At 40.5% G+C, this 127,175-nt stretch overlaps 3 protein-coding genes across 13 annotated transcripts; all 3 read right to left on the bottom strand.

The window, feature by feature from the left end:
* Nucleotides 1-5,315: 5,315 nt before the first annotated feature.
* On the bottom strand, nt 5,316-30,616 carry LOC124507669 (UDP-glucuronosyltransferase 3A1-like). 3 transcript variants are annotated; one of them, XM_047073965.1, is made up of 8 exons: nt 30,523-30,616; nt 28,189-28,290; nt 22,827-22,832; nt 17,571-17,679; nt 15,235-15,766; nt 8,400-8,631; nt 6,717-6,936; nt 5,316-5,592 (listed from the first exon to the last, which is right to left on the bottom strand). In XM_047073965.1, the coding sequence occupies exons 1-8, from the start codon at nt 30,614-30,616 to the stop codon at nt 5,316-5,318; spliced, it is 1,572 nt and encodes a 523-aa protein (XP_046929921.1). The 3 variants fall into 3 exon arrangements, with proteins under 3 accessions (XP_046929921.1, XP_046929929.1, XP_046929935.1); XM_047073973.1 differs by lacking the exon at nt 22,827-22,832; XM_047073979.1 differs by lacking the exon at nt 28,189-28,290.
* Nucleotides 30,617-33,692: 3,076 nt separating this feature from the next.
* On the bottom strand, nt 33,693-62,962 carry LOC124507642 (UDP-glucuronosyltransferase 3A2-like). Of its 5 annotated transcripts, none has more exons than XM_047073926.1 (7): nt 62,797-62,962; nt 60,064-60,165; nt 46,838-46,952; nt 42,558-43,089; nt 39,844-40,075; nt 36,118-36,337; nt 33,693-34,033 (listed from the first exon to the last, which is right to left on the bottom strand). In XM_047073926.1, exons 1-7 carry the CDS (start codon nt 62,960-62,962, stop codon nt 33,757-33,759), a joined length of 1,644 nt encoding a protein of 547 aa, XP_046929882.1. In that variant the 3' UTR covers nt 33,693-33,756. The 5 variants fall into 5 exon arrangements, with proteins under 5 accessions (XP_046929882.1, XP_046929891.1, XP_046929904.1 ...); XM_047073935.1 differs by lacking the exon at nt 62,797-62,962 and adding an exon at nt 62,609-62,702; XM_047073948.1 differs by lacking the exon at nt 62,797-62,962 and adding an exon at nt 62,609-62,702 and having other exon boundaries at nt 46,838-46,943.
* An 18,297-nt stretch (nt 62,963-81,259) lies between these two features.
* LOC124507613 (UDP-glucuronosyltransferase 3A2-like) lies at nt 81,260-102,049 on the bottom strand. Of its 5 annotated transcripts, none has more exons than XM_047073903.1 (7): nt 101,884-102,049; nt 99,151-99,252; nt 94,259-94,373; nt 90,153-90,684; nt 87,439-87,670; nt 83,683-83,902; nt 81,260-81,600 (listed from the first exon to the last, which is right to left on the bottom strand). In XM_047073903.1, exons 1-7 carry the CDS (start codon nt 102,047-102,049, stop codon nt 81,324-81,326), a joined length of 1,644 nt encoding a protein of 547 aa, XP_046929859.1. In that variant the 3' UTR covers nt 81,260-81,323. The 5 variants fall into 5 exon arrangements, with proteins under 5 accessions (XP_046929859.1, XP_046929860.1, XP_046929865.1 ...); XM_047073904.1 differs by lacking the exon at nt 101,884-102,049 and adding an exon at nt 101,696-101,789; XM_047073909.1 differs by lacking the exon at nt 101,884-102,049 and adding an exon at nt 101,696-101,789 and having other exon boundaries at nt 94,259-94,364.
* Between the last annotated feature and the right edge of the window lie 25,126 nt (nt 102,050-127,175).

Genomic DNA, 127,175 nt, shown 5'->3' with positions numbered 1-127,175 from the left:
AAAGGTTTTATAGGGATCATGGCCTTAGCCGATTGGCTGGGGAAGGGTCGTGGCCTCAGCAGACTGGCTGGGGAAGGATAGAACAATGGCTGCCAAGGTGTGGTCCCAGATCAGCAATTATCAGCGTCACCTGGAACTTGTTAAAAATGCAAATGTTGGGCCTGGTGGTCATAGACCCACTGAATCAGAAACTCTGGGGGTGGGGCTCAGCAATCTGTGTTTGAACAAGTCTTCCAGGAGATTCTGATGCACCTGAAGTTTAAGAACCACTGTGTCTGAGGATCTCTAACATGTTTGGCCTCAGTGTATACAGAACGTTTCTCACTGGTCACCTATTAACCATTGGCTGTCAGCCTTGCTGTGCTATATAAATACCTAGCACCAAACACCATCCCCAGAGACTCTGATTTAATTGGTTTGGGGAGGGGTAAAATGCTCCCGGGTCATTCTAAGCCTGGACAGGGTTGAGGGCTCCTGCCTCTGGCCCCTACCTGAGAGAAGCCCTCCCTCTTCTACTCACACTTTCCACGCCTCTCACACTCCCCTTCCTCCCACTTTAGACTTCGGAAGAATGCATCAATTGGTAGCCTGCTTTCTTAGAAAACATAAGTTACTCAAGGGGAGGAGGCGTGGTCTGAGGTTTGAGCGGGAACTTCCTTCTGCGGCCATGTCGGGGACATAGTCACTAGTCTGCAGGCCTAGGTCTGCTCTTTCACTACCATATTTAACAATAGCCTCCTAGATAATCTATCACATTATTCTCTGGTTTATTCTCCGTCTGCTTCATTTTGCAAATGGATGCAGATAAGTTTATATTTTTATTCTCTTCCTCTCTTTTTTGAAAAATAAAAATGAGCTTATTATATTTATTCTTATACTTTGTTCTTTTTTAGTTACCAGATTAGAATTGTTAATAATTGCCTTGCTCATTGTAGTTTATAGCTGCCTATTATTCCAGTGTGTACATGTATTATAGCTTCATTCCTCAATTTTAATTTTTTCCATATTTAAGTATTAGAACTAGTAGTCCTCTGTATGTGACGAACATTATAAATATTTTTTCTCCCACTTTTCATTTGTATTTTGACTGTACTCATGGTGATGTAGCATGAAAAAAGGTTTAATATTCTCCAATTACTTGAATTAGTTAATTTTTCTTTGTCATATCAGAATTTTTCAGTCGTATTTACAAAGTCTTTCCAAACACACACAATTTATGGAGGAATTCACCTTTTTTTAGACCCAGTGTGTTACCGTTTTTTATATTAAATCTCTGATGTATTTAGAGTGTACTTTTTGATATGTTGTGAGATATGAATCAAATATTGTCATTTTCCTAAATGACTGTCCAATCATCCCAACAATCTTTGTATGAGCCACCATGCTAGGTGCTATGACAAGAAGATAAATAGAACCCAAATCCTGACATTTAGGGTCGTATGGTTTCTAAATAGACATATATGTTAGCAAATGGCTTCAATATAGTAAGAACAATGCTTCAAAGAGGATGCAATGAGTTGTTGTGGGTGTGATGGCCAAGTCCAGCCACACTAATGTATTCATGGTAACATTGCGTATTGAAGAACATGTAGTTTTTTGTTCCAACAAGAGCAGATTGCATTTCTGAGAGAGGACACAGTATGGTCCAACACACAGAGGAACAAAACAGCAAAATGTATTGGGATGAGTGACAAAGATTCCATCCTAGGCTCAAATTTTAGTCAGGATTCTCTGAAACCTCTTCCAGACTAGGGATCAATCATAGCCTGCTGCCCTGCCGCTGGCTAGCTGAACCCACTTCCAGCAAAGAATCCTGCTAAGCAAGTTTATGGAGAATCTCTCCACCCTTGATATCTTATCACTTTGGTCTTCCTGTAACAAGAATTCCTTATCCTTGATCTAACTAAGTTACTCTAGTAAATTTCTATCCACTGAATCTTGACAATGATTCTCTCCTTGATCAAACTCTAATGAACATTAGGTAAGTGTCTTCTCAACTATACTCTCACTTTTACAATTGCATGTTCATCTCTACATGGTCTGATTTAGCAAGAATCCTGTCAGTTTAGGCAGACCCCCATTCTCCAAATCTGATCACCCTCTATAGCTAATTGGTTTCTTCACCTCTACTATCCCCACCCAGGGTGAGGTCTGATCATGCTGACGTGCCTCTCAGCAAGAATCCTGTTAGGTAGGTTCAGCCCCTTATTGCTGATGTTTCTTTGTAGTGATTTTCCATCCACCTTTCCCCACTCAGCAACATGGTTAAAATTGCCACTTTTCATTGTATTCAGAGTTGAACCCAATCTCTCTACCCTGTTGCAATAGTCCCTATACCTATCATGATAGTCCTCCCTTGAGTAGTCTTTCTTACCATCTAAACAAGAGCCATTAAATAATTTATCTTTAACATCCCTTCACTCTGCTTATTGGCTATGAATCTTCACCTGTCCTTGCTGAACTTAGAGTTGAGTGCAGTTTCTCTTCCCTGTTGCAACATACTCTTCCCTGTGGCAATGTCTTAAACAAAGTCTTCCTTGCAAGGGTTCGCACCTGTCCACATGATTTCTCATTAATGGGTGTAGCATACATGGGAAATGGGCAAGAGGTGGGTAGATGAAGGTGTGCCTACAGTGATAACCAGAGAGAAATCATAGAGGCTTTGTATTCCATGTAGTGGGAGCCACAAAGAATTTTAAATAGGGAGTGATGAGATCATTTTTCCATGTCATCAAGACCATGATGGCATGTCTATGGAAGATGTCTGGCAGAAACAAATTAGAGGCATCATTCTCCATGGCTCACTGGCTGCTGTTGATCCAATTTCAGGGGAATGAGTGGGCCTGAGGAAGCAACTTACACAGAAGTGGCCTCAGAAATTACCCAAATGTTAGGGGAGAACAGCATGCTGGGGATGGGAGGGAGGAAGTTACCAGCCAGGGAGCCCAATCCTTCAGCCCTAGTGTTGGTCTTTGGGGAAAATATGGGGACTACTGATCCAACAACAACACAAGAAACTGTCACATCATTCTTCAAGGACTATTGCCACAGACCATTTCAAGTGGTTTCAAGAGAATTCAAAAATAAAATCATATTTCATACACATGCAGAGCCACACACCCAAGGACACGTTTTCTACACGTGATATTTCCTGGCTGTTTGTGGCATTCTTACACTATCAGAATTCACAAACTGGGTAGATATTGAACATCCAGCCTTAGAGACTTCCAAGAGTATGTTTTGTTAGATATGGCAAGTGAGAGGGCCTTTACTGTATAAATAAGGGAATTATTTATGGCAGCTCTTTCTTTTTCTTACTTTATTTAGAGAGAGAGAGAAAACAGGGAGAAGGGAGGGGGAGTGAGAGAGAGAGAGAGAGAGAGAGAGAGAGAGAGAAGGAGAGAGAGAACCTCAAGCAGGCTCCAGGCTCAGGGTGGAGCCCAACATGTAGCTCCATCCCACAGTTCTGGGAGCATGACTCAAACCAAAATCCACAGTCAGATGCTCAACCTACTGAGACACCAAAGTACCCCATAATATTTATATTTAGTTTTTATAAGATCTATTTCACACACCAGAATTAAACAATCAAAAACGATGGTCCTCCCAGAGACACTACATATGTCTAATGATCTTTTTCTATATTTTTAACCCATGAGGTAACATACATTTGAAAACTTTAAGGAGGAACTTAATTCCATTTAGGAATGAAAATCAATTATGAGAAAATAATCATTTGAGGATGAAATATTTCATGAAAACCATACACCAAAAAAAAAGACAGTCTTTTGTATGAATTTAGAAAGAGAACAAATCTTTTTTAAAAAATTATATGTAGGGGCGCCTGGGTGGCGCAGTCGGTTGGGCGTCCGACTTCGGCCAGGTCACAATCTCGCGGTCCGGGAGTTCGAGCCCCGCGTCGGGCTCTGGGCTGATGGCTCAGAGCCTGGAGCCTGTTTCCGATTCTGTGTCTCCCTCTCTCTCTGCCCCTCCCCTGTTCATGCTCTGTCTCTCTCTGTCCCAAAAATAAATAAACGTTGGAAAAAAAAAAACAAAAAAAAACAAAAAAAAAATTATATGTATAATATGGGTGTGTGTGTGTGTGTGTGTGTGTGTGTGTGTGTGTACACAGACACAGAGAGAGAAAAGAGAAAGAAACTTCTGTGGACATGACAGATCCACCGAACCCACATTCCATTGCCTGACTTTAGGCTTTGTCAATGAAAAGAAAAACCAAACAAACAAAAACCCTGGTGGTTAAAGCACACTTTTTCTGATTTATGTTGCCATGAACTGAATGTAATTCCCAAGGGATTTACACATAAAGGGATATCCCTTGCCACAACAGTTACAGATGGATGCTCTCTAAGTCAACAAAGTCTTGGAAACAGCTATATTCACAGGACCTGAAGCCCAAGAGGCTCTTGCAGAGGTCCGAGTTCCCTAATGGAGGTCCCCATGACTACATTTTTAAGAGTGGGAAACTTGAAGGGAATTGTGGGAAGTGAAACACACAGCATCAGATGTGCCCAAAGACAGACTCCAGATCTGACACCAAAGTAGGTGCTCTCCCAAGATGGATTTGGGACAGAGACCACGGGTAGAGTCCTAGAAAGGCCATCCAGGCCTCACTGCAGGACAGAGGCCAGGCTTCCTGAATTGGGTGGTGAGGTGAGAAGAAGATGCAAGAGGAAGACCCATAAAGGAAGAACTTGTCAATATGTTATGTCATAGCATGAAATGAAAATTAAGTAATGGCAGAGAGACTACAAGTGTCCAAACAGCAATGATGAAGTAAACATGGCCCTGTGCTAAGGACAGGGAGTAAGGAGGATGTGGGCTGCCTGCTGAATTTTGGGTCTGAGTGAGGAGTCCATTGATGAGGGGCAAGTCAAGAAGCCAGAATCAAATTCATAGACACAGAAAGTAGAACAGGGATTGATGGAGATTCGGGTGGAGGGGGGAATGTGTATGAGGAATCACTGTTTGATCAGCGAGGAGTTAGTTTATTCTGGAATGATGAAAACAGTTCTGGAATGAGTTATAGTGATGTATGCAGGATAATGTCAATGGTAAATGCCTCTGACTGTACACTTAATGGTTAGAATGGCAAATTTTATAGAATATATATTTTACTACAATTTAAAGAAGAATCCCAAGAATGCTTCACAAGAATTTTTAAACACAGACAGAAGTGAAGAGCAATTTATGTGCCACCGTCAGGTGGAATACGAGGAACAGTAAGGGTGTCCTGTGTGGTTGGAGACTCTGTAGAACCAGTGGCTTCTCAAATACCCATCAAGGATGCACCCCCATCAGGCCTTCTTCAGCTTCCTGGCCCCACACAGCCACATGGCCACCATGCCCAGCAGCTTCCCGCAGAGCCACAGGGTGCCCAGGGTGACCACCAGCAGGAACAAGAAGACGTCCAGCAGGTATTGCTCATGCCACGGCTGCTGCAGGGCATGGGGCTTGAGGTGGGCCGCACCCCCTGTCTGGAGGATGTGGTCGATCCAGCCCACCAGCCTCTGGGCAGGGGTCAGGGGGTGGGAGCGCCTGATGATGCTGGCGGCCACTGCTGCTGACTTGTACCTGTTGGCAGACACAGAGGTAGGCATTACCTCTGTGGTCATAGAAGTCTTAGAAACCTTGAATCTCACACACACTCATTCCTCCACATGCACAGAAAACTCAGTTTCAAGGAAAAATGTTGGCCTGGTCTTGCCACACTAGCAGGGTCACATTGAGAAGTTCAAACTGGTGCCTTCATGCAAAGATCCATGCCTAGTGCCCAAAGTGCTAAACTATAAAACAGTGAATAAGCTGTAAGGAAAAGTCTCTTCCCAGGAGGCTTATGGTACACTAAAGGAAAAAACACGTATGAATATATGTGATGTAACATACCCCTGACTCGGGGTAGATGTCCTGAAGATGCTAATAAGATATTCCACCCATCCTCATTATCAGATCATTGTGCTGGATGGGAATTTACATAAGACATCATGGGTCCTTCTACCAACTCACTTAACAGAAATTCATCTCAACCTACTTTGTGGCAGGCCCTGTGCTAGGCCCGGTGAGCTCAGGGGAAAAAACAGACACACTTGGCCATCCAAGGGGGCTTACTCTCTACTTTCTAATATGAGGGACCCACAATAAAGCAAAAGCAGAAAGAAATGGGGTAGTTACCTATCCTGAGAAGTGTTAAGAAGAAAAAACAAATTACAATTGAAGGGGGTGAGAGAGGAGTGCATTTAGGACTGTCAGACAAAGACCACTTCTCTGAGGAGAGGACATTGAAGATGAGCCCAATGGTCATGAAGGAACCAGTCCTGAGAGGAGAAGGAAGGATGTTCTAGGGAGCAGCACTGACAAAGGGCCTGAGGCTGGAGAAACAGTGTGGCTTATTGGGGGACAAAAAGGAGACCTCCTGCCTCAGTGAAATTCTACTATAAGCAGCATCAAAATATAACACCTCTCTGAGACCCAGTGTAAATAGGTCAGAGTCTTTGCAATACTTATGGTAGAAAACTGTTCTCAGCATCTAACCTAAATGCCTAGTCTTACTCTCAGAGGAAACAGAACAGGTATTAGTATCATACACATATCATTGCCTGTCCCTAAAGTTTTGCCTTTTTGCAAAAGAGTGCTACACAGTACTCATCGTATTTCATATCTTCTTTTAGTCTCAATGACAAGTTCAGAGAGCTGCATACCTCTTGTCTTCTATGACTTCCTTCATCTTCAGAGCCAATGTCTCTGCCTTGATCTGCTTTAACTGGATAGAGACACCAAACTTCTTGGCTTCTACTCGGACCATGTTTTCAGGATGGTCTCCAAGGACTGGAATCCCCACGATGGGCACACCATGTTGGATGGCCTCCATTATGCTATTCAACCCACCATGGGTGACAAAAAGACGGATGCGTGGGTGAGCTGTTGTAAATCAGGAACAGAGCAGAATATTTCGGCATGAAAACTCTCAGAACACCAGGGAAAGCATCAGGGCAGAGGAAAATACCAAGGGATTTCAAGGTATGGTGGAGAAAATGGATTTACTGATCCAGCTTTGAACACACTCAAGGGTGCATATTCCAAGATAGAAGATTCTGGCCTTGTCTGTGTACAGAGATTCCTCTAAGTCAATCCATCTAAGACTCACAGCCAAGGGAAAGCTGCAGAGAACAGTGTTGAGCAAGGCATATTCCTCCTCCCAACTATCCATCCACCTATCCATCCATCCATTCTTCTCTCTACCCTCTTTCTCTCTTTGCTTTTCTTATGTATGCTCTCTTTGTGTCTCCTTCTGTCTCTTTTCTGTCTCTCACTCTCCACGTCTCACCCTCTCTCCTTCACTGCCCATTATTTTCCTCTTATTGAAGTCTTAATACTTTTATTGTCATCGCATCTCACCTGGCATTCCTCAAACATACACTCTATGTGCTTTCTCCTCAATTTAATAAGAAATCCTCTGAAGTAGGGTGTGATGGACCACCCATCTCAGTATTTCCAGTTCCTGTGTGCTACTCTACTCTTTTTTAGAGAAAACCAAAACAAGTGTTGATAATGAAGGGTTCATCTCAAACAGTGCCTCTCAACAGGGATGTGCATCAGAATCGATTGGTGTTTCCTTGAAAATCAGAATCCTTTTTACTCCATGCCTTGTGAAAAAAAAAATGCAGAACACTCTATCTTAAGTTCCCAATATGTTTGTGAGCCTTGGGGTGAATAATCTTGTGCTGAACCTCTGAGGTATTCAGTTGTTGTGGTAGTTAGGATGCTGAAAAAAACTGGCACAAGGACAAAGAAAACCTTGGGGTGTAAGGAACTATTACCAGACAATTTTATGGACCAAATGACTGGCTGACAGATTGCTCACCTTGACAGTCAGATATTTTGGCACACCCTTCAGACACCATCAACATCAATTTTTTGAAAGTATGACTATACCTTTTGTAGCATAGGAGAATGTGCTAATATGTGTGTGTGGAAGGGAGGGTGTCTGTAATGGCACATGGCCTAACAGGTTCTCAAGGGCCCAGGAAAAGCAATGGCAAGAAGACCCCTGATGTGTGTTCTCAAAGTCCACAAACTGTCTCTGGTTGGACTTGGACAACTTTCTTCAGTGCAAATATGTTAGGGTTAAAATAACCTGACAAAACTATCACTTCTGACTGAAAATAGCAGGACTAGAATAGAAAGGAAGAAGCAAACATGGCACTTTTAACTATTTGGGCTGTATATCCTGATTTCCCAGGGACTCCAGTTGACTGCTCCATTCCTGTCTTCTAAACATTACTTTAGCAACCAACCGTCCCTTCTCATGGTGATGGAGTTGCCCCGTGGAGCCCTAAAGAGACCTAAATAGAAAAAGAGAAATAGATCTGGCCAGTCCTTACCTAAGAGGTCATTCTGAGGAAGCCAGTCCACGATTTTCACATTTGCTGCCAATTTGACGTCTTTGGGCCACTTAGAAGGCTTACAGTTCCATATCACCCCTTGGGAGAGACGAGCAAAGGCACTGTTCATCTCCATGAGAACTTCCTGGGACTGATAGGTGCCCACCATGGAGCCCATGGCCACAAGGACAAAACCAGAGTCTCCAAACTTGCTGATGAAATTCTCAAATTCCTGGAGTGGTAAGAAAGGAAAGGATGTGAACAAAGTTGTTCATGAAAACCTAGATGTGAAATGTTTATAAAATCATTTCATAAAATGAAAGTTAACTATTAACAGAATGCACCATCCTGTCAGTACCTAGAGCTCACTGCCTTGAAACTGTACTCATAGGCCTGAGGACAGCTCAGTGCACTCCACAGTGTGCTTATATCCATTGTGTCCAGTGGCCTTGAGGTCATTTTTCTGAGACCTCAGGACACTCCATACCATACAAATACTTTCAATAATCACAAATGGATATGAAGAGAGTCTTAGGAGCCCAGCCAGTATCACAATAGTCCACAATGCACATAGGACACTTAACACATACTTCAGCACCAATATCTAGATTCAGAATATCCATATTACAATGTTTTAAGAAGAGGAAGGCAGAGGTCGTTGAAACTTCTTTTTTTTTTTTGTTAAGAACATGGCCCCAGAAGCAGGGTCATCCTCATCCCTCATCCTTGACTGTGCAGATACGGCGTTTAGGAGTGTTCCAATGACAGACCAGAGGTGCTATTGCCTAGGTGAGTGCCAGTTGCTGTCCTGGACAAGTAGGGGGCAGTAGGCATTCTGGAGGCTGAGGTAGATGCTGGGGAAATATCTGTCATTTGTCTCCTTCATATGCTTATGAGCCATCTGTTGTCTTCATTGTTGAGAGTTCTGGTAAGGTGTTTGGCCCATTTAAAAAATTTTAATTGATTTTTTTTATTGTTATTATGAGTTTTAAGAGTTCTTTGTATATTTGTATATATGGTTGTATATTTGTGTGTATTACATTTTGAATAATAGTTTTTATCAGGTATACCTATGCAAATATTTACTCTTGGTCTGAGTCTCCTCCTTTTATTCCACAACAGGTATGTTGCAGAACAGAAATTTTTAAAATCAATTTGGCCCACTTCTCAACTCTATCACAGAACATGACTTGGGTTTTATATGTAAAAAGTAATCACCAACCACAAGGTCGTCTGTTTTTTCCTATGTCACCTCATATGAATTTCATACTTTTGCATTTTATATTCAGGTCTGTGACCTACTTTGTGTTAATTTTTTTGAAGACATAGGATCTGTGTCCAATCATTGGAAAGACTATCTTCTTCTCGTGGTATTTCTTAAAGCTTTGTCAAAGATCATTTGGCTACATTTGTGTGGGTCTATGTGTACTCTCTTCTATTACATTGATCTATTTGTTCTTTTGCTTATAGCACACTTTCTTGATTACTTTAGCCATTTCATAAGTCATGGAGATGACTAATGGCAGTTTTCCAACTTAGTTCTTCATCTTCAACATTGTGTTGGCCCTTCAGTGTTTTTGCCTCTCCATGCAAATCTGAGCATCAGCTTATCAATATCCACAATTGATAATTTGCTGTGATTTTCAGTAAGATTGCACGGAATCTATAGATACAATTGGAGATAACTAACACTTAGCAATATTGAGTCTTCCTACCCATAAATATGGAGTATCTCTCCATTTATTTAGCTCTTTGATTTCTTCCATCAGCATTTTGTAGTTTTCTCCATATAAATCTTGTACATGTTTTGTTAGTAATTATTCCCAAGATTTCATATTTAGTGGTGAAATATAAATAGTAGAGTGGTTTTAATTTCACATCCTCCTGTTCATTGCTGATATATAAGAAAAAGATGGATTTTTTATATTAAACTTGTATGTTTTGATGTTACTATACTTGCTTGCTAGTTCCAGAAATATTTTTCTTGACCTTTCAGATTTTTTAAATAGACCATCATGTCATCTGTGAGCAAGAACAGTTTTAACTCTTCCTGCCTAATCTACATGATTGTTATTCCTTTTTCTTTCTTCTACTAATTTCTTAGGACCTCAAAGATGAGGATGAAAAGCAGTATGAGAGTAGTTACTTTCCTGGTACCTGAGAGGTTGTCCTTTCATTTTCTATAAAATGTCCCCTTTAATTAAAAGCTTCTAGAGAAGCTTTTAATTCTGATGAAATCAAATTTACCTATTTTTTCTTTTGTTATTCATTCTTTCAATGTCACATCTACAAATTCATTGCCAAGTCCAAGTCCATGCAATTTAGCCCTTTCTTTTCTTCTAAGAACTTTTTGGCTTTTAGCTCTTTATTTAGGCCATTGATCCATTTTGAGTTGATTTTCGTATATGGTGTGAGGAAGGCGTGGAATATATTCTCTTTCATGGGAATGAATATCCAGTGGTTTCAGCACCATTTGTTGAAGAGACTGTTCTTTCCATTGATTGCTCTTGGCACCCTTGTCACAAATGAATTGGTCACAGATGTGTGTCATCGAACACTGTTCTTTCCATGTTGATTTGGCTATTTGCATTCCATTACATTTCAATGTGAGATGAAGACTGGCTTTTCCATTTCTGCAAAAAAGAAAAAAAAGTAATAATAAGGCCACTCAAATGTTGATAAGGCTTAGATAAAACTTGTAGATCACTTTGAGTAGTATTGCTCTCTTAACAATATTAAGTATCACAATTCACGGTCTTGAGATGTCTTTCCATTTATTTAGGTCTTCCTTAATTTCCTTCAGCAAATTTGTAGTGTCCAGTGTATGTGTCTCTCGCCTCCTCAGTTTAATTAGGTGTTGTTGTAAATAGAATAATTTGCTTGGTTTCATTTTCAGATTGTTCATAGCCAGTGTATGAAAACACAAGTTGTATGAATTCATTGGGATTTTCTATATACAAGATTATGTCATATGAATATCAAACCATTTCTACATTGTCCATTCCAATTTGGATGCCTTTTATTTCTTTTTCTTGCCTACCTGCTTTGTGTAGGGTATATTTGAATAGCGGTGATGTAAGCGGGCATCTTAGACTACCGATCTGAAGCAGCAGGATTTCAGTCTATCCCATAGAGTATGATGTTAAAGCTGTCAGTGTTCCATAAATACTCTTTATTGTGTTCAAAAATACCTCTTTACTCCTAGCTTTCTGACTGTTGTTATCATGAAAGGACATTAGTTTTGTCAAATATTTTATCTGCATCTCTTGAAATGATTAGCTTTTTTTTAAATCCTCTTCATTCTATAGATGTGTTGCATTACGCTGATTGATTTTGTTACATTAGACATGTTATAAAATACCTTTTATATCCTGTAAAAGGTTTGACATTGGTCTATTTTGTCTGATTTTAATTAGCACATAGCCACCTTGGATGATTCTTAAAGAAGTTCATGGTCTTGGGGCGCCCAGGTGGCTCAGTTGATTGGGCACCCAAATTTGGCTTAGGTCATCTTCTCATGGCTTGTGGGTTTGAGCCCCGCATTGGGCTCTGTGCTGACAGCTCATAGTCTGGAGTCTGCTTCTGATTCTGTGTCTCCATCTCTCTCTGCTCCTCCCCTACTCATGTTCTGTCTCTCTTTGTCTCTCAAAAATAAACATTAAAAAAAATTTTAAAAAGAAGTTTTTGACTTAATACCCTAAATATTAGTTTCATATCTTTTGTCACCTCTTCAAAACATTTGTTTCTTCCTTCCTGTGCATTTGTTGGCTGTCTCCAGCTTACCTCATTGTACCATTCTGGCCCTTCTTAACTCCATCCAGCACAACACTATAAAAACTATCATCCCAAAGGACCAGTAAAAACCAGCTTTGTTGTCACTTGACATTTATAAGATCAGTGTAAATCTATAATTTAAAATTGGCAAAGGCAGAGTACAACATCATAACAAGAAGCTGAGTACTCCCAGCTCCCCACAGAAAAAAACAAAAGGACAAAAAAGGCTAAAGACTCACTCAGATAATTTTATACGACTTGGGAAAATAGTCAGTGATATACAGAAACCAAACAGATGCCCATTCAAGAAGAAAAAAATAAGCACACTCAGAATGGTGAGAATTTCCATGGCAATTTTACTCTTCTGGCCCCACACTCTTCCTGAAGTGGCATGCCATGGTCCAGAGGCAGCAGTGGTAGCCCTGCCTTCTGTAAGAGGAGAAGAAATGAAATAATTTGCAACATTGTAGCCACTCTGTAGGCTCCCAGGTGACAAGTTAAGATCTCACCAGGCTCAGAGCTCTGACTGGAAATGGCAATATAGCTCAGATATCAGGTTGGTGGGAGTCTTGCAAGGCAATAGAGGGCACAATGTCATGTAAAATCTGCAGGGATACTGCAGAATTTAGAATCTTGGGGCAAGAGAAACAAAACACCTATGTCCCTGAACAGAATCTGGGTAAGACTCTTTGGGAACTTAAGACATTAAAATTGGCCAAGTATACAGGAAGAATCAGATGAATGAACGCATACACAAAGGTCCAGACAGGAAAAATGCTCAGAAAATACCTAAGGAGACTTTAAGTTGTCTTCCCTGGCTTATCCAAAGTATTAAACATTCCCCACTAACTAGTGAAGGTGTTCTATGGCAGCCTGCAAACACAACTAGAGGTGACTGGGTTTACAAATGCCCACAACTTTCTACAAAAGATCACAAGACATATTTAAAAAAGAGAGAGACTAAAAGCCAAAATGTGTCATTTAAAGGAATGAAATAAATCTCCAGGAACCCTCTTTGAAGAAACAGACATTGGATTTACTAAACAAAGACTTTTAAATTGACCAAATATGCACAAAGAGCTAAAAAAAAAAGTGGACAAAGGTCTAAAGGAAATCGGGAAGACAATATATGAACAAATAGAGAATAATAGCAAGAAGAGACAGAAATTATTTTTCAAAAAAAGCAAAAAAAGAAATCAAAACAAAAAATACAATCACTGAATTGAAAAATTCACTAGGGTAGTTCAATGCAGACCAAAACAGACAGAAGAAAGACTTAGTACACTTGAAGACAGGACATCTAAAATGTCAAGTCTAAAGAGAAAAAAGTAGAAAGGGCAAAAAAATGAATAGAGTGTGAGGGACTCACAGGACCCCTTTGTGTAGATTAATATATGCATTATGGAGTTCTCAAGGGAATGAGAGAGGAAAGAATAGGAGGATTGCACCAAGAAATAATGGCACATACAAGATATGATATGAAGACAATCCTAAGTTTCCTCTCTCACACACACAAAAAAATTTGTCATGACGAGTTAAGAAATTTAGGAAAGTAGCAAGAAATAAAATCAGCTCAGAATATCCATTGCATTACATTAATAATGACCATTTCAGGAAGGAGATTGGAAAAACAATTTCATTCACAATACAATCCAAAGAATAAAAAAATAGTTAGGAATAAACTTAACCAAGGAGGTAACTATATTGAACTATGTTGAAAACTGTAAGCCACTGCTGAAGGAAATTAAGAAGACACAAATAAATGGAAACAAATTACAGGCTTCATGGATTAGAAGACTTAATACTTTAAAGATGTCAGTACTTCCCAAGGTGATCCACAGGTACCATGCATCTCTATCAATAGTGAACAACATTTGCTTCTGGCAGAAATAGTAACCTATCATAAGCTGATGTGGAATTTCAAAAACAATGAGTACCCAAAACAATGTGGAAAAAAGAACAGGGTTGGAGGTCCCACATTCCCTGATACCAGAGTTACTACAAAGCTACAGTAATCAAAATAGTGTAGTATGACAAAAAAGATAGATATGTAGATCAATAAGATAAAATAGAAAGTCCAGAAATACCCCAGGTATATTTGGTCAAATAACTTTTGACAAAGGTTCTAGACCATTCATTAGGTAAAAGACAGTCTTTTTTAGCAAGCGATATTGGAAAACTGGATATCCACATGCAAAAAACTGAAAGTCAACCATTACATTATACCATATGGTAAATCAACTTAAAATGGATGACAGACCTAAAAATCTGAGCTATACACCTACGACTCTTAAAAGAAAATAGAGAAAGAAATCTTCATATAATTGTACTGGGTAGTGATTTCTCATAAAACACCAACAGCACAGGCAACAAAATAAAAAATAACTGCATTGGATTGCACCAAAAGAAAAATTTTGTGTATCAAAGGACACCATCAACATAGTGAAAGGGCTCATGCCCTCTCTCTCAAATAAGTATATAAACTTAAAATTAAAAGAAAAGAATGAAATTTTGCAATATATGAAAACATGAACCTTGAGGCCATTATGCTAAGTGACATAAGCCAGGCACAGAAGAGCATGTATTGTAAGATTTCACTTATAGGAAGCATCTACAATAGTCAAATTTATAGAATAAAAAGTGGAAATTGGTTTTCAAGGGTTGGAGGAAAAGTAGAACAGATAGTTCCTATTCAATGGAGGAAGGGTTATAATGTTAAATAAGATCAATAAGATCTGCAAATCTGAGGCACATGGTACCTACACTTAATAATTCATAATGTATTTTCAAAAATTTGATAAGAGGGTAGGTCTCATATTAAGTGTTTTACCAATATAAAATAAAATTTAAAATAGAATAGAATACAATAAAATAGACTAGAGACATAAAAGTAAGTATGTAAAAAAAAAAAGTAGAAATAAAAGTAAACGTGTGTATTCTAGGTGTTTTGCTTGTCCCATCCTACTTAAGTCCCAGTTCCCACTGGCAAGGGAGCCACCAACTCTATGTTTACTGAAGAGCTTTGCATGAAGTCCCTATTGAATGCTAAGGTTTTACTTACTTGTGGTACTGGTTTAACAGGTCTGGCCATTAAGCCTCCAATATACACAGTGTTGGGAAGCAGGGGCCTAGCAAATTCAAGGGCAAAGTCAGAGTTAACAAACCATAGCTCTGCTTTCCTTAGAAGATGAGACAAAACTGGTCTAGAGTCTTCTGGGAAATGTTCCTTGATGGTGATATCAAATGTAGACTGGATTCGCCATTGCCTTAAGAAGAAATCCAAGAACATCAGAAAATTCCTCACTCTGCCCCAGAAGTCCATGCGGTCGGTTAGCAAGGAATGGAATACCGGAACATAAGACACCGGGTTTGGTAGCCCAAGGTCCACACTGCCAAATGGGGAGGGAAGAATTGACACAAATGGCTTCACAAGCTTCTCAGCAATGAGGAAAGAACAGAAGTCAAATGCTTCAACAAATACCAGGTCAAAGTTCTCATTTTTTAAAGAATCCATGATGTCACTTCTCCTTAGCAAATCACTGCATTGAATCCCCAATTGTTCCATTAACTTTACAAAGGTGCCAAATGCTTCCCTGTTAAAAAAAAAAAAAAAAGACAAATATTCACTGAAGAGTTAATTTCACAACACTTAGGAGAAACTTTAGCTCACAGAAAATATCCCAGGTAAGTAAGACCATACCTGGCAGCAGCCCATCTATTTTACCGGTGTCCAATGAATAATCTGCTCTGGTCACTCTGCTCCATGTGTTTCTGCTTCCTAAAACGTTCTCACTTTTTTCCCTCTACTTTCTCTAGCCAATCACATCCACATCAATTCAAGATCCTTCCAATTTGGCAGCCATCTCTGACTGTAGCAGACATCAGAGTTCCATGTCTACTTGACACATTCTGTGATGCTCTCTTTAACTTTCATCTGTATACTGACAGTTCATGAGTGACTATCTTGTTTCCCAGCCTAACTGTGGAAGTAACTTGGCAGCAGAGTCCGTCAATGTTGATAATATAGCCCTTTTTTGTTCTTTAAATTTGGTAGAGTCTGCATTTGAGAGATTGCCTCACACAAGGAACTTTGTGATGCTAATATTAGAATCCCAATTCTAAACTGAACATGAGATTTATATTTTTCTAGCCTATGAAATAAACAAGTTAAAACAAACAAGCTTATTATTACCCTTTCCATTTCATCTTTCCTGGAGTAGTGAAAGAACTTAATACTACACCATGTCAGCCCACTGAAAGCCCACAGGTGAGAGCTCATTAGTAATATGCAGTTGTCCACGTGCACTGTAGAGTAAACTTCAAGTGACAATAGATGATTAGCTGAAATTATTCTCTATTGTGTTTTTAAATGATTTTACATAATGAATGACTGCTACTTGTGTGGATAAATTCAAGAAATGAACTACAAATTCCTCAAAAGAACAGCATTCATCATATTTGAAATTAGGTTAATCTATTAAAATACAGGAAGGTACTGTGCTCAGCATGCTGCACCATATTTAATAAGTGGGTGCAACATGTCTTCAAAGAAATGAAGTGGGGAAGAAAAGACAAGACATAATAAAAAAATCATGAATAACAACACAAGATGATATATACAATGCTTCAAGAGAGTATTTTAGAACACACCTCTTCTGGATGAAGAATTTGGTCTTCTAGTTTAGGTAAGCAGAAAGGCTTTATGGCAAAAGCCAGATTTTAGGACCACCTTGATGACTGAATAAAATTTTTAAGGAAAAAGGGAAAGGTGGAGTTAGGTCACTATAATTCATCAGAAAGGCAAGAATATTTATCTTTTCCCTCTTCTGTCAAAAGTAAAGAACTTTTTATACATCCCAGATAATGATGAAAACTTTCAAGCTAATATCACAATGTGTGTCATCAAGGCATTTGGGTTTTTAAATGAGTTAAAAGACAATGGCTCAGGGTATGAAAAATCAATGCTCATCAGCATGTTTCCATTCTTGAATTTAAGTGATGAGAGGAAAAGTAAGTATAAAATGGTGGCTCTGATACGCCTACCAACAATCAGAAATTATGTTGTTTATCCTGCCTTCTGTGTTGTGGAGAGTATATACACAAACATTGTAGGTGAAGGGCTGCCAGGAAGATCCAGAAGGAACAATCCCCTGACTATATAGAAATACATTCATGATTTCAGTGGAAAAGGCACACTACACAGACTGAATAATTGGGAGTGAAAAACTCATCTATTCCATCGATCCCCACCCCCTATCATTGATCTCCCCATCCATCCACTCATCCATCCACCCATCCTTTTCTCTTAAACTTACTCTAAGTAGCTATGCATCCAATCATTTATTTACATCACTTTATAAATGGTAAGTCTTTCAATCAGAGAATAAAAGAAATTACCTGCCATGCAAAGCTTCCTTCATATAGGAATCAAAATGTTCCTTTAATTCTTTTTCATGATCCTCAGGTAGAAGCCAACTGATAACTTGGTATGCATTTTCCTTCTTTTCTAAATAAAAAATTTTTAAAAACACCAATAAAATATATCATTAAGTCCAACAATGCAGATAATTTTGGCATGATACCATAGTTGCTTTTTTTATCCTAATAATTTTATATATATCTGCATGTTTGCTTTTAGAGAGTTTTTCGGTTTCTGCCTGCTTTTTCATTTCTTCAGTCATAGGATCTGATACTATTTATTGAGAACATTATAATAATTCAATTACTTTTATTCAACTGAATGAATGATATAGAACTTAAATAAAAGTAAAGTTCTATTTGAAGCTTTCATGTAAAGGTATAGATATTCTTCATTTTACAGATGAGAAGACAAACATAAATGGAGTGTCAGATAATTCATCACGGTTGCACATATAGTAAGTGCTACGCTTTGTATTTAAATACAGATTTAATTTTATCCCAGCTCCCCAGTCCTTTGTTTTTTAGGAAAAAAGAGATATTTTTTTATTACTTACACGTGACACATGCAAAGGTTTTTCATTCAGCCAAAAATACGGCAAAGGCTAAGTTAACAAGAGTAGTCCCCTGCAGTCCTACTTACCATTCCGACATTTCCCCCATAACTCATGTGTACTAAAGAGTCTGGCACCATTTTTGAAGTTGGATTGTTGACAGCTTTCAAACTCCATTTCCTCCTTAACTTTCTGGGACATATCTTGGAAAAATGAGGAGAAAGCCTCAACATGACCTCCCTCGTGTGACCAAGATTTTCAGCCAAGCAAGCCAGACCCCATGAGGGGAACCTGCATCTCCATCCCACTCAGAGGCTTCCATAATTGGCATTTAGAAACAAAAGGATGGGTTTAGCCTTTGAGTGGCCCTGGTCATGTGTCTCACACAAACCTATCTTCTGTGTCAGAATCCACTTTGTTTCTGGATTCCAGCATGAACCGTGTGATTGACACTAGGCTAGGTAGAACCGCATGACCAATGGCTGTACATCTCAAGGACTGCCCCCATTATAAACAGTGCTCTGAGTTAAGACTGATTCCAGTTTACAAGCCCACTGAGTGGTGTGAGGAGGATAACACCATGCCATCTGATGAAGTCCACACTGTAAAAGGAGAAGGTGCACTAGAACCCGAGAAAATGCCTTTGCTACTGTTGCTCATGATATGTCTGTAGCTCAAAGAAAACCTTGATTAACACAGTATAAGGGAAACACTGATGACACCCTCGTGGGGTTAATTCAAGGGTTAATTCAAACTCAGCTTAATCTCAGTTCTCTAAAATCACCAGCAAGAAGGCCCTTAGCTTTGGTGATGCTAATTAGGACATTTGGAGGAAGAACTTATAAATATGAGCAGGTTAAAAGGCATACCCTCCCCCAAAGTATAAATAATGACAATGAAAGGAAGGGCAAAAAATGGGAAATGTCAGCGTGGGAGAGTCAGGAAAGAAATTAAAACAGAGGTCTCAGTTTTGACATATGTGGCAACTAACATTACTTTTAAAAAAATTATAACAGAGCAAGGACACAGATTGGCTTTTGTGACTTACATCAGAGGTTCTACATTACTTTTAACATTGGATGAGATCCCCCCAATGACCAACTTTAATCGTCTTAGTCAATACTGGGGAAAATAACAGATATATCATGAGAGCTCACCAAAATTTATCAAAGTACCTCTATACTGTTAGGAGGTAGCAAATATTAGATAGAGCACAGTGGTGCATGCCCTGTCTTAACTACTGGGATTAAATATCCCATAGCCATAACAGCCGTTGGTTGTTATCTCACAGTAGCTATGGTTGCTCCTATATAAGAAGTCATAAAATTAATGTTTTAGTACTAACACCATGACGAAAGGGAACTCATTGGATCTGCCCAACATATTAAAAGTTTTAATACAACAAAGTAGAGTTTTAATAGAGTGCCTTCAAGGATTAAATCCCTTTTTGTAAAGGATCCATTAACGAAGAAGTGATTATCCCCACTAGTTCTCCATTTAATAGCCTAACTTGACTATTCTTAACCCTGAATGAATGGAGCCTCTCAGTGGATTACTGTGATCATATTATGGCCTCCATTTCCAATCTTACTGAAACTACTGACTATATCCAAGACTAATAAATTCTTTACAGTCATAGCTTTGGTAATACATTCTGTTTAATTCCTATTTCAACAAGCTCTCAGCTCTAGTGTCTCTTCACCTTCACCTTTGAAGGGTACAAGTAACTTGTAACTTGGCTTCTCATGGACTACCTCAACAGCCCTACTCGCTAGTTTTGCTGGCAAGATCTTTCACCACATTTAACTTTCTCCAGAAGCACATGTATGACAGTACTTTGAGGACAACCTCCTTTTGCAGAGATTTGTGGAGCCCATTCAGTCAAGACACAAACACGCACACAGCAACTCACATAGAGGGATGTGCTGCTGCCCTACACAAAGCACAAGCCATGGCACCTCAGTTAAATTCCTGGGACAAATTGCTTGTTGAGTGGAAGGTCTTTCCATCCCTGACACTGTCAAGACACACCTATTACGGCTCCATTTCCAGCATGAGAGTATAAGGAGCTTTCCTGGACATACTTTGAAAACAGCAAATGGTGAAAAATTCATACACACACACACACACACACACACACACACACACACACCTCCTGATGTAGACAACAATTCCACTGACAGAATTTGTCTGAAATAACTATTTGGGAAATCTGCAGCCAATTGATGGTTTCCACCAACCAGAGGAAGTCTTTAACTGTAAATTGCAGATAATTTTAGTCAATTTCAGCTTTTTCCACAGTAGCAGCTACCCATCCCCCAGCCCTCAGTCTCCAGCAGGAAGCTGTATGCATTGTTTATAGAGCAGCTTGTACACAGGTTTCAAGAGCCTGAGTGGGCAAAAAAAAATCACCTTGTCCAAATATCAAGTATCTGTGCTCTGATTGCTGCTCTGGTCGCAGAGATGCAGACAAAGAAGTAGGCAGCAAGGTTTCTGCATCATGCTCTATTATTGCAGCCACTTCCCTCTCTGGCTCAATTGACTTCCAGGGGTCTTAAAAGATTGATGCCCTCCTTTCCCCCTCATTTTCTCAATTTACCCATTTTAAAGGGAACCATTAAAAGCTGGGACATTGTAAAACAGCTACACATACCAGGAAAACTTGAAAGTGTCCATTCATGCCCAGGAAAAGGCTCAGAAAAGACAGTGAACAGTAAAATTTACACCTCGGTTTGATCATCAACACAAAAGCAGCATAAAACAATTTTAAAACATAAATAAACAAACAAAATTAATAACAAAAATCTGCAAAGAGAAGGGAGGAGAGGTTCATCTCCAGATTTACACATTGTTATATTCAAATGTTCAGTTTTCAACAAAAATCACAAGACACACCAAGACACAGGAAACTAATGCTTCATCCAAAGAAAGTTATAGATTAACAGAAACTGTCCCTAAGAATTACTTTATGTCAGATGTATTACACAATGTCTTTAAAATAACTGCCTTAAATTTCTCAGAGAATTAAGAGAAGATGTGGAGAAGGTCAAGGAAAAAGTGTTTGTAAAATGTCACTGAAAGAAAGGTAGGTGGGGTGTCTGAGTGGCTCAGTCAGTTAAGTATCCAGTTTTCCATTTCAGCTCAGGTCATGATCTCATGGTTTGTGAGATCAAGCTCCACATCAGGCTCTGGGCTAGCAGCAAGGAGCCTGCTTGGGATTCTCTCTCTCCCTCTCTCTCTCTCTGCCCCTCTCCAGCTCACACTCACTCTTTCTCTCTCAAAATAAATTAATAAACATTTTAATTTTTTTAATAAAGGAATATAAATTCTAAAGAAACCAAAAACAAATTCTAGGACTGAAAAATACAATAAATGAAATGAAAATGTCACTAGAGGGATTCAAAGGCAGAATTGAGCAAGCAAAAAAACCATCAAGCATTATCAGTGAACCTCAAGAGAAGACAGTAGAAATGATCAAGTCTGAGGAACAGAGTGTTAAACAATTTAAGAAAAGGGAACACAGTCTAAGGGTCCAACACATGCCCTGTGGATGCTCAGGAGAAGAGAGAAAGAAAGGCATAGAGACAATATATGAAGCAATAGTGGCTGAAAACCTCCCAATTGGGTGAAAGATTTTAATATAAACATCCAGGAAGCTCATCCAACTCCAAGTAAAATGAACTCAGACACCCACATCAGGACACATTATATCAAAATACAGAAAGAGAAAGAGGAAATATTAAAAGGAGCAAGAGAAAAGTGACTCATCGCATACAAGTGATTGTCAGTGAGATGATCAATAGACTTCCAATCAAAAATTTTAGAGGCAAAAAAAAAAAAAAAGTTCGAGACCAGAAGGCAGTGGCCCAATATATTCAAAATGCTAAAAAAAAAAAAAAAAGAAGAAGAAGAAAAGAAAAGAAATAAGAAAGAAATAAAGGGAAAAAAAAGAATTGTCAACAAAAAATTCTACATCAGGCAACTCTGTCCATCAAAGATCAAGGAAAATTAAGACAATCCCAGATAAACAAAACTAAGGGTGTTTGTTACCACTAGAACTGCCCTGGGAGTAATGCACAAGGCACTTCTTCAGGGAAGAATGAAAGGACGCCAGAAAGTAACTTAAAGGTATATGAAAAAATAAAGATTTTTAAAGAGGTAAAAGAATGGGCATTATAAAAGCTACTGTTATTGTAACAATGGCTCTAACTACCTTGTTGTTTTCAATATTATTTAAGAGGCTAGTATATTAAAAAAATTATTTGTTTAGGGGCATCTGGATGGCTCAGTCAGTTAAGCATCTGACTTCGGCCAAGTTCATAATCTCATGGTTCGTGAGTTCATGCCCCACATCGGGCTCTGTGCTGACAGCTCAGAGCCAGGAGCCTGCTTCAGATTCTGTGCTCATGCTCTGTCTCTCTCTCATTCTCTCAAAAATAAATAAACATTAAAAAAATTATTTGTTTAAAAGCTACTATCATTATTTGAAATTTGTAACTCCACTCAAATTTTCTACAAAATTTAACATACTAGTGCATTTAAATTAACAATAATTTATGTTTAGGAGCACATGATGTATAAAAATGTAATTTTGTGACATCAACTAACCAAAGAGTTGGGGATAAAGCCATCTAGGAACACTAGGAACAAAATATTTCTATGTTATTAAATTAGTATAAACTAAACACTGGGAATACAGGGAAGATGGTGGCATAGGAGGATGCTGGGCTCACCGTGCGTCCTGCTGATCACTTAGATTCCACCTACACCTGCCTAACTAACCCAGAAAACCACCAGAAGACTAGCAGAACGGAGTCTCTGGAGCAAAGCGCAGACGAGAGGCCCACGGAAGAGGGTAGGAAGGGCGGCGAGCCGGTGCGTGCTGCACAGACTGGCGGGAGGGAGCTGGGGCAGAGGGGCGGCCCGCTGGCCAAGCAGAGCTCCCGAGTCTGGCTGGCAAAAGCGGAGGGGCCAGATGGAGTGTGTTCCGACAGCAAGCACGACTTAGCATCTGGGAGGTCATAAGTTAACAGCTCTTCTTGGAAAGCGGGAAGGCTGGAGGACAAAGGGAGGGAGAGTTGCTGAGCCCTGGGATGGGATGACAGAGCTGTTTGGCGGGGAACAAAGGTGCTCACCAGCGCCATCTCCCTCGCCCATCCCCAGCCAAACTCCCAAAGGGAACCAGTTCCTGCCAGGGAACTTGCTTGCTCCACCCAAACACCCAACGCTGTGCTTCTGCGGAGCCACCCCTCCGGCAGCTTCAGGGCCCCTCCTGAAGCGGATCACCTAAGGAGAAGCAAGTTAAGCCTGCCCCTCCTGCCCCCGTGCACCTTCCCTACCCACCCCAGCTAATACACCAGATCCCCAGCACCACAAGCCTGGCAGTGTGCAAGTAGCCCAGACAGGCCACACAACCCCACAGTGAATCCTGCCCCTAGGAGAGGGGAAGAGTGGGCACACACCAGTCTGACTGTGGCCCCAGCGGTGGGCTGGGGACAGACATCAGGTCTGACTGCGGCTCCGCTCACCAACTCCAGATATACACCACAGCACAGGGGAAGTGCCCTGCAGGTCCGCACCACTCCAGGGACTATCCAAACTGACCAAACGGAAGAATTCCCCTCAGAAGAATCTCCAGGAAATAACAACAGCTAATGAACTGATCAAAAAGGATTTAAATAATATAACAGAAAGTGAATTTAGAATAATAGTCATAAAATTAATCACTGGGCTTGAAAACAGTATAGAGGACAGCAGAGAATCTCTTGCTACAGAGATCAAGGGACTAAGGAACAGTCACGAGGAGCTGAAAAACGCTTTAAACGAAATGCAAAACAAAATGGAAACGACGACGGCTCGGATTGAAGAGGCAGAGGAGAGAATAGGTGAACTAGAAGATAAAGTTATGGAAAAAGAGGAAGCTGAGAAAAAGAGAGATAAAAAAATCCAGGAGTATGAGGGGAAAATTAGAGAACTAAGTGATACCCTAAAAAGAAATAATATACGCATAATTGGTATCCCAGAGGAGGAAGAGAGAGGGAAAGGTGCAGGAGGGGTACTTGAAGAAATAATAGCTGAGAACTTCCCTGAAATGGGGAAGAAAAAAGGCATTGAAATCCAAGAGGCACAGAGAACTCCCTTCAGACGTAACTTGAATCAATCTTCTGCACGACGTATCATAGTGAAACTGGCAAAATACAAGGATAAAGAGAAAACTCTGAAAGCAGCTAGGGACAAACGTGCTCTAACATATAAAGGGAGACCTATAAGACTCATGACAGATCTCTCTACTGAAACTTGGCAGGCCAGAAAGGAATGGCAGGAGATCTTCAATGTGATGAGCAGAAAAAATATGCAGCCCAGAATCCTTTATCTAGCAAGTCTGTCATTTAGAATAGAAGGAGAGATAAAGGTCTTCCCAAACAAACAAAAACTGAAGGAATTCGTCACCACTAAATCAGCCCTACAAGAGATCCTAAGGGGGATCCTATGAGACAAAGTACCAGAGACATCACTACAAGCATGAAACCTACGGACATCACAATGACTCTAAACCCATATCTTCCTATAATAACACTGAATGTAAATGGACTAAATGTGCCAACCAAAAGACATAGGGTATCAGAATGGGTACAAAAACAAGACCCATCTATTTGCTGTCTACAAGAGACTCATTTGAGACCTGAGGACACCTTCAGATTGAGAGTAAGGGGATGGAGAACTATTTATCATGCTACTAGAAGCCAAAAGAAAGCTGGAGTAGCCATACTTATATCAGACAAAGTAGACTTTAAATTAAAGGCTGTAACAAGAGATGAAGAAGGGCATTATATAATAATCACAGGGTCTATCTATCAGGAAGAGCTAACAATTATAAATGTCTATGCGCCGAATACCGGAGCCCCCAAATATATAAAACAGTTACTCACAAACATAAGCAACCTTATTGATAAGAATGTGGTAATTGCAGGGGACTTTAACACTCCACTTATAGAAATGCATAGATCATCTAGACACACAGTAAATAAAGAAACAAGGACCCTGAATGATGCATTGGATCAGATGGACTTGACAGATATATTTAGAACTCTGCATCCCAAAGCAACAGAATATACTTTCTTCTCAAGTGCACATGGAACATTCTCCAAGATAGATCACATACTGGGTCACAAAACAGCCCTTCATATACTTCATAAGTATACAAGAATTGAAATCATACCATGCATACTTTCAGACCACAATGCTATGAAGCTTGAAATCAACCACAGGAAAAAGTCTGGAAAACCTCCAAAAGCATGGAGGTTAAAGAACACCCTACTAAAGAATGAGTGGGTCAACCGGGCAATTAGAGAAGAAATTAAAAAATATATGGAGGGGCGCCTGGGTGGCGCAGTCGGTTAGGCGTCCGACTTCAGCCAGGTCACGATCTCGTGGTATGGGAGCTCGAGCCCCGCGTCGGGCTCTGGGCTGATGGCTCAGAGCCTGGAGCCTGTTTCCGATTCTGTGTCTCCCTCTCTCTCTGCCCCTCCCCCATTCATGCTCTGTCTCTCTCTGTCCCAAAAATAAATAAACGTTGGAAAAAAAAAATAAAAAAAAAATATATGGAAACAAACGAAAATGAAAATACAACAATTCAGACGCTTTGGGATGCAGCGAAGGCAGTCCTGAGAGGAAAATACATTGCAATCCAGGCCTATCTCAAGAAACAAGAAAAATCCCAAATACAAAATCTAACAGCACACCGAAAGGAAATAGAGCAGAACAGCAAAGACAGCCTAAACCCAGCAGAAGAAGAGAAATCATAAAGATCAGAGCAGAAATAAACAATATAGAATCTAAAAAACTGTAGAGCAGATCAACGAAATCCAGAGTTGGTTTTTTGAAAAAATAAACAAAATTGATAAACCTCTAGCCATGTTTCTCAAAAAGAAAAGGGAGAGGACCCAAATAGATAAAATCATGAATGAAAATGGAATTATTACAACCAATCCCTCAGAGATACAAGCAATTATCAGGGAATACTATGAAAAACTATATGCCAACACACTGGACAACCTGGAAGCAATGGACAAATTCCTAAACACCCACACCCTTCCAAAACTCAATCAGGAGGAAATAGAAAGCTTGAACAGACCCATAACCAGCAAAGAAATTGAATCAGTCATCAAAAATCTCCCAACAAATAAGAGTCCAGGACCAGATGGCTTCCCTGGGGAGTTCTACCAGACATTTAAAGCAGAGATAATACCTATCCTTCTCAAGCTATTCCAAAAAATAGAAAGGGAAGGAAAACTTCCAGACTCATTCTGTGAAGCCAGTATTACTTTGGTTCCTAAACCAGACAGAGACCCAGTAAAAAAAGAGAACTACAGGCCAATATCCCTGATGAATATGGATGCAAAAATTCTCAATAAGATACTAGCAAATCAAATTCAACAGCATATAAAAAGAATTATTCACCATGATCAAGTGGGATTCATTCCTGGGATGCAGGGCTGGTTCAACATTCGCAAATCAATCAACATGATACATCACATTAATAAAAGTAAAGATAAGAACCATATGATCCTGTCAATCGATGCAGAAAAGGCCTTTGACAAAATTCAGCAACATTTCTTAATAAAAACCCTCGAGAAAGTCGGGATAGAAGGAACATACTTAAAGATCATGAAAGCCATTTGTGAAAAGCCCACAGCTAACATCATCCTCAATGGGGAAAAACTGAGAGCTTTTTCCCTGAGATCAGGAACACGACAGGGATGTCCACTCTCACCGCTGTTGTTTAACATAGTGTTGGAAGTGCTAGCATCAGCAATCAGACAACAAAAGGAAATCAAAGGCATCAAAATTGGCAAAGATGAAGTCAAGCTTTCACTTTTTGCAGATGACATGATATTATACATGGAAAATCCGATAGACTCCACCAAAAGTCTGCTGGAACTGATACATGAATTCAGCAAAGTTGCAGGATACAAAATCAATGTACAGAAATCAGTTGCATTCTTATACACTAACAATGAAGCAACAGAAAGACAAATAAAGAAAATGATCCCATTCACAATTGCACCAAGAAGCATAAAATACCTAGGGATAAATCTAACCAAAGATGTAAAAGATCTGTATGCTGAAAACTATAGAAAGCTTATGAAGGAAATTGAAGAAGATATAAAGAAATGGAAAGACATTCCCTGCTCATGGATTGGAAAAATAAATATTGTCAAAATGTCAATACTACCCAAAGCTATCTACACATTCAATGCAATCCCAATCAAAATTGCACCAGCATTCTTCTCAAAACTAGAACAAGCAATCTTAAAATTCATATGGAACCACAAAAGGCCCCGAATAGCCAAAGTAATTTTGAAGAAGACCAAAGCAGGAGGATCACAATCCCAGACTTTAGCCTCGACTACAAAGCTGTAATCATCAAGACTGCATGGTATTGGCACAAAAACAGACACATAGACCAATGGAATAGAACAGAAACCCCAGAACTAGACCCACAAATGTATGGCCAACTAATCTTTGACAAAGCAGGAAAGAACATCCAATGGAAAAAAGACAGTCTCTTTAACAAATGGTGCTGGGAGAACTGGACAGCAACATGCAGAAGATCGAAACTAGACCACTTTCTCACACCATTCACAAAAATAAACTCAAAATGGATAAAGGACCTGAATGTGAGACAGGAAAACATCAAAACCCTAGAGGAGAAAGCAGGAAAAGACCTCTCTGACCTCAGCCATAGCAATTTCTTACTTGACACATACCCAAAGGCAAGGGAATTAAAAGCAAAAATGAACTACTGGGACCTTATGAAGATAAAAAGCTTCTGTACAGCAAAGGAAACAACCAACAAAACTAAAAGGCAACCTACGGAATGGGAAAAGATTCATTGTCAAATAAATTTGACAAATTGTCAAAACAATTTATTTTTCAATAAATTTCATATATTGAAAAAAACAAAACAAACAAACAAACAAAAGACATTGTATATCCTTTACTGGGATAGATAAATTTAATAATTACCAGAAAAAACTTACTTGGGATTAAATAATCTCCTCCATAAAGAAGCATGGTGACATTATGACCATGATCTTGAAGAATCTGAGATACCCGGTCCAGCAGTAGATAATGGCTTCCACCTAGGAATAATACAAAATTTTATTTTTGTGAAGGTGAGAACAGAGGGTCTGAAATTGATGTGGGGGAATGGAGATCCAGGATAAGGTAGCAGAGAATTGGTGGTCAGTAGAAGATGAGTTATTTTAGTCCTTTGGTTTCATTTTGGGTAAACCCCAGACCAGATACCCTCCTTCTTTCTGATCAAGTCTTAATTTGTAGCAATCTTACATGAAAGATTCCTTTTTGCACTTCAAGATCTCCATGCCAGTGAGATGACCTTCTCTATGCTTAAGCCTAAAAGAGTTCCCAATCCTAGGCACATGCTGCAATTTAGGCTGCCTTTATGGGGGTACTGTGTCCTTTAGGAAAGGAAATTTGTGGAGAATTTTGGCACAAGACTATGTATGTGAGAATAATGGGTTTCTAAAGGACAGTCAATCAAAGCTATTTCTGGAATCCTTCTGTCTGGAAATTTATGTTAACATGGAAGCCAGAAACATGGGAACATGAATATCAGTCCAAGCCACAGAAGCAGAAGTGGATAGAGCCACTGCTCAGAGCCAAGATTCTTCAGATTCAAATATATTTGGCAGGATGTTCCTCAGTTGGGTCCTGCATTTTACTAAACATCAAATTTAAAGCATTCAGGATAACTGTGGACCCTTTGGGTAGAACTGTAGATTCCTGTATGTATATAAAACTGGGACATCACCCAACATAGGAAAATCCTGGGATCCTAAGGAAATAGAAGTGTGATTCTCTGTGGAGGTGCAGATTATCACACCAATGTCTAAAACCATGTAATATCATGGAGCACTTTGCTTGAATCTATGGGTCAAGGAGTAGAATTTGCCTATGTTGGAAAGTGGGGGTTGTTTGGAAGACAATGATCTCATGATGATTGGGTCAGGACAGATGAATGTAGGACTACAGTAATGGTGTATATCTGTGGAAATCATTCTAATTTTTTATATCTATACTTGTGTTGCCTGATGTAACACAGATTACATAAAAGCACAAACCCTACACCCTTAGATGCCTTCTCTGGCTCACCTTTAACCCCTGTAAGAAATGGATGCAGGGGAGAAGGCTTCCTGCACAGGCAGCCATTCCTGAGCACCAAGGTGATCCCAGTGCATTCTGGGGCAGAGGCAGGGTTTCCAACACCTCCAAACCACACCTGCCCCCTCTCAGAGTCCAGAGGACATGCAATTTCAAGAGGTGGGGCAATTCTTTTTTTCTGTTGCCTTTAACTATCATTAAAAATAGATTTAAAATGGAAAACAGAGTTTTTTCAATACTTATTTTTAGGAATCCCCACTGTACAGCATAGAGTCTGGGGAAGAGGACAGGTTTGAGGTAAGAAACAGTAGGTTAAGTCCAGGTGTGTGACATCAGGGAGGTCTGGTGTGCTCTTGCCAAAGGCCCCTCATTTCCCTGACCCTTAGGTTCCCTGTCAGGAAATAAAAGGGAGATGCCCAATTAGATGACCTCAATGGTTTCTTCTAGCCCACGATCCCCAGATTCTTGGGGATCTAAAAGTGACCCCAGGAGCCCCGTATCCTGTCAGAATGGATCAAAAAAATATATCTTGGGGGAACTCCATTTTATGATGCCTCTTTATCCTGATAAACGTTCCTGTTCCATTTCTGTTCCCTTTGCAGCAAAAGTAAAGGCATTAAAACTGGGTTCACACAGAATTAACTGTTTCACTGTTCTTCAAAACCTTCTAGCAGCAAGGGCAAAAGAGAGACCTGTTCCCAATTGATTTTCTCTGCCCAGTTTCCAGGTTTCCTATTAGTGAAACAGGCCCCGTTTGTGCTGCTACCCCCAGGAGTCCCTTTCCTTGGCCTGCAAGAGCCTGAAAGTGACCTCACCTTCCACTTTCTATTGGTAACTACAGCACCCTCAGACTTTTAAGGTGTGCCTCTGAAAATCCTGGCTGCACCCAGGAGTACGCAGCTCAAGGTCTCCAGGTCAGCATTGGATCGAAATTCTGGCCCCAGCAATGCAGAATAGGACACACCTCCAGAAAAGGTAAAAAAGAGGAAAGAAAACCATTGCTTTTTCCAGAACTAGCTTCCCCACACCAGCAGTGGGGACCCCTCTGTGAACCCCCTGCCTTTCCACCTCTCCCTCCTCTATCCTGGGATCCAAACAAGCTCTGGAAAACCACAAAGAATGACCTATGAAGCAGGGCTAGATTGAGCATCTGGGATGCGCCTGTGTCTGATTCTGTTGCCAGCACTCACCCAGTGAGGATACAGTCAGAATTTTGGCGGCCTCTGGGATCAGGAACCCAGACAGAAGAAAGCCAGCTAGCAGCAGCGCCCGCTGGCCTGTCATGCTCCCTCCTGTACCAGCTGCAGATTCCAGCCTTGTGCCCAGAGCCCTGTGCTCTGCTTCTCTGAGTCCCTCACGGCGACCTGTATGCCTTGGGGACAAGCTTTGCACTGGCAGCCAAGGAAATGCTCTGGTAGAAGCTTGGGAAGAGGTGAGGGATGGGTTCTGTCTGTTTTCTTTTCTGTTTATAGCTTCTGGCCTTTCTGCTCCTCCTCCTGGGTGCTTGCTCCACTGGCTATTTGGTCTTCACCCTCCCTAACCAGAAGCAGCAGGAAGGAGGGGTTAGTGAGCTCTCCTTAACCCTTCTCTGTCCGAGTAATCACCACACTCTCTGCAGAGAAGATACTCTGAACCTTAGGAAGTCACTTCCAAGATGACTCAGACCTATCTACATTTTAGGGACCTTTCCCCAAACTTTCCCACCTCTTAATTGCACTATTGACCTCCTACTGTCATCCCCCTGCCCCATTTCCCCAGGTACCTCCTTAAATCTCTTTAAGTGTTCCAATGTCAAAATCCCAGAAGCTTATTCCCAAATGAAAATGACCTACACTTATTGCTCAGGAAGTTTCTTAGGAAAGTAACATACGGTGAAAGTGCTAGTGTCCCAAAATGTTTAGCACCCCTGGGTGGATGGCCAAATATTGACCTGAAGGACTGAACCTCTAAAGGTTAAGTCTATAATTCTGAATGGGCATACTAAATAGGACTGTGTGGTGGGCAGCAAGAAGTTCTGTTCTTATAAATGTTTGAAATTATTTATTAGAAAGATTTGTAAACTCTGTCAACATTACTCCATTTCTTTCCCTTCATAATCTTTCTGTATTTGTGCTATAGTATGAAGCTATGTGATTACATTCATACACTTTCACAGTTACCCTCTGCTCAGATATTATATCTTCCCAGTGGAAAAATTAATCTGCTTAGGAAGACACAATTTTTTAAAACAGGCAATCACACTACTTTATTTACCTTACTTCATTACATCCGATTGTCCCAATAATATCCCATGTTGTGAAATGAATTTGCTGGTGCAGGAACCAAGCCAGGATCACACATTGCATTTAGTTATCATGTCTATATCATCTCCTTTAGTAAGAATTTGCTTCTCAGCTCTTCTTTGTCTTTCTTGTCATTGATGATTTAAAAAGTACAAGCTGCTTATTTGTATGATGGATTCCAAGTTGGGTTTGTCTGATGTTTTCTTATTATACTTCAAGTTACTAGGGGACATGGTGGGACTACTACTAAGGTGGTGTTGATTCCATCTCAGTGAATCACTGAGAAACACATGATGTCAGATGGTCCTATCATTAGAGATAACTCTATCGCTTATTTAAAGTGGTGTTCACCAAGATCTTGATTGTAACATTGGTATTTTTTACCCTATAATTAGGAAATTAGATGCAAGGAGACATTTTGAAACTGTATACGTATTCTGTTCCTCATCAAATTTTACTCATTCATTTTATCATCTTTTATATTTCTTACCTTTTCAAAGATTATGTTTTTTTTTTTTAAATCAACAAAGTCCTCAGAACTGCCATAGTCACTGGACCTGATGCCTCAGAACTTCACAGGGAGGTCCGGGTTCTGTACTAGAGGTATTGTTGATTACATTTTTTACATTTTTTAATGTTTATTTATTTTTGAGACAGAGATAGAGACAGACTGTGAGTGGGGAAGGGGCAGGGAGAGAGGGAGACACAGAATCTGAAGCAGGTTCCAGGCTCTGAGCTGTCAGCACAGAGCCCATCGAGGGGCTCGAATTTATGAACCACATGATCATGACCTGAGCTGAAGTTGGACGCTTAACCAACTGACCCACCAAGGCACTCCTCTGTGACTACATTTTTAAGAGTGGGAAACTTGAGAAGGAAATTGTGGGAAGTGAAAACCATAGCATCAGCTGTGGCCAAAGACAGCCTCCAGGTCTGACCAGCAAAGGAAGTGCTCTCCCAGGACTGACTTGGGACAGAGACCACAGGTGGAGTCCTGGGAGACTCACCCCTGCCTAACTGCAGAACAGAGGCCAGGCTTCCTGAGCTTGGAGGTGAGGTGAGAAGAAGATGCAAGAGGAAAACCCAAAATGGAAGAACTGGCCAAGATCTTATGTCATCATGAAAAATGAAAGAACAGAAAGAGGGAAAGGGACTGAGAAGTTTTTGAGAGAGTGAGTATATGAACCAGACTAAGGCCATCTTGAGAAATTCCACCATGATGACCGCTTTGTGACCTAAAGCCTCTTAAATACAGCCTGTCCCTCCATTCTTCTCTTTTGTTTAACTACACCTGTGAGTAAACCCTCCAGGCAAAGCTTCCTGGATCTGCTCTGGATATGATTCCTCCTGGGTAGCCCCCCAGAAAGTGCTCACCAGCCTTTAGGGCCATAAAAGCAGGTCTGTTAGGGGGTGGGGTTGTGGACATCGACTCATCTTGTGGTGTCCCACGAGATGGACAAGCTTCTGTCCATATGTCCCCTTAATAAACCATTTGTCATCAAGCTGGACTTGTTGGCCTTTTTCTTCAGTTTCATGGCTTCTTCGCTCTTTGAAGGTAGTTTTGCACATACCTCCTTTCCAGGGAACAACAGGAGGAAGTAAGCAGGGTGCTGTGTCTGGAAACAGGGAGTGTGGAGTGCAGTGGAAGGCGGGGCTGTCTGCTGAAGGTGTGGGTCTGAGTGAGGACTTGATTGATGAGAGGCAAGTCAAGAAGCCAAGATCAAATTCACAGACACAGAAAGTAGAACAGAGGTTGCCAAGAGCTTCAGGGGTTGGGATGTGGGTGGTATGGCAGTTATTATTTCATCAGTGCAGTCTGAGTTAAGGAAGATGAAACGTTCTGGAACTGGATGATAGTAATGTTTACACCACAACAAGAATGCCTAATGCCACTAAACTCTATACTTAATGGCTAAAACGGTCAATTTTATGTGCTGTACATATTACCACAATTTAAAAAAAAAAAAAAAAGATGCCCAAGAGTGTTTCACAGAACTTTTAAACAGAGGCAGCAAACAGTGAAGAGCAATTTGTGTGCCACCCTCAGGTGCCAATATGGGGAAGACACCAGGGCTGCCCTGTGCTGGGGAAAGCCTTCTAGAACCAGTGGCTCCCCAAACACCCATCAAGGCTGCACCCCCATCAGGCCTTCTTCAGCTTCCTGGCCCCACACAGCCACCTGGCCACCATGCCCAGCAGCTTCCCGCAGAGCCACAGGGTGCCCAGGGTGACCACCAGCAGGAACAAGAAGACGTCCAGCAGGTACTGCTCATGCCACGGCTGCTGCAGGGCATGGGGCTTGAGGTGGGCCGCACCCCCTGTCTGGAGGATGTGGTCGATCCAGCCCACCAGCCTCTGGGCAGGGGTCAGGGGGTGGGAGCGCCTGATGATGCTGGCGGCCACCGCTGCTGACTTGTACCTGTTGGCAGACACAGAGGTGGGGTGTTACTCAGGTGGTCTCAGAAGTCTTAGAGACCTTGTATCACACACACTCTTCCCTCCACACACAGAAGACTCAGTTTCAAGGAAAAGTTGTTGGCCTGGCCTGGCCTTGCCACAGTCTAGCTGGTTCCACTGAAAAGTTCAAACTGGTGCCTCCATGCAAAGACCATGCTCTATGCTAAATGTGCTAAACTATAAAAAAAAAATAATAACTAGTAGGGCTAGTCTCCACACAAGGAGGCTTATCACAAAGTATAGATATATAATTTTATACATGTATACATATATATATATAAACTTATATGCATAATAAGCAGCTACTTTGTGCCACTGTCTGGTTTATGTGACATATGTGACTCCGAGGACTGGAGTCCAAGACAAGGCCAGCACTTTCCTGTCCCATCAGAGCACCATTTTGGCCAGCGCTGGTTCCATGGGCTGCAGTCTACACATATGCACAGGACCCCACATTTAGACACGTCGTACCCTTGCTTTATTCTCTCCTGTCACTGTCTTAAAATTGTTAATCTTTATAACAAGGGATCACACATTTCCATTTTACTTTGGGCCCTGCAAATTATATACCCAGCCCTGATGCACAGTGTGTAGGGACCATTCCAACCCAAATGATCCATCACAAGAACAGCAGATTACAGCCATTAGGGATATAGGTATTTGAATAGCCAATGAAATTTACAAACTCATTCTTCAGAGGCTCGTCAGTGGTCCCACATAGGTCTCTACACTGCCCCCTGGGAGACTGCTTGGGATTCCCTCTCTCTCAAAATAAATAAACTTTAAAAAACAAAACGTTACTTCTCAAAAAGTGAGCATTTGCTACACAAGAGATGCCAAATATAATGAAATGTCTGAGATTATCTGAACTCTGGAGAATAAAAACTTTTCTAGGGTTAAGAATCACAAGATATAGGGGCACTTGGGTGGCTCAGTCAGTTAAGCATCTGACTCTTGATTTTAGTTCAGCTTATAACCTCATTGTTACTGAGTTTGAGCCCACATAGGGCTCTGTGCTGACAATGTGGAGCCTCCTTGGGTTCTCTCTCTCTGCCCCTACCTCACTTGTGCTCTCTATTTCAACATAAATAAATAAACTTTAAAAAAAAAAAAAGAATCACAAACCCTGTGGTTGTTTTCACTCATCTAACAAAAACTCCTATGGGTCGCCTTTATGCAAGGTAATTATAAGTATTGAGGTCTCAGTCACTTTCTGCCCTTGAGACTTTAAGTCGTTCAGGCCTTCTTGGTTATAAGGAAGACAGAATAAATATTCCGCTTCACATGAGATCATTGTGCTGGATGAGAATTTACCTAAGACATCATGGGCCCTTTTGCTGACTCACTTAACAGAAATTCATCCCAACTTACTTTGTGGCAGGCCCTGTGCTAAGCCCTGGGAGCACAGGGGAAAACAAGAGACACACTTGGCCCTACAGAGGAGCTACCTCTTTACTTTCTAGTGTAGGGGACACAAAATAAATTGAAACAGAAAGAAATGGGGTAGTTACTGATCCTGAGAACTGTTAAGGAAAAATGAATTATGACTGAAGAGGGTGGGAGAGGAGTGCATTTAGGACTGTCAGACAAAGACCACCTCTCTGAGGAGAGGACATTGGAGATGAGCCTGACTGCCATGAAGAAGTCAGTCCTTCAAGACAGGAGAGGAGAAGGAAGGATGTTTTAGGAGGCAGCACTGACAAAGGGCCTGAGACAGGAAATGGTGTAGCACACTGGTGGACACAAAGTCCACCTCCTGCCTCACTTGGAATTCTACTATAAGCAGTCCATAAACATAAGACCTCTCAGGGGTCCTGTGTAAGTAGGACAGGGTGCTTAAAACCCTAAGGTGCCAATTGTTATCAACATCCAACCTAAATTGTCTAGTCTTGCTCTTAGGGAAAACAGGTCAGCTGTTAGCATCACACACATATTATTCCATGTCTTGGAAGTTTCAGCTTTTATTGCAAAAAGAGCCACACGGTACTCTTTGTGTTTGATGTCTTCATTCAGCCTAAGTGACCACAAGCCCAGAGAGCTCCATACCTCTTGTCTTCTATGACTTGTTTCATCTTCACAGCCAAGGTCTCTTCCTTTATCTGCTTTAATGGGATAGAGACACCAAACTTTTTGGCTTCTACTCGGACCAGGTTTTCTGGCTGGTCTCCAAAGAGGGGAATCCCCACCATGGGCACGCCATGTTGGATGGCCTCCATGATGCTATTCATTCCACCATGGGTGACAAAAAGACGGATGCGTGGGTGAGCTGTTTCAAATAAGAAAGAGAGCACAATATTTCAGAATGAAAAGCTTGAGAAAGCCAGGGCAAGCAGGAAGGGCAGAAGAATATACCAAGACGATTTCAAGGTCTGTTGGAGCCATTATAAAGATATTTTGCTTGCAATGCATCCAAGGTTCATGTACTAACATACAGAATTCAGAGCCTTGCCTTGCATAGTAATTCCTTGCCCTGGGCCAGAACGCAGCTAAGACTCAACACCCAGCGAACTCTCTAGACAATAATGCTCAGCAAGATATATATATATATATATATATATATATATATATATATATATATATATCTGCAGATCTCTCTCTCTATATATATCCATCCATCCATCCATCCTACCATTTTTCTATAATCTCAGTGCCTCCCTTTGCTTCTCTCATCTGTTTTGTCATTATCTCTCTCTTTGTCTCTGTCTTTCTCTTTGTCTTGGGCATTCTTTTCTCACCTGCCAACTTATTTCCCTCTTCTCTGAATTCCTGACATATTCATTGACATTGTAATTCATGTAGCAATCATAAAACTAATACTGTATGCATTGTCTCCTCAATACACGAGTAACCCCTTGAAACCAGAGCCTAGACTGTACACTTGAGTATTTCCATCTCCAGCATTTCTAGTCCACCTTATTTAGAACTAACTAGGATTAATGCTGAAAATGAAGAGTTTGTCTCAGCCTGTGTCATTCAACTGGGATGTGCATCAGAATCTCATTGTCTCTTCCTTAAAAGAGCATCAACCATCACAATCATAGACTTCAAGATGTATTACAAAGCTGTAAATATCAAGACAGTATGGCATGGCACAAAAACAGAACACAGATCAATGGAACAGAATAGAGAACCCAGAAATGGACCCACAAACATACGGCCAACTAATCTTTGACAAAGCAGGAAAGAATATCCAATGGAGGGGCGCCTGGGTGGCGCAGTCGGTTAAGCGTCCGACTTCAGCCAGGTCACGATCTCGCGGTCCGTGAGTTCGAGCCCCGCGTCAGGCTCTGGGCTGATGGCTCGGAGCCTGGAGCCTGTTTCTCATTCTGTGTCTCCCTCTCTCTCTGCCCCTTCCCCGTTCATGTTCTGTCTCTCTCTGTCCCAAAAATAAATTTAAAAAAACGTTGAAAAAAGAATATCCAATGGAATAAAAACAGTCTCTTCAGCAAATGGTGCTGTGAAAACTGGACAGTGACGTGCAGAAAAATGAACCTGGACCACTTTCTTAAACCATACACAAAAATAAATTCAAAATGCATGAAAGACAGGAAGCCATCAAAAGCCTCGAGGAGAAAGCAGGCAAAAACTTCTTTGATCTCAGCCGCAGCAATTTCTTACTCAACACTACTCCGGAGGCAAGGGAAACAAAAGCAAAAATGAGCCATTGGGACCTCATCAAAATAAAAAATTTCTGCCCAGTGAAGGAAACAATCACCAAAAGTAAAAGGCAACCGACAGAATGGGAGAAGATACTTGTAAATGACATATCAGATAAAGGGTTAGTATCCAAAATCTATACAGAACTTACCAAACTCCACCCCCCAAAAAACAAATAATCCAGTGAAGAAATGGGCAAAAGACATGAATAGACACTTCTCCAAAGACATCCAGATGGCCAACCGACACGTGAAAAAATGCTCAACATCACTCATCATCAGGGAAATACAAGTCAAAACCACAATGAGCTACCACCTCACACCTGTCAGAATGGCTAACATGAACAATTCAGGCAACAACTGATGTTGGCAAGGATGCAGAGAAAGAGGATCTCTTTTGCCCTCTTGGTGGGAATGCAAACTGGTGCAGCCACTCTGGAAAACAGTATGGAGGTTCCTCAAAAAACTAAAAATAGAACTACCCTACAACCCAGCAATTACACTACTAGGCATTTATCCACGGGATACAGGTGTGCTGTTTTGAAGGGACATATGCATCCCCATGTTTATAGCAGCACTATCAACAACAGCCAAAGTACAGAAAGAGCCCAAATGTCCATTGATGGATGGATGGATAAACAAGATGTGGTATATATATACAATGGAGTATTGCTTGGCAAACAGAAAGAATGAAATCCTGCCATTTGCAACTATGTGGATGGAACTAGAGGGTATTATGCTAAGCGAAATTAGTCGGTCAGAGAAAGACAAATATCATATGACTTCACTCATATGAGGACTTTAAGATACAAAACAGATGAACATAAGGGAAGGGAAGCAAAAACAATATAAAAACAGGGAGGGGGACAAAACATAAGAGACTCTTAAATATAGAGAACAAACTGAGGGTTGCTGGAGGGGTCATGGGAGGAGGGGATGGGATATAGGTATAAGGGGCTTAAGGAATCTACTCCTGAAATCATTATTGCACTTATATGCTAACTAAGTTGGATGTAAATTATAAAAAATAAATAAATTATAGAAAAAATAAAGCAATAACCTATATAGTTCCTCAAAAATATTTAAAAACATAAATTTAAAAAAAGAGCATCAATAAGGGGTGCCTGGGTGGCTCAGGTCATGATCTCACAGTCCGTGGTTCCCAGTCCCACATCCAGCTCTGTGCTGACAGCTCAAGCCTGGAACCTGCTTCATATTCTGTGTTTCCCTCTCTCTCTACCCCTCCCATGCTCACACTCTGTCTCTCCCTCTCAGAAATAAATAAACATTAAAAAAAATTTTTTAACAAAAACTCAAAGGAGCATCATGTACCTTGCTCCAAATAAAGAATTAAATTTGCAGAAATGGAGCCAGGAATCTGTTTCTTCAATTCCCCTGTTTATTTTGAGTCATTATCTTAGTCATAAGTCTCTGATTCTGTCAGTGGTTATGGAAGTAAGGGGTCTGAAAGAAGCAGCACAGGGCACAGAGAAAAACTACTGGGGTTGGCGGGGGGGGGGGGGGGCGGAGGTGAGGGAACTCTCTGGTACCAGAGACAAAATGGACCAAATAACCAGCTATGAGGTTGTTCATCTTGGCACTCAGGTATTTTGGCACATCCTAAAGACACTATTGGTATTAATGTTATGAAGGTATGAATCGCTCACACTTTAATAGCTAAGAAAGATGTATATACATACATGATATATGTAAGTGCACGTGGAAGAACAGGTACTCATGAAGCCGCTAAATACAAGGGCAACATCCCTCTGGTATGTATTCTCTAGAATCCATAGGTTCTTTTGGACTGTGTTTGGGTGACCCTGTGTAAAACCTAATGCAGTAGGACAAGGTGACTTTGATGTCTACCAATATCTCACCTGGGATAGAAAGAATGAAGGAGAGATGGCTACTTGGGCACCTGATCTCATTGGGAGTAGGGCCTGATTCCCCAAGAACTGCAGCTGGCCATTCCATTCCTGCTTCTTGGAGACTTACCTTTAGGTATCAGCAGCTCCTTCTAGAGCAAATGGGATTACCCAACTAGAGGTCAGAGCCCGACGAGATCTAAAAATATGTAAACGAGACGGGTGAAGCCGACCTGCGCAGTTCTTACCCAGGAGGTCATTCTGAGGAAGCCAGTCCACGATTTTCACATTTGCTGCCAATTTGACGTCTTTGGGCCAGTGAGATGGCTTATACTTCCATATGACTCCTTGAGAGAGATGAGCAAAGGCACTGTTCATCTCCCTGAGAAGTTCCTGGGATTGAAAGGTGCTCACCATGGAGCCCAGGGCCACAAGGACAAAACCAGAGTCTCCAAACTTAGCAATGAAATTCTCAAATTCCTGGAGAGAGTTCAGAAAAGAAAAAGACGTGAGAAATGTTGTTCATGAAAACCTAGACAGCCACGAAATGAAAGCCATTCATTTACTGAACACACCTTCCTGCCATTCCTAGAGCTCATAGCCCCTGGGGCAGCTCAGCACCCTCTGCATGATGCTCATCCCCATTGTGTCGGAATATCTTTCTTCTTTAAAAGCTTGATTTTGTGTCACGGCCATCCTAGACCCACTGCTCATCATAGGTCAGTGGAGACATGGTCACTTGAGAATTTCCTAAGGCCACCGGAAAATGGTAGTGTAAGAAGAAATACTAGTGGGGTGTCAGGGTCTAGCAGAGGGAGCTGCAACATCTGAGGCTAGATTGAAGAAACTGGGAGAAGGCCTACAGCATAAGAAGAAGTGGAAGAAATGGAGGAAGCCTCCTGATCACTGGCTCAATGCACCATGTAGAGTGCTTTGCTCTGATACTTTGTGATATTCTTATTAACGGATCTTTGTAATTATCTCTTACCTCAGTGGCTCACCCACATGACTACAAATTATATCTACATAAGAAGACTTTTAAAAAGTGATAATGCCCAGACCTAACCCAGAACTGGGCAGCTTGCTTTTTAAAGTCCTCAGGCAATTCTTAAGGAAGGCTGTGACTTAATGATGTGATCTTGGCTTAACACAGTTTTGTCAACTCTTGCTTCAAGTGTTTCTTCAGACTCTGACTCTGGACTTCTGCAGACCCCTTTCCTCAGCTTCTAGATCCTCATTCCTGGATTGATTCCATCTAGCATAACATTGCCTGGTTTACCATTCAAAGGACCACTTTGACAACAGCTTTGTCATTCTTTTTAATTACAAAAGCCACGTAACTCCATTATCTAAAAACTGGAAAATATAGAGAAACATTTTTGAAAAAAGCCTCTGCTATCTCACAGCCACTATAACCCTTACTGCCATTATGCTCTTGCTTAACAACTCCCTCCCCCTACCCTATAACTAAGACCCACCCTCCTATCAAGTAAAGTCTCCTGCAATCTGGCCTGGCTGTATTTACACAATTGAGAATTCTGATCCGGTCTAGCTAGAGTCACCAAGGGAACCCAGAGTCATGCCTATCTTACTTTTACTTTAACACTTTGAGCTACTTGTTCTCTCCAGCTGGAACACCTTCCTCCCTAGCTCCATCCCTTAAAAACCCTACCAACTCAAAGCCCGTCTAGTCCATGGATCATTCCCCAACTCTCCCTGCTCACTGAGTACAAGGTCACTAGAGGAAGCATAGACACTTGGGTACCTAGAAGACCCAGGTCACATCAGGGCTTTCCCCAGCTCTGCAGTGAATGGTAGTGGGAAAGTCACTTACACACCACCTCAGTCTCTGTCTTCTCTTTTATAAAAATGGAGATCATCATACTTCCTTCCAGGTGGCAAGATATCATTATATAAGATAAATTGCATAAAATGGCAACACAGTGCTGATAGGCAAAAGGAAGCCAGCTCATCTTAGCTCCCTCCCATTTAATAACTTCTATTGCAGAAAAATAAATAAGTAAACAAAAATAAGAATAAATAAAAACTTCTATGGCAGAGGAGCATCCGGGTGGTGCAGTTGCTTAAGCGTCTGACTCTTGATTTTGGCTCAGGTCATGATCTCATGGTTCTTGAGTTCGAGCCCCGCTTTGGGGTTTGTGCTGACAGTGTAGACCCCGCTTGGGATTCTTGGTCTCCATCTCTCTCACCCCCTACCCTGCCCATGATCATTTTCTCTCTCTCACTCTCTTATAAATAAGCATTGAAAAAAAAAAAAAAAAAAACAAACCTTCTATTGCAGTAGTCTGAGTTTATGGATTCAAACCAACTTAGCAGTTTTCACAATTTACAACGCCCAGGCCTAACCCCAGATCAAACAAATCAGAAGATAGGCTGAGGATGCTGGAGATGATGTCTGCAGTTCTTACCACCCAGTCCTACCTTGGTTACACACTCATAGTGTTGTGCATTTCATTGAGCATAACTCATCTCTTTTAACAATTCTCCCATTTAATGGATTCTTGCCACGGAGCTACTATACATATGATCATACAAAACGCACATGAAAATATCAACTTCTTAAAAGGCTTATGCCAGGGTGCCTGGCTGGCTCATTTGGAAGAGCATGCTCTTCTTGACCTCAGGGTGCTGAATTCAAGCTCCACGCTGTACGTAGAGATAGTAAAATTAAAATAAAATAAAGAGCTTATCCTACCAAGGCCAGGACTAAAGAGGACACTCAGTGTACCATTTAAGGAGGCCCTCAATCTCAGGGTTGTGCAAGTCCTAACACTATCATTGCATGGCCCTAAAAATGAGTACTCCCTTTTAGGTGCATGTCCTAGGCACCTTACTTGCCTCACCCTACTTCCTTCCCAGGATTCCACTGGCAGGGCAGTCACCAACTCTGTGCTGAAGACCTCTGCATGAAGCCCACATGGAGAGCTACAGTTTCACTTACTTGTGGTACTGGTGTTACAGGTCTGGCCATTAAGCCTCCAACATACACAGTGTTGGGAAGCAGGGGCCTAGCAAATTCAAGGGCAAAGTCAGAGTTAACAAACCACAGCTCTGCTTTCTTCAGAAGATGAGACAAAACCGGCCTAGAGCCTTCCGGGAAATGCTCCTTGATGGTATTGTCATATGCAGACTGGATTTGCCTTTGCCTCATGGTGAAATCAAAGAACATCAGAAAATTCTTCACTCGGCCCCAGAAGTCCATGTGGTCCGTTAGCAAAGAATGCAATACTGGCACATAAGACAGAGGGTTTGGTAGTCCAAAATCCATAGCACCAAAGGAGGAAGAGAGAATGGACACAAATGGTTTTCCAAGCTTTTCAGCAACCAGGAAAGGACAGTAGTCAAAATTTTCAACTATCACTAGGTCAAAGTTCTCATTCTTTAAGGAATCCATGATATCACTTCTCCTTAGAAAATGGCTGCACTGAAGCCCTACTTGTTCCATAAGTTTTAAGAATTTTCCAAATGTGTATCTATAAGAAAGAGGAAAACGGTAAACATTCATTGGATGTGTTAATTCCACAATACACAAAAGAATCTTGGGCTACAAAGAAAATATCCCAGATAAGCAAGACCACACCTAGCAGCAGCCCACCTATTCCACCACTGCCCATTAGTACCATCATCTCAGGCACTCTGAGCAGATGTTCTGCTCTTGAGAGGGTTCCCTTCCTCCCCTCCTCTTCCCTCCTTTATCCAAATCCCAAGTACTTTTTATGCCGGTTTCTTAAAAAAATTGTTCTTTGAGTTCTGGTATCTTGAAATCCACGGGCACAATTATATTGTGTTAACCAAGAACAAATCACCACCAATGGACCTTCTGCTCTGGGAACCTTCTCTCACTATAGCACATCTCACAAATCTCCTTTTATTTGATAAAGTCTATAACTTCCTATTAACTTTCTTTTACATACTGACTTTTTATGAGTGATTTTCTTATTTACTTAGCCAAACCGTGGACATAACTTGGTAACACAGTTCCATAAATATTAACCATACAGGCTATTTTTAAAAATCACTGTATAGGGGCGCCGGGGTGGCGCAGTCGGTTAGGCGTCCGACTTCAGCCAGGTCACGATCTCGCGGTCCGGGAGTTCGAGCCCCGCGTCGGGCTCTGGGCTGATAGCTCAGAGCCTGGAGCCTGTTTCCGATTCTGTGTCTCCCTCTCTCTCTGCCCCTCCCCCGTTCATGCTCTGTCTCTCTCTGTCTCAAAAAAAATAAATAAACGTTGAAAAAAAAAATTTTTTTAAAATCACTGTATGTTCTGAATGTGACAGATCACCTCACCCAAGGGACTATTTTATAATTTTAGAAGTCAAAACTCAGCCAAAATGGGAATTCCACCTGTCTGTGCCCACCACCAAGCAATGAAAGAAGAGAGAGAAGAGAAGAGAAGAGAAGAGGGGAGAAGAGGGGAGAAGAGGGGAGAAGAGGGGAGAAGGAGAGGAAAGGAGAGGAGAGGAGATGAGAGGAGAGGAGACGAGAGGAAAGGAAAGGAAAGGAAAGGAAAGGAAAGGAAAGGAAAGGAAAGGAAAGGAAAAGTAAGTCCTGGTAAATAAACATATTATTAGCTTTTCTATTTCAATGTAGGTTGAAGTGTCCAGAGAAGATAATGACAAAGAATATGAACATATAATTAAGACTTTGCCTATGAGAATATTCCAGGGGCCTATCTCCTTGCAATGCTTTCCCATCACTGCCTATATAGAATATGACTGTTTCCTTCCTGTTTATACAATCCACAGAGAAATAGGTAAGGATGTCCACTGTACTTTAAGGTATCAGAGTTAACAGGTGCAAGAGTTCAAGATATCAGGGGCCTCCTGACTGCATGGAGGACCAAGAGAATCAACACCCTGGCATCCCTGTAATTGTACTGTACCCATTGTACCTCAGATAGAGAAGACCCAGAGGCAGAGAACTTATTAGCTATATACAGAACTTGGCCTGACATTTAGAATTAACTTCAAGTTGGGAATGCAAGCTGGTGTAGCCACTCTGGAAAACAGTATGGAGGTCCCTCAAAAAACTAAAAATAGACCTACCCTATGACCCAGCATAGGGTACTACTGGGTATTTATCCAAGGGATACAGGTGTGCTGTTTCAAAGGGACACATGCACCCCCATGTTTATAACAGCACTATCAACAATAGCCAAAGTATGGAAAGAGCCCAAAAGGCCATCGATGGATGAATGGATAAAGAAGATGTGGTATATATATATATATATATATATATATATATATACACACACACACACACACACACACACACACACACACACACACAATGGAGAATTACTCAGCAATCAAAAAGAATGAAATCTTGCCATTTGCAAATACGTGGATGGAACTAGAGGGTATTATGCTAAGTGAAATTAGTCAGAGAAAGACAAATATATGACTTCACTCACATGAGGACTTTAAGAGACAAAACAGATGAACATAAGGGAAGAGAAGTAAAAATAATATAAAAACAAGGAGGGGGACAAAACAGAAGAGATTCATAAATATGGAGAACAAACTGAGGATTGCTGGAGGGGCTGTGGGAGGGGGGATGGGCTAAATGGGTAAGGGGCACTAAGGAATCTACTCTGGAAATCATTGTTGCACTATATGCTAACTAATTTGGATGTAAATTTAAAAAAAATAAAAAATAAAATTTAAAAATAAATAAGTAAATGAAATAAAATAAAATAATGTATCAGCATTGGTTCAAAAACTGTAACAAGTATACCACACTAAAGTAGAATGTTAATAATATACCGACTTATGGGAATTCTCTGTACCATCTTCACAATTTTTAAAAATATATGTAAGAATGTTGTTAAGAAATGAAAGTTGTTAATAAAAATAAAATATAAGAAAAATAAAGAATTAACTTCAAGTTATACAGTGGAAGTGACTGTCTAAAATCCTTCTCTGCTATGCATTTTTTGAAGATTTCACATAGCAAAGGAATGATAACCAGATATTGTAGATACTTACAATAGTGCTGTAAAAATTTCCAGATATAGCTCATTAAGCATGCTTAAAATTAAGCTAATAAATAGAAAACAATGTTTAAGAATCCATGGTTACCCATGCCTGTTTCCAAAAATATTAAATGAAGGGAGAAGAGACAAAGCCTATATTTAATATAACTAACAGCACAAGATTATATAGACTAAGTGTCAAATGAATAGATTAGATCAGTTCTAGACAGGAAGGACTGTGGTCTCCCAGTTGAGGGAGGAAAAAAGACTTTATGAGAAAAGTCAAATGTAAGCAAGACCTACACTAGTAAGTAGAATTTTCAGATAGAAAGAAGGCAAGGCCACTATAATTAAGTTAGGAACGGAAGTTTGTCTTTCTACATTAATGTCTAAGATTAAGCAGTTATGTGCTCCTTTCCATTCAGATGAAACAAAGGACTCATGTCTTATTTTGCACGAGGTTCATTGCATTTTTAAAAGGACCTTACATGGCCAAAAATAAAAAAAAATAAATAAATAAATAAAAGGACTTTACATAGCCAGATGTTTAACTGGTACAAAACCAGGGTTCATAATTCTTCCCTCCAATACTAGAATATGTGTGAAGAAAAGGAGGAAAAGTAAGTGGCTCTCATTTCCCTATCAACAGTGAGAGGTTGAGGTACCTGTGCTTTTGTGGTGGGGAGGTTATAAACAAAGATTGTAAGAGAGGTGTTGAAAGGAAGTCCCAGAGGGGCGCCTGGGTGGCGCAGTCGGTTAAGCGTCCGATTTCAGCCAGGTCACGATCTCGCGGTCCGTGAGTTCGAGCCCCGCATCGGGCTCTGGGCTGATGGCTCAGAGCCTGGAGCCTGCTTCCGATTCTGTGTCTCCCTCTCTCTCTGCCCCTCCCCCATTCATGCTCTGTCTCTCTCTGTCCCAAAAATAAATAAACGTTGAAAAAAAAAAATTTAAAAAAAAAAAAAAAAAAAAAAAAGAAAGTAAGTCCCAGAAAGATCAACCTCTACTTGCTACAGAAATCCATTCATGGAAGGGGCACAGTACACAGCAAAGAAGAATCTCGAGTGACTGCACTGGATGAATTGGTGTAAATACTTGTTTCCCTAACCATCCACTCATCGTTTATTCCTTCATCCACCCACCCATCCGTCCATCCCTGTCTTACGTCTACAGTCCAAGCATCCAGGCATCCATCCATTCATTTGTATTGCTAAAATAGTGACTCTTTGGTTCAAAGACATAACAATTACCTGCCACCCAAAGCTTCTTCAATAAAAAAATCAAAATTATTCTTCAATCCTTTGTTATAGTCTTCAGGTGGAAGCCAAGGGATAACTTGGTATGATATCTCCTTCTCTTTAAAATCTAGAAAACACCCATGGGTTAAAAATGTGAAATATGCCACAAACCATGGATTAACATTAGCATGATAATATCATCACGTGTTTGCTTAAATAATTCTATATTTATAGAATGTTTGCCTTTTGATATATTTTTGTATGGTTTGGTTGCATTCTCATTCATTTAATCTTATAAAATGATTAACATCTATGGAGAATCTTACACTGATTGAGGAGTGCTTTTCAATTTAAAGTTATAGAAGCTTCCATTTAAAGCCTCCATAAGGCATAGATATTTGTCCTATTTTACAGGTCAGAAAACAAAGTGAATTGAAGTTAAGACAATTTGTCAAGGTTGCACACATAGGAAGTACAGTCTTTGTATTTCAGTACAGGTCTGTTTGATTCCAGAGCCTCTGCTCCTTCTGTTTTAGAAAAACTCATTTTCATTATTTAGAGTGATAAATCCAAATAGTTTTTTGATTCAGTAAAAAGTACTAAAAAGCTTCTATAAAATACTAGACCGCTGTACCTCTACTTACCAACATGGTTTCTCCCATATACCCATGTGTAATAAAAAGTCTGAGTCCACTTTTGATGTTTGACTGCTGACAGTTTTCAAGCCCTATCTCCCATGCCCTCTTTTATGCTTCTTCACCTGGGCAAACTAGTAAGAGAGTCAGCATGGTCCCTCTCTTGACCCTAGTGGGAGTTTCAAACCATGCAAGGAAGGCCAATGAGGGGGAACCCTCAACACATCCCAACTCTCTACTCACAATAAAAACTCAAACTAGTCATCCCTCCAGCCTCTAGAAAGCCATATTTCATATTTTCTTAGAAGCCTGTCCTACTCTTCCAAAAAAACATGCCCTACTATTTGAGTAATAAAAATTTCATACCCTATTATGTATGTGAGCTTTCATCAGTCATAACATTCAAACAAACTGTGTGTAAACCAGGGATACATTAGTGCATAGTCCTACACACTAAAACTAACAAGCCCAATCTTAGTGAAATTACTGCTATCCAAGTATGTACTGGCAAATAAGTAACACTTTGGTTTGCGAGCATAATTTGTTCTGGAAACATGTTTGTAATACAAAGCACTTGTCTATCAAAGCAAATGTCAAGAACCATTGGCTCAGTTGTGATCACGTGATGTTCTGCATCACGTAATACTCATATTGTAAGACACTGCTCATTTATCAAGTCAAATTTTATTAGAAATGTTTGCTTTTCTTGTGGTATGCTCACAGAACAATTACTCGCAATACAAGGTTTCACTGTATTTTGTAATCATACTTTTGGCTAATATGTTCTGTTCAGTATCTATGTCAACAGGTTCTCAATGTCAGTTTGCCTTCACCTTGGAAGGGACACAGTAGACCTTTAACTAGTTGTCCATAGGGTATTTCAATGGTCCTACCCTTGGCCACAATCTTTTTTTAAATTTACTTTTTAATTTAATTTTTTTAACATATTTATTTTTGAGACACACAGACAGAGAAGGAGTGCGGAAGGAGCAGCGAGAGAGGGAGACACAGAATCTGAAGCAGGCTCCAGGCTCTGAACTGTCAGCATAGAGCCAGACGTTGGGCTTGAACTCAGGAACTGCGGAATCATGACTTGAGCCAAAGTCAGTGCTTAACCGACAGAGCCACCCAGGCGCCCCTGGCCACAATCTTTATTGGCAAGATCTTAACCACATCCAACTTTCCCCAGGAGCACAGGTAGGACATTATATTGACAATATCCTGCCCTGAATAGATTCATTTGACATACTCATCAGGATTGAGAAACATTCTCAAAGGAGTTCACATAAAGGGATGGGCCATTACCTCACATAAGTCTCAAGGCCTAGGATCTCAGTTAAATTCCTGGGAATTATTTGATAAGCTTTCCTGGGAATTATTTGATAAGCTAAGGCCTCCTGATCGATGACACTATGAAACAAAAACCGATGACTCACAACAGCACAATATCTCAACAAGTCCAACATCTCTTAAGCCTTTGTGCAATCTGGAGACAATAGATTTCTGATTTATACATTTTCCTTAAATCTATTTATGCTTGTTTTTGAAAATCAGCCCATTTTGAGTAAGGCCAATATCATAAAGATCTAGAATCTGTCCAAATTGCAATACAACAGGCACTGCCATTAGTGACCCCCATATTTGCCTTCATTATAAAGGCTTTAGCAACATCTTCCCATTTTTCCTGGAGTTGGCTAGACCACGTGGATAGCAGTATTAATCTCTACTTGCTGCTGTAATAAATTACTATAAACCTAGTTGCTTAAAACAAAACAAATGTATTATCTTATAGTTCTGGAGATCAGAAATACAAAATGGGTCTCCCTAGGACAAAAGTATGGTGTGGGAAGGCCAGGAATTCCTTTGGGAGGCTCGAAAGGACAATCCATTTTCTGGTCTTTTCCATCTTTTAGTAGTTGTCTTCATTCCTTGGCTCATGGCCTCCTTTCAACTGGCAATGACATCATCCATTACCTGCCTTTCCCTTCTATCATTACATTTCCTACTCTTACTCTCTTATCATCTCCTCTTTTTTTAGAAGGACTCCTATAATAATATAGAGCCCAAATGGATAATCGAAGATAATCTCCCCATCTCAAAATCCTTATATCAATCACATCTGCAAAGTCTCCTTGCCATGTAAGGTAGCATATTCACTGGTTCAAAAGAGTAGAGCATATCTTTGGGTGGGGTCATCATCTTCTACCACCATGTTCTGCTCTCTGGACATCAAACCCCCATGTAAATATCACATAAAAATTACATTCACCACACCCAACAGTCCAACAAGTCTCAATCCTTCACATCATCAATTCATAATTCAAAATCTCATCTAAATATCATTAGCTCAAATGTCTCAACTTATATTATCCAAATAATTCAATCAAGTGTGGGTGGGACAGTCTGGATATGATCCATCCAAAAGCAAAGTTTCTCTATCTGTGGACCTATGAAATTAGGAAACAAGTTTATCTGCTCCCAAGGAATATTAAGATGCCAGTTGTAGACATTATCATTCAAAATAGAAGAAAATGACAGGAAAATGTGAATCTCTGGACCTAAGAAATGTTGATATCTAACTGGGAAGACAATGTTAAGTTTAAAAACTGTAAATAATCTGCTGTGAATTAGAATTCAGCCCTGTAAGCTAGAAGTTCTGCCCTCTGGGTTCACTGCCTCAAACTCAAGAGTTTTCATTTGTTCGTCATGAAAGGTAGCACAAGTTTTCAGCTGAATAGTTTATGGGCATGTTTCTTAATTTGGGGGAGTTCAGTGGGCTTCTTTCAAGTCACTTTCTCTGTCCTTTTCAATCCAAACTGTCAGTGTTTATCCCGGTATAAAATTCTCAAGTACCTTCTGGATCTTCTGGCTATGTCATGGAATTCACTCCTCTGAACAGGAGGTCCTCCACAGATCTTTAAAAATAATTCCATCTCCACTATTGGTGTCAGTCAATGTGGCTGAAGAGACCCACTGAATCACACACCTAATATTTAAAGAGCTTTATTAGACTAAATATTATGACCTATTTAGAGAAAATAGGAAGAGATTATCCAGCCACACTTTCTCTTTCCTCACATTCAATCCCCTAATTTTAGAATCTTTTACAATCTGGATAGGGTGAGAGTTTCCAAAATCATGAAGTCCTCATTCCTTTATGCTTAATAGTTCTTCTTTCAATTTATCTCTTTCCTTTCACATTTTATTATAAGAAGCAAGACATCCTTAACATCTATATTTTTACCAGAAGTGTGTTTATGGTGATTTACATATTGTCTAAGACAATGTAGATTTTCTCTACCATGCTCCTCTCTTCCTTCTTCACCCTCATTAGCAGAGTTTTTACCTTTGTTAATAAGATACAATTGACATATAATATTACATTATATTCAGGTGCAAGACTTAATGATTTGTTGTTTGTATAGATTGCCAAAGGGTTCTAACATCCACATTTCTACCAATAGTATATTCAAGACATACTTGCTGCTGTATGTTCTACCAATAGTATGTTCTACCAATAGTGTGTTCAAGATAATCTGGACTTATTCTATCATACTTCTTAATATTTTTCCAGCCTGTATTGGTAACCCAATTATGATGCCAGATATTGGTTGGAGCAGCAGCACATGCGAATATTGAAGATCTTTGCTTTTTAGGGCTTGTAATTTCATTTCTTTATTAAAGTAGTAAATAAATTAACAATATGGGGAAATATGTCCAAAGAAGGAGTTAATAAATGGTTCAAATGTTACAATACAGGAGGAGTTAAGATGGCATAGACATAAGGAGATCCTGGGCTCTCCTTGTCCTTCAAACACAGCCGTATTGAGGTCAGACCCTAGGGGAGGCAAGACTCCCTTACAACAAATTCCTCCTTCCCATTCCCCTCCCAACCCCCGCATGAGGCACAAGCTTATTTACTGGGGCAAACTGACTCTGAACCAACACAATGGGCCTCTCCACCAGAAGACCAGCAAAGGCAGCACCTCACATGCACCAAGTGTACTGAAAATCAAGTGCTTCAAAATGACGCCTGCAGTTCTGGTGATACTAGGACCAGGCTTAATTTTTTTTTTTTCTTTTTTCACTTTTTTTTTTCTTCCTTCTTTGTTTTGGAGTCAGGCTTGCAGTTTCTTCTTAGTTAGTTTTCTTTTTTTTCATTTCCTTTTTTCTCTCTGTTTTTTGTTGTTGTTGTTGTTTGTTGTTTGTTTGTTTTTCTTTTTGGATCAGACTTTTTTTTTCTTTCTTTCTTTCTTTCTTTCTTTCTTTCTTTCTTTCTTTTTCTTTAGAATCAGGCTTATCGTTTTTTGATCATTTGGTTTTTTTCACTCCTTTTCCTTTTCTCTTTTTTTGGAATCAGGCTTTTTTCCTTCTATTTTTCCAGGCTCTTATTAACAAACTAATCAAAGCACACCAAGTAAAAGGTCCAAACAGTCACCACTGCAAGCAAGGAGGACCTCTGTGGAGGACCGGCCAGTGGGAAATAGCAGCCAAATTTCAATAGCAGAGTGCACAGTGTACACCAGAGATACTTCCTGAAGTGCCAGACACTGGACAGTGTATAACCCCCTTTTTTGAAGTTTTTTTTTTTTTTTAACATTTATCCATCTTTGAGAGACAGAGAGAGACAGAACATGAGCGGGGAAGAGGCAGAGAGGGAGACACACAGAATCCGAAGCAGGCTCCGAGCTGTCAGCACAGAGCACGACTCAGGGCTCGAACTCACAAATGGTAAGATCATGACCTGAGCCAAAGTCAGACGCTCAACTGACTAAGCCACCCAGGTGCCCCTATGACCCCTTTTTAATAGAGCATTATTCTCAGGTGCAGGAAACATAACAAGCTTTGAAAACATGCAGAACACAGAAACTTAGCCAAAATGACAACACAGAGGAATCCTCCCCAAAAGAAAGGTCAAGAAGAAATCACAGCCTGGGACTTGCTCAAAACAGATATCAGCAATATATCTGATCAAGAATTGAGAACAGCAGTCATAAGATTACAATTTGGGCTTGAAGAAAGCATAGAAGACACTAGAATAACCCTTGCTTCAGAGATAAAAGACTTAAAAACTAGCCAGGCTGAAATTTAAAAATGCTATAAGTGAGATGCAAAATCTAGTGGATGCAGTCACGATGAGGATTGAAGACATGGAGGAAAGAATAGGTGACAGAATATAAAACTATGGAACATAATGAAGCTGAAACGAAGAGGGAAGGAAAACCATTAGATCGCAAGGGGAAACTTAGGAATCTTAGTGATTCTGTATAATGAAATAATATCCATACCACAGTACTCCCAGAAGAGAAGGAAAGAGGACGAGAAGGTTTATTTGAACAAATTTTAGCTGAGAACTTCCCTAATCTGGTGAAGGAAACAGGTATTCAAGTCCAAGAGGCACACAGACTCCCCACAAAATAAACAAAAACAGGTCAACGCCATGACATATCCTAGTGAAACTTGCAAAATACAAAGATAAAGAGAGAATTCTGAAAGCAACTAGGGACAAAAGGTCCTTAACCAACAAGGATAGACACATAAGGTTAGCAGCAGACCTGTCCACTGAAAGGGAGGCCAGAAGGGAGGGGCAGGAAATATTCACTGTGCTGAATGGGAAAAATGTGCAGCCAAAAAATTCATTATCCATAACAGTTGTCATTAAGAAAAGAAGGAGAAATAAAGAGTTTCCCAGGCAAACAAAAACTAAAGGAGTTCATGACCAACTAACCCAGGCCTGCAAGAAACTTTAAGGGGGACTCTTTTGAGTGGAGAAAAAAAAAGGCCAAAGCAATAAAGACTACAAAGGACCAGATAACATCGCCAGAAACACCAACTCTACCGGTAAATAATGGCACTAAATTCATATCTTTTAATAATTACTTTGAGTGTAAAAGGACTAAGTACTCCAATAAAATGACATAAGGTATCAGAATGGATAAAAAAATAAGATCCATCTATTTGCGCCTAAGACAGACTCATTTTAGAGCTAAAGACACCTGCAGATGAAAATGAAGGGGTAGAGGACAATCTATTATGATAATGGATGTCAAAAGAAAGCCAGAGTAGCCATACTTGTGTCAGACAAATTTTATTTTAAAACAAAGACTGTAACAAAAGATGATGTAGGATATTGTATCATAATTAAGGGGTCTAGCCATTCAAGAAGATCTAATAATTGTAAATATTTATACCACCAACTGGAAGCACCCAAATATATAAATCAATACATTAATAACAAACATAAAGAAACTTATTGATAATAATACAGTAATAGTAGGGGACTTTAACACCACACTTACAACAATGAACACACCATCAAATCAGAAAATCAACGAGGAAACAATGACTTTGAATGAAACACTGGACTGGATGTACTTATATCTGGACAATTCTTAGATATATTAACAGATATAGTCAGAACATTTCATCCTAAACCAGCACAATACACATTCTTCTCGAGTGCACATGGAATAGTCTCCAAAATAGATCATATACTAGGTCACAAATCAGCCTTCAATAGGTACAAAAAATCAAGAGCATACCATGCATATTTTCAGATCATAATGCTATGAAACTTAAAGTCAACCACAAGAAACAATTTGGAAAGCCCCCAAATACATGGAAGGTAAAGAATATCCTACTAAAACTGAATGGGTTAACCAGGAAATTAAAGAAGAAATTATTTTTTTCTTTTTTTAATGTTTATTTATTGTTGAGAGAGACAGAATATGGGGAGGGTGGGGCAGACACAGAGAGGCAGACACAAATTCAAATCAGGTTCCAGGCTCTGAGTTATCAGCACAGAGCCTGATGCAGGGCTTGAACCCATGAACTGCGAGATCATGACCTGAGCTGAAGTCAGACACTTAACCAACTGAGCCACCCAGGTGTTCCAAAGAAGAAATTAAAAAATACATGGAAGCAAATTAAAATGAACACACGACAGTTCAAACCCTTTGGGATGCAGCAAAGGCAGTCCTAAAAGGAAAGTATATTGCAATTCAGGCCTCTCTCAAGAAGCAAGAAAGGTCCTAAATACACAACCTAACCTTACACCTAAAGAAGCTAGACAAAGAACAGCAAATAAAGCCTAAAACCAGAAGAAGAAGGGACATAATAAAAATTAGAACAGAACTAAATGATATAGAGACAAACAAAAACAAACAAACAAAAAAAACACAGTAGAATGGATTATAGAAACTAAGAGCTCATTCTTTGAAAGAATAAACAAAATTGATAAACCCGTAGCCAGACCTATCAAAAAGAAAAGAGAAATGATCCAAGTAGATAAAATTCATGAATGAAAGAGGAGAGATCACAACCAACACAACAATAATAAAACAATTACAAGAGAATACTATAAAAATTATATGCCAACAAATTGGGCAATCTGGAAGAAATGGACAATTCCTAGAAATGCACAAACTACAGAAATTGAAACAGAAAGAAATAGAAAATTTTAATAGGCCCATAACAAGCAAAGGAATTGAATTAGTAATCAAAAATCTTCCAACAAACAAGAGTCCTGGGCCACATGGCTTCCCAGGGGGATACTACCAGACATTTAAGGAAGAGCTAATGTCTATTCCCCTTACATTGTTCCAAAAAATATAATGGAAGGAAAGGTTTCAAACTCATTCTATGAAGTCAGCATTACCTTGATCCCAAAACCAAAGACTCTACTAAGAAGGAGAATTATAGGCCAAAATCCCTGATGAAACTGGATTCAAAAATTCTCAACAAGATACTTGCAAATCAAATTCAACAGTGCATTAAAAGAGTTATTCACCATGATTAACTGGGATTTATTCTTGGACTGCAGACGTGGTGCAATATACACAATATGATCCTCTCAATAGATGCAGAAAAGCATTTGACAAAATACAACATTCATTCTTGATAAAAAAAAAAAACCTCAACAAAGTAGGGATAGATGGAACATACCTCAACATACAGGCCATATATGAAAGATCCACAGCTAATATCATCCTCATTGGGGAGAAAATGAAAGCCTTTCCCTTATAGTCAGGAACAAGACAAGGACTCCCACTTTCACCATTACTATTTAACATAGTACTAGAAGTCTTAGCCTCAGCAGTCAGATAACAAAAAGAAATAAAGGGCATACAAATAGAGCAAGGAAGAAGTCAAACTTTCACTATTTGCAGATGACATGATACGCTATGTAGAAAACCTGAAAGACTCTACCAAAAAATTGCTAAAACTAATACATGAATTCAGCAAAGTTGCAGGATATTAAATCAACCTGCACAAATCTGTTGCATTTGTATACACCAATACTGAAGCAGCAGAAAGAGAAATCAGGGAATCAAACCCATTAAAAATTGCACCAAAAACAATAAGATACCTGGGAATAAATCTAACTAAAGAGGTAAAAGATCTGTACTCTAAAAACTATAAAGATTTATAAAAGATATTGCAAAGGACACAACAAAATGTAAAAGCATTCCATCCTCATGGATTGGAAGCACAAATATTGCTAAAATGTCTATGCTACCCAAAGCAATCTACACATTGATTGCAATCCCTATCAAACTACCACCAGCATTCTTCACAGAGCTAGATCAAACAATCCTAAACTTTGTATGGAACTATACAAGACCCCAAATAGGCAAAGCAATTTGGAAAAGGAGAAAACAAAAACTGGAGGCATCATGATTCTGCATTTCAAGCTATATTACAAAGCGGTAGTCATCAAGACGGTATGGTACTGGCACAAAAACAGACACAATTGTACAACTATGTAGTCAACTCATCTTTGACAAAACAAGAAAGAATATCCAATGGAAAAAAAGTCTCTTCAACAAATGATTTATGGTTAGGTAAGGGAAATGAATGCAAAAATGAACTATTGGGACTTCATGATAAAATTTTCTGCCCAGCAAAGGAAACAATGAACAAAACTAAAAGGCAGCCTACAGAATGGGAGAAGATATTTGCAAACAACATATATGATAAGGGGTTAGAATCTAAAATCTTTAAGGAACGTACCAAACTCAAAACCCCAAACCCAAACAACCCAGTTAATAAATGGGCAGAAGACATAAATAGACACTTTTCCAAAGAAGACATCCAGATAGCTAACAGACACATGAAAAGATGCTCAACATCATTCATCATCAGGGAAAGAAATACCACAATGGATACCACCTCACAACTGTCAGAACACCTAAAACTAACAACACAGGAAACAACCGCTGTTGGGGAGGATGCAGAGAAAAGGGAACTCTCTTGCACTGCCAGTAGGAATGCAAACTGGTGCAGCCACTCTGAAGAACAGCATGGAGGTTCCTCAAAGAATGAAAAACAGAACTACCCTACGATCCAGCAATTGCACTGTTAGACATTTACCTAAAGGATACAAAAATACTGATTCAAAGGCATACATGCACCCCGATGTTGATAGCAGCATTATCAACAATAGCCAAACTATGGAGAGAGCCCAAATGTGTGTGTGTGTATGTGTGTGTGTGTATATATATATATATATATATATATATATATATATATATAAGAATATTGTTCAGCCATCAAAAAGAATGAAATCATACCATTTGCAACATCATGGATGCAGCTAGAATGTATTATGGTAAGCAAAATAAGTCAATCAGAGAAAGACAAATACCACACGATTTCACTCATATGTGGAATTTAAGTACGAATACAGATTAACATATGGGAAGTGGGGGGAAGAGAAGAAAGGGAAACAAACCACAGGAGAGACTTTTAATGACAGAGAATCAACTAGGGTTGATGGAGGGAGGTGGGTGGGAGATGGGTGATGGGTATACTAAAGAGGGAATTTGTGATGAGCAGTGGGTGTTGTATATAAGTGATAAATCACTGAATTCTACTTCTGAAACCAATATTTCACTGTATATTAACTAACTAAACTTTAAATTAGAAAAAGAAAAAAAGAAAATAAATTCCTAAAGCAAAGGTAGTTATTGTGACCTGAAGGTCACAAAACAAGAAGCATTCCACACAGCCCTCCACCAATACATCACATGCACAAATAACACTGGGTGTGTTATTTCCTAAGGTCGGGAAGACAGACAAGTCTACACACAGGCCAAGAAGCACCTCTGGATGATTCAATTTAAAGAAATTCTAAGAACTTTTCCTCCAAAAGTTTATCCCCACATTTGCTTTCCAAACACTCTGTTAAACATTTACTTTGGATCAAAGATCAGGCTTCAGTTTAAATGATGGTGTAAATGTGAAAATATCGATCCCAGTGCTAGTCACATAGCATTTCCTAAGTTAATGTTTACTTTCAAAAGAAGCCCTCCAAATAAAGCCCTCCTCAAAAAAAACACAAATGTTACATTACACTGAAATGGGAAACAGGTCAGAAATAACACCCCAATCATGTGTTTTCTCTATTTGCAGATGTCTGGTAAAGCTCTATTCCTGAAGTAAAGAATGAATATGCTGTTTCAAAGCCTCAGAAATGCTCGTGATTGGGGCATATTGAAAGAAACTCAACTCTAGACTCTTTCTTTTTTCTTTATTAAAAAAATTTTTTAATGTTTACTTATTTTTAACAGAGAGAGATACAGAGTATGAGTGGGGGAGGGGGAGAGAGAGGGAGACACAGAATCCGAAGCAGGCTCCAGGCTTTGAGCTGTCAGCACAGAGCCCGACTCGGGGCTCGAACTCACAGACGGCGAGATCATGACCTGAGCCGAAGTTGGGCACTCAACCAAATGAGCCATCCAGGCTCCCCTAGACGCTTTCTTTTTAAGTTTTATTTTATTTGAAAGAGAGAGAGAGAGAACCAGTGGGGGACAGGCAGAGTCACAGGGAGACACAACCCGAAGCAGGGTCTGTGCTAACAGCAGCAAGCCCAATGCAGGACTCAAACTCACAAACCAGAAGATCATGACATGAGCCAAAATCAGATGCATAACCGACTGAGCCATCCAGGTGCCCCTGCTGAAATTATTTTTTAATCAATCTGAAATTCTAATTTAACATAACTTCATTTAAATTTTAATTAAATTTAATTGCAATTTTCAAAATCAAGATTAACTACACTGACAAATTATCATCAACAAACTACATTTCTTTATTCATGTCTGTCATCAAGGCAGATACAAAGAGATATGTATATAAATAATATTCACTGAAGAATGAAGAACCTAATCTAGAAAGTGATTTAAATGGCCTTAAGTAGGCACTCAAAGACATATTTCTACAGCAGCTTTCACAACAGCATTATTCACAATATCTAAAAGGGGGAAACAGTGCAAATGTCCATTGACAGATGATGACTGGATTAACAAAATGTGGTATGTACTTACAATGCAACATTATTCAGCCTTAAAAAGGAAAGAGATTGTGATCCATACAACAAAATGAATGAGTCTTAAACATGATACAAAGTGAAATGAGCCAGACACAAAAAGACAGATACTGTATATTTCTATTTAAATGAAATACCTAGAATAGCCAAATTTTTCGAGAAGTAAGGTACAGTAGTGGTTACCAAGGGCTTCAGGCAAAGGGTATTTGGCAGTTACCATATAATCAGTACAGAGTTCCTGTTTGTGATGATGAAAATGTTCTAGAGTGATGGTTGCACAACAATGTGAATGTACTTAAAGTCACTAAACTGTCCAAAACAAAATGTTTGGTGATCAATTTTATGCTGTGTATATTTTACCACAATAAATATCTTAGAAGAAATTTTCACAGTAAAAAAAATTGTTTTTAATAAAATCTAAACAACAACAAAGGCTGATCACCTTCAAAATTTTATAATTTCTCAGAATTTTATTCCTCAAAGATGCTGATTAAAATTGAATCTTTTTTAAATCAAAGCCTGAGAAAACTACAGATTGAGCAATCCAGAGCTTAAAGTCCTAAAGCCACCCAACACTATTATTAACCTGCCATATGACCTTGGGCAATTCATTTCAGTTCTCTGGGTTGCTGACGTCTTGTCTGTCAACAGAGAAGAGTTGATAAGATTTCCTTGCTCATTTTGACTAACATTCATTGGATTCGATGATTCAGTTAAGAACATCCAACATCATTATCTACAAACTCATGGGCAGTCATTGATTTTTCAAGAAAACAAAATCATCTCAATTATAGGATCTGATCTCACCTGCCTAAATAAGGGGCTTCCTGAGAGACCTTTCTTAAATTTCAGTTATCATAGGAAGAAAAGTAATCTCTGATATAAAAAAAAAAGGAATGATCCTTTCCTATTAGAAATCTTATATGTGGATGAACACTTCTGTTCACATATTTTCAAGCTATGTTATGAAGTGCCATTTACCAAAATAACCTGTAATAATATGTGGACTGTTGGTTGGGATGAAGGTAAGGGAGGAAAATATGAGACTACAGAGTGTGGAGTGCTGGTAGACATAGCCAGCAAGTTTTACAACACCTTACTTAAATGCACACACACACACACACACACACACACACACACACACACTTTTCATTGTTTGGGTCCAATTAGATTTTAAAAACACTTTTCTGAGCCCATTTATGCAAAAGGCATTGTTGCTTCACTCTACACTTTGCATAGAGCAGAAGGAATCAAGGATTAGTGGGAAAAGATACCTGATATGAATGAATTCCCTCTCTGGTGAAGCATGGTGACATTATGACCATGATCTTGAAGAATCTGAGACACCCGGTCCAGCAGCAGATGATGGCTCCCACCTAGGAACAATTCACAACTGCATCTTTGTAATCATGAGAATAGAGTGCGTGAAGTTGATGGGGTGATAGAGCCAACACATGAGAGATAGAGAACAGAAAGAGAACAGTGAGTAGAGGAAGATCAGCTTCATCAGCCACGCTGCCCATCTCCATCTGGGTAAGGCACAGCCACTCACCCTGAGCCTACTTGCCCAAACCCTTGACCTTGGCAAACCTCCCTCTGATTCTTTTGTGTGACTCTGGTCACAAAAGTGACCAAACATCAGTGTGATGAGCCTCTCTGTGCTTAGGCTTTAAGGAGTTCCTGATTCTAAGCACATGCTGATTCTAGCCAGGCCTTATGGACACTTGGTGCCCTACAGAAATAACTGTACTGATGGAAAGTTTGGCACAGTGCTATATATGAGTGTGAAGGACTCCTAGCGGAAAATTAATCAGAGCATTTCTGGAATCCTTCTCTCTGGAAATTTAGGCTAATGTGAGGGCCAAAACATGGGAACTTAACATCAGTCCAGGAAAGAGCCACTGGAGCAAAGGAGAGAGAGACACCACTTAGAGCCAAAATTCTTCAGATTCAAATATATTTGGCAGGAGGCTTCTCAGTTGGGGTCTGCATTTTGCTGAATATCAAATTAAGGCATTCAGAATAATTGTGGACGCTTGCAGTGGAACTGCAGGATCCTGTATGCATGAGAGACTGAGACACCACCCATCCTAGAAATATCCTGGGATCCTAAGGAAACAGAGTATGACCCCCTGGGGAGGTACAGTTTCTATCACATCAAGTTGTATCTAAAACCATATGCTACCAGGGGCCATTTTTATGGAATCTATGAGTCTCAGCAATAGTCAAAGCCAGACCACACGGGAAGGAATAGAATTTGCCCAAGCTGGGAACTGGGGGTTGTTTGGAAGATGAAGGTCCCATGATGATTGGGTCAGCTCACATGGATGTGGAACCACAGTAATAAAAAAGTTTAAAAAAGAGCTACAGCAATAGTGTGCATCTAGTTTCTTATACTCTAGTTTTTAATAGCTGTACTTGTGTTGCCCTGAGGTAACACAGATTACATAAAACATGAACCCTACCCCCTCAGACTCCCTGCTCTGACTCTACCTTTAACCCATGCAGGAAATGGATTCAGGAGAGAAGGCTTCCTGCACCTGCACAGGCAGCCATTCCTAAAGGTCTTGGTGAGCACAGTACATTCTGGAACAGAGGCAGGGCTTCAGTGCCTCCAAACCACACCTTCCTCCCCACCTCACAGAGTCCAGAGGACATGTACTTACAAGAAGGGAGGGAGTGCTTTTGTGTCACTGCTAGTAACAATCGGAAAGAAAACTAAATGAATAAAAAAGGAATTCAAATGCAGTTACAGGGTTTCTTAAAGAGTGATTTTTAAAACTACCCACTAAAAGTGCATGAGATTGGAAGCTGTGAAAAGGCTGCTCCTGGGCTGAGAGAGCGGAGTAAATTCCTGCTGTGTGCCTTTAAGGAGGTCCAGTGTGCTCTGGCAAAGGTGCTGACCCTTAAGTTTCTTGTTCAGGAAAACACCGTGGGGGCTAAATGAGATGATTCAGCGTCCTTCCAGCTCTAAGATCCCCTGATTCCCAGTGACCTATACAGTCAAGTGACCTAAAAGAGCCCCCTGTGAGTTGAAATACAATGTTGGGGAAGCTCCATTCGAGGATGACCCTTTATCCTGATACGATTTTCCTTTTCATCTGCTAGTCCCTTTGGTGCAAAAGTAAAGGAGATAAAACTGAGGCCACAAAATGCAAAATTAACAGTCCCTCAAGTCCTTCAAACACTTCCAGCCCCACGGGTGAAAAGGAGTGGGTACTGGAGAGACCTGAACACCCAGGGTCCAGTCCCCAACCCTGGCCAGTTCTCTAGGTTTTCTCTGGATGAAAACACCCTCCTAACTGTTATTGAAATGCCTTCCCTTCTCCAATTGGCTCCCATGCAGCCTCAGAAAATCCGTGTTGCTGTCCCCGTGAGCTCTTCCCTGGGCCTCCAAGAACCTGCAAATGCTCCCCCCACGACCCCGTCTCTGTTGACAATTGCTGCACACCCCTGAGAAGCTTAGGGTGAGCCTCTGAATGTCCAAACCGCCCTGGGGAAGACGCTGCCCTGCGTCTCGAGCACAGGGAGGGATCTCAAACCTCTCACCCCATCCCTGTGCCTGGGAGAGCTAGTCTGAATAGGAAGAGAGAGGAAAGGGTATTCTACTTTCTCCAGAAGTATCTTCTTCACCCCTACATGAGGCAGGGGCTCCTCATGCCCCAACAACCCCCTCCCGCCTCTCCCTCCTGCAGCCTGGGACCCAAGCGCTGTCTGGAAAACCCCACAGAGTGAACCTTTGGCCCAGGGCTATGTGCCTGAGCCTTCACGCAGGTGTCTGGGAAGAGCCTGTGTCTGATTCTCCAGCCACGCACTCACCCACCAAAGACAGGGTTAGGATCTTGGCGGCCTCAGAGAGCAGGAACCCGGGCAGAAGGAAGCCAGCTAGCAGCAGCACCCGCTGCCCCGCCATGCTCACTCCTGTACCAGCTGCGGAGCCCGGTTCTGTGCCCAGAGCCTGCACCCCGCGCCCCACACAGTAACCTGTGCGCCCTGGGGACACGCACTGCACTGGCAGCCAAGGAGATGCACTGGCAGGCAGCTTGGGAAGAGGTGAGAGGTGGATCCTGCCTGTCGTCTCTTTCTGTCTGTGACTTCTTGCCCTTCTGCTCCTCCTCCCCGGGTGTTTGCTCCACTGGCTAATATGTCCTCACCCTCCCTAACCTCAGGCATCTGGCAGAAGGAAGGAGGGGTTAGTGAGCGCTCCTTAACCCCTCTCCTTCCATGGAATCACTACACTCTCTGCAGAGAACGTACTCTGAACCAGGAATGGCAGGGACTTCAGGAAGTCACTTCCAAGATAGTGCCACCCCCAGGTGACTCAGACCCATCTCCGTTTAGAGACTCTTCCACGAATTTTCCCACCTCCTAACTGCACTATTGACCTCATACTGTCATCCCCATGCCCCATTTCCCCAGGTACCTGCTTAAAATCTCTGCGAGTCTTCCAATCTCAAGACACCGCTCCCTGGAAGGAGTTGTGTCTACTCTCTAGAAGTCAATCCCCAAGAGAAGTCCACCTATCATTCCTGGACTGTATTCTGAGGACCTCTTAAGGAGGTCATTTATTTATGAAGACGTGCTAGAGTCCTAACTCTACAAGTCCAAGTCTTTACCTCTACTGCTGAGACTATAATTCCAATGAGCATCATAAAATAGGACTGGGGATATTTCCACAGTCTCCTCAGGCACAAACTGAGGACATCTTGTCATTCTTTTTTTTTTTTTTTTTTATGAAGTTTATTGACAAATTGGTTTCCATACAACACCCAGTGCTCATCCCAAAAGGTGCCCTCCTCAATACCCATCACCCACCCGCCCCTCCCTCCCACCCCCCATCAACCCTCAGTTTGTTCTCAGTTTTTAACAGTCTCTTATGCTTTGGCTCTCTCCCAATCTAACGTCCTTTTTTTTTTTTTTTTCCTTCCCCTCCCCCATGGGTTCCTGTTAAGTTTCTCAGGATCCACATAAGAGTGAAACCATATGGTATCTGTCTTTCTCTGTATGGCTTATTTCACTTAGCATCACACTCTCCAGTTCCATCCACGTTGCTACAAAAGGCCATATTTCATTTTTTCTCATTGCCACGTAGTATTCCATTGTGTATATAAACCACAATTTCTTTATCCATTCATCAGTTGATGGACATTTAGGCTCTTTCCATAATTTGGCTATTGTTGAGAGTGCTGCTATGAACATTGGGGTACAAGTGCCCCTATGCATCAGTACTCCTGTATCCCTTGGGTAAATTCCTAGCAGTGCTATTGCTGGGTCATAGGGTAGGTCTATTTTTAATTTTCTGAGGAACCTCCACACTGCTTTCCAGAGCGGCTGCACCAATTTGCATTCCCACCAACAGTGCAAGAGGGTTCCCGTTTCTCCACATCCTCTCCAGCATCTATAGTCTCCTGATTTGTTCATTTTGGCCACTCTGACTGGCGTGAGGTGATACCTGAGTGTGGTTTTGATTTGTATTTCCCTGATAAGGAGCGACGCTGAACATCTTTTCATGTGCCTGTTGGCCATCTGGATGTCTTCTTTAGAGAAGTGTCTATTCATGTTTTCTGCCCATTTCTTCACTGGGTTATTTGTTTTTCGGGTGTGGAGTTTGGTGAGCTCTTTATAGATTTTAGATACTAGCCCTTTGTCCGATATGTCATTTGCAAATATCTTTTCCCATTCCGTTGGTTGCCTTTTAGTTTTGTTGGTTGTTTCCTTTGCTGTGCAGAAGCTTTTTATCTTCATAAGGTCCCAGTAATTCACTTTTGCTTTTAATTCCCTTGCCTTTGGGGATGTGTCGAGTAAGAGATTGCTACGGCTGAGGTCAGAGAGGTCTTTTCCTGCTTTCTCCTCTAAGGTTCTGATGGTTTCCTGTCTCACATTTAGGTCCTTTATCCATTTTGAGTTTATTTTTGTGAATGGTGTGAGAAAGTGGTCTAGTTTCAACCTTCTGCATGTTGCTGTCCAGTTCTCCCAGCACCATTTGTTAAAGAGGCTGTCTTTTTTCCATTGGATGTTCTTTCCTGCTTTGTCAAAGATGAGTTGGCCATATGTTTGTGGGTCTAGTTCTGGGGTTTCTATTCTATTCCATTGGTCTGTGTGTCTGTTTTTGTGCCAATACCATGCTGTCTTGATGATGACAGCTTTGTAGTAGAGGCTGAAGTCTGGGATTGTGATGCCTCCTGCTTTGGTCTTCTTCAAAATTCCTTTGGCTATTCGGGGCCTTTTGTGGTTCCATATGAATTTTAGGATTGCTTGTTCTAGTTTCGAGAAGAATGCTGGTGCAATTTTGATTGGGATTGCATTGAATGTGTAGATAGCTTTGGGTAGTATTGACATTTTGACAATATTTATTTTTCCAATCCATGAGCAGGGAATGTCTTTCCATTTCTTTAAATCTTCTTCAATTACCTTCATAAGCTTTCTATAGTTTTCAGCATACAGATCCTTTACATCTTTGGTTAGATTTATTCCTAGGTATTTTATGCTTCTTGGTGCAATTGTGAATGGGATCAGTTTCTTTATTTGTCTTTCTGTGGCTTCATTGTTAGTGTATAAGAATGCAACTGATTTCTGTACATTGATTTTGTATCCTGCAACTTTGCTGAATTCATGTATCAGTTCTAGCAGACTTTTGGTGGAGTCTATCGGATTTTCCATGTATAATATCATGTCATCTGCAAAAAGCGAAAGCTTGACTTCATCTTTGCCAATTTTGATGCCTTTGATTTCCTTTTGTTGTCTGATTGCTGATGCTAGAACTTCCAGCACTATGTTAAACAACAACGGTGAGAGTGGGCATCCCTGTCGTGTTCCTGATCTCAGGGAAAAAGCTCTCAGTTTTTCCCCATTGAGGATGATGTTAGCTGTGGGCTTTTCATAAATGGCTTTTATGATCTTTAAGTATGTTCCTTCTATCCCGACTTTCTCAAGGGTTTTTATTAAGAAAGGGTGCTGGATTTTGTCAAAGGCCTTTTCTGCATCGATTGACAGGATCATATGGTTCTTCTCTTTTTTTTTGTTAATGTGATGTATCACGTTGATTGATTTGCGAATGTTGAACCAGCCCTGCATCCCAGGAATGAATCCCACTTGATCATGGTGAATAATTCTTTTTATATGCTGTTGAATTCGATTTGCTAGTATCTTATTGAGAATTTTTGCATCCATATTCATCAGGGATATTGGCCTGTAGTTCTCTTTTTTTACTGGGTCTCTGTCTGGTTTAGGAATCAAAGTAATACTGGCTTCATAGAATGAGTCTGGAAGTTTTCCTTCCCTTTCTATTTCTTGGAATAGCTTGAGAAGGATAGGTATTATCTCTGCTTTAAACGTCTGGTAGAACTCCCCTGGGAAGCCATCTGGTCCTGGACTCTTATTTGTTGGGAGATTTTTGATAACCGATTCAATTTCTTCGCTGGTTATGGGTCTGTTCAAGCTTTCTATTTCCTCCTGATTGAGTTTTGGAAGAGTGTGGGTGTTCAGGAATTTGTCCATTTCTTCCAGGTTGTCCAATTTGTTGGCATATAATTCTTCATAGTATTCCCTGATAATTGTTTGTATCTCTGAGGGATTGGTTGTAATCATTCCATTTTCATTCATGATTTTATCTATTTGGGTCATCTCCCTTTTCTTTTTGAGAAGCCTGGCTAGAGGTTTGTCAATTTTGTTTATTTTTTCAAAAAACCAACTCTTGGTTTCGTTGATCTGCTCTACAGTTTTTTTAGATTCTATATTGTTTATTTCTGCTCTGATCTTTATTATTTCTCTTCTTCTGCTGGGTTTAGGCTGCCTTTGCTGTTCTGCTTCTATTTCCTTTAGGTGTGCTGTTAGATTTTGTATTTGGGATTTTTCTTGTTTCTTGAGATAGGCCTGGATTGCAATGTATTTTCCTCTCAGGACTGCCTTCGCTGCGTCCCAAAGCGTTTGGATTGTTGTATTTTCATTTTCGTTTGTTTCCATATATTTTTTGATTTCTTCTCTAATTGCCTGGTTGACCCACTCATTCGTTAGTAGGGTGTTCTTTAACCTCCACGCTTTTGGAGGTTTTCCAGACTTTTTCCTGTGGTTGATTTCAAGCTTCATAGCATTGTGGTCTGAAAGTATGCATGGTATAATTTCAATTCTTGTAAACTTATGAAGGGCTGTTTTGTGACCCAGTATATGATCTATCTTGGAGAATGTTCCATGTGCACTCGAGAAGAAAGTATATTCTGTTGCTTTGGGATGCAGAGTTCTAAATATATCTGTCAAGTCCATCTGATCCAATGCATCATTCAGGGCCCTTGTTTCTTTATTGACCGTGTGTCTAGATGATCTATCCATTTCTGTAAGTGGGGTGTTAAAGTCCCCAGCAATTACCACATTCTTATCAATAAGGTTGCTTCTGTTTATGAGTAATTGTTTTATATATTTGGGGGCTCCGGTATTCGGCGCATAGACATTTATAATTGTTAGCTCTTCCTGATGGATAGACCCTGTAACTATTATATAATGTCCTTCTTCATCTCTTGTTACAGCCTTTAATTTAAAGTCTAGTTTGTCTGATATAAGTATGGCTACTCCAGCTTTCTTCTGGCTTCCAGTAGCATGATAAATAGTTCTCCATCCCCTCACTCTGAATCTAAAGGTGTCCTCAGGTCTAAAATGAGTCTCTTGTAGACAGCAAATAGATGGGTCTTGTTTTTTTATCCATTCTGATACCCTATGTCTTTTGGTTGGCGCATTTAATCCATTTACATTCAGTGTTATTATAGAAAGATACGGGTTTAGAGTCATTGTGATGTCTGTATGTTTTATGCTTGTAGTGATGTCTCTGGTACTTTGTCTCACAGGGTCCCCCTTAGGATCTCTTGTAGGGCTGGTTTAGTGGTGACAAATTCCTTCAGTTTTTGTTTGTTTGGGAAGACCTTTATCTCTCCTTCTATTCTAAATGACAGACTTGCTGGATAAAGGATTCTTGGCTGCATATTTTTGCTGTCTAGCACCCTGAAAATCTCGTGCCAATCCTTTCTGGCCTGCCAAGTTTCAAAAGAGAGATCAGTCACGAGTCTTATAGGTCTCCCTTTATATGTGAGGGCACGTTTACCCCTTGCTGCTTTCAGAATTTTCTCTTTATCCTTGTATTTTGCCAGTTTCACTATGATATGTCGTGCAGAAGATCGATTCAAGTTACGTCTGAAGGGAGTTCTCTGTGCCTCTTGGATTTCAATGCCTTTTTCCTTCCCCAGTTCAGGGAAGTTCTCAGCTATTATTTCTTCAAGTACCCCTTCAGCACCTTTCCCTCTCTCTTCCTCCTCTGGGATACCAATTATGCGTATATTATTTCTTTTTAGTGTATCACTTAGTTCTCTAATTTTCCCCTCATACTCCTGGATTTTTTTATCTCTCTTTTTCTCAGCTTCCTCTTTTTCCATAACTTTATCTTCTAGTTCACCTATTCTCTCCTCTGCCTCTTCCATCCGAGCCGTGGTGGTTTGCATTTTGTTTTCCATTTCCTTTAAAGCGTTTTTCAGCTCCTCGTGACTGTTCCTTAGTCCCCTGATGTCTGTAGCAAGAGATTCTCTGCTGTCCTGTATGCTGTTTTCCAGCCCAGCGATTAATTTTATGACTATTATTCTAAATTCACTTTCTGTTATATTATTTAAATCCTTTTTGATCAGCTCATTAGCTGTTGTTATTTCCTGGAGATTCTTCTGAGGGGAATTCTTCCGCTTGGTCATTTTGGATAGTCCCTGGTGTGGTGAGGGCCTGCAGGGCACTTCCCCTGTGCTGTGGTGTATAACTGGAGTTGGTGGGCGGGGCCGCAGTCAGACCTGATGTCTGCCCCCAGCCCACCGCTGGGGCCACAGTCAGACTGGTGTGTGCCTTCTCTTCCCCTCTCCTAGGGGCAGGATTCACTGTGGGGTGGCGTGGCCCGTCTGGGCTACTTGCACACTGCCAGGCTTGTGATGCTGGGGATCTGGCGTATTAGCTGGGGTGGGAAGGCAAGGTGCACGGCGGCAGGGGGGGCAGGCTTAGCTCGCTTCTCCTTAGGTGATCCACTTCAGGAGGGGCCCTGTGGCAGCCGGAGGGAGTCAGATCGCTGCCGGAGGTTTGGCTCCGCAGAAGCACAGAGTTGGGTGTTCGCGCGGAGCGAGCAATTTCCCTGGCCGGAGCCGGTTCCCTTTGGGATTTTGGCTGGGGGATGGGCGGGGGAGATGGCGCTGGCGAGCGCCTTTGTTCCCCGCCAAACTGAGCTCTGTTGTCCGGGGGCTCCGCAGCTCACCCTCCCTTTGTCCTCCAGCCTTCCCGCTTTCCGAGCAGAGCTGTTAACTTATGACCTCCCAGACGCTAAGTCGCGCTTGCTGTCGGAACACAGTCCGTCAGGCCCCTCCGCTTTTGCAAGCCGGACTCGGGGGCTCTGCTTGGCCGGCGAGCCGCCCCTCCGCCCCGGCTCCCTCCCGCCAGTCCGTGGAGCGCGCACCGCCTCGCCGCCCTTCCTACCCTCTTCCGTGGGCCTCTCGTCTGCACTTGGGTCCGGTGACTCTGTTCTGCTAATCCTCTGGCGGTTTTCTGGGTTATTTAGGCAGGTGTAGGTGGAATCTAAGTGATCAGCAGGACGCGCGGTGAGCCCAGCGTCCTCCTACGCCGCCATCTTCCCAGAATCCGGCTTTGTCGACATCTTGTCATTCTGACTCTGCAATATTAGCCCTGGGAAGGACAGGGCATGCAAGGGTCAAGGGTAGAAATTTAGAGATTTGTTAAGAGGTGTGGGGGTGGTAAATAAGTGTCATGTTCTGGATAGATTCTGACGTTAGAGTTGACAGTATTAGGCTATTGAGGTAGTCTGTAGAAGAGGTGATCAGAGATTAAACAGGAACTGGGTGGGTGATAGCAGAGAAGAAGAGACAGATTAAAGAAATATTCAAAACGAAGTCTTACAGAGCCGGGGTAAATAAGTATATTCCTCAGTCCTCCCATTTGACTATCTTTGAAAAAGGGTTAGTTGTTTGCTTGCTTTGCTTTAAAAAATCTGTTGTTTTGGGGTTTTGACCCTTCTGTTAGGAATGAGAACCTACAAGTTTTAGTCTGGAAATCTACATGTTGAACCATCTTTGCATTTCAGGATAAATCCCTCTCGGTATTGGTGTCTAATCAGTTATACATTGTTGAATTTGGTTTACTTGTACTATTGACCCTTGAACAACATGGAGACTGTGGGGTGCTGGTCCCTCTCACAGTCAAAAAACTGCATATATTTTGACTCCCCCAAAAATTTACTACTAATATCCTACCGTAGACCAGAAGCCTTACTAATTACATGAAAAGTTGATTAACAAAAACTTTGTATATTTTTTTAAAAAAAATTTTTTTTTCAACGTTTATTTATTTTTGGGACAGAGAGAGACAGAGCATGAACGGGGGAGGGGCAGAGAGAGAGGGAGACACAGAATCGGAAACAGGCTCCAGGCTCCGAGCCATCAGCCCAGAGCCTGACGCGGGGCTCGAACTCACGGACCGCGAGATCGTGACCTGGCTGAAGTCGGACGCTTAACCGACTGCGCCACCCAGGCGCCCCAAAAAACTTTGTATATTATATGTATTATATTCCAGAAGTATATGTAGTACTAGCAAATGTATTACATATACTACATGTATATGCTGATATTCATCTTTGAGGGATACAGATCTCTTGCAGCTGGCTTTTCATGGACTACCTCAACAGCCCTGCTCACAAGTTTGCTGGCAAGATCTTTAGCCACATTTAACTTTCTCCAGAAGCACATGTATGACAGTACATTGAGGACAACTTCCTTTTGCAGAGATCCATGGACCACACTCGTTCAAGACACAAACATTCACATAGGAGCTCACAAAGAGGAATGTACTGCTGCCCTAAACAAAGCACAAGCATTGGCACCTCAGTTAAATTCCTGGGAAGAATTACTTGTTCAGTTGAAGATCTTTCCATCCCTGGCACTGTCAATGTTCCGTTTCCAGGATGAAAGTATATGGAGCTTTCTTGGACACTATAAAAGCAACTGGTAAAAATTGTATATATTTAAGAAACTTTTATGATACATACACACATATATGTATATATTCACATGTATATTCAACTATAAAAATATATATATAATTCTGAAAAGAAACAATAGGTAAAAATGCAGTGGGGAAGGTTCTGGTAAGATGGTGGAGCACCAGGAATCTGTCTCCTGATGTAGACAACAATTGCACTGACAGAATTTGTCTGAGATAACCATTTGGGAACTCTGCAGTCAATTGATGGTTTCCAAGTACTTAATTAATCTTTGTTTGGAAGGCACCATTTTTTCTTTTTTTTCTTTTCTTTCTTTTTTTTTTTTTTTTTTTTTTGCATCTCACTCACTATTATTTTATTCTCAATGCTTATTCTGGTATATATAGCTTAGTTATTGAAGGCAACAGGCAACAATATTTATTATTTGCCCTGGATTTTCCACTGGGCACCTTACTTATATATTTATGAAAGCATGAACAAACAGCATTGCTTTGTAATTGTCTGATATGTGCCCATATCCTCCACTAGGTGGAGGGTGTGGTCCACATTGACTGGGACCACATTGTATCCATCTCTGTATACCTCATGGAACTTAATTCATTTCCTGGATCATAGTAGGCACCTACTACATGCTGGTTCTTGTTAGGCATTAGAGATACTATGATGATCAAATCCTTATGCTCTCAGTCTTTACAGAGTTTAAGTTCCTGTTGTGCATTAGCTATGAGGTCTGAACAAATGGCATCTTCATATGTAAAATGAATAGTCTGCAGTTGATACTTAAAGTTTGATGCCCCTTCCAGTACCAGGATTCCAGATTTCTAATCCTCATCCTGGTTTGCAACCTACTCATGCTGAGATGGTTATGGAATGAAAAGTGTTGGAACACTTGTTCTTTCCTGATACCTACTTTGTGTTGCAGCTTCTGCTCAATTCATACAGCTGAGACTGGTTTGTGAGTGAAGGATAAGAGGTTAGGTTCTGTTACTCACATGCAGTCCCTTTTAACATCCCTAGATCTAGACAGCCTTAGGTCATAGACCTTAGAAAGTTTCCATGGAATGTCTACTCTTAGCACTACTCTGCACTAAGAGTCAGCGGTGAGATGGAATGGAAATTCTTGTTATTGTCAACATGTGGTAGCAATTTCAGTACGTTTTACAAGGAAGTTTAGAGTTTGATTTGTTTTTTATTTTCCTGATATGGATGCTGAGTTTGGAAAGACAAAACAACAAACACAGTCTTTCTTAATCCTGCCAAGTGGGGATGACTTGGAGAAGAATATCTAGGAATCTCTTGGCAGGGGATGGTCACTTGAAGCTTCACAAAATCTTTTTCTTCTTCTTTTTTTAATTATTTATTTTTAAATTTACATCCAAGATAATTAGCATATAGTGCAATAATGATTTCAGGAGTAGATTCCTTAAGCCCCTTATACATATATCCCATCCCCTCCTCCCATGACCCCTCCAGCAACCCTCAGTTTGTTCTCTATATTTAAGAGTCTCTTATGTTTTGTCCCCCTCCCTGTTTTTATATTGTTTTTGCTTCCCTTCCCTTATGTTCATCTGTTTTGTATCTTAAAGTCCTCATATGAGTGAAGTCATATGATATTTGTCTTTCTCTAATTTCGCTTAGCATAATACCCTCTAGTTCCTTCCACGTAGTTGCAAATGGCAGGATTTCATTCTTTTTGATTGCCAAGCAATACTCCATTGTATATATGTACCACATCTTGTTTATTCATCCATCCATCAATGGACATTTGGGCTCTTTCTGTACTTTGGCTATTGTTGACAGCACTGCTATAAACATGGGATGCTAGTGTCCCTTTGAAACAGCATACCTGTATCTCTTGGATAAATACTTAGTAGTGCAATTGCTGGGTCGTAGGGTAGTTCTATTTAAAAAAAATTTTTTTTAACATTTATTTATTTTTGAGACAGAGAGAGAGCATGAATGGGGGGGGTCAGAGAAAGAGGGAGACACAGAATCTGAAACAGGCTCCAGGATCTGACCTGTCAGCACAGAGCCCGATGCGGGGCTCGAACCCACGGACCGCGAGATCATGACCTGAGCCGAAGTCGGATGCCCAACCGACTGAGCCACCCAGGCGCCCCGGTAGTTCTATTTTAAATTTTTTGAGGACCCTCCATACTGTTTTCCGGAGTGGCTGCACCAGTTTGCATTCCCACCAAGAGGGCAAAAGAGATCCTCTTTCTCTGCATCCTTGCCAACATCAGTTGTTGCCTGAGTTGTTCATGTTAGCCATTCTGACAGGTATGAGGTGGTAGCTCAGTGTGGTTTTGACTTGTATTTCCCTGATGATGAGTGATGTTGAGCATTTTTTCACGTGTCGGTTGGCCATCTGGATGTCTTTGGAGAAGTGTCTATTCATGTCTTTTGCCCATTTCTTCACTGGATTATTTGTTTTTTGGGGTGTGGAGTTTGATAAGTTCTGTATAGATTTTGGATACTAACCCTTTATCTGATATGTCATTTACAAGTATCTTCTCCCATTCTGTCGGTTGCCTTTTACTTTTGGTGATTGTTTCCTTCACTGGGCAGAAATTTTTTATTTTGATGAGGTCCCAATGGCTCATTTTGCTTTTGTTTCCCTTGCCTCCGAAGTAGTGTTGAGTAAGAAATTGCTGCGGCTGAGATCAAAGAAGTTTTTGCCTGCTTTCTCCTTGAGGCTTTTGATGGCTTCCTGTCTTTCATGCATTTTGAGTTTATTTTTGTGTATGGTTTAAGAAAGTGGTCCAGGTTCATTTTTCTGCATGTCGCTGTCCAGTTTTCACAGCACCATTTGCTGAAGAGATTGTTTTTATTCCATTGGATATTCTTTCCTGCTTTGTCAAAGATTAGTTGGCCGTATGTTTGTGGGTCCATTTCTGGGTTCTCTATTCTGTTCCATTGATCTGAGTGCCTATTTTTGTTCCAGTGCCATACTGTCTTAATGTTTACAGATTTGTAATACACCTTGAAGTCCGGAATTGTAATGCCTCCAGCTTTGGTTTTCTTTTTCAAGAATACTTTGACTGTTCAGGGTCTTTTCTGGTTCCATACAAAATTTAGGATTGTTTGTTATAGCTCTGTGAAGAATGCTGGTGTTATTTTGATAGGGATTGAATTGAATATGTAGATTGCTTTGGGTAGTATTGACATTTTAACAATATTTGTTCTTCCTCTCCAGGAGCATGGAATCTTTTCCAATTTTTTTCTGTGTCTTCTTCAATTTCTTTCATAAGCTTTCTATAGTTTCAGTGTATATATTTTTTCACCTCTTCAGTTAGATTTATCCTGAGGTATTTTATGGGTTTTGGTGCAATTGTAAATGGGATTAGTTCCTTGATTTCTCTTTCTGTTGCATTATTGGTGTATAAGAATGCAACCAATTTCTGTGCATTGATTTTATATCCTGTGACTTTGCTGAATTCATGGATCAGTTCTAGAAGTTTGTTGGTGGAATCTTTTGGGTTTTCCATATAGAGTATCATGTCATCTGTGAAGAGTGAAAGTTTGACTCCCTCCTGCCTTTTGGATGCCTTTTATTCCCTTGTGTTGTGTGATTGCTGATACTAAGACCACCAATAATATGTTGAATAACAGTGGCAAGAGTGGACATCCCTGTCTTGTTTCTGACCTTAGGAAATTGAAAGCCCTGTTTTTCCCCATTGAGGATTACATTAGTGTTGGGCCTTTCATATATGGCTTTTATGATCTCGAGGTATTATCCTTCTATCCCTACTTTCTTGAGGGTTTTTATCAAGAAAGATGCTGTATTTTGTCAAACGCTTTCTCTGCATCTATTGAGAGGATCATGTGGTTCTTGTCCTTTCTTTTACTTATGTGATATATCACATTGATTGTTTTGCAGATATTGAACCAGCCCTGCATCCCAGGTATAAATCCCACTTGCTCGTGGTGAGTAATTCTTTAATGTATTGTTGGATCCAGTTGGTTAGTGTCTTGTTGAGGATTTTTGCATCCATATTCATCAGGGAAATTTATCTATACTTCTCCTTTTAGTGGAGTTTTTATCTGCTTCTGGAATCAAGGTAATGCTGGCTTCATAGAAAGAGTTTGGAAGTTTTCCTTCCATTTCTATTTTTTGGAACAGCTTCAAGAGAATAGGTGTTAACTCTTCTTTAAATGTTTGGTAGAATTCCCCTGGAAAGCCATCTGGCCCTGGACTCTTGTTTTTTCAGGAGATTTATGATTACTAATTCAATTTCTTTACTAGTTATGGGTCTGTTCAAATTTTCTATTCCTTCCTGTTTCAGTTTTAGTAGTTTCTATGTTTCTAGGAATTTGTACATTTCTTCCAGGTTGCCCATTTTCTTGGAGTATAATTGCTTATAATATTCTCTTATTTTGTTAGTATTTCTGCTATGTTGGTTGTGATCATTCCTCTTTCATTCGCGATTTTATTTATTTGGGTCCTTTCCTTTTTCTTTTTGATCAAACTGGCTATTGGTTTATCAATTTTGTTAATTCTTTCAAAGAACCAGCTTCTGGTTTCACTGATCTGGTCTACTGTTTTTTTGTGGGTTTTGTTTTTGTTTTTATGTTTGTTTGTGTGTTTTGCTTTTGATAGCATTGATTTCTGCTCTACTCTAATCTTTATTATTTCCTGTCTTCTGCTGGTTTGGGGTTTTATTTGCTGTTTTTTTTCCCAGCTCTTTATGGTGTAAGTTTCGGTTGTGTATCTGAGACCATTCTTCCTTCTTTAGAAAAGCCTGGATTGCTATATACTTCCCTCTTAAGACCACCTTTTCTGGGTCCCAGAGGTTTGGGGCTGCGGTGTTATCATTTTTATTGGCTTTCATGTACTTTTTAATTTCCTCTTTAATTTCTTGGTTAGCCCATTCATTCTTTAGTAGGATGGTCTTTAGTCTCCAAGTATTTGTTATCTTTCCACATTTTTTTCTTGTGGTTGATTTCGAGTTTAATAGCATTGTGGTCTGAAAATATGCATGGTATGATCTCAATCTTTTTGTACTTGTGAAGGGCTGATTTGTGTCCCAGTATGTGATCATTCTGGAGAATGCTCCATGTGTACTGGAGAAGAATGTGTAGTCCACTGCTTTAGGATGAAATGTTCTAAATATATCTGTTAAGTCCATCTGGCCCAGTGTGTCATTCAAAGTCATTGTTTCCTTGTTGATTTTCTGTTTAGATGATCTGCCCATTGTTGTAAGTGGGGTGTTTAAGTCCCCTACTATTATGGTATTATTATCAATGAGTTTCTTTATATTTGTGATTAATTGATTTATATATTTGGGTGTTCCACATTTGGAGCATAAATGTTTACAACTGTTAGGTCTTCTTGGTGGATAAACCCCTTAATTATGATATAATGCCCTTCTTCACCTCATGTTACAGTCTTTATTTCAAAGTCTAGATTGTCTGGTATCAGTATGGCTACTCCAGCTTTCTTTGGTTGACCATTAGCATGATAGATGGTTCTCCATCCCCTTACTTTCAATCTGAAAGTGTCTTTAGGTCTACAGTGGGTCTCTTGTAAACAGCATATAGATAGATCTTGTTTTCTTAACCATTCTGTTACTCTATGTCTTTTGATTGGAGCATGTAGTCCATTGACATTTAGAGTGAGTACTGAAAGATATGAATTTATTGCCATTATGTTTCCTGTAGAGTTGGAATTTCTGGTGGTGTTCTTGGTCCTTTCTAGTCTTTGTTGTTTTTTGTTTTTTATTCTTTGTTTTCTTTTTTCCCTTCGGAGAGTCCCCCTTAAAATTTGTTGCAGGGCTTGTTTAGTGATCACAAACTCCTTTAATTTTTGTTTGTCTGGGAAACTTTTCATCTCTCCTTCTATTTTGAATGACAGCCTTGTTGGATAAAGAATTCTTGGCTGCATATTTTCCGGATTCAGCACATTGAATATATCCTGCCACTCCTTTCTGGCCTGCCAAGTTTCTGTGGATAGATCTGCTGCAAACCTGATGTGTCTTCCCTTATAGGTTAAGGACTTTTTTTTCTTGCTGCTTTCATCATTCTTTCCTTGCCTGAGTATTTTGTGAATTTCACTATGATATGCCTTGTTGATGGTCAGTTTTTGTTGAATCTAATGGGGGTCCTCTGTGCTTCCTGGATTTTGATGTCTGTGTCTTTCCCTAGGTTAGGAAAGTTTTCCGCTATGATTTGCTCACATAACCCCTCTACCCCTTTTTCTCTCTCTTCCTCTACTGGAACCCCTATGATTCTGATGTTGTTCCTTTCTATTGAGTCACTGATTTCTCTAATTCTTAAATCATGCTCTTTTGCCTTAGTCTCCCTCTTTTTTTCTGCTTCATTATTCTCCATAAGTTGGTCCTCTATATCGCTGATTCTCTGTTCTGCCTCATCCATCCTTGCCGCTGTGGCATTCATTCAAGATTGCAGCACAGTTATAGCATTTTTTTTATTTCAATTTATTTCACTAGCTTTTACTTATTTTATCTCCACAGAAAGAAATTCTAATCTATTTTCAACCCCAGCTAGTATTCTTATTATTGTGATTCTAAATTCTGGTTCAGACATCTTGCCTGTATCTGTTTTGATTAAGTCCCTGGCTGTCATTTCTTCCTGTTCTTTCTTTTGGGGTGAATTCCTTCATATCATCATTTTGAAGGAAGAAAAGGAATTAATAAGGGAAAAAAATTAAATTAAAAAATTAAAAACAACACCAAAAAATCAAATAAATCATGTTAGATCCAAGGTGTGTTTTGGTGTGGTTGTTGAAAGGAGCCTGATAGATTAGAGGAAAAAAGGGAAATATAAGAAAAGAAAAAAAAGGAAAATATTTGAAAATTTGAAAACATGAATACAATGAAATTGAATAAAGTGAAATGATTGAAGTAAAATAGAACTTGAAAAATTTACAAAAAAGTAAAAAATATAGTGGAAAAATTAAAGAAATATTTTTAATAAAAATTGAAAATAAAAATAAATTTTTTCTTTCTATATTCCAGAATAAGAAAAGAAACAAAAAAATTGAATAGGTTGACCAGCAAACAAACTGAAATATGATTGAAATTACATCGTTTTCCCCTAGAAGTCAAACTATGAAGCACTCTACAGTCCGCAAACTAATTAGGTGGAGAGACTTGTGATGTTCATGAAGAGCGAGGTTGACCCAGTTTGGCAGGGCTTAGTGTAATGGCTCCATCATCCACTAGATGGTGCTGCTTAGCTTACTGGGGTGGATTATTGTGGTGCTTGTAGTTGTGTATGCACATGCATGGGAGGGGTGAAAATGGCATCACCCAGCTACCCGGTCTCTAGTATTGGAATTCTGTTCTCCATGATCAGCAATCATGCAACCCTTTGTCTCTGGCTACATCCACTCCCCACTTTTACGTTGTCCATGACCAAGCCATCAGGTTGCCAGGCAGCACCTCCCTCCTGAGTTTTATCTCAGATGTGGCTGTGTTTCCCAACCCCTCACTTCTGAAGGACTGTGGCTATGAGGTGCTCAGACCTTCTGGGGGAGAGTCTCACTGAGCAATGGCCAGGTGCTTGTCCACCTCCAGGAATGTTCACAAGACTGCTGCTGCCAATGCCCAGAGACTGCGCTGGGTGCCAGCCCACATCCCGAAAAGTTCATGTGATCCTGTAGCAGCAGCATGTCAGGGATTATGGAAAATGACAACACGCCTCAGATGCCGGCTTCCCCCTAATGTCCTTGTTCCAGCACCATCAAATGTGATTCTTCTACATGGTCCATGGGACTTTTGCCTGTGAGGTGGCCTCACAGCCTCTACCAAATGTCTTCTCAGCAGGGGAATTGCCTCTCCCCATGTGGCCCATGGACCCCTTGGACCTCACTTTCTGGGGATTCATCCTTCCCAACAGAGCACTGCCAGGTATCAGACTGCAGAATTTCAGATTCTATGTTATTCTTGTTATTTATAGAGTCTTGATGGAATTTAAACTCTCTTCTTTCTCCTTGCTCCCTTTTTTTGATCAGTCTGTAATCTTTCTTCTCCCTCCAGTTGCTTTTGGGAGGGGGGGATGCTTTCCCATACTCTTCCCCCCGTCTTCATTCTCTCTCTGCAAGCAAAAACAGCTCCCTGCCCTCCATGGGTTCTCTCTCTCCCAGTTAACCTCTCTGTGTCACATACCTGCTGAGTCCTATGGTTCAGGTTGTGCATATTGTTGTGTTAATCCTCAAATCAGTTTTCTAGGTGTTCTGGATGGTTTAGTGTTGATCTGCCTGTATTTCAGGGATGAAAGACACAAAAAAAAACTTGCCATGCTGTTCTGCCATTTTGGCCCCTCCTCAGGAAGAAACATTTTTAAATTAATGCAATCACACTACTTTATCTACAAACCTTACTGCATTCCCTCCAATTGTCCCAATAATATCCCATGTTGTGAAATGAACTTGCTGGTGCAGGATCAATCAATCCAGTATCACACATTGCATTTAGTTATCATGTGTATATCATCTCCCTTAAAAGGATTTGTTTCTCAGCTCTTCTTTGTCTTTCTTGTCATTGACATCTTAAAGAATAGAAGCTACTTATTTCGTGTGCTGGATCGCAAGTAGGGTTTGTCTGATGTTTTCTTATTATACTTCAAGTTACTAGGGGACATGGTGGGACTACTACTAAGGTGGTGTTGATTCCATCTCAGTGAATCACTGAGAAACACATGATGTCAGATGGTCCTATCATTAGAGATAACTCTATCGCTTATTTAAAGTGGTGTTCACCAAGATCTTGATTGTAACATTGGTATTTTTTACCCTATAATTAGGAAATTAGATGCAAGGAGACATTTTGAAACTGTATACGTATTCTGTTCCTCATCAAATTTTACTCATTCATTTTATCATCTTTTATATTTCTTACCTTTTCAAAGATTATGTTTTTTTTTTTAAATCAACAAAGTCCTCAGAACTGCCATAGTCACTGGACCTGATGCCTCAGAACTTCACAGGGAGGTCCGGGTTCTGTACTAGAGGTATTGTTGATTACATTTTTTACATTTTTTTAATGTTTATTTATTTTTGAGACAGAGATAGAGACAGACTGTGAGTGGGGAAGGGGCAGGGAGAGAGGGAGACACAGAATCTGAAGCAGGTTCCAGGCTCTGAGCTGTCAGCACAGAGCCCATCGAGGGGCTCGAATTTATGAACCACATGATCATGACCTGAGCTGAAGTTGGACGCTTAACCAACTGACCCACCAAGGCACTCCTCTGTGACTACATTTTTAAGAGTGGGAAACTTGAGAAGGAAATTGTGGGAAGTGAAAACCATAGCATCAGCTGTGGCCAAAGACAGCCTCCAGGTCTGACCAGCAAAGGAGGTGCTCTCCCAGGACTGACTTGGGACAGAGACCACAGGTGGAGTCCTGGGAGACTCACCCCTGCCTAACTGCAGAACAGAGGCCAGGCTTCCTGAGCTTGGAGGTGAGGTGAGAAGAAGATGCAAGAGGAAAACCCAAAATGGAAGAACTGGCCAAGATCTTATGCCATCATGAAAAATGAAAGAACAGAAAGAGGGAAAGGGACTGAGAAGTTTTTGAGAGAGTGAGTATATGAACCAGACTAAGGCCATCTTGAGAAATTCCACCATGATGACCACTCTGTGACCTAAAGCCTCTTAAATACAGCCTGTCCCCCCATTCTTCTCTTTTGTTTAACTACACCTGTGAGTAAACCCTCCAGGCAAATCTTCCTGGATCTGCTCTGGATATGATTCCTCCTGGGTAGCCCCCCAGAAAGTGCTCACCAGCCTTTAGGGCCATAAAAGCAGGTCTGTTAGGGGGTGGGGTTGTGGACATCGACTCATCTTGTGGTGTCCCACGAGATGGACAAGCTTCTGTCCATATGTCCCCTTAATAAACCATTTGTCATCAAGCTGGACTTGTTGGCCTTTTTCTTCAGTTTCATGGCTTCTTCGCTCTTTGAAGGTAGTTTTGCACATACCTCCTTTCCAGGGAACAACAGGAGGAAGTAAGCAGGGTGCTGTGTCTGGAAACAGGGAGTGTGGAGTGCAGTGGAAGGCGGGGCTGTCTGCTGAAGGTGTGGGTCTGAGTGAGGACTTGATTGATGAGAGGCAAGTCAAGAAGCCAAGATCAAATTCACAGACACAGAAAGTAGAACAGAGGTTGCCAAGAGCTTCAGGGGTTGGGATGTGGGTGGTATGGCAGTTATTATTTCATCAGTGCAGTCTGAGTTAAGGAAGATGAAACGTTCTGGAACTGGATGATAGTAATGTTTACACCACAACAAGAATGCCTAATGCCACTAAACTCTATACTTAATGGCTAAAACGGTCAATTTTATGTGCTGTACATATTACCACAATTTAAAAAAAAAAAAAAAGATGCCCAAGAGTGTTTCACAGAACTTTTAAACAGAGGCAGCAAACAGTGAAGAGCAATTTGTGTGCCACCCTCAGGTGCCAATATGGGGAAGACACCAGGGCTGCCCTGTGCTGGGGAAAGCCTTCTAGAACCAGTGGCTCCCCAAACACCCATCAAGGCTGCACCCCCATCAGGCCTTCTTCAGCTTCCTGGCCCCACACAGCCACCTGGCCACCATGCCCAGCAGCTTCCCGCAGAGCCACAGGGTGCCCAGGGTGACCACCAGCAGGAACAAGAAGACGTCCAGCAGGTACTGCTCATGCCACGGCTGCTGCAGGGCATGGGGCTTGAGGTGGGCCGCACCCCCTGTCTGGAGGATGTGGTCGATCCAGCCCACCAGCCTCTGGGCAGGGGTCAGGGGGTGGGAGCGCCTGATGATGCTGGCGGCCACCGCTGCTGACTTGTACCTGTTGGCAGACACAGAGGTGGGGTGTTACTCAGGTGGTCTCAGAAGTCTTAGAGACCTTGTATCACACACACTCTTCCCTCCACACACAGAAGACTCAGTTTCAAGGAAAAGTTGTTGGCCTGGCCTGGCCTTGCCACAGTCTAGCTGGTTCCACTGAAAAGTTCAAACTGGTGCCTCCATGCAAAGACCATGCTCTATGCTAAATGTGCTAAACTATAAAAAAAAAATAATAACTAGTAGGGCTAGTCTCCACACAAGGAGGCTTATCACAAAGTATAGATATATAATTTTATACATGTATACATATATATATATAAACTTATATGCATAATAACCAGCTACTTTGTGCCACTGTCTGGTTTATGTGACATATGTGACTCCGAGGACTGGAGTCCAAGACAAGGCCAGCACTTTCCTGTCCCATCAGAGCACCATTTTGGCCAGCGCTGGTTCCATGGGCTGCAGTCTACACATATGCACAGGACCCCACATTTAGACACGTCGTACCCTTGCTTTATTCTCTCCTGTCACTGTCTTAAAATTGTTAATCTTTATAACAAGGGATCACACATTTCCATTTTACTTTGGGCCCTGCAAATTATATACCCAGCCCTGATGCACAGTGTGTAGGGACCATTCCAACCCAAATGATCCATCACAAGAACAGCAGATTACAGCCATTAGGGATATAGGTATTTGAATAGCCAATGAAATTTACAAACTCATTCTTCAGAGGCTCATCAGTGGTCCCACATAGGTCTCTACACTGCCCCCTGGGAGCCTGCTTGGGATTCCCTCTCTCTCAAAATAAATAAACTTTAAAAAACAAAACGTTACTTCTCAAAAAGTGAGCATTTGCTACACAAGAGATGCCAAATATAATGAAATGTCTGAGATTATCTGAACTCTGGAGAATAAAAACTTTTCTAGGGTTAAGAATCACAAGATATAGGGGCACTTGGGTGGCTCAGTCAGTTAAGCATCTGACTCTTGATTTTAGTTCAGCTTGTAACCTCATTGTTACTGAGTTTGAGCCCACATAGGGCTCTGTGCTGACAATGTGGAGCCTCCTTGGGTTCTCTCTCTCTGCCCCTACCTCACTTGTGCTCTCTATTTCAACATAAATAAATAAACTTTAAAAAAAAAAAGAATCACAAACCCTGTGGTTGTTTTCACTCATCTAACAAAAACTCCTATGGGTCGCCTTTATGCAAGGTAATTATAAGTATTGAGGTCTCAGTCACTTTCTGCCCTTGAGACTTTAAGTCATTCAGGCCTTCTTGGTTATAAGGAAGACAGAATAAATATTCCGCTTCACATGAGATCATTGTGCTGGATGAGAATTTACCTAAGACATCATGGGCCCTTTTGCTGACTCACTTAACAGAAATTCATCCCAACTTACTTTGTGGCAGGCCCTGTGCTAAGCCCTGGGAACACAGGGGAAAACAAGAGACACACTTGGCCCTACAGAGGAGCTACCTCTTTACTTTCTAGTGTAGGGGACACAAAATAAATTGAAACAGAAAGAAATGGGGTAGTTACTGATCCTGAGAACTGTTAAGGAAAAATGAATTATGACTGAAGAGGGTGGGAGAGGAGTGCATTTAGGACTGTCAGACAAAGACCACCTCTCTGAGGAGAGGACATTGGAGATGAGCCTGACTGCCATGAAGAAGTCAGTCCTTCAAGACAGGAGAGGAGAAGGAAGGATGTTTTAGGAGGCAGCACTGACAAAGGGCCTGAGACAGGAAATGGTGTAGCACACTGGTGGACACAAAGTCCACCTCCTGCCTCACTTGGAATTCTACTATAAGCAGTCCATAAACATAAGACCTCTCAGGGGTCCTGTGTAAGTAGGACAGGGTGCTTAAAACCCTAAGGTGCCAATTGTTATCAACATCCAACCTAAATTGTCTAGTCTTGCTCTTAGGGAAAACAGGTCAGCTGTTAGCATCACACACATATTATTCCATGTCTTGGAAGTTTCAGCTTTTATTGCAAAAAGAGCCACACGGTACTCTTTGTGTTTGATGTCTTCATTCAGCCTAAGTGACCACAAGCCCAGAGAGCTCCATACCTCTTGTCTTCTATGACTTGTTTCATCTTCACAGCCAAGGTCTCTTCCTTTATCTGCTTTAATGGGATAGAGACACCAAACTTTTTGGCTTCTACTCGGACCAGGTTTTCTGGCTGGTCTCCAAAGAGGGGAATCCCCACCATGGGCACGCCATGTTGGATGGCCTCCATGATGCTATTCATTCCACCATGGGTGACAAAAAGACGGATGCGTGGGTGAGCTGTTTCAAATAAGAAAGAGAGCACAATATTTCAGAATGAAAAGCTTGAGAAAGCCAGGGCAAGCAGGAAGGACAGAAGAATTTACCAAGACGATTTCAAGGTCTGTTGAAGCCATTATAAAGATATTTTGCTTGCAATGCATCCAAGGTTCATGTACTAACATACAGAATTCAGAGCCTTGCCTTGCATAGTAATTCCTTGCCCTGGGCCAGAACGCAGCTAAGACTCAACACCCAGCGAACTCTCTAGACAATAATGCTCAGCAAGATATATATATATATATATATATATATATATATATATATATATCTGCAGATCTCTCTCTCTCTCTCTCTATATATATATATATATATAAATCCATCCATCCTTCCATCCATCCATCCATCCTACCATTTTTCTATAATCTCAGTGCCTTCCTTTGCTTCTCTCATCTGTTTTGTCATTATCTCTCTCTCTGTCTCTGTCTTTCTCTTTGTCTTGGGCATTCTTTTCTCACCTGCCAACTTATTTCCCTCTTCTCTGAATTCCTGACATATTCATTGACATTGTAATTCATGTAGCAATCATAAAACTAATACTGTATGCATTGTCTCCTCAATACACGAGTAACCCCTTGAAACCAGAGCCTAGACCGTACACTTGAGTATTTCCATCTCCAGCATTTCTAGTCCACCTTATTTAGAACTAACTAGGATTAATGCTGAAAATGAAGAGTTTGTCTCAGCCTGTGTCATTCAACTGGGATGTGCATCAGAATCTCATTGTCTCTTCCTTAAAAGAGCATCAACCATCACAATCATAGACTTCAAGATGTATTACAAAGCTGTAAATATCAAGACAGTATGGCATGGCACAAAAACAGAACACAGATCAATGGAACAGAATAGAGAACCCAGAAATGGACCCACAAACATATGGCCAACTAATCTTTGACAAAGCAGGAAAGAATATCCAATGGAGGGGCGCCTGGGTGGCGCAGTCGGTTAAGCGTCCGACTTCAGCCAGGTCACGATCTCGCGGTCCGTGAGTTCGAGCCCCGCGTCAGGCTCTGGGCTGATGGCTCGGAGCCTGGAGCCTGTTTCTCATTCTGTGTCTCCCTCTCTCTCTGCCCCTTCCCCGTTCATGTTCTGTCTCTCTCTGTCCCAAAAATAAATTTAAAAAAAACGTTGAAAAAAGAATATCCAATGGAATAAAAACAGTCTCTTCAGCAAATGGTGCTGTGAAAACTGGACAGCGACATGCAGAAAAATGAACCTGGACCACTTTCTTAAACCATACACAAAAATAAATTCAAAATGCATGAAAGACAGGAAGCCATCAAAAGCCTCGAGGAGAAAGCAGGCAAAAACTTCTTTGATCTCAGCCGCAGCAATTTCTTACTCAACACTACTCTGGAGGCAAGGGAAACAAAAGCAAAAATGAGCCATTGGGACCTCATGAAAATAAAAAATTTCTGCCCAGTGAAGGAAACAATCACCAAAAGTAAAAGGCAACCGACAGAATGGGAGAAGATACTTGTAAATGACATATCAGATAAAGGGTTAGTATCCAAAATCTATACAGAACTTACCAAACTCCACCCCCCAAAAAACAAATAATCCAGTGAAGAAATGGGCAAAAGACATGAATAGACACTTCTCCAAAGACATCCAGATGGCCAACCGACACGTGAAAAAATGCTCAACATCACTCATCATCAGGGAAATACAAGTCAAAACCACAATGAGATACCACCTCACACCTGTCAGAATGGCTAACATGAACAATTCAGGCAACAACTGATGTTGGCAAGGATGCAGAGAAAGAGGATCTCTTTTGCCCTCTTGGTGGGAATGCAAACTGGTGCAGCCACTCTGGAAAACAGTATGGAGGTTCCTCAAAAAACTAAAAATAGAACTACCCTACAACCCAGCAATTACACTACTAGGCATTTATCCACGGGATACAGGTGTGCTGTTTTGAAGGGACACATGCATCCCCATGTTTATAGCAGCACTATCAACAACAGCCAAAGTACAGAAAGAGCCCAAATGTCCATTGATGGATGGATGGATAAACAAGATGTGGTATATATATACAATGGAGTATTGCTTGGCAAACAGAAAGAATGAAATCCTGCCATTTGCAACTATGTGGATGGAACTAGAGGGTATTATGCTAAGCGAAATTAGTCGGTCAGAGAAAGACAAATATCATATGACTTCACTCATATGAGGACTTTAAGATACAAAACAGATGAACATAAGGGAAGGGAAGCAAAAACAATATAAAAACAGGGAGGGGGACAAAACATAAGAGACTCTTAAATATAGAGAACAAACTGAGGGTTGCTGGAGGGGTCATGGGAGGAGGGGACGGGATATAGGTATAAGGGGCTTAAGGAATCTACTCCTGAAATCATTATTGCACTTATATGCTAACTAAGTTGGATGTAAATTATAAAAAATAAATAAATTATAGAAAAAATAAAGCAATAACCTATATAGTTCCTCAAAAATATTTAAAAACATAAATTTAAAAAAAGAGCATCAATAAGGGGTGCCTGGGTGGCTCAGGTCATGATCTCACAGTCCGTGGTTCCCAGTCCCACATCCAGCTCTGTGCTGACAGCTCAAGCCTGGAACCTGCTTCATATTCTGTGTTTCCCTCTCTCTCTACCCCTCCCATGCTCACACTCTGTCTCTCCCTCTCAGAAATAAATAAACATTAAAAAAAATTTTTTAACAAAAACTCAAAGGAGCATCATGTACCTTGCTCCAAATAAAGAATTAAATTTGCAGAAATGGAGCCAGGAATCTGTTTCTTCAATTCCCCTGTTTATTTTGAGTCATTATCTTAGTCATAAGTCTCTGATTCTGTCAGTGGTTATGGAAGTAAGGGGTCTGAAAGAAGCAGCACAGGGCACAGAGAAAAACTACTGGGGTTGGCGGGGGGGGGGGGGGGGCGGAGGTGAGGGAACTCTCTGGTACCAGAGACAAAATGGACCAAATAACCAGCTATGAGGTTGTTCATCTTGGCACTCAGGTATTTTGGCACATCCTAAAGACACTATTGGTATTAATGTTATGAAGGTATGAATCGCTCACACTTTAATAGCTAAGAAAGATGTATATACATACATGATATATGTAAGTGCACGTGGAAGAACAGGTACTCATGAAGCCGCTAAATACAAGGGCAACATCCCTCTGGTATGTATTCTCTAGAATCCATAGGTTCTTTTGGACTGTGTTTGGGTGACCCTGTGTAAAACCTAATGCAGTAGGACAAGGTGACTTTGATGTCTACCAATATCTCACCTGGGATAGAAAGAATGAAGGAGAGATGGCTACTTGGGCACCTGATCTCATTGGGAGTAGGGCCTGATTCCCCAAGAACTGCAGCTGGCCATTCCATTCCTGCTTCTTGGAGACTTACCTTTAGGTATCAGCAGCTCCTTCTAGAGCAAATGGGATTACCCAACTAGAGGTCAGAGCCCGACGAGATCTAAAAATATGTAAACGAGACGGGTGAAGCCGACCTGCGCAGTTCTTACCCAGGAGGTCATTCTGAGGAAGCCAGTCCACGATTTTCACATTTGCTGCCAATTTGACGTCTTTGGGCCAGTGAGATGGCTTATACTTCCATATGACTCCTTGAGAGAGATGAGCAAAGGCACTGTTCATCTCCCTGAGAAGTTCCTGGGATTGAAAGGTGCTCACCATGGAGCCCAGGGCCACAAGGACAAAACCAGAGTCTCCAAACTTAGCAATGAAATTCTCAAATTCCTGGAGAGAGTTCAGAAAAGAAAAAGACGTGAGAAATGTTGTTCATGAAAACCTAGACAGCCACGAAATGAAAGCCATTCATTTACTGAACACACCTTCCTGCCATTCCTAGAGCTCATAGCCCCTGGGGCAGCTCAGCACCCTCTGCATGATGCTCATCCCCATTGTGTCGGAATATCTTTCTTCTTTAAAAGCTTGATTTTGTGTCACGGCCATCCTAGACCCACTGCTCATCATAGGTCAGTGGAGACATGGTCACTTGAGAATTTCCTAAGGCCACCGGAAAATGGTAGTGTAAGAAGAAATACTAGTGGGGTGTCAGGGTCTAGCAGAGGGAGCTGCAACATCTGAGGCTAGATTGAAGAAACTGGGAGAAGGCCTACAGCATAAGAAGAAGTGGAAGAAATGGAGGAAGCCTCCTGATCACTGGCTCAATGCACCATGTAGAGTGCTTTGCTCTGATACTTTGTGATATTCTTATTAACGGATCTTTGTAATTATCTCTTACCTCAGTGGCTCACCCACATGACTACAAATTATATCTACATAAGAAGACTTTTAAAAAGTGATAATGCCCAGACCTAACCCAGAACTGGGCAGCTTGCTTTTTAAAGTCCTCAGGCAATTCTTAAGGAAGGCTGTGACTTAATGATGTGATCTTGGCTTAACACAGTTTTGTCAACTCTTGCTTCAAGTGTTTCTTCAGACTCTGACTCTGGACTTCTGCAGACCCCTTTCCTCAGCTTCTAGATCCTCATTCCTGGATTGATTCCATCTAGCATAACATTGCCTGGTTTACCATTCAAAGGACCACTTTGACAACAGCTTTGTCATTCTTTTTAATTACAAAAGCCACGTAACTCCATTATCTAAAAACTGGAAAATATAGAGAAACATTTTTGAAAAAAGCCTCTGCTATCTCACAGCCACTATAACCCTTACTGCCATTATGCTCTTGCTTAACAACTCCCTCCCCCTACCCTATAACTAAGACCCACCCTCCTATCAAGTAAAGTCTCCTGCAATCTGGCCTGGCTGTATTTACACAATTGAGAATTCTGATCCGGTCTAGCTAGAGTCACCAAGGGAACCCAGAGTCATGCCTATCTTACTTTTACTTTAACACTTTGAGCTACTTGTTCTCTCCAGCTGGAACACCTTCCTCCCTAGCTCCATCCCTTAAAAACCCTACCAACTCAAAGCCCGTCTAGTCCATGGATCATTCCCCAACTCTCCCTGCTCACTGAGTACAAGGTCAGTAGAGGAAGCATAGACACTTGGGTACCTAGAAGACCCAGGTCACATCAGGGCTTTCCCCAGCTCTGCAGTGAGTGGTAGTGGGAAAGTCACTTACACGCCACCTCAGTCTCTGTCTTCTCTTTTATAAAAATGGAGATCATCATACTTCCTTCCAGGTGGCAAGATATCATTATATAAGATAAATTGCATAAAATGGCAACACAGTGCTGATAGGCAAAAGGAAGCCAGCTCATCTTAGCTCCCTCCCATTTAATAACTTCTATTGCAGAAAAATAAATAAGTAAACAAAAATAAGAATAAATAAAAACTTCTATGGCAGAGGAGCATCCGGGTGGTGCAGTTGCTTAAGCGTCTGACTCTTGATTTTGGCTCAGGTCATGATCTCATGGTTCTTGAGTTCGAGCCCCGCTTTGGGGTTTGTGCTGACAGTGTAGACCCCGCTTGGGATTCTTGGTCTCCATCTCTCTCACCCCCTACCCTGCCCATGATCATTTTCTCTCTCTCACTCTCTTATAAATAAGCATTGAAAAAAAAAAAAAAAAAAACAAACCTTCTATTGCAGTAGTCTGAGTTTATGGATTCAAACCAACTTAGCAGTTTTCACAATTTACAACGCCCAGGCCTAACCCCAGATCAAACAAATCAGAAGATAGGCTGAGGATGCTGGAGATGATGTCTGCAGTTCTTACCACCCAGTCCTACCTTGGTTACACACTCATAGTGTTGTGCATTTCATTGAGCATAACTCATCTCTTTTAACAATTCTCCCATTTAATGGATTCTTGCCACGGAGCTACTATACATATGATCATACAAAACGCACATGAAAATATCAACTTCTTAAAAGGCTTATGCCAGGGTGCCTGGCTGGCTCATTTGGAAGAGCATGCTCTTCTTGACCTCAGGGTGCTGAATTCAAGCTCCACGCTGTACGTAGAGATAGTAAAATTAAAATAAAATAAAGAGCTTATCCTACCAAGGCCAGGACTAAAGAGGACACTCAGTGTACCATTTAAGGAGGCCCTCAATCTCAGGGTTGTGCAAGTCCTAACACTATCATTGCATGGCCCTAAAAATGAGTACTCCCTTTTAGGTGCATGTCCTAGGCACCTTACTTGCCTCACCCTACTTCCTTCCCAGGATTCCACTGGCAGGGCAGTCACCAACTCTGTGCTGAAGACCTCTGCATGAAGCCCACATGGAGAGCTACAGTTTCACTTACTTGTGGTACTGGTGTTACAGGTCTGGCCATTAAGCCTCCAACATACACAGTGTTGGGAAGCAGGGGCCTAGCAAATTCAAGGGCAAAGTCAGAGTTAACAAACCACAGCTCTGCTTTCTTCAGAAGATGAGACAAAACCGGCCTAGAGCCTTCCGGGAAATGCTCCTTGATGGTATTGTCATATGCAGACTGGATTTGCCTTTGCCTCATGGTGAAATCAAAGAACATCAGAAAATTCTTCACTCGGCCCCAGAAGTCCATGTGGTCCGTTAGCAAAGAATGCAATACTGGCACATAAGACAGAGGGTTTGGTAGTCCAAAATCCATAGCACCAAAGGAGGAAGAGAGAATGGACACAAATGGTTTTCCAAGCTTTTCAGCAACCAGGAAAGGACAGTAGTCAAAATTTTCAACTATCACTAGGTCAAAGTTCTCATTCTTTAAGGAATCCATGATATCACTTCTCCTTAGAAAATGGCTGCACTGAAGCCCTACTTGTTCCATAAGTTTTAAGAATTTTCCAAATGTGTATCTATAAGAAAAAGGAAAACGGTAAACATTCATTGGATGTGTTAATTCCACAATACACAAAAGAATCTTGGGCTACAAAGAAAATATCCCAGATAAGCAAGACCACACCTAGCAGCAGCCCACCTATTCCACCACTGCCCATTAGTACCATCATCTCAGGCACTCTGAGCAGATGTTCTGCTCTTGAGAGGGTTCCCTTCCTCCCCTCCTCTTCCCTCCTTTATCCAAATCCCAAGTACTTTTTATGCCGGTTTCTTAAAAAAATTGTTCTTTGAGTTCTGGTATCTTGAAATCCACGGGCACAATTATATTGTGTTAACCAAGAACAAATCACCACCAATGGACCTTCTGCTCTGGGAACCTTCTCTCACCATAGCACATCTCACAAATCTCCTTTTATTTGATAAAGTCTATAACTTCCTATTAACTTTCTTTTACATACTGACTTTTTATGAGTGATTTTCTTATTTACTTAGCCAAACCGTGGACATAACTTGGTAACACAGTTCCATAAATATTAACCATACAGGCTATTTTTAAAAATCACTGTATGTTCTGAATGTGACAGATCACCTCACCCAAGGGACTATTTTATAATTTTAGAAGTCAAAACTCAGCCAAAATGGGAATTCCACCTGTCTGTGCCCACCACCAAGCAATGAAAGAAGAGAGAGAAGAGAAGAGAAGAGAAGAGAAGAGAAGAGAAGAGAAGAGAGGAGAAGAGGGGAGAAGAGGGGAGAAGAGGGGAGAAGAGGGGAGAAGAGGGGAGAAGAGGGGAGAAGGAGAGGAAAGGAGAGGAGAGGAGATGAGAGGAGAGGAGACGAGAGGAAAGGAAAGGAAAGGAAAGGAAAGGAAAGGAAAGGAAAGGAAAGGAAAGGAAAGGAAAGGAAAGGAAAAGTAAGTCCTGGTAAATAAACATATTATTAGCTTTTCTATTTCAATGTAGGTTGAAGTGTCCAGAGAAGATAATGACAAAGAATATGAACATATAATTAAGACTTTGCCTATGAGAATATTCCAGGGGCCTATCTCCTTGCAATGCTTTCCCATCACTGCCTATATAGAATACGACTGTTTCCTTCCTGTTTATACAATCCACAGAGAAATAGGTAAGGATGTCCACTGTACTTTAAGGTATCAGAGTTAACAGGTGCAAGAGTTCAAGATATCAGGGGCCTCCTGACTGCATGGAGGACCAAGAGAATCAACACCCTGGCATCCCTGTAATTGTACTGTACCCATTGTACCTCAGATAGAGAAGACCCAGAGGCAGAGAACTTATTAGCTATATACAGAACTTGGCCTGACATTTAGAATTAACTTCAAGTTGGGAATGCAAGCTGGTGTAGCCACTCTGGAAAACAGTATGGAGGTCCCTCAAAAAACTAAAAATAGACCTACCCTATGACCCAGCATAGGGTACTACTGGGTATTTATCCAAGGGATACAGGTGTGCTGTTTCAAAGGGACACATGCACCCCCATGTTTATAACAGCACTATCAACAATAGCCAAAGTATGGAAAGAGCCCAAAAGGCCATCGATGGATGAATGGATAAAGAAGATGTGGTATATATATATATATATATATATATATATATATATACACACACACACACACACACACACACACACACACACACAATGGAGAATTACTCAGCAATCAAAAAGAATGAAATCTTGCCATTTGCAAATACGTGGATGGAACTAGAGGGTATTATGTTAAGTGAAATTAGTCAGAGAAAGACAAATATATGACTTCACTCACATGAGGACTTTAAGAGACAAAACAGATGAACATAAGGGAAGAGAAGTAAAAATAATATAAAAACAAGGAGGGGGACAAAACAGAAGAGATTCATAAATATGGAGAACAAACTGAGGATTGCTGGAGGGGCTGTGGGAGGAGGGATGGGCTAAATGGGTAAGGGGCACTAAGGAATCTACTCTGGAAATCATTGTTGCACTATATGCTAACTAATTTGGATGTAAATTTAAAAAAAATAAAAAATAAAATTTAAAAATAAATAAGTAAATGAAATAAAATAAAATAATGTATCAGCATTGGTTCAAAAACTGTAACAAGTATACCACACTAAAGTAGAATGTTAATAATATACCGACTTATGGGAATTCTCTGTACCATCTTCACAATTTTTAAAAATATATGTAAGAATGTTGTTAAGAAATGAAAGTTGTTAATAAAAATAAAATATAAGAAAAATAAAGAATTAACTTCAAGTTATACAGTGGAAGTGACTGTCTAAAATCCTTCTCTGCTATGCATTTTTTGAAGATTTCACATAGCAAAGGAATGATAACCAGATATTGTAGATACTTACAATAGTGCTGTAAAAATTTCCAGATATAGCTCATTAAGCATGCTTAAAATTAAGCTAATAAATAGAAAACAATGTTTAAGAATCCATGGTTACCCATGCCTGTTTCCAAAAATATTAAATGAAGGGAGAAGAGACAAAGCCTATATTTAATATAACTAACAGCACAAGATTATATAGACTAAGTGTCAAATGAATAGATTAGATCAGTTCTAGACAGGAAGGACTGTGGTCTCCCAGTTGAGGGAGGAAAAAAGACTTTATGAGAAAAGTCAAATGTAAGCAAGACCTACACTAGTAAGTAGAATTTTCAGATAGAAAGAAGGCAAGGCCACTATAATTAAGTTAGGAACGGAAGTTTGTCTTTCTACATTAATGTCTAAGATTAAGCAGTTATGTGCTCCTTTCCATTCAGATGAAACAAAGGACTCATGTCTTATTTTGCACGAGGTTCATTGCATTTTTAAAAGGACCTTACATGGCCAAAAATAAAAAAAAATAAATAAATAAATAAAAGGACTTTACATAGCCAGATGTTTAACTGGTACAAAACCAGGGTTCATAATTCTTCCCTCCAATACTAGAATATGTGTGAAGAAAAGGAGGAAAAGTAAGTGGCTCTCATTTCCCTATCAACAGTGAGAGGTTGAGGTACCTGTGCTTTTGTGGTGGGGAGGTTATAAACAAAGATTGTAAGAGAGGTGTTGAAAGGAAGTCCCAGAGGGGCGCCTGGGTGGCGCAGTCGGTTAAGCGTCCGATTTCAGCCAGGTCACGATCTCGCGGTCCGTGAGTTCGAGCCCCGCATCGGGCTCTGGGCTGATGGCTCAGAGCCTGGAGCCTGCTTCCGATTCTGTGTCTCCCTCTCTCTCTGCCCCTCCCCCATTCATGCTCTGTCTCTCTCTGTCCCAAAAATAAATAAACGTTGAAAAAAAAAAATTTAAAAAAAAAAAAAAAAAAAAAAAAGAAAGTAAGTCCCAGAAAGATCAACCTCTACTTGCTACAGAAATCCATTCATGGAAGGGGCACAGTACACAGCAAAGAAGAATCTCGAGTGACTGCACTGGATGAATTGGTGTAAATACTTGTTTCCCTAACCATCCACTCATCGTTTATTCCTTCATCCACCCACCCATCCGTCCATCCCTGTCTTACGTCTACAGTCCAAGCATCCAGGCATCCATCCATTCATTTGTATTGCTAAAATAGTGACTCTTTGGTTCAAAGACATAACAATTACCTGCCACCCAAAGCTTCTTCAATAAAAAAATCAAAATTATTCTTCAATCCTTTGTTATAGTCTTCAGGTGGAAGCCAAGGGATAACTTGGTATGATATCTCCTTCTCTTTAAAATCTAGAAAACACCCATGGGTTAAAAATGTGAAATATGCCACAAACCATGGATTAACATTAGCATGATAATATCATCACGTGTTTGCTTAAATAATTCTATATTTATAGAATGTTTGCCTTTTGATATATTTTTGTATGGTTTGGTTGCATTCTCATTCATTTAATCTTATAAAATGATTAACATCTATGGAGAATCTTACACTGATTGAGGAGTGCTTTTCAATTTAAAGTTATAGAAGCTTCCATTTAAAGCCTCCATAAGGCATAGATATTTGTCCTATTTTACAGGTCAGAAAACAAAGTGAATTGAAGTTAAGACAATTTGTCAAGGTTGCACACATAGGAAGTACAGTCTTTGTATTTCAGTACAGGTCTGTTTGATTCCAGAGCCTCTGCTCCTTCTGTTTTAGAAAAACTCATTTTCATTATTTAGAGTGATAAATCCAAATAGTTTTTTGATTCAGTAAAAAGTACTAAAAAGCTTCTATAAAATACTAGACCGCTGTACCTCTACTTACCAACATGGTTTCTCCCATATACCCATGTGTAATAAAAAGTCTGAGTCCACTTTTGATGTTTGACTGCTGACAGTTTTCAAGCCCTATCTCCCATGCCCTCTTTTATGCTTCTTCACCTGGGCAAACTAGTAAGAGAGTCAGCATGGTCCCTCTCTTGACCCTAGTGGGAGTTTCAAACCATGCAAGGAAGGCCAATGAGGGGGAACCCTCAACACATCCCAACTCTCTACTCACAATAAAAACTCAAACTAGTCATCCCTCCAGCCTCTAGAAAGCCATATTTCATATTTTCTTAGAAGCCTGTCCTACTCTTCCAAAAAAACATGCCCTACTATTTGAGTAATAAAAATTTCATACCCTATTATGTATGTGAGCTTTCATCAGTCATAACATTCAAAAGAGTAGAGCATATCTTTGGGTGGGGGCATCATCTTCTACTACCATGTTCTACTCTCTGGACCTCAAACCCTTATGTACATATCACATAAAAATTACATTCACACCACCCCAACATTCCAACTAATTTCAATCCGTCACATCATCAATTCATAGTTCATTCCATGCTCAAGCATTCCATGCTCAAGGATTGGAAGAAAAAACATTGTTAAAACATCTATGCTCCCCAAAGCAATCTATACATTTGATGCAATCCCTATCAAAATACTACCAGCATTCTTTGCAGAGCAGGATCAAATAATCCTAAACTTTTTATGGAACCACAAAAGACACCAAATAGACAAAGCAATCCTGAAAAAGAAAAAACTGGAGGCATCAAGATTCTGTATTTCAAGGTATCTCACAGTGCTGTAGACATCAAGAGGGTATGGCAGTGGCACAAAAATAGACACAAAGATCAGTGGAACAGTACAGAAAACCCAGAAATGGACCCACCACTATATAGCCAAGTCATCTTCAAGAAAACAGGAAAAGAAACAATGGAAAAAAGACAGTCTCTACAACAAATGATGTTGGGAAAACTGAATGGAGACATGCAGAAGAATGAAATGGACCACTTTCTTACTTCATACACAAAAATAAATTCAAAATGGATGAAACACCTAAATGTGAGACAGGAAACCATCAAAATCCTAGAGGAGAACACAGGCAGCAACCTCTTTTACCTTAACTGGAGCAACTTCTTACTACACATATCGCTGAAGGCAAGGTAAACAAAAGCAACAATGAACTACTGGGATTTCATCAAGATAAAAAGTTTCTGCACAGTGAAGGAAATAATCAACAAAACTAAAAGGTAACCTACAGAATGGGAGCAGATATTTGCAAACAACATATCTGATAAAGGTTTAGTATCCAAAATCTATAAAGAACTTAACAAACTCAACACCCAAAAACCAAATAATTCAGTTAAGAATTGGGCAGAAGACATGAATAGACACTTTTCCAAAGAAGACATCCAGAAGACTAACAGACACATGAAAAGATGCTTAACATCACTCATCATCAGAGAAATACAAGTCAAAAGCACGATGAGATAATCACCTCACACCTGTCACAATGGCTAAAATTAACAACACAGGAAACAAGAGCTGTTGGTGAGGATGTGGAGAAAGCACTGCATTGCCAGTGGGAATGCAAACTGGTGCAGCCACTTTAGAGAACAGTATGGAGGATCCTCAAAAAACTAAAAATAGAACTACTCTATGATCCAGCAATTGCACTATGAGGTATTTACCCAAAGGATACAAAAATACTGATACGAAGGCATACATGCACCTGATGTTTAAGGCAGCATTATCAACAATTGCCAAACTATGGAGGAGTCCACATGTCTATCGTCTGAGGAATGGATAAAGAAGATGTGATATGTATATGTGTATATATATATATACATATATATATATATATATATATATATATATATGGTATACACACATACACACAATGGATTACTACTCAGCCATCAAAAAGAATGAAATCTTGCCATTTGCAATGACGTGGATGGAGCTAGAGTGTATTACGCTAAGTGAAATAGGCCAGAGAAAGACAAATACGATATGGTTTCATTCATATGTGGCATTTAAGAAACAAAACAAACCATCATTTTGGAACAGTAGGGGAAGAGAAGAGAAGAAACAAACCACAAGGCACTCTTAATGATAGAGGACAAACTGAGGGTTGATGGAAGGAGATGGGTGAGAGATGGGTAGATGGGTGATATATACTAAGAAGAGCACTTGTGTGATGAGCACTGGGTGTTGTATGTAAGTGATAAATCACTGAATTCTACCTCTGAAACCAATACTGTACTGTATTTTAACTAAAATTTAAATTAAAAAAAGAAAGAAAATAAACCCCTAAAGCAAAGACAGTTATTGTGACCTGAAGGCCACTAAACAAGAGGATTCCCCACAGTCCTCCACCAATACCACGTCACAGGCACAAATAACAGTGGGTGTGTTGTTTCCTAAGGTCGGAAGACAGACTAGTCTACACACAGACCAAGAAGCACCTCTGGATGGTTAAATTTGAAGAAATTCTAAGAACATTTCCTCCAAAAGGTCATCCCCACATTTACTTTCCAAACACTCTGTTAAACCTTTACTTTGGATCAAAGATCAGGCTTCATATTAAATAATGGTATTAATGTGAAAACATCTATCCCAGTGCTAGTTACATAGTAAATGTTAGAGTCTCAAAATGCATGGCAACTGCCAAAATAGTTTTCAATCAATCTAAAATTTTAACTTAACTTAATTACATTTATAACTTTAATTAAATTTAATTACAATTTCCAAAATCAATAAGCTACATTGAAAATTACTACACTACAGCTATTTAATCATGTCTGTCATCAAGGCAGATACAAAGAGATACGTATATAAATAATGTTCAGTGACAAGTCCAGAACCTAATTTAGAAAATGATTAAAATGATCTTAAGTAGGGACTCAAATAGATATTTATACACCAGTTTTCAAAGCAACATTATCGACAATATCCAAAAGGTGGAAATAACACAAATGACCATCGACAGATGACCTGATTAACAAAATAAAGTATATGCACTTTAATGGAACATTATTCAACCTTAAAAAGGAAAGAGATTGTGATCCATACAACAACATGAGTCTTAAAGACATGATGTAAAGTGAAATGAGCCAGACACAAAGAGACAGATAATGTGTATTTCTACTTAAATGAGGTATCTAGAATAGTCAAATATTTCGAGAAGTAGAGTAGAGTAGTGGTAACCAAGAGTAGTGGTTACCATTCCTCTCTGAGATGATGAAAATGTTCTAGAGTGATGGTTGCACAACAATGTGAATGTACTTAAAGTCACTAAACTGTCCAAAACAAAATGTTTGGTGATCAATTTTATGCTGTGTATATTTTACCACAATAAATATCTTAGAAGAAATTTTCACAGTAAAAAAAATTGTTTTTAATAAAACCTAAACAACAACAAAGGCTGATCACCTTCAAAATTTTATAATTTCTCAGAATTTTATTCCTCAAAGATGCTGATTAAAATTGAATCTTTTTTAAATCAAAGCCTGAGAAAACTACAGATTGAGCAATCCAGAGCTTAAAGTCCTAAAGCCACCCAACACTATTATTAACCTGCCATATGACCTTGGGCAATTCATTTCAGTTCTCTGGGTTGCTGACGTCTTGTCTGTCAACAGAGAAGAGTTGATAAGATTTCCTTGCTCATTTTGACTAACATTCATTGGATTCGATGATTCAGTTAAGAACATCCAACATCATTATCTACAAACTCATGGGCAGTCATTGATTTTTCAAGAAAACAAAATCATCTCAATTATAGGATCTGATCTCACCTGCCTAAATAAGGGGCTTCCTGAGAGACCTTTCTTAAATTTCAGTTATCATAGGAAGAAAAGTAATCTCTGATATAAAAAAAAAAAGGAATGATCCTTTCCTATTAGAAATCTTATATGTGGATGAACACTTCTGTTCACATATTTTCAAGCTATGTTATGAAGTGCCATTTACCAAAATAACCTGTAATAATATGTGGACTGTTGGTTGGGATGAAGGTAAGGGAGGAAAATATGAGACTACAGAGTGTGGAGTGCTGGTAGACATAGCCAGCAAGTTTTACAACACCTTACTTAAATGCACACACACACACACACACACACACACACTTTTCATTGTTTGGGTCCAATTAGATTTTAAAAACACTTTTCTGAGCCCATTTATGCAAAAGGCATTGTTGCTTCACTCTACACTTTGCATAGAGCAGAAGGAATCAAGGATTAGTGGGAAAAGATACCTGATATGAATGAATTCCCTCTCTGGTGAAGCATGGTGACATTGTGACCATGATCTTGAAGAATCTGAGACACCCGGTCCAGCAGCAGATGATGGCTCCCACCTAGGAACAATTCACAACTGCATCTTTGTAATCATGAGAATAGAGTGCGTGAAGTTGATGGGGTGATAGAGCCAACACATGAGAGATAGAGAACAGAAAGAGAACAGTGAGTAGAGGAAGATCAGCTTCATCAGCCACGCTGCCCATCTCCATCTGGGTAAGGCACAGCCACTCACCCTGAGCCTACTTGCCCAAACCCTTGACCTTGGCAAACCTCCCTCTGATTCTTTTGTGTGACTCTGGTCACAAAAGTGACCAAACATCAGTGTGATGAGCCTCTCTGTGCTTAGGCTTTAAGGAGTTCCTGATTCTAAGCACATGCTGATTCTAGCCAGGCCTTATGGACACTTGGTGCCCTACAGAAATAACTGTACTGATGGAAAGTTTGGCACAGTGCTATATATGAGTGTGAAGGACTCCTAGCGGAAAATTAATCAGAGCATTTCTGGAATCCTTCTCTCTGGAAATTTAGGCTAATGTGAGGGCCAAAACATGGGAACTTAACATCAGTCCAGGAAAGAGCCACTGGAGCAAAGGAGAGAGAGACACCACTTAGAGCCAAAATTCTTCAGATTCAAATATATTTGGCAGGAGGCTTCTCAGTTGGGGTCTGCATTTTGCTGAATATCAAATTAAGGCATTCAGAATAATTGTGGACGCTTGCAGTGGAACTGCAGGATCCTGTATGCATGAGAGACTGAGACACCACCCATCCTAGAAATATCCTGGGATCCTAAGGAAACAGAGTATGACCCCCTGGGGAGGTACAGTTTCTATCACATCAAGTTGTATCTAAAACCATATGCTACCAGGGGCCATTTTTATGGAATCTATGAGTCTCAGCAATAGTCAAAGCCAGACCACACGGGAAGGAATAGAATTTGCCCAAGCTGGGAACTGGGGGTTGTTTGGAAGATGAAGGTCCCATGATGATTGGGTCAGCTCACATGGATGTGGAACCACAGTAATAAAAAAGTTTAAAAAAGAGCTACAGCAATAGTGTGCATCTAGTTTCTTATACTCTAGTTTTTAATAGCTGTACTTGTGTTGCCCTGAGGTAACACAGATTACATAAAACATGAACCCTACCCCCTCAGACTCCCTGCTCTGACTCTACCTTTAACCCATGCAGGAAATGGATTCAGGAGAGAAGGCTTCCTGCACCTGCACAGGCAGCCATTCCTAAAGGTCTTGGTGAGCACAGTACATTCTGGAACAGAGGCAGGGCTTCAGTGCCTCCAAACCACACCTTCCTCCCCACCTCACAGAGTCCAGAGGACATGTACTTACAAGAAGGGAGGGAGTGTTTTTGTGTCACTGCTAGTAACAATCGGAAAGAAAACTAAATGAATAAAAAAGGAATTCAAATGCAGTTACAGGGTTTCTTAAAGAGTGATTTTTAAAACTACCCACTAAAAGTGCATGAGATTGGAAGCTGTGAAAAGGCTGCTCCTGGGCTGAGAGAGCGGAGTAAATTCCTGCTGTGTGCCTTTAAGGAGGTCCAGTGTGCTCTGGCAAAGGTGCTGACCCTTAAGTTTCTTGTTCAGGAAAACACCGTGGGGGCTAAATGAGATGATTCAGCGTCCTTCCAGCTCTAAGATCCCCTGATTCCCAGTGACCTATACAGTCAAGTGACCTAAAAGAGCCCCCTGTGAGTTGAAATACAATGTTGGGGAAGCTCCATTCGAGGATGACCCTTTATCCTGATACGATTTTCCTTTTCATCTGCTAGTCCCTTTGGTGCAAAAGTAAAGGAGATAAAACTGAGGCCACAAAATGCAAAATTAACAGTCCCTCAAGTCCTTCAAACACTTCCAGCCCCACGGGTGAAAAGGAGTGGGTACTGGAGAGACCTGAACACCCAGGGTCCAGTCCCCAACCCTGGCCAGTTCTCTAGGTTTTCTCTGGATGAAAACACCCTCCTAACTGTTATTGAAATGCCTTCCCTTCTCCAATTGGCTCCCATGCAGCCTCAGAAAATCCGTGTTGCTGTCCCCGTGAGCTCTTCCCTGGGCCTCCAAGAACCTGCAAATGCTCCCCCCACGACCCCGTCTCTGTTGACAATTGCTGCACACCCCTGAGAAGCTTAGGGTGAGCCTCTGAATGTCCAAACCGCCCTGGGGAAGACGCTGCCCTGCGTCTCGAGCACAGGGAGGGATCTCAAACCTCTCACCCCATCCCTGTGCCTGGGAGAGCTAGTCTGAATAGGAAGAGAGAGGAAAGGGTATTCTACTTTCTCCAGAAGTATCTTCTTCACCCCTACATGAGGCAGGGGCTCCTCATGCCCCAACAACCCCCTCCCGCCTCTCCCTCCTGCAGCCTGGGACCCAAGCGCTGTCTGGAAAACCCCACAGAGTGAACCTTTGGCCCAGGGCTATGTGCCTGAGCCTTCACGCAGGTGTCTGGGAAGAGCCTGTGTCTGATTCTCCAGCCACGCACTCACCCACCAAAGACAGGGTTAGGATCTTGGCGGCCTCAGAGAGCAGGAACCCGGGCAGAAGGAAGCCAGCTAGCAGCAGCACCCGCTGCCCCGCCATGCTCACTCCTGTACCAGCTGCGGAGCCCGGTCCTGTGCCCAGAGCCTGCACCCCGCGCCCCACACAGTAACCTGTGCGCCCTGGGGACACGCACTGCACTGGCAGCCAAGGAGATGCACTGGCAGGCAGCTTGGGAAGAGGTGAGAGGTGGATCCTGCCTGTTGTCTCTTTCTGTCTGTGACTTCTTGCCCTTCTGCTCCTCCTCCCCGGGTGTTTGCTCCACTGGCTAATATGTCCTCACCCTCCCTAACCTCAGGCATCTGGCAGAAGGAAGGAGGGGTTAGTGAGCGCTCCTTAACCCCTCTCCTTCCATGGAATCACTACACTCTCTGCAGAGAACATACTCTGAACCAGGAATGGCAGGGACTTCAGGAAGTCACTTCCAAGATAGTGCCACCCCCAGGTGACTCAGACCCATCTCCGTTTAGAGACTCTTCCACGAATTTTCCCACCTCCTAACTGCACTATTGACCTCATACTGTCATCCCCATGCCCCATTTCCCCAGGTACCTGCTTAAAATCTCTGCGAGTCTTCCAATCTCAAGACACCGCTCCCTGGAAGGAGTTGTGTCTACTCTCTAGAAGTCAATCCCCAAGAGAAGTCCACCTATCATTCCTGGACTGTATTCTGAGGACCTCTTAAGGAGGTCATTTATTTATGAAGACGTGCTAGAGTCCTAACTCTACAAGTCCAAGTCTTTACCTGAAGGTTTGAACCTCTACTGCTGAGACTATAATTCCAATGAGCATCATAAAATAGGACTGGGGATATTTCCACAGTCTCCTCAGGCACAAACTGAGGACATCTTGTCATTCTGACTCTTTGCAATGTCAGCCCTGGGAAGGACAGGGCATGCAAGCCCCAGAAGGCATTTTTGCATTTTCTATCCTCAAAACAAGACTGGCTCTTATAAAGGATTTCGGTGCAGCTTCCCTTACAGCCTTGAGTTGTCAGGTGACAGAATTCTGGGGAAGGAGGATGGAGTCTCTTTTCCAAGTGGAGGGGTATGATAATTCTGGAAGACTTTTGTTTTCCATGAGGCAGGGGCTCCTCTTGCTCCAACAAGATAGATTGACAAGAGTTTGCAGGAAAGGCAAATAGAAAATGAAAAAGTTTGTCAGGTGCCTGTTTTCAGTGTTATAGTGGGTGGCGGAGGCAGGAGCGAGGGAAACAGCCTGAGAAGGGACTGGACATGGAGGCTGGAATGGTTCAGGCTGATGCTCCTCCAACAGGGGCATGACAAAGAAGGTGGCTTCAAGGCTTAAAATATGAAGGCCACTGGTCCAAATTACCGTGGGAACAAAATCATACAACAGCCCTGCCTGACTGGCAAATAAAGAAGGCCATACGGGCTGAATAAAGAATTCTAATTTTAAGAAGAAGCCAATCAGCAGGTATTTACAACAAAATTAGCACATGGATATGATATGGATAACAGGAGTTGCCAGAACTGGTGGGAAGCTCATAAGAAATGGTAACACCCCCCCTCCAATATGGCATCCCCCAAGCCTACACTTGGCTTCGGGCCTTCAGCTTCAGGGCCCACACAGCCACCTGGCCACCACACTCAACAGCTTCCCACACAGCCACACAGTGCCCAGGGTGACCATCAGCAGGGACAATAAGACATTCAGGAGGTACGTTCATGCCACAGTTATTGGAAAGTGTGGGCCTGAGTTGTGCTACACCCCCTACCTGGAGGATGTGGTAGATCCAGCCCACCAGCCCCTGGTGGGGGTGGGGGGCTCAGGGTGCAGGAGCATCTGATGGTGCTGGGGCCACCGCTGCTGAAACGTACAGGTTGGCAGAGACAGAGGGTTGGTGGCAACATTAGATGGCAGGTTCTCAGCAGCTTAGGCTGAACAGAGAAGGCTGGTTTTCAGGTAATTATAACCTGGCCTGCAATTTACCAGCTGGATGCCTTAAAGAGTTTAATTTTATTAAAACTCCTGTGTGCACAGAATCCAATTTAATGCTGAAAGGTAAAGTTGCCCTTTATCAGTCCCTACATTCATGGAGTTTATGATCTACTAGACCAAAAGATACCTATATGGTTGCTAGGTGTGCTCATTGCTAACAAAGCACCACTGTTTATAATCCTTTCAGTGGACAGAACTAGGAAATATATGGCCATAGATGTAGATATCAAGATCCTATATTTATTTCTCTGCCTATAGAAAAAATTATGAATTCATACTGATATCTCAATTCAATATATCACAGGGGTTGTTCTAATCTTCCTCATTTCCACATTTGTAATTGTCTTTTCCTAATGTAAGAAACAACATCAATACATTTCCTCATTTGCTCAGTCCTATCATGCCTAGAAAGTGAGGTCAAATACACTACCCCACACAACTGTAAAAAACCTACTCAGTAGACAAGTTTTGTTTGCAGTTCTTTCTGTAGTTAGACTGAATATACATAATTGACCCTTGAACAGATGGGTTTGAACTGCACAGGTCCACGAATATGTGGATTTTTTTCAATAAATACAGTTTAGTACTATATTTTGCTTCCTTATGATTTTCTAATAACATTTCCTTTTCAGTTTTGCTCATTCACTTTGGGATTTCACACAGACTATGGAGGGAAAGAATAAAAAATAGTGGTTGCCTCACAGTCAGATTTATAGCCTCAAATATTTAGTTTGTATAAATGCAGTTTGGTTGTTGTTGAAAATGCAAATTACCAGTATTCAAACCTGGAGATTCTATGCAGTAGTTCTTGGGTGGGGCTTAGAATCCGTATTTTTAATAAGCATCTCAAGTGAACCTGACAAAGATGGGCTAAGAACCACACTTTGAGGAAAACTAATGCAGAGTGTGACCTGCATAATCCTGAAACACCAGTGTGGAAGGGTAATGGCTCACTGGAGCTGTATATATGTATACTGGGGTTGGGTTGGGAAAGGCTCTGACAAGGCAGCATATACAACTGATGAGATACCCATAGTAGAGCACCAATTGTTTCAGTGCTCCCAGGGCCCATATATCACCTTATTTCTCCGAAAAATGAAATATTTCTTGTCAAATACATGAAGTGAGCAAATTATTTGAAAAAAAAAAAAAAACGCAACTTACTGGGGTGCCTGGGTGACTCAGTCTGTTTAGCGTCTGACTTTGGCTCAGGTCATGATCTCGTGGTTCGTGAGTTCCAGCCCCGCATCAGGCTCTGTGCTGACAACTCCCAGCCTGGCACCTGCTTCAGATCTGTGTCTCCCTATCTCTGCTCCTCCCCTGCTCGCACTCTGTGTGTGTCTCTCTCTCAAAAATAAATAAACATTAAAAAAAAATTTTTTAAAACACAACTTACCAAAACTGACACTAGAAGAATTAGAAATTTTAAGTAACTTCAAATAGGTAATTTAAATTTCAATTTTTTAATAAAAATTGAATTCAGAATCAAAAGATTTCTAAAAAGACACCTATAGAAGCATAACCTCATAAATACAATAAAGAACATCAGACAGTTCTTCACTCAGCCCCAGAAATCCATGTGATATAGTTTTATAAGGCCTTTAAAATATTTTAAAATAGAATCCAGCAATATATCGAAAAACATAATACATCATCACCAATTCTTTTATCCAAGGATGCAAGGTCAATTTAACAGTCAAAAACTAATCATTATAATTCACCACAATAATAGAGTAAAAAGGAAGTATCACATGATCTCCTCAATAAATGCAGAACAAATCTTCGACAAAATTCAACACTCTTTTCTTATAAAAACTCTCCGCATGGCTAGGAATAGAAAGTAATCTCTTCAATATGATAAAAGGCATATGTTGAAAAAAATCTGTACTGTAATCATACTTACCGGTAAAATATTGAACTCTTTCCACCTAAGACAGGAACAAAGTAGAGATGTCAGCTCTCACCACTTTTATTCAACATCATGGTTTAAACTCTAGCCAGGACAATAAAACAAGAAAAATGGGTAAAAGAAATAATGAATGGAAAGAAAATGTTCTCAGTTTTATGAGACACTATTATCTATATAGAAAACCCTATGGAAGCTACAAAATAACCCAATAGAGTCTAATAAGTGAACTTATTAAAATTTCAGGACTCAAGGCTGACATATAAAAGTCAACTGTATTTCTATATAATACCAAAAGCATTTGAAAATTGAAATATAGGGGTGTCTGGGTGGCTTAGTCAATTAGGCATCTGATTCAGTTCAGGTCATGAACTCACACTTTGTGAGTTCAAGCCCTGCATCAGGCTCTGCACTGACAGCTCGGAGACTGGAACCTGCTTTAGATTCTGTGTCTGTCTCTCTCTCTCTCTCTCTGCCCCTCCCCTGCTCACGTTCTTTCTCTTTCTCTCAAAAATAAACATTTAAAAAATGTTAAAAGAAAATTTAAAAAAACCTAGATTTACCCCTTGTCTGAGCAATTGCCATCTGTGCACTAATGACACCATCATGAGGGTGATTCCTCATGTCCAATGGGGCACAAAGGTTTTACTTACCTGAAGTATTGGCTCATCAGGTTTGGCCATTAAGTGTCCAACATACACAGTGTTGGGAAGCTGTGGCCAGGCAAAGGCAAAGACAAAGCCAAAGCCAAAACTAACAAACCCCAGCTCTGCTTTCAGTTGAAGATGAAATAGCTCTGGCCTAGAGCCTTCTGGGAAATGTTCCTTGATAGTGTCATCAAACTGAGTATGAATATATACCATTTGCTCAAGGTTGAAATGAAGAACATCAGAGAGTTCTTCACCTGGTCTCAGAAATCCATGTGATCTGTCAGGGAGGACATGCAAGACACAGGTTCAGACAGCCCAAAATTGATATTCCAAATGTGCTAGTAAAGAGGTCACAGACAGCCTTCCAAGTTTCTCAGCAACCAGGAAAGTGTAACGATCCTATAGCATCAACCACCACTAGGTCAAAACTCTCATTCTTTAAGGAGCCCATAATATCTGTCCTTCCTAAAAAATGACTACACTGAGTTGTGTCATGAAGCTACATGACCTTTAAAAGGTTTGTAAATGAGCTCCTGCAAAAAAAGAAAAAAAAAAGAAGTGAGAGATATTCAATATTCACAAATGGTGTTAATCTTCAAACACACTAAAGAATCTTCACACCAGAAGTGAACACCCAGAAAGCACTTTTGGCAGCAACCTGTTCTACTGCTCTCTCCTGAGAACTTTCTGATCCAGATACTGGTCCTTTCATGACCTCCAAATCTACCATGGCATTTTTCTGTTTTTTCTTTGCTACAATTCTTTCTGATGCTTAGAATGTTCCTGCTTTCTTCCTCTTCCTTTCTTCCCCTCATCAAAATCCTACCCATCTTTTGGCGCTCTTCCTGCTGTGGGACATATTACCAGCTATGGCTGGTGTCTCTGATCTCTCTCCACTGGTTGAACCCTGAAGCTCATCCATGACGTTCTGTAAGACCTCCAATTATATGCAAACTTTGTTTTTTGTTTTTTTTTTTTTACATTTTTATTTATTTTTGAGAGGCAGAGAGAGACAGAGTGTGAGTGGGGGAGGGCCAGAGAGAGAGGGAGTCACAGAATCCGAAGCAGGCCCCAGGCTCTGAGCTGTCAGCACAGAGCCCAACGCGGGGCTTGAACCCACGAACCATGAGATCATGACCTGAGCCGAAGTTGGACACCCAACCAACTGAGCCACTCAGGTGCCCGGCAAACTTTGTTCTTAAATATACCTGTGTGTAGGACTTGTTTTCCCGCAGCTGTGAGCATCCTGATTACAGGGTCTCATGAACACAAGTGAAAAAACAGCTTTTTCCATTGGAGAAACCACTGTAAAAGCTGTGTGTTAGTGACATCTGCTGGTTTCTTGCTTTCAACTATTGGACCAATGGATGTCTTCACACTCCACTGGCAACAAATCCTTCAAAAATGTGACTGGTGCTTGGGGTTCCCACTTAAGGGCCAGTGAATGAGGATTTTGTACCTTTACCTCCCTCTCAGGGCCTCTTCTATGATACAGATTCCAACAACCCTGCTGAAGATTAATGTCCTGTGTCAGCTTTTACTTGAGGATTTACTTTGTTTTATTGGGGATTCATTTACTTTTCTTTTAATAATGGTTAAACATGTGCTATGGTTTATACAACATTTGACAAATGCCGCACCAAAGTGATTCTGCACTGATGATTCAGGATGCAGAATATGGGCTGAAAAATGAGATTCCTACTACTCATGCCCAGGATTTAGGCACCTGACTTATGAACTGCAGATCAGCAATCAGCTGCATGATCTCCTTTCACTAAAGTGAAGGCCCAACACTTAGAGAGAACCTCTGGAGAGTGGTGAAGGGGAAAACAGAAACATGGCTCCAGGAGGAAGGTCTCTACTCTGTGTGCTATAGGGGAGCGTTACAAATATATCTATGCCTGGACTTCACCATAAATAGTTTACATGAGACTTTCTGAAAGTGAACCCCAAACATAAGCATTTGTTCAAAGCTCCTCAGGTAATTCTAATATGCAGCCAGGGTTCAGAAGTGCCCTCCTGAGAGACAGAGAAGGCAAATATGCATTTATCCTAACATAAGGACACAGGGTATACCACCATTCATGCCTATTTAAATGGCTCAACTATTTCTAAAATTGGTTCTGGATGGATGCCTGGGTGGCTCAGTTGGTTAAGCCTCCAACTGTTGATTTCGGCTCAGGTCATGATCTTACGGTTCATGAGATTGAGCCCTGTGTTGGGCACAGAGACTGACCAGGATCCTCTCTCTCCCTCTCTCTGTGCCCCTCCCCAGCTCGCACTCTAAATAAAAACAAATAAATAAACAAACATTAAAAAAAAAATTGGGGGTGCCTGGGTGGCTCAGTCCATCAAGTGTCAGACTTCCGCTCAGGTCATGATCTCATGGTTCATGGATTCGAGCCCCACGTTGGGCTCTGTGCTGACAGCTCAGAGCCTGGAGCCTACTTCAGATTCTGTGTCTCCCTCTCTCTCTGCCCCTCCCCTGCTCTCTCTCTCTCTCTTTCTCTCTCAAAAATAAATAAACATTAAAAAAATTTTTTTTAATAATAAAATTGGTTCAGGGAAAAGAAGATGGAATGAAATAATGTTGGGACAAAAAGTGGTTAAAAGTGCTGTTTCAATGAAGAAAATACTTTCTATGAGGATAATTACTGACAATTACTGGGGACAAGAGAGAGGAATTTGTTTTGTCACTTCAGCAGTGTGATGAGCAGGGCAGCCTTCTTCCAAAGGTCACAAGATTATGAGGAGAAAATAAATGCGGCCAAATGGGCAGTCATTTTAGGTTATAGTAAGTTTGATGAGGGTGTTCTGATTGGATTGGAGGGTGGGGGGTGCAGGCAGACAACTACTTTAAGCCAGAGAGAGAAGAGTCCAAGAAGCCTTCTTGAATCCAACGATCAAGTCAAGATAATTTTCCCAGTTATTTCTGGGACGATATCAAAGGTTTCAATAACTATAAAAAACTAGTCAAGGAAGATGTAACTTATAATTTGGCCTAGTATTTTTATACATCTTGACCTTTAGGTAGTGTAATTAAATGTTTACTTTCTGCCTACTATATGCCATACACTATGATAGGTTCTGTGGATCTCGTAGTGTGCAAGGAAAACATGATCTTTGCTCTTATGGACCTTACGGTTTGACAGGGAAAGCAGATATTGAGCAAATCATTACAAGGAAAAAATTACCAGTGTGTTAAGTGTTTAAAAAGAAAGAGGTAGGCATTATGAAGTGTACAAACAACGTAATTAGCTTAGCAGTTAGTACAGTAATTCTATGTGCTACTACCAATTTCATATATGTTGGTGGGGATACATTTTAAAAATTAAGCTTTTAAAATAAATGTTTAAAGGGGTACCTGCCTGTCTCAGTCGGTAGAGCACGCAACTCTTGATCTCAGGGTTGTGAGTTCAAGCCCTACATTTGGCATGGAGCCTTAATTAAAAAAGAAAAAAAAGTAACACAGGGACTAGTTTTGAGAAATTCAAGACATTTGGTATACATTTTTGGAAATTAGCACATGAAAATAGGAACACCTGGGTGGCTCAGCCAGTTAAGTGTCCAACTCTGGATTTTGGCTCAGGTCATGACCTCATGGTTCATGATATCAAAACGCACATAAGGGTCTGCCGCTGGCAGTGCGGAGCCTGCTTGGGATTCTCTCTCTCCCTCTCTCTTCCCCTCTCCTCCTCGTGCTCTCTCTCTCTCTCCTCTCTCTCACTCAAAATAAGTTTAAAAAACTTAAAAAAAGAGAGAAAGAAAATATAAACATTAACAATATGAGAGAGAAAAGACTTGCATAAATAGTGTTAGGCCCTGTAGGTCACAGTCGAAAAGTGTATGTTCCCTGCTAAATCTAGTTGGAGGATGGGAGAACAGAGGGAATACTTTTCATTTGTTTAGGCCTGTTTTGTTTTGTTTTGTTTTGTTTCTGTGCCTATTGGCCAGTCTCTCAACTCCCTCCAATATTCTCTCAATAGGATTTTCAATAAGGTCAACTTATTGACTAATTTTTTTTTCCCCTCCAGAGATGTTCTTTCTGGATTCTTCTATCAATTCAACCTGGACCAACTGCTCTCCAGGCCAACTGCACAGCTGATACATTAGGACAAATCTTAACACTCTCTTGTTTTGCCACTTCTATATACTTACCCTTTGTCTTCCTCTTTCTTGGTCACCCCATTGTTCTGCTGGGACTAAACTCTGTAATAACTTCTTAAGAAGTGGTATATGAAAAGGAAAACCTTTGAGACTATTTTACTGTCAAGTCTTGTTGGGTTTTCTGTGTCCACTGCTGTATGTCAATGCTAAAAAGTTTGATGCCATTCTGAGTCCTACTCATCATTGCAGTATATCAAAACATTTAGGTTGCTTTTAAAATAGTTTTTTTTTTTAAGTTTATATTTACTTTGAGAGAGAGAGAGAGCACATGTGAGTCAGGGAGGGGCAGAGAGAGACAGGGAGAGAGAGAATCCTAAGCAGGCTCTAGACAGTCAGTGTGGAGCCCCATATGGGGCTCAAACCTTCTCTGTGGGATCATGTGGGAACTGTGAGATCATGACATGAGCTGAAATCAAGAATCAAACACTTAACTGACTGAGCCACCCAGGCACCCCAAAACATTTAGATTGCTTTTTATTAACCACTGCTATTCTGAAATGTCACCATGATTTCCCCTGGTGTAGGTCATTTTTTTATTCTTTGTGTTGAATGCAGGTGGGATCTTTCAGTATGGAGCTACACGTATTTTAGTTCTGGAAATTTTTCTTGTATTAGTTGTTTGATAAGTTTCTCCTGCAATTTTGCTGTTTTCTTTTCCTGGATTGTTATCAGAAAAATCATTGTGATGGGGTGCCTGGGTGGCTCAGTTGGTTAAGCATCCGACTCTTGATCTCTCAGCTCAGGGTCTTGATCTTAGGGTCTTGAGTTCAAGCCCCAGGTTGGGGTCCACACTGGGCATGGAGCCTACTCTAAAAAAAAAAAGAGAAATCATCTTGATCCAATCTCCACAAATTATACACAAGGTTTCATGCAACATAAAGCAGTATTTTGTCAAATTGATCTGGAAATGTGTGCGAAGGGTTTGCATGAATGGGTTGAAGACAGAAGTGAGAGGATGTGAGATGGAGGGATGCAGAAGATGATGAGGAGAGTGAAACAGTGTTTCAAACTTTCTTATGCTAGAGTTATGGTTTAAGATGGACTTTGAAATAAACACAGATACCACACACATATCATTTTCATTGTAATAACTCAGTAGAACTAAAATGAAGTTTTGCTGAACATTTAACATATGCAAGGTTTATCACCTATGGTAGGAGGGTCCAAACAGTATTGTCCAATATGGCAGCCATCAGCTACATGTGGCTGTTGAACACTTGAAATGTGGCTAGTGTGAATTGTGAAATACACACCAGATTTCAAAGACTTAACACAAACAAATGTGAACTATGTCATTAATAATTTTTATATTGTTTACACGATGAAATGATATTTTGGATATATGACTTTCAATAAAATGTATGATGAAAATTAGTTTGACCTGTTTTTATTTTTCATGTGTCTTCTGGAATATAAATACATCATGGGGCTTGCATTTATAGCTCATGTTGTATTTCTATTGGACAGAACATGGAATAGAAAGACAGGATACCTAATGTGAATGAAAGTCCATTCTGTTGAAGTAAGATCACATCATGCCCATGGTCTTGAAGAATCTGAGATACCTGGGCCATCAGTAGATAATGGCTTCCCCTTGGGAACAGGGCTTCATTTTTGTGAGGTCCATGAAGAGAAAGGCTAGGGTGGGAGGGTAGGGAAACAGAGAAGCTTCAGGATAAACCTTCGCTGGATGGTGAGCAGAAGGAAAGCTTCATCTGCTCTTCATTTCCTATATGGGCAACCCCGCCCTGGACCCTCAGAGTCCTCATGCAGAATGAGGACTCACCTGCCCTCACCTGCGGCAACTCTCCTCTAGTTTCCCTGTCCTGTGACCCAGAATGATAGGTAGAGAGGAAAAGGTTAGGACTTGCGGTCCCTGGATGTAGAGAAAACACATATTTTAAAACAGTGCTGGGAACATCTGACCATGAGAGAAATTCCCTCAGACTTAAAGTTTTTCTTAAGAAGGTAACGAACACTACCTACTCCTTCCCCCACTCACGTTTCCCACAGAAATGAACAACTCAGCACCTAATCAGGCCAACAAAGGAAAAAAAAAGTTGGGGGGGGTGGGGAATGGACCAAAACCGTATTAAATAAAGTCCCTTGCCCATAGTTGGGGGCATTCACTTTCAAACGTCCCCTCTCTGTAAAGAGAGCTTTCATACTATTCTTACTTTCTAATCTTATATTCTAATAAACTTTTGCCTGCTGCTCATTTTATTTTGTGTCCACTTCTTCGTTTTTCCAGGTGGGGAGACAATAAATTCTGAGGAAGTGAGGTAAAAAAAAAAAAAAAAAAAAAAAAATCCTGCAACGGGAGGGGCTCTATCCATGACAATGTGATAAGTTCTTGAGGACTTACTTAGAGCTTAAAGTATTCTTCTTTCTAGGAAATAGACTACATTTTTTAAAAGGTCAAGCCCCTTGGGGCACCTGGGTGGCTCAGTCAGTTGAGTGACTTAGGCTCAGGTCATGATCTCACTGGTTGGTGGGTTTGAGCCCCACAATGAGCTCTGTGCTGACAGCTCGGAGCCTGGAGCCTGGAATTCTGTGTCTCCCTCTCTCTCTGACCCTACCCCCCTCATACTCTGTCTCTAACATAAATATTAAAAATAAAAAAAAAATTTTAAGGTCATGCCCCTTAATCAAGCTCCAAAAACTAATTCCACTTGGTGGTATACCTACGACTTCCTATAGCAGACAGCAGATCAGGGGTATCCTAGATACCCAAAGAGGAGGGGTATCCTCCTCTTTGGGAATTTTTGCGACAGTGGAAACCAGAAAGTGGCTGGAAAGTGAGCCCAGGAGGCAGTCATGGGGCGGAGGTGGAACTAGTCCTTAAAACTAGAAACTTCCTTTAAATGTAAATGCTTTGTGCGGGGGGTGGGGGGGGTACTTATTTTGGGTCTGAGCTTGGCTCCAGTAAGAATTCAGACGTGGTGGGTGTGAAAATAAAGGAAACCTTTAGAGTAGAGCGAGGAAGCCCTGAAGGGGGAGCTCTCACGCACGCACCACACAGCCCACGGAAGCAGCAGGAAGAAGGAAGATCATGGTTTCCACCACGGGAGGCACTTTTCACACGGGAGTTTTTTTTATCTCCTGCCTTTAAGAAAAGGAAAGGAGCTCTCAACCTGCCCCAGCTGCCTGCAACCAATGAGAAACTGCCCCAGTCTCCAACTCTTGTTCTTCTCCAAGGAACTTTTGTTCAGAATAAACCCTCCCCAATTTCCTCCTCAGACCTAATAAAAGCTGACCTTCTCTTCGTCTCTTGGGCTTCGCCATAGGTTCCTTGTCCTGAATTGTAGTTCCTTTGCTATCTCCACATACATTCATTCATTTTTTTTGCTTACATAACATTGCTCTTTGCTCTGTTTAAAGTTAACGAGCGGTCCCTGCAGCCCGTCCTCACTCCCGCGCCAGAACTCGGCCCGACCAGATTGACGTGAAGGAGCGACGGAAGGCTGGCGGAGACCGCCTAGGGCAAAGAGCACAGTCCTCCTCGCCGGCGCCGCCTCCAGGCGCCCGCCTGCAGTCACCTTCCGCCGGCGCGCGGCGGCGCAGACTCCAGGGGCTTCCCCAGCCCAGCCGCGGAGGGGCGGCCCAAGCGCGCGCGCTGCCCGCCCGGCACTCACTCAAAGAGGACGCGGCCGGGATTTGGGCGCCTTCCGGCAGCAAGAGCCCCGGCGGCAGCAACGCCAGAAGCAGCGCGGTCGGCCCTGCGCTACTCGCGCGCGCGGTGCCCACCACGCCGGGCGCTGTGCTGCGCCATGGGCCTGGCACCGCATGGGGGGCGAACTCCAGGCTGCAGGACCCGAGGGCGGGGTGCCTTCTCCGACCGGGTCGCAGCCAAGGGTCTGGCCTGGCTTCTTTCCCCCGCCCCTGCTCGGCCCTTTGATAGCTATTGGGGCCCACCTCTTTGGCCCTGCCTAGAAATCCGGGTTTGGAGGGTCTGCACGAAAATTTCATGAGGACAGGCGCCTCCTTGAAGTGGGCAGGTGAAACTCAGCAGCGCTAGCCTGGAATGCTAACTCGGGATACCCGGATTCTTCTTTTCGTATCCCAGGGTCCCTTTTTTGGACCTTTCTTCTGACTTTTGGGTGCCCATTGCCCTTCTCACTAATTCTAATAGTCACACATACCTGATCTCCAATTCTCCCCTTCTTCCCCCAGAGGGTGGCGATGCTGTTTAAACCTCACCCCAGAGGTGTTGATGTTTTAACAATATCCCACTCAAGCCCCAGTACCTCCGATAATTAGCAGTAGCACAAATCGGGCGGGGATGGCGACTGAGTAAATTCACCCATTCAACACAAATTTATTGGACACTTAGTATGGGTCAGGCAAGAGTGGGTCTGCAAACAAAACAAAAATCATTCCTCACGGAACTTCTGTTATGGAGATGAGTACAGTATTGGCAATAGTATGTTAGTGCTAAGTTTCAAGGAAAAAAAATTTAGGGATGGCCCCTCTGAAAAATGACTTCCAGATAAGTCTCTGAAGGAAGAGGATGAGTTTGACAACGAGGATGTTCGCTGTTTCTTAATAAATGAGTGTCTGCTATGGGGCAGCACTATGCCTTGCCTTGCTTTGCCTTTCTTCCCTCCCTCCCTTCTACCTTTCCTTCCTACCTTCCTTCCTTTTTGTTTTTTGTTTTTTGTTTTTTTTTTGGTGTTAAGGTACCATCATTTATTTTGGCATTTTCAAATACATTATTTGATTATAATCCTCACAACCACCCTGATGAGCTCTGTTATAAACGATCTCACTCCCCAACTTTTTCTGACAAAGGAATCTGAGGTTCAGGTTTACTGGGAGTCTCTGACTTAACCAGGATTCAGGGGATCCAAACACCATATTAAGAAATGCCACTTTCTTATCGATTCTTACAGTAAGATGTATATTTTTGGTGTTTTTTAAATGTTTATTTATTTTTGAGAGAGAGAGAAGGGGGCAGAGAGGGAAGGGGCAGGGAGAGGAGGAGACAGAGAATCCCAATCAGGCTCCTCACTATCATCACAGGGTCCAATGATGGGCCCGAACTCCAGAACCCGGAGATCATGACCTGAACCTAAACCAAGAGCAGGGGGCTTAATGGACTGAGCCACCCAGGAGCTCCTCTATATTTTTGGATCTTCCACATACATAACCATCAACATCAAGGTAAATAAAAGTTTCCTTCTTCTTTTCTCATCCTTAGGCCTTTTATTTCTCTTGTCTTATAATTATGGAACATACAATGCTGAATAGAAGTGCTGATAGTAGGCAACCTTGGCTTCTTCTGGATCTGAAAGGTAAAGCCTGTAGCATTAAGGATGATATCTACAGTAGTTTTAGGTTCCTCTTTATATGTATACATGTGTATATATACATATATAGATACTCATCCTTTATAAAAAAAATGTTCTTTTAAAAAATGGGACTTTAAAAATATATAAATGAATTTTATCAAAATGTTTTCAGCATTTGAGATGATGATGTGATTTTGCTGTTTTCAACTATTAATGTGATTTACAGAAACTGACTTTTTAAAATCTTTTACATTTTGAAATAGAGACATTCAGAAAAGTGCATACGATACAAATGTATATTGTGTATAGTGTATAATGTATATAGTTGATAAGTAGAGACATGCTTGTAAAAAACACCCAAGTGAAGAAATTTGTTGCCCTTAGTAACCCTAAGCCCCTCTGAGCTATACCCCTGAATGTCCATTCCTCCCAGAAGCACTACTTTGACTTAAATGTTAAATCACTTCACATGACTTTACAATGTGCCCAACTATGTGTGCATTTCTAAACAATAAAGTTTAGTTTTTGCCTGTTTTTGTTCTTTTGCTGTTTTGAATTGGATTTTTTTTTTTTTGGTTATTCCAACTTTCCTGTATTTGAAGCTATTTCCTATTTCTATTCTTTCAATGACGACCAGAGAGATTATAGCATGCATCCTTAACAAAGTCTAGCTTAAGCGATATCTTCATTCCTTCTGCATGTTACCATGAGCTTAGAACACTATAATGCAGCTTCCCCCACTCCCAATTTATATGGTAAATTATATAATTTAATTCTCTCTAAAGATGTTAACATTACAAAATAAAATGCACATATAGCAAAGCACACATAACTACTCAACACTACTCAACAATTCATTACAAAGTGAACACCTATAAAATTGCCACTCTACAGGGGCACTTGGGTGACTCAGTCGGTTGAGTGTCTGACTTTGGCCCTGGTCATGATCTCATGGTTCCTGAGTTCAGGCCCCACATCAGGCTCTCTGCTGTCAGCCTGTCAGTGCAGAGCCCACTTCAGATCCCCTGTTCCCCTCTCTCTGCCCCCATCCCCACTTGGGCTCTCCTCAAAATCAGTAAATATTAAAAAATAAAAATAAGTGCCACTCTACAAAGAGAACACAGGCAATGCAGAAGCTTCTCTTGCGCTGCACTTCAATCACTAATCCCTTCCTCCTCCTCAAAGTTAAGCCATAGTCTGACATCTATGGTTATTTCTTCCTTAATTTTTTTATGGTTTTACTACAAAGCATTCATGTTTTTACTATACTTGGTTTTGGCTGCTTTTGAAGTTTGTCTAAGTGTAATCACACTATATTACTTTTTCACGTCTACCTTCCTTTGATACACATTTTGTTTCATCTGTGTTGTTGCATAGCTGCAATTAACTCATTTTCATTTGTTTTTTTATGTACATATCCATCATGTTGGATAAATAAATCTATTCTGTTTATTGAACTGTTTATGGCTGAGGCTATTATGAATAATGCTGCTATGAACATTCTTGTGTTTTCTTGTGCACATACACATTTTTGTGTGATATATATATTCATTGCCAAGCCCAAAGTCACCTGTTTTCTGTTATCTTCTAGAAGTTTCATAGTTTAGTTACAGTTTCAGATTTATGATTCATTTTGAGTTAATTTTTGTGAAAAATGTAAAGTCAGCAGTGCCTAGATTTTTTTTTCCCCCCTGTGGCTATTCAGTTGTTTCAGCATCATTTGCTGAAAAGACTATCCTTCCTCCATTGAAGTACCTTCATTCCTTTGTCAAAGATCAATTGTCTATATGTGGGTCTATTTCTGGGCTTTCTATTGTGTTTAACTCATCTGTCTAGTCTTTTGTCAATCCCACAATGTTTTGATTACTGTAGCTGCATAGTAAGTTTTGAAGTTGGGTAGTGTCAATTCTCTGACTTTTGTTCTTCTTCAACATTGTGTTGGCTTTTCTGGGTCTCTTGCTTCACCATATAAACTTTGGAATTAGTTTGTCAATATCCACAAAATAATTTATTGGAATTTTTATTGGGATTGCATTGACTCTGTAGGTTGGGAAGAACTGACATCTTGAGAGTGTTGACTCTTCTCTCCATGAACATGGAATCTCTCCAGTTATTTAGTTCTTTAATTTCTTTCATCAGTTTTGTACTTTTCCTCATATACATCTCATATATACTTTGTCAGTTTTATACCTAAATAGCTCATTTTGGGGTGTGCTAATGTAAATGGTATTGTGTTTTTAAATTTCACTTGTCCATTGGCTATATGGGAAAGTGATTGACTTTTGCATATTACTTTATACCCTGCAAACTTGCTATAATAATCACTTATTCCAGGAGGGTTTTGTCAATTCTTTTAGATTTTCTACATAGACACCATGTCATCTGCTAACAAAGACAGCTTTATTTCTTCCTTCCAAATCTGTGTATCTTTTATTGCCTTTACTTGTCTTAAATTGCATTAGCTAGGACTAATATAAATGGTATTGTTTTTTTTTTTTTTATAAATGGTATTGTTTTTTATTTAAAACTTTTATTTAAATTCTACTTAATGCAGGGGTGCCTAGGTGGCTCAGTCCGTTAAGCGTCTGACCTCAGCTCAGGTCATAATCTTGCAGTTCATGAGTTTGAGCCCCGTGTCAGGCTCTGTGCTGACAGCTCAGAGCCTGGAGCCTGCTTTGGATTGTGTCTCCCTCCCTCTCTACCCTTCCCCTACTCATGCTCTGTCTCTGTCTCTGAAAAATGAATGTTAAAATTGTTTTAAAAATAACTTCTATTTAATACAGATGGTAAAATGGGTTTCAGGTGTAGAACTTAATGATTCATCACTTACATATAACACCTAGTGCTCATCACAAGTGCCCTCTGTAATACCCATCACTCATTTAGCCCATTCCCCACCCACCTCTCTCCATCAACTCTGTTTTTCTATACATAAGAGTTTCTTGTGGTTTGCCTCCCTATTTTTATCTCATTTTTCCTTCCCTTTCCTTATGTTCACGTTGTAAATTCCACATATGAGTATTTGTCTTCCTCTGATTTTATTTTGCTTAGCATAACACACTCTAGCTCTATTCATGTCGTTGCAAATGGCAAGATTTCATTCTTTTAATGGCTGAGTAATATTCCATTGTGGGTATGCATGTATACATATATACACCACATCTTTATCCATTCATCAGATGATAGACATCTGGACTCTCTCCACAGTTTGGCTATTGTTGATAATGCTGCTGTAAACAACAACCTCTTTGACCTCAGCCACAGCAATTTCTTACTTGACACATCTCCAAAGGCAAGGGAATTAAAAGCAAAACTGAACTATTGGGACCTCATCAAGATAAAAAGCTTCTGCGCTGCAAAGGAAACAATCAACAAAACTAAAAGGCAACCAACGAAATGGGAAAAGATATTTGCAAATGGCATATTGGATAAAGGGCTAGTGTCCAAAATCTATAAAGAACTCACCAAACTCCACACCCGAAAAACAAATAATCCAGTAAAGAAATGGGCAGAAGTCATGAATAGACACTTTTCCAAAGAAGACATCCAGATGGCCAACAGACACATGAAACAATGCTCAATGTCACTCATCATCAGGGAAATACAAATCAAAGCCACACTGAGATACCACTGGTATCTCACACTGGTCAGAGTGGCTAAAATGAACAAGTCAGAAGACTACATACAGATGCTGGCGAGGATGTGGAGAAACAAGAACCCTCTTGTGCTGCTGGTAGGAATGCAAACTGGTACAGCTGCTCTGGAAAACAGTATGGAGGTTTCTCAAAAAATTAAAAATAGAATTATCCCATGACCCACCAATAGCACACTGCTAGGAATTGACCCAAAGGATAGACACAGGAGTGCTGATGCATAGGGGCACATGTACCCCAATGTTTATAGCAGTGCTTTCAACAATAGCCAAATTATGGAAAGAGCCTAAATGTCCATAAACTGATGAATGGATAAGGAAGATGTGGTTTATATATACAATGAAATACTACTTGGCAATGAGAAAGAATGAAATCCTGCCATTTACAGCAACGTGAATGGAACTGGAGGGTATTATGCTAAGTGAAATAAGTCAGTCAGAGAAAGACAGATACCATGTTTTCATTCATATGTGAATCTTGAGAAACTTAGAAGATCATGGTGGGGGGGGTGGGAAGGGAAGGGGGAAAAATAGTTACAAACCTAGAGGGAGGGAGGCAAACTGTAAGAGACTCTTAAATAGAACAAACTGAGGTTTGATGGGGCAGGGGGGAATGGGAGAGAGGGGAAAATGGGTGATGGGCATTGAGAAGGGCATTTGTTGGGATGAGCATTGGGTGTTGTATGGAAGCCAATTTAACAATAAATTATATTAAATAAATAAATAAGATAATGCTGCTATAAACATCGGGGTGCATATACACCTTTGAATCTGTATTTTTGTATCTTTTGGGTAAAAACCTAGCTGTGCAATTACTGGGTCATAGGGTACTTCTATTTTTAACTTTTTGGGAAATCGCCATTGTTTTCCAGAGTGGCTGCACCAGTTTACATTTTTATGTTTCTGTTAGTCATCTGGATGTCTTCTTTGGATGCCTGTTCATGTCTTCTGCCCATTTCTTAACTGAGTTGTTTTTTGGGTGTTGAGTTTGATAAGTTCTTTATAGATTTTAGATACTAATCCTTTATGAGATATATCATTTGCAAACATCTTCTCCCATTCTGTAGGCTGCCTTTTAATTTTGTCGATTGTTTCCTTTGCTGTGCAGAAGCTTCTAATCTTGATGAATGAAGTTCTAATAGTTCATCTTTGCTTTTGTTTCCCTTGCTTCAGGAGTTGTGTCTAGTAAAAAGTGGTTACAGCTAAGGTCAAAGCAGTTACTGCCTGTGTTCTCCTCTAGGACTTTGATGGTTTCCTGTCTCATATTTAGGTGTTTCATCCATTTTGAATTTATTTTTGTGAATAGAGTGGTCCAGTTTTCCCAACACCATTTGTTGAAGAGACTTTTTTCCATCGGATGTTCTTTCCTGCTTTGTCGAAGATGAGTTGACTATATAGTTGTGGGTCCATTTCTGGGTTTTCTATTCTGTTCTTCTGATCTATGTGTCTGTTTTTGTGCCAGTACCATACTGTCTTGATGAATACAACTTTGTATCGTAGTTTGAAGCCTGGACTTGTGATGCCTCCAGCTTTGCTTTTCTTTCTTAAGATTGCTTTGGCTATTTGGGGTCTATTTGGGGTCTTTTGTGGTTTCATACAAATTTTAGGATTGCTTGTTCTATTTCTGGGAAGAGTGCTGGTGGTATTTTGATAGGGATTGCACTAAATGTGTAGATTGCTTTGGGTAGTATAGACATTTTATTTTTTTTATTTATTTATTTATTTTTTTAAGTTTTTTTTTTTTTTTCAACGTTTTTTATTTATTTTTGGGACAGAGAGAGACAGAGCATGAACGGGGGAGGGGCAGAGAGAGAGGGAGACACAGAATCGGAAACAGGTTCCAGGCTCCGAGCCATCAGCCCAGAGCCTGACGCGGGGCTCGAACTCACGGACAGCAAGATCGTGACCTGGCTGAAGTCGGATGCTTAACCAACTGCGCCACCCAGGCGCCCCGTATAGACATTTTAAATAATATTTGTTCTTCCAACCCACAAGCATGGAATGCTTTTCCATTTCTTTGTGCCCTCTTCAATTTCTTTCAGAAGTGTTCTATAATTTTCAGAGTACAGATCTCTTACCTCTTTGGTTGGGTTTATTCCTAGGTATCTTATGGTTTTTGGTCCAATTGTAAATGGGATTGATTCCCTAATTTCTCTTTCTGCTGCTTCATTATTGGTGTATAGAAATGCAACAGATTTCTGTACATTGATTTTATATCCTGTGACTTTGTTAAATTCATGTATCAGTTCTAGTAATTTTTTGGTGGAGTCTTTCAGGTTTTTTACATAGAGTATCATGTCATCTGCAAATAGTGAAAGTTTGGTTTCTTCCTTGCTGATTTGTATGTCCTTTTACTTTTTGTTGTCTGATTGCTGAGTTTAGGACTTCCAGTACTATGTTAAATAACAATGGTGAAAGTGGGCATCCCTGTCTTGTTCCTAAATGGCATTATGTTTTTAATTTCAAACTTCAATTTATAAAGGAAAGCAACTCTCTTTTCTTAGCCTAGCTAATGGTTTCACCAATTTTATTGATATTTCCAAGCACCCAGCTTTTGGTTTGTTGATTTTCCTTCTTGTTTTCCTGCTTTAAATTTCATTGACTTCTAATTTTTATAACAGTTACTTATTTTAGGGGCGCCTAAATTTAGATTTAGCAACCAACTTTGGCTCAGATCATGATCTCGCAGTTCATGGGTCTGAGCCCCATGTTGGGCTCTGTGCTACAGCTCAGACCCCGGAGCCGGCTTCAGATTCTGAGTCTCCTTCTCTCTGCCCCTCTCCCACTCATGTTCTTTCTCTCAAAAATAAATGTCAAAAAAATTTTTTTTTAAAACACAATTTCTTATTTTAACTATAAACACAGGATAAAGTAATGTAGAACCTAAAGTACATTTAATTATTTATCTTAAAATATTTTGTTTGTAATACCTGTTAATATATTTGTAAGCAACAAAGAAAGCTTCAGGCTCCTTAAGAGTTTAATCTCTTAGGATAGTATGAAAAGATGGTATGAAATCAAACGCATAATCTGCAAAATTCTTAGGAACTTGTAGAAATGTACTTTATTTCATGCAAAGCTACATAATTTCCTATATTTTAATAGCTAATCAAATAAACATTTCAAAAAATTCATTACATCACAATAAGTTAAAATACTACAAAGCAACTGCAAGTCCACGAGTTTGTCAAAACCAAACTGAGAGAACATTATGCACAGATAAGGCCAAAGATGCTAACTCACATATAGGTAGCACTTTGTAGCTTTTTCCACATACATATTTGAAAATGTAGTGAGAATATGCAGAGAAAAATAGTTAAATCCACAACCCATTGGTCAGATAGGAAAACATTTGTCATTACATATCAGGTAGTAATGGCTGATTAAAGATAAATTTGGCATCATGCACCAAAAATCAACATAATGAACATTTAGAAAAATTATTAGATGCACACTTGAGAAAAACCTATCTTCCATTTCCCTTAACCCACTGAATTAAAGAACAAGCACTTTATTAATGCAACACAGGAATTGAGCTTTTGGTATACTTTGCTTGGGTACTGTTAGTTATAAAAAGACACTGAAGGGATGAAGGAATATTTCAAATTCACACTGGACTGAACTTCAGAATACTGCCCTAAGTAAACAGGATGTAGGTAGAACTTATTTGAGAAAGATTTTTAAACTACTTAAAAGCACTACAATTAGTTACTACAAAAACATTTTATAAAAATTAAATATCAGAAAGTAACAACATCAATATTAGAGCTCTTGTTTCAATGCTATATAATTTATAAATATATATTAGATTACAGTAATTTAAAAGACACGTCCACATGTTCTCTACCTTCTAAGATGAGAAAAATCCTTCAAGCTGTGTTCAAAGTATGGACAAAAACAAATCCATTGGATTGCTTTTAATAAAATAAATACACAGTCTCTCCCCTACAACTTGGTGTACTAAGTCAGGAAGATGCTAGCCAGCACTCTTTTGAGACAAACAGCTCTAAGTGACTAGGTTGATACGATTTTTATCAATAATATCAATTCAAAATTGTGTTGTATAGTCAGATTAATAAATTATGACTTTCCCTTACATTATGTCTGCCATAGTAAACCACTCTTTCAACTCTTTTGCACTAAGTACAGAAAAAATATTTTAGAAAATGACAGGAGATCAAGAGAACCACAAAAGGAAAAGATTTTCAGGAGGAAAAAAAAAAGTTGATTATCCCCAGGGAGTGTGTTAAAAACAAATGTCTCTTAGAATATCAATGAGAAGAGGAACATGCCAATATTCTTGCTTTATCAACAAATTAAAAATTACAGCAAGGTTTCAATCAACCTCAACAGACAAATCTTTTGACAATAAAATTTTAGGAAGACCAGGCTGAGCGTGAAAGGAATTAGAGGTGAGGTCATGCTCCCACTGATGGGACTCAGATGGGGCAAGGCTCGTGCCTGCTCTGCTGGGGGAGATGATCACAGGACCTGGTCCTTAGGAATTGGGATAGGGGATGACACGCCTTGTTCTTCCAGCTCTCTGAGCAGGAAAAAAGTCCTTTGGGAAGAAGTACCCTACATCGAGGGAATTCATATTTTAGAAGGCCTCCTGTAAACCCTCATGTAGTGTTCCAACCTCTTCTAATGAAAACTTTGCCAACGATGTAGGTTATTTATGAGTTTCTTTTCATAAAAAGATACCTCAAGGCTCTAAATCTTTTGGGGGGTTTTGTTTTGTTTTTAACAATCACTGGTTTTGGAAATCCATTTTTATGCCAAAACATTACACTGAAAATAAGTCATTTTAATGAAGTGCCCTCCTTAGTGACCTAAAGACAACACACCAAGCCAGCTTACATCACATTCACATTCAGATGCTGCTTAGTTGTCTAGAAAAATCTGTTTCACTACTTTAGGTGCAACATTGCTATTCAAGTAGTGGGATCTGGCATCAGAACTAGTTCCTTTTGAATGTACAGATCATCAGAAACAACTGTGTACACAAAACAGAAGAAAAATCTGTCAGTACATTAAAAATCACACTATAAAGAGAGGCCTCAGGTAAAAAAGGAATGAGGAAGGGAGGAAGTAAAGAAAGGAAAGATAAAACTCTAAATCTATTTACTTCTCAACATTTAGAATTTAATGTAATGTGATCCATTACACTTCAGAGATTCAAGTATGTTAAGATCTTTCAGGGACATGTTTTGCCTTTTTAGTGCAAATACACTTATCCTTATGATTTTCAGTTATGGTCCATTCAAATCACAAGTACAAAACTCAACACTACTGAACAGTGTAAATTATAATAAGGGAGAGTTTGTTTTTCCTTTAAGATGGTAATCAACACACAACCAAGAACATTCCCTGAATCTATTACAAGATAAAAAATGAGGTTTGTTATTGCACATAAATTAAATTCTTTCATTCGTATGCTGAAGTATACTTTAAAAAAAAAAACACACAAATCGACTTTCCTCTCCACATTTAATTTCATTTGGGTACACAACCAGTGTAAATTTCAGAAGTGATACTCTAATCAAATAGAACTCAAAACCAAATCAACTGGGGCGCCTGGGTGGCTCAGTCAGTTAAGCGTCCGACTTCGGCTCAGGTCATGATCTCACGGTCCGTGGGTTCGAGCCCTGCATCGGGCTCTGTGCTGACAGCTCAGAGCCTGGAGCCTGTTTCAGATTCTGTGTCTCCCTCTTTCTCTGACCCTCCCCTGTTCATGCTCTCTCTGTCTCAAAAATAAATAAATGTTTAAAAAAAAAAAAAAAAACAACAAATCAACTCACAGCATTTTTTGATGGTATGGGTTGTCTAATTTTCCAATCTATTTTTTATAAATGGAAAATCCTTGAAAGTTTTAATTTAGCTCTTACCACTCTTGTGAAATGAGGGCCTCTTTTGTGTTGCAATTATTCCACAGCCCTGTATTTATTTGGAAAGAGAGCAAATTCTAGTAATTAGGCTTATCCCTTATGTCTTATTTTAATAATGATTTTTATAAAAATGCTCTATTGATGTAACAAAAGTTAATTAGCAACTTACAGGTGATTCATGAAATTAATAAATTATTAATTATTATTTTCTGCAATGGCTATTTGAATTACTGGTTTACTGAATATCCTTACCTAACGATTATTTACAAAAATAATTTTAAAAGTGTAATCAGTTATCTATTATTTTATAAGAAAGACATCAAAAGCTAATTGTCAGAAGTAATTCTTCAGGAAATTACTCTGCATTTACAGTATCTGAATTTAGCAGTAATGTTTTGCATAAGCTTCCCCCAAAAGAAGACTTTTGTTCGTACTCCAGTTTTTTACACAAGGTGGCTTAACAAATATTAACTTAGTTCTCCAGCAATAAACTCTTTATTCTTCAGGGGTTAAATCATTACCTTATGAACTCAAATTTACCCAGTCAGGTAACGCCGTAAAATCCTGTAAGATAAATTCTGCTTAAAAAGTTGAACAGTCTAGATCACTTAAACAACCAAAAATCATTTGGAGAGTAACAAAAAGTCACAAAGGGAGCTATACTGTTTGTGAAGTATTACATATACTTCAATTACTATAATCATAACAATTTTAATAATAAAGGAAAGTAGTACATTCCCCTACATATTCCTATCAATCTATTTTAGGGCATTATAAGTTACAGAAGTGACTGCATAATGTCTTCTCTTTTTCTGCTTCTACTTCTCCTACAGCATCTGGGTTTCATGACAAAACCTGATGAGAAACAACATTATACTTAAGGAAAATATTTCAGGGTAAACCCAAAGATGAAAAATACAAAAATATTATTTTCACAGGACTTTTGATAAATTATTCTAAAAACTGTTTTGCTTTGGGGACTTATAAGCTTCTCTGTAATAATAAGAAACTGAACCCCTCTCTGGGCTGATCATTTCTCCACCCAACACCTTCAAGTACCACTAGGAAAAATAGCACAGCTAACAACTTATTTTGTTTTGTTTTTAACTCCAGCATACAAACATCAACTGAATACCCTCACAATAGTTTTGTGAGGTAGATCAGTAGGTAAATAGCAAGTATCATCTTCATTTCACAAATGAAGAAATTGAGGCACTGAAAGGTTACATAATTTGCCCAAGGTATTCAATGGTCGATCATGAAACTACAAACAGTACTGAATTATCTCTGCTCCTGGCCCATAGCTCACTAACCACACTTTACAATGAAAGGTTGTGTGTGTTCTCAAATGGGCAGTCTAAATGATCTTTGACTTTTGAGACCTTTGAGAATAAAATCTATCCATTTATAATTATTTTAAAGGGGGCCTAGGGGCGCCTGGGTGGCGCAGTCGGTTAAGCGTCCGACTTCAGCCAGGTCACGATCTCGCGGTCCGTGAGTTCGAGCCCCGCGTCGGGCTCTGGGCTGATGGCTCAGAGCCTGGAGCCTGTTTCCGATTCTGTGTCTCCCTCTCTCTCTGCCCCTCCCCTGTTCATGCTCTGTCTCTCTCTGTCCCAAAAATAAATAAAAAACGTTGAAAAAAAAATTAAAAAAAAAAAAAAAAAGGGGGCCTAACCTCAAAGATCATAAAAATTGAAAAAAAATCAGATTAGGATGATATACTATTCCTTTCAGTATCTGCATAGAACTGTCTTTAAAAAAATTACATGGTAATACTAACAGCAAAATAAAAAATTTAAAATTATGATTCAAGGGAGGATTACCTTCAAGAAACATATAATCATATTGTTAGGGTGACTATAGAATTCATTTTCAAACTGGGATATCTAAGAGTGAAAGTGAGCACAATTAA

Source organism: Lynx rufus, unplaced genomic scaffold (assembly GCF_022079265.1).
Source record: "Lynx rufus isolate CCGP_SWC_20201006 ecotype Redwood Valley unplaced genomic scaffold, mLynRuf1.p SCAF_1, whole genome shotgun sequence".
In the NCBI taxonomy this organism is placed as follows: Eukaryota; Metazoa; Chordata; class Mammalia; order Carnivora; family Felidae; genus Lynx; species Lynx rufus.
This window is presented reverse-complemented; position numbering and strand designations above follow the sequence as displayed.

Bases quoted from the DNA above. Each gene is read 5' to 3' on its own strand.
- LOC124507669 (XM_047073965.1), bottom strand. From the start codon at position 30,616: ATGACAGGCCAGCGGGCGCTGCTGCTAGCTGGCTTTCTTCTGTCTGGG. The intron at 6,937-8,399 runs GTAAGGACTGGC...GATTTACAACAG, and splicing joins TCCTCAGAATGACCTCTTAG to CTCACCCACGCATCCGTCTT. The intron at 5,593-6,716 runs GTATGCAGCTCT...GTCTGCCAACAG, and splicing joins GAAGTCATAGAAGACAAGAG to GTACAAGTCAGCAGCAGTGG.
- LOC124507613 (XM_047073903.1), bottom strand. From the start codon at position 102,049: ATGCCTGAGGTTAGGGAGGGTGAGGACATATTAGCCAGTGGAGCAAAC. The intron at 90,685-94,258 runs GTAATTGTTATG...TTTTTCTTATAG, and splicing joins GAAGAAGCTTTGGGTGGCAG to ATACACATTTGGAAAATTCT. The intron at 83,903-87,438 runs GTAAGAACTGCG...TATTTGAAACAG, and splicing joins TCCTCAGAATGACCTCCTGG to CTCACCCACGCATCCGTCTT.
- LOC124507642 (XM_047073926.1), bottom strand. From the start codon at position 62,962: ATGCCTGAGGTTAGGGAGGGTGAGGACATATTAGCCAGTGGAGCAAAC. The intron at 60,166-62,796 runs GTGCGTGTCCCC...AATTGTTCCTAG, and splicing joins TCTCCTTGGCTGCCAGTGCA to GTGGGAGCCATCATCTGCTG. The intron at 40,076-42,557 runs GTAAGTGAAACT...AACTCTCTCCAG, and splicing joins CTGTAACACCAGTACCACAA to GAATTTGAGAATTTCATTGC.